The sequence below is a fragment of the Anopheles coustani genome, chromosome 3 (genome assembly GCF_943734705.1).
Source record: "Anopheles coustani chromosome 3, idAnoCousDA_361_x.2, whole genome shotgun sequence".
Classification (NCBI taxonomy): Eukaryota; Metazoa; Arthropoda; class Insecta; order Diptera; family Culicidae; genus Anopheles; species Anopheles coustani.
Window position 1 is genome coordinate 11,464,257 of NC_071288.1, and position 117,490 is coordinate 11,581,746.

A 117,490-nucleotide genomic window follows, 5' to 3' on the forward strand; every position below is an offset into this window, starting at 1 on the left:
TCGTTTTTGCTTTAGTTTTGTAGCTTTTTGTTTACTTGTTTGTTTGTACCTTTGGAGCTCACGAATAATTTTAACATACGACGGGGACGAACTCTCTCTTCCTTATCACATTCATACCAAGCACACGCGGTACGTTCGCGTTGATATGAAACGGGTTGGTGCGTGTGTCAGACATGGATGTGAGCAGGGAACGAGACGTTCATCGAGCGTCGTGCGTAATTTTACTTCATTTAATAAGAGTTTGTTTTGGTTCTTTAGCAAAAAAAGGGAATAATAATTACATCAACAAACCGTTCTTTCGCTCTTTTTTCGTTGCCTCCTTCTTGGTCGCGCCTTTTAAGTGATGAATTTTAGTCAATTTCAAGCGTTTGCGCATTGATAACATTGAAGAAAACATAAGGAAAAAAAAAACAAAACCAAGCTATCGAACAGCCAGACAATCGTGTTTAACGGACAGTTATGCTCAACAAAAACAATAACAAAGAAACGATAAAAAGTAAAACAGGTTTTTATTTAACAACTAACAAAAACCGCTATGGTTTTTTTTTTGTTTTTTTCCGACTCTTCGCTACTTTGCTTCAAAGTAGCGAAAGATTGTGTGTGTGTTTTTGTTGACTGGAGAAGAGTCGTTACCTGGAGGGTAACAAGAGAAATCCATCGGTAAATCGGCTGATCGTACGCGAACAGAGGATAACAAACATAATCCATACGCACTTTTCCTACATACACTCACACACACAGAAACGATCGGCGATCTCGAAACGGTTTCGATTGCATTTTGTAGTCCTTTGGAGAGACAGTTTGCTCGATGCCCGCGCATGCATTTTCCGCTCCTCTCGTTATCTCTGTTGCGGTGTTGAGCCTTACTCTTGCCGCTTTGGAAGGAAAGTGGGTGGAGTTTCCACCCCAAAACCCTCGCTTTTCGCCCACCATCCCGGTCGTCTCCTGCTCCTAGTCGGTTTATTTATTTATTTTTTTGTTTGTTAAACTATAAATTATATCAACTATCACAGTAATTGGGTTTTCACTTCGCTACTCCGCGCCTCCTAGCCTCCCTGTCTATTGTTTTCGTGCTCTCTTTGTTTTGCTGTTTTGTTTTCTTCTCTATTTTTCCTTCTAGCCAGCCTTTATTTCGTCCCTTTGCCTAGCCGAAAAGGTGGATTGATTCGGGCTTGGAGTGGGGCACGCGGAATGAAACGATCTTCCTTAGTTGAAAGCAGTAGTTCCACTTTTCCGGTGGGTTTCCTTGCGCCGAATCCGTTTCCACCTTCCCAGAGGCCTCAGAGGGGATATATTTCCTGCTACCGAGCCGGATTCACTATGCCTTGGCCGCCTTGCTGGGACGAGGGAGACAACTGTAGCCGGCACTTACGTCGCAACCGCTCACGAGCAGGTTCATCAGCACCGAATTGCCGGACTGCTCCTGCTGCATGCCGGCAGCTCCGCCCAGCTGTCCATTTGGCCAGCGTCCACCGATTCCGTCCTGGCCCGCGCGGCCCCTTCCCTTCAGCTTCTGCGGTACCGGTGACGGTGCCATCAGCTGTTGCAGCAACTGTGGTGCCGACGACGACGACGACGACGAAGACGACAGGGAACCGCCTGCTTTGTGGCGCTTGCAGGACAAACCGGTTTCTGTCGGTTCGACGCCGTCGATGCCCGTCAGGGACCGCTTGTGGCTGGTGCCATTGGTGGGACTGTTGGGCTTTTTCGAGCCTGTCTGCTGTTGCGCTTGCTGTTGGCTCAATTTAACGGTGGCAGCTCCGTTTAGTTGTAGCAGGTCTTCGAATTTCCACCCATCGCCTAAAAAGGAAGTACGAATAATATTAATATCGGATGTCTGTTTGTTCAAATACCAAAAACTCTCGTGTGTCTCCGTGGTGTTGAATTTTTTTTTTTAAAATCTGGAAAAATATGCTGTACTGTTCCAAAACGTTCGGACGAACTGATCCAAATTTTCCCTTGAAAAACAAAATTAAGAAATGATAATTTCCCAATGAATTACAAAAGATCTAATTAAAGCCCCTAATCATAACATAAAACATATGGTAAATTCCACATCAAAGTCAAATGAAGTTACTCGATCGATATAACACCAGAACGCATCCAACGAACCGACAAAGTAATAAAACGAGCAACATTTATCCCTCGCAGGCATAAACCAGAACGGATGTCTGTCTTCTCCAACTGCACCGGGATCCGATATCGCAAGCATCACGAAGTGCAGTCGTTTGTCTGGCAAAGTTTTAAAAATATCGGCAGTGTTGATGAACTTTTTTATCCCCGAGTCCCGTACGTCTGTGGTTGATTTCTCCGCTTGGATGTTGCTGAGCATTTTTTTGTTTTTCAAAGAATGGTAGTTGGTGCTTACAGGGAATCCCCTAGCCATCAACAAAATTGCAAAATCGTTGAAATTCTCACCAGAAGAAGAAAATAAAAGCACAAGGAAAAGGGGACATATACGCTTAATGTTTCCCGAGATCGATTTCTTCTTTAGCAACATTTTTGGCGGGAAGGGCCAACGTGGCAGTTCGTGGTAGACGTGGCGAAGGGAACGGATACACTTTCCACTTCCACTTATCCACCGTGCAAAAGGAAAAAAAAGGTAGGAAAAAAAACTAACAGCCCAAGGAGGCACCACCCCATGTGGAAAGCGTATTATGGCGATATAAAAAGAATCTCACGTTTATTTTCGTGTCTCGGGCGGCTTTGAACCGCTCCGCGATGTTCCTTGTTCCCTTTTCCATACACCTTTTTTTTCGCCCGCTTCTTTTCCCATCGTTTTCGAGTGGCTGAGTGCGGTGCCACCAACGTTCTCCCGTACCAATCTCGGCCCCTTGAGTTTCGATGTTTTCACTTTCGCTTGCAGCCGACTGGCGTTTGCTTGGTCCAACGGGACCATTCCTTTCGTTCCGTTCCGCGAGACATAAGGAAAAGCGCGGGTGCAGCAACCGCCACACCATATCGTGCATTTCGGGAATATCTTTGGGAAAGTCTTCAGTCAGATGATGGGTTTCACACCGCGTGCCCACCTATGTTGGGTTGTTTTGTCAGTCGAAAAAGAAAGCATCCCGCCATCCGGCACTTTTCTCGGCTGTCGCGCCGTGTGCCGGCTTGCTGTGCTTTCTTCTGCTTCTCAAACCGATTAAGATGGTACCATTTAACATTTATGCACTTTTGCGACGCTCCAAGGTGTTCTGTCTTCCGATCGCTTTACAGAAATACTGAAGTCTTAACGGACGGTTGCTTTGGGTGAAATAAAAAAGCAGCTCGTCAAAAACGTTCCAATTCTTTCAAGAAAACAAGAGCAACCTGATCCCGATCGTCCCGTCTTTTGAATAACCGGGCTGGGACGACTGGTAGGGAAAGTGATTTCGCTCTCGGTGTTTGTTGGGTGGTCGATTGTGACGGGCGGAACGGTTTAAAAATATCTTCTTCCTGTAGAACCGTGCCCTCAGCCGATGGTAACAAATGTGGGAACGCTAATGGAAATGAAATGCGATGGAGGAAATGCAGCATCCGTAAAACTCTCGATCGGATCTCTGGAAAGCTCACTCATCCGGATGTTGCGAATCTACCCTATTTTGTATTCCCTTCCCAAGAAACTCGATTGCTCGATTGCTGCACGCCCCTAGTGAAAGTGAGTTCCTTGCGAGCAAACAGTTTAAAAAATTGTTACTGTTCGATTGCTTTGTGCCTTACGAAGGAGATAAGGTTTCGGGGGGGATTAAGTGAACAGCGATCGCACCACCAAACGAAGCTAATTGCTTTTGCGCTCACTCGCCGTACCTCACTCCTTCATCGCCTTCGCGCAGTTTTTCATCATTATTTGGGCACTATTTTTAGCCATCTCACATTCGGTCTTTGAGTGCCGATCGTATTCGGGAGTAATAGTATCAACGTTCAACCTGCTTGGTGCGGTGGTGGGGAGTAAGGGGGAGAGGATATTGGATCACGATTGCCAGAGAAAAGAGGGCCCGCCGCACGTGGCACGGCAGTACATTCCACGGTCCGCAGAGATTTCGCGGAAGGTGAGGAAGGATACGGGGAAACGGCGGAGTCATATGCTTCGTCGCAAGCACGGTTCGAGGAAGAAAAAGGAAATTGTAACCGCACGCCGAGCCGCCGGATATGGCAGCGCGCACAAGCGGTTAATTATCTCTAATGAAGGAATTAAATTTCATCTTTCAAAATTCTCCTCCCAGGTCATCGATCGCTGAGCGGTTCGATCGGATACGGAACCAGTTCATCCAGGTGGGAAATTATCGTCGGATTCGTACCACTCACATCTGTGATATATCCGGATGGAGCACGCAATGGAATGAGACATCTTTGTGTGATCTGGATATTCCCAGAGGGCCTCCGATGGATATCAATTATCACCGACGTGTGGACGGAACGAGACCATGAACAAACGTCGAGAAACGTGCAAGCTGCATCGATCGAATGTTAATTGATGCCGAGGTGAGTCTGCACGTCATGTGGGAAATCGTGCGGAAACGTGATGTGCCATTTCTGACTCGCATTTTTAAACCCAAATATAATCCCTTCAGAGATCAGGAACTTGAAACTTCTTCTCAAGACGTTGTTTGGATCAGTACAGCATATTTGGTTGTTTTTACCAATTTCTAAAGCGCCTCTAACGTGTCGGTCCGGTTTGGATTCCCACACCGAGAACTTACACAACTTCAAGCTCGCCGGTAGCACAACCATCGGGTGTTGAAGCAGGCTCTCCTCCAGCAGCTTCATGCGCTTGCCGTTCTGCTGGCATTGGGTTTCTGGCTCGCTCTGTTGGTGGTGTTGCTGGCTGTGCTGTTGTTGCGCTATCAGGATCTGATTGCTGGCATTGTTTCCGCTGGCGTTCGGTTGCGTTTCTTGCGCCTGTATGCTGATGACATTTCCCCCGCAGAGGAGTGCCGCCAGGCTCGATTCAATTGACGGTTGCGGTGGTGGTGGTGATTGTTGCGTTGATTTACTGTCATTATTGCCTTCGTCCGTACGGGCGGAGGTGGAGGAGTTGGTGGCTCCGATCGTGATGTCGGTAATGAGACCGTGGGATTGTTTGCCAATCAGCAGTTGATGCTGTTGCTGCTGTTGGCGGGTCTGTTCTAGTGCACCGAATTCGTCTTTGATGAAAAACTTCCCGGAGAGGCCGAACGGGCCGCCGTGGGCGCTGCCGTCGATGGTGGCCGCCGGTGCGCCCCACAACAAATCGTCCGAGGTGAGCAGCGGCAGATCGTCCACCTCGCTCATCGAGATGTACGGGGCCCGCATCGTCAGATCGATCTCGTCCATGTTAAGGCTCATAAATGCAAGGTCATCCTCGGGCAGGGAACCGTTCGGGCTGCACAGCGACGGCAGGCTGCTGCTTTCGGGACTCTGGAAAAGTGAGACAAACAGAAAAAAAGAAGATTGAAGTTAGTTAAATCAGAGCACCCATCATTCGCATCGATGCCATCATCATCATCAGCGTCTTCGTTATAGATCGTTTGCTTTCCCTAAACCACCAACCTACAGCTTGTCAGTAGCAAGAAATAAATAAAAGCCCTAATCCGAACCGGAAAATTCTTCATCTTTCCCGACGCAACTTTGCTTGTCCCATTTTATTTTTTCAGGCGATTATGTTCGTGGCATAGAATGGCAGAGGATTACCCGAGAGTCGCGTACCGAAAAAGCCATAGACGAAGCACCTCACGTGCCATTTGTGCTTTCATTTTCGTCAACCTTTCGGAGAGGGTAGGTGGTGGTGGTTGACGGTTGGCAATTTATTTTTCCCCCTTCTTATATTCGCTTCTGAATTCCCCGGGCTTATGGCAGGCAAACGGTGGATGTGTGTGCGTGCGTGTGTGCTTGCAAGATCATGTGCTGAATTTTAACGACATGGCGGTAACGGCTTTCATTGCCACGACTTGAGTTCCCAAGACTGGCAAGTTCCAGCTCTAGTTCGGTGGTTCCCCAATAACCCTTTTTTTCTCAAGACAAACCGTACCTGGTTGGCTCACAGCTCGTAACCTGGTGGTGATGATGGCGGGTGCCTTTTTTGTTTGCCCCCGGACCTGTCCGGGACTTCATGCTTCTGTTCGAGACGGTGGGGTTTTCTTCTATCTTACTTTCCTTTCCTACATCCCACGCAACCCGTTATTTGTTGGCGATGTTCGCAACGTGTGCTGCGGGACAAGTAGAACTTTCCCCGAGCGCACTGGAGCAGTGGATCAGTGGACCATTCTTCTGCCCCGAGGTTCATCCCCCGTCCCCCTCCGAATCTCACCGTAAACAAGCTCGGCATGAGAGCACATAAGAATCTGACAAATTGCAAATATTCGTCACGTGTCGCCCAGGTGGGATTGGTGTAGGTGGCGTTTTCACCTCACCACCACCGAGCGACCCTCTCGCTCTTTCTTCGCCGCGGTGAAATCTCATCGATTTTGTTTGTGCGAAATGTGGCGTCGGCGTGGGACGCGTATGAAAAAAAAACCAAGACAAAATGAAAGCAAAAAGGTGTCAATACCGAAAAGATAGCAATAGGTTGGGAAATCCGATTTCCCGCATCGGTTCCCACACCGGAATGCTTTGTTTTCCAAGCACACATGCGGTGCCGCCCGCTATTAGCAATTTAAATGTGCCTCTTTCGGGACGGAACACGTGTAGGCGGGACTATTAAAATAGAATCGAATGGGAAAAGTTTCCCGTAACCCCTCGAAAAGGGGCAGGGATGTGTGGGGGTTGGGTGTGGCGGGCATCAAGGGTCTATCGAAGAAGAATAGTTTTCGGGGGAGGCATGATGGAACGATTGACGAAAGCACAGAACGACGATTTGTTCGTTCCGATGGTCGACAAATCGGATACAAAACACCAGCGGACGCCCATTTGGAGCGCATTTTCCCAGCATGTCTTCCCAAGAAAAGCTTCTCGATGGCCACCGGTCAACTCCTTACGCCTTCGCCGAAGCGGAGCGCCAACTTTCGCAGCACTTTGATAAATGATTCTTCCTTCCATCATGCAGCTGCACGCGCAAGGTACGATGAAAAGCAATTAGAAACATAAGTTCCACCGGAGGCAATTTTTAGCACGTGACACACACACACACCGCCCGGGAACCGGCCTCGGCCTCGGGGTGGTTGGCTTGGTTGGCGTGCCGCGGATCAACTTCGGAGCTCGGGAGCAGCCATGGCCGATCGATTGCTGAGCAAATACGACGGAGCAAACTTGAAACGCAAAAACAAAACTCACACACACACACACGCACACTAAACAAACACTCGAGAAGTGAAACCCCAGCCAGAAACGCTAATTGTTTTTACCCTCGAAACATGCGGTGTCGCCAGACCGGACACGTTGACGACCGCGAGATATATATTAATTATATCTAATTGAACGTAGCTGCGACGCTGCGTTGGCTGCCATGTTACCGATGAGGCCAAAGTTTTGTCCCACGTTCCGGCGTTAGGTAACGCGAGCGCCAAGAATTAAGTTTCAACCAGGCGCAACTTAATCGAACGTCTGATACCGCTTGATTAAACATTGTAAAATATACTGCTGGCAAAACGATATATCCTCTTATGGAAGCCAAGTGGCAGAGTACTCTTCGAAAGGACCGAGGATTACATTGCCGTTTTCTTACAACTTCCTCATGCGAAATGTTCTAGCTGACGAAGTACGAATGGCGTATGCCATTGACAAGCAAGGTAACGGGCGTGTGTAAGCGCGTGTACTAGAGGACTTGAGCTAATAGAGTAGTAAACGAGTGGCCATTGGCGAGAATACGATCCACTCTAGATAGCCTAAGGCAAAGGATTAGTGACAGAAGGGTAAATAAATACTTTCCACGCTTATTTATCAAACACGATTTACGTGTGTATTACTGTTACGTCCTTGGTACTCAGAGGTACTTCACAACTGTTCGTGATAGATGAAATCCTGGCGTGGACATGGGAGATGAGAGTGTTTATAAACTACTTTCGGAAGGGCATGTAGGAAGTATCTCAACTACCACAATTAACTGCGCAACCGTCATCTCTTTTACTTCCGATTTGATTAACTCCACAGAAGGATTGTAAAGATATCATGCCAAGCGGAGGAGGTAAACCATATTTGGACGTGAGTGGCATGTGTAATGGTTAATGGAAAAGGGTCACCATACAAGTCACACCGCTATCGAAGGGGGCATACACACGCTCCGGGCAGCTGATAACGAGCCACAGATCATCAGAGGAATGCGTGAACCGGTGTGCAATGGAGTATAGAAATTATAGCACATTATCTCTTACGTCGTATCGTACGATGACCGACAAACCGAACCGACCGACCGGTTGACCGGGCCTGGATCTGGTCTTGACAGTGAAAAATAATCAACCGAAGTGTAATCGCATTTTTTAACGTCCCCTGCTCCACCGGGCATGTTCCGAATTCGGGAGAATTTGCAAAAAATATGTGGCGGGGAAATGGTCATATCGGAACGATTCCGGATAAAACCATGACGGTTGTCATTTTTCACTGGCGAGGAAGGAATTAAGTCGCGCGACTGCATTTAAGTCTCGTTCCATCGGAAGGCGTTGGAAACCTCCGAAGGGACGCATGCCATCGATTATGGTCACATCGACAGGAGGTGAGACAAAAAAAAAAAAACGCACGCAAAAAGTTGTCGGCAGATAAGCTAATTGACATTGTGCGAGCGAGAGAAGAAAGCTAGAGAGGGTCGTCTGAAACCTTATCGCGAATTGCACCTCACGCCCTTCATGTGTGTGTGTGTACTGTTGATTACTAGCTGTTCAACACACATATACCTAACCTCTCCCGTAACCTTCGCCCAGTTACCGACAAACTTCTCGCTTGCTGACCGTGCAACATTCGTGATAACGATAGCAGCATTGCCCCGGGGATCATACGACCGATGCACAACGAAGGGGGAAGAGTAAGCGGTTGAGGGGCCCAACGGAGGTTTGCGGAAGAAAACTTCTTCCAAATGCCACGCTCCGTACACGCTGTGATCTGAACTTGACGGTTTTCTTAAAGCGCCTCCTAGGATGGACCGATGTGGCGTGATAGCAGGAAGTTTTAGTTCAACTTGACATATAGACCAAATAGAACACAGGCCTAAGACGTGAACGTCAGAGTTTGGCCTAAAGAGGATGGGGAAGGCTTGCGGTTGACGTTCTGTATCCCCTCCCAGACAAACTCCATTAATCCCCATCTGGTTAACAGATACCCATGTCTCGTGGCTCAGTTTCTGAAGGTAACTCCAAAGTTCGGGAGTTCCGGGAGTTCTAGGAACCTACCTTCGATATGCCGGGCGACAGTAAATGCGGCGAGGGGCTAACCTCGCTCGTTTCGTCCCGGTAGTTGATGAACGGATCGTTGCTGGTGGCATTGTGCTGGCTGCCTATGCTCCGGCCGGTGGCACTGTGGTCGAGGGATACCGAGACGGCGCTGGACGCGGAAGAACCCAGGCCGGACGTGCCGGAAGGTGAGCTCGGATGGGAGGAGAGCGAGCGGCTTGGGGACGATGGCACCGGTGACGAGGACGAGCTCGACGAGGCAGACGAGGATAACGAGCCCGGGGACGTCTGGTTGTTCGGGGACGGCGTCTGATGATGTTGCGTCTGGTGCAGGTGCTGATGCTGGAGCTGTTGTTGCAACTGCTCTTGCTGTTGTTGGCCTTGCTGGCCGGCGGAGGTCGGGATCGGGGACGCGGTGGAGATACTGCCGACCGACTGGACCACCATCGAGGTGCCGTCGAGCCGCGTATCCTGGGAGTCGAGCGAGCACAGCTCGTCTTGTAGCAGCGTGTAGCTGTCCGGGATGATAAAGTCATCGAACATTTCATCATTGAAGAAGGTGCCGGATTCCTCCAACGGAATGCATGCATCGCCCGCCGTCGGTGCCAGATGCGTCAGGTCATCCGGCTCATCTTTAAGCACTGCAGGAAGAGAATGGAAACGAGAAAAGGATTAGTTGATACATGAGGGATGTAGCTGCTTAACTATGTCGTTCCCCAAGTTGTGTCACATGAATCGGCGATATAGGAAGGTATTTGGATAGAGTGTTGGATTTGGGAATGTTCGAGAGGAAAGACTAGTGGAACGAGCAAGTTTTAAGGGATTACTAGAAATCTTAGGGATATAATATAACCTAACCATCTTTAACACGTGACATTGGTATATTCCTCAGGAAGTAGCGATCTCGAAGTGCCATTTTGCATAATCAAAAAAACCTATTCAAATCACAAATTAGTTTCGTATTCAACGCGCAATATCTCCAACGATGTAATAAGGGCTTTATGTGTTCCTTATAATGCTCCGAGCCAAACACCATATCATGATTATCAACCGTTTTATAGCGGCAGTCAAAAAAGTATATACAAAAGAAGTCTAAAAGTTGCGATTAAGCTGGGAAACGGATGCTTCTTACGCTGCCGAAGAAGAGATCGCCGTGTGACCCCGCAGGTCTGTGGACACCGCGCGGAAAGCGCTCCCAGGGATGAAAGAATGCGGAAGCAGGATTTGGAAAACGGTTTCCTCCCTAATGGCGCGGCAACCTTTCGATACTTTCGCCCCGAGGGATTGTGAGACGGTTTTACGACAAGGCAAGAAGAAGGAAGTCGTTAAGACAGATTTGCATTACAAGTGCACTAAATATTCAAGCTGCGTTGGTGATGGCGCGCGGGCCTAAGGTCGGGCTGGAGAGGGGGTGCCACTTGAGCTTAGTTTTATGTGTGTATGCGTAATAAACGATCTGGGAAGAACATCGCCCTTCTGACGGACCCGGAGCCCTTGTGGTACGTGCTTTCCATTTTCGATAGCCAACCGCACAAGGAAGGAAAAGAAACAAGTGCTTTTCCCTCAGAAAAGCTTCAGTTATTTTTTTTTCTTCCCCAAGATATTTCGAGAGGGCGGCTCCACCTAGAATGACATCCGGAGGGCGAGGATTGAAAAATACTACTTCCCGCGGCCATGGGAAAATGTTTGCCACGCGAAGCAAGGAAAATCAAACATTATCATGATGCTTTTCCCTGCTCAAATGTTCCAGAAGGGGCAGCGTTTCCATAGGTCACCGTCATCCCGGATTGATCTTTGCCGGTGCTGCCCCACGGAAGGGTCCTGGCCGACGTTACGCATGAAACATAAAAACTCCCGGCGTGATCGTTCTCGCGTGTTTCGCGTGGCGTTTTTGGTCGGCGATCGTTCGAGATACCGTACGGCAGGAGTGGCATATACTATATAACAGCAGCTTAAAAAAAACCAGTAAACTGAAGCAGAATATGGAGAACACGTGCCCAGGGCGTCCTAGGGCGGACATGTAACAAAGTGAAGCCTACGCTCGTCGGACGGGTCGTTGGGAAATGGTGCGTTCGTCCTTTTTCACTTTCCCGGCATCCACAGGACGGCCAGGGACGCGGACGGAGGCGGAGGTGAGTTTTGATTTGAATATTCAAATTACATGATTATTTCGGTGTTTAAGGGTGTTCTGGGTCGTCACCGGTCGTCCGACCGGCCCTTTCCACTACACCACCCGAGGACTTCCCGAGGGGCGAAGGTGAGCGCGGTGCGACGAAGGGCGCGACGACGGAACGTGCGTGATGTTTGCGTGGCCCGAACCCAAACGCACTTCACTCCATCCGGGCGGCAGCAGCGGAACAGGAACGGATGCGTGAGCGGTAAGTGAATATGTGTGTGGCCAATTCCATGTGTCGATGTGTGTATGCGCATTAGTTCTCACGCTCGGCACCGGCTACAGGGGAAGAAAAGGGACTGGCCCGGGGTCCTTACCGAACCCCCGGGGGGATTGGCTTCCTAACGAAGTAGCTAAATCACCAGCAACCTCTGCGTGAGACCGCGCTGTACGGAAAACAAACGTCCGACACCTAACCGAACGGTCTGGGAAAGGCAGGCAAACAGCAAATCGAATTTGTTATGTCACAACGAGGTCGGGAAGGTCTGTGAGGTGAAGGAACCAAGGGCAGGTGTGATGTTTGACACCTCTGGCTGGGTATTGGCTTCGACCGGTCTCTGCAGGAGTGAGATTCTGGTGGAAAAGATGAACATGCGACTATGAATTTGTGAAATTCACCATTATTTCTGGGCATTCTAAAACCTTCCTTTATGTTTTGTGATGGGCCCTTGCAAAGCCGTTAGAACACTCCCATTTGAGTCCCGTTAGAGTATGACTGATTATGCGGAGTAATTTTGCAACAATTTGCGTCAGAGACCTCTTGTATCATTAATACTGAAAGATGGCGAGATTCCCCAGTGGATCGGGAAGTGGCAAATGCAGCCCGGTCCCGTCACATCCTGACCACCAAAATCTCAGTCTAGACGGATCAACATCGGGGAAACCCGTCATCTTCCGTACAAAGAGGGACAGGGAGCAAGCACTCGAAAAGCCTCAAATTTTCCTTACCGTACCACAAAGGTAGCACATTGATGCGCGTGTAATGGAGGAGAATACAAAAAATAATGACGTGATATGAAAACGGACACAAAGTACGGCAAGGAAAGTAGAAGAAGCGACAAAAGGAAACCTTAGGCAACGCTGTGGGCTCTAAGGGAGATTGCGGTGACACTGTGGTATTTTGGTGCAGATTCTTCAAACAGCCAGCGTAAATCGTTTCAGTGGGGATCGTTTATGTAAGGTTATCTTGCGGAACCCCCCCGAAGATCCCCATACAGCAGCACGTTCCGTGTCGGAGAATGGCAAAGCGAATACCGAAATATATCACTTTGTTTTGCCTGACGAACCCCAACGTTGGCCGGGTTCGGTTTCCCAACGAAAAAGAATGGAAGTGCTTCATTTCCATGTAAATGTAAACGACAAATACATTCTAGATTTTGGGGGAGAAAAACGCTGGAATTTTGCGTCCCTCCTTTGGGCCGTTAATTTGGGCGAGCAAGCGCCGACGATGGGAATGAAGAAATTCCAGCAATGGAGGAAAAAAGTATGGCTGTCATATGATCAACGGGTTCATCTGATGGATAGCGGGGTTTGGAGATGCTGCCATGCGATGGAATGGTTCGCTCGAAAATACTCGTAAATGCGACCCAAAATTGTGCTTCAAGTTCCATCACTCCAGGGGCCGAGGGGGGTTTGATTCATTAGTCATTCCTCAAACTTTTCACGCACCATTCTGGACCGGAAGGTTGCAGGAAATGGGGGGGTGGGAATGGCACAACGAAGGGTCGGTTTGAACTTTAATCTGACTATTTTTCCAAAGGCAATGGCGCCGGTGGGTACACGTTTCGGAGATCTCAACTCCCCAACTCCAGACCCTCGGTACAACGCGGTGAAACACGTCACGGAGAACGGATTGTGGTGGAGGAATATCGTCATCAAATTCATCACGGGTTAAATTCGCTCGCTTCTTGAGACGTTTCGTGCGGCCCTGCCACCACACATATATACCAACGAACCTCGTGCCATCACGCCAAGCCTATCCTTATTGAGCCGCGCTTCACGAGCGACCATTGCAAAGAGGTAAACGGGACGATAAGGGTCTTCTTTTGCATCCTTAATATCCGAGCCAAATATTCACTCGAGCACGATAAGGCGGAAAATGGGATGAAGTATTAAGATCCCTCACGATAAGCAGATGGTAGGCGTGCAGTCGGGGGATCTAGAGAACAAGTGCGAAGGAAAGGAGTGAAGCACATGGACCACGTGAACACTCGTCCGCCCTTCTTGGGCGCTAACTCGTCAGAAAAATTGGCGCAAGGAGTTCGGTCGGTGTGACATCAGGCATCAGGCGGAGTGTCGCGCGTTCGTCAACGGTAATGACAAGTGGATTATAAAGATTAAGCTCTTTCTCAGAAAGGATGCCGGGAGGGGCCGGGTAAGTTTCCTAAGGCACACAGCCCTTACCCTCCGCCAGTAGACGGTCGACTCGCGTACGCCGCCGTTTGCAGCTGGATCGATATTTCCCAAGGGGTTTGGCGCTCGTTTGATGACGTTCTCATATCCTTCTGGTCGCAAGAATAGAGCAAAGTAGTGTGTAAGAGCCTTAGAAATAAAGTTCATTTATGTTATGAAACTGGAATTGATTTGCTCTGTATTAGGTACACTTTACGACGCCACAGTAAAATCAGTCCCAATAATTGGGGCACCCATTTGGTGACATATAGACGTATCAAATTTGACGGGCGTTTTTGTTAAATCGTGTTGTAGTTTACCATTACATCCTAGATTTTTCCAAGCGCCTCAAACCCTCCAGGTTATCATAAAAAAGTACCAACACCGAACTCAATTTGTCCGGCCGTATCTTGACTTTACCATGCGGAGATTACCGAAGCTTGTCTACCCTGAATGTAAGACAACTCCCTCGAGTCCTATTTTGAATGAATGAATGATGATGATGATGACGCGAACGATGACGACAAGGGGGTTGGCTACCGAGGACTCATTTTTCCTGCTTTTGAGTGGCCCAAAAGTTGCAGAAAGCACAATATATTGCACCCCAACGGAGACAGATCAGTGTCTTACAAAGAGTAGATGGCACACAATAGGAGGAACCCGATTGGACATGTTTGGAGGGCACACATGCGGAATGGGAAGCTGGAACTGGCTGCATGCTGCTGCTGGCATGAAACAACAATTGGAGCAATCCAAGAAACGGACGGCCTCTAATGTGCCGTCAGTGGAAGGGCGCAGCACAGACCGGAACTCGCCAGACCGTCAGCAAGCTGAATTATCCACCCGGTGGTGGTGCGTCGGTGTTGGCGTCCACTCCGAGGCGGTCTGGAAATTGGATAGCGGTCGTTCCCGGTTCCGTTTGCTATGCTCTTTTTTTTGCCCCTCCCTCCCGCACATCGGGTGGGATTTCCCAGGGAATCTAGGTCAGTAGAGGAGTGTGCTGTTACACTATCCTGCTCCACCGGGTCCTCGGGATGGGAACAAAAATTGGAGCAAACTGGATGGGGAAACACTGTAGGAACACATTCTGTCCACTTCTCTCTTCCACTCGCTCTCTCTCTCTCACTCTGTTTCTAACAACCTCGTTTGGCTATGCTCGCGTCCAACAAAAGCATCGAGGATCGAACCAAGTGATGAAAAATCAACCACATAGCGCGTCCGTACTTTGGGAAAATCCTCCGGGAAGGAAGAACCATGGTGAAAGCAAATCACCAACTCTCACACTGCTGACGGCGCTTCTTTCGCCACCGCCGCCGCCCCTGGGAACCCTCGCAAAGCCCAAGAGTTATATGCTGAACACCCGACACCACCCAGCGTCTCGCGTATAACCGACGCTATCGCCTCGGAAAAAGTCGTTCAGCTTTCATCACGTGATAGCAACTTTGACCAGAAGGAGTTCGGAAGCACGCTGTGCCCTTTTGCCTGGCTTGCGGCCCCTTCACTGCCACTTCGTCACGGGGAGGAACGGAAAATCGTACGCTGGAGGGTGAAAAGCGAAAGTGACACGGAAAAGGATACGGCGGCAATGGTCCACCATAACTGTGCCGGGAAGCGAAGAACGAGCGCCGTTTGAGCTCATTAAATAGAAACAGGAGTACCGCGTATACGTTGAAGGCGGTTGGATCGCGGGGGAAAAAGGCACAAATTGGGAAAGTGGGAACGGTCCGTAACGTTACGATTGGACGTAACGGTTCGAAACCCTCCCCCCGGGAGCGAATCTTCGAAGAGACGGGAAGCGAGGAAAATCCTTTTCAATCACCACCAACACCAGCACCACAGCACGGCCAGAGGATACCGCTGGGAAAGATGGGACATTCTTCATGGCAACGACGGGGAACGGAAAGTTATGAAGAAGAGGAGGACGTTAACGGCGGATGGGTCAAAATGAACGTACATACGCTTTTTACCAGCACCGTTTCCAGGAGGTTTTTTGGGACGAAAGTGGAATTTTTAGTGCCGCTAAAATGGGACAATCATGAGGAAATCCCCATTATACCGCAGGGGAGGTGAGGCTTTGGATGCTGTTTATCGACGGGACACTGGGAAGTTGGAAATCAATTCCCGCTGAATTTATGACCATAAAACTGGCCCTCGGCTCCACCGTATGGGCATCGGTGGGCGAAAAAGAAATGTTCTTGAAGCGGGAAAAAGTGGGAAAAATCGCTGAAGGAATTATGGACGATACTTTATTTGTCTTTCCCCTTCCCAAGTGGTCTACTTTCTATCCCTGTCGTTTCTACTTACTTGTCAATCCCGGCTCTTCCTCGGAGAACATCAGGAATCCCTTATTCATATCTTCCGTCCGTGGGGCGAAGATTTTCTCGGTGGCGTGCTGGGGTTTGCTTCCCGCTGCGCCACTGCCTCCACCGCTGACGCCGTTGCAGCCTCCTGCACTGGCTCCACCACTTGCCGGAAGCGTTACGAACAGCTTCGCCGTAACGGACTGCAGTAACGCCGGTGACGATTGCTGCGATTGCAGTGCAGTACCGAGCTGTTTGACGATTGCTTTCGGCTTTTCGGCACTTTGGGTACCGCTGGCACCACCACCACCACCACCACTACCACCGTTCGGGAGACTGGTAAAGATCGAGGCCGTAACCGATACCGGACGGCCGACGGACGGTAACGCTGCTGATGCTGGTACCGATCCGGGTTTCGGCGCAAAACCACCACCGACTGTAGAGCTGTTGTTGCTGTTCAGCTCGCGCAGAATTCGGTTCGACGTTGGTTCACTTTCCGCGGCAACCTTCACACACACTTTACCAGCACTAGCAACACCACCGGAGTACAGTTCAACCAGTTCTTCCGCACTGTTGTTGTTGTTGTTGTTGTTGTTGTTGGCGCCAAGTTTGACGTTTGGCGTTTGGCTGATGCCCGAACGCACCGGGATCGTTGCAATTGTTTGTTCAGCTGTCACAATATCAACACCGGACGATGGCACGGCGCAGTTTTCTGCTGCAGCTACTGGTGCTGTATTGTGCGGTTCGACACCACTGGTGACACCACTGACACACTGTTCTGCTTCTTCTGGCAACAGCTGCTGACGTGCTTCCAGTTGTGCATACGACAAAATTTCATCTTTGTTCTCCACACCACTGTGAATTTGACAGTTGACGAGACAAATAAATAAACGACGCTCTTCACCGTTGCTGCCATGGGGCAGGAACGTGCTCTCGTGCTCCTTCGTCCACTTCGGTGTCTATGTCCACCTCTGACTTTTGGAACCTCTTTTTATAACACTCTTTATTCAAGATTAATACTCTTTATTCAATAGGTAACGGCTAGGAAAACTGACTCGGTTGAATAAAACTACTCATAAAAAAAACCCAATTATAAGGATAGAAAGAAACTCCTCGAATCAAGCATTTATTAATAATCTGACAAATTTTAGAACATGTAATAAATGCCGGTCCCCTCGATTGACACTATCGGCTGAGCCGCCATCAGGTAAGCCGCCAACGGCTGCTGCAGATAAACATCTGCCTAGAAATCTCTAGAAACGTCTCTCAAGATCGTGGCATCGAAGGAAGGAAAAGTTAAACGCCCGGCTTGTGTGGCACTTCCACTTTCTTTTCTGTCCCCGCCCAAAACACACACACACACCCCGCATCATCATGTGTTTTTTTTACAGTGCTTTTCTTATTTTGTATCGTCTTTTTGTCTCTTCCAAACGACGCTCGTGTCCGAGCTGGGGCCATTGGCACCGGTGTCCTTCACCGTGAAAATATTTTGCGTACTCCCCCCCCATGGCTCTTTGCGCCAACCATCATTCCACCGGGAGAGTTTGGGGGCAGAGGGCGATCAACGGTGTGGTCAACGCTTTCGGGTGAGAATGCAAAATTTTCGAGACATCAAAATAGCTGAAAGAGAAAAACACACGCACCAGCATCGTGCCCGCCGTAATCGTGGTAAACCCGTACCCGTACGGCGTCGAACGGAAAACATCCGCTGATGAAGAGTGAAAAATATATCGTTCTGTCAGCCGGTACGCTGTTTTCGCGGCGAGAGCTTTCCCCGAGAAGAAGAATCGGGTGCAGGTTAGTGGGTTTTTGGGGGAGTCGTACGCGTGCTGGGTTCGGTATGCCTGGTGCGCTTGTATGTTTGCTCGTATATTCTTTTTTACTTTCATCTTCATTCAAATTCGAAACAAACCCCAAGCTGATCATTCGTAGTCGAATCACATGATCCAATGAAAAAGATCATGTTTACGGAAAAACCCCAAACGGTGCAAATAAGTTTCCCTCTATATCCTTATTTCGTAATTTTAGGTGTATGCAAACGTTTTCCCTGGCGAGATCTCGTAGTATCGATTCTGGTAGACGCGATGGAGACAACTAGCCTGCCGGGAAACTACGTTCTGTCACACACACATTTCGCAGCTTGTATGGAAGCGGGAACATATTTTCGTCTATTTTTGGATTATTTAAAATAAGTCAAACTTGGCTTATGGTGCATTCTTTCTGGTCATATTTTCTTCTTCAATTGATATTTTTTTATTTCGGTCCGCTCTGCATGCATGTTCGCTGCATGCTTTCTCCTACGCGATGATACTATTTTTAAAGTCGATGGGTGTCCGTGTGTTTATGTGTGTGTGCGTAGAGGATGTGTATTTTTTCAATCTACTTTTTACTGCTACTTTTTCAGACGTCCATCAGAGAGCAACGGGCAACACGGTTTGTCGGTCGTTGTCCATCGATTTGGGGTTTTTTTTCGCTTCAACCTGATCGTGGAGGAGTGCTGGTTTTACAAAAAAAAAAAAAAACAGACAGGAAAATATACCCATGCAAAACTAATGGCATAATAATTTGACCCGTAAACTTGAGACAAGCGAGACAAACATGGTTGCTGCACCCTCAGAAGAGACGGGAAAAAACTTGCCTTCTGTTTTATGCCCGCAAAATGAATATCCAGAATTAAATGATCGTATCCATTGGAGGTTTGTGCGCCTGTGAGTCTGTGTGTTGATAAACAATTGGCAAATACTTTTTCATATCATTCGTGCACTATGTTTATCGACATCGTTAGCTTCCCGACAGATAAACTTTAAATACGAAGTCGATTTTTTAGCTGCTACCCGTCATCACGAGAGACTAAAATGCGTCATTTTTCGTACGTACATGAGGCACAAAAAATTGTTAAATGAAACATTGCAATAAAAACGTTCTCATGGCACTTAGCGAACGTGTTGAAGCACGCTCGTAGCGTCAGTCAACGGACCTGGGACGGAAATGCGACGGATTAGGTTTGGCAATGGATTGTATGTTTCTACATTTTACTGCTTCTTGCTTCCACTCCGTCATCCATCAATCTCGCCACAAAGCAAAGCACAGTTCGGTAGTGCATTTCGTGTTTGGTCGAACGGTAAGGGGTAGCGTGTGGTGCCAGGGTGTGGAACGCAAAATTCATCGAAGCGTCATTGGCACCCTTTTCATGGACACATGCTGCTTTTCTCGCGTGCGCGATCGAGTGCGCAGTTTGAATCGATTGCACTTTGTGCCGGTTGCAGTTCGGTTTAGCTTTCCTTTTTTTTTTTTTGCTGTCCTCACCATTTGGCAAACCTACCGACACTCAGTTCAATGTCGCCATCGACGAAAGAGTGTTCAAAGTAGGGTTTGGTGTTTTTTGTGTTTTCCTTTTTCCACCATCCGAGTTTTGTGTTTTCGTGTCGCACCATTGTGCTGCACCGGGAAAGTGCATCCGATCTCAATCGATCACCTATGCAATAGTGCAGGGGTGCCATTAGCAGGTTGTAACTATACAAGAAAAGGTATTCTAATTTTAAATCACTGCTTCAAATGCATAACCGACAAGATTCAGCACTTGCAGGTAAATGCGTCGCCCGGGTTTATTTCTCGCTGATGGATCGTTTTCCGATGGGGGAACAAATGTAAACATTCTTACATCATCCCGTTACACCAGAGAGGCTAATACAGGCCCTCTTTTTCTTATTTTAAAAAACATTCAACGTAACCGTGAAAGAACGTTATAAGTTGTTACAGCAATTTACGATTCGAAATTAAGAATAGGTAGAATAAATCGTTACTCAAAAACCCTTCGAGGGTGTTATCACCACAACCTTTACGGCGAAGGCCATATAAGTATCGTGTGTTTCATACTTCAAAAACCCTTTCTCTCCCACAGCACGTGCCGACTGTAAACACACGGACGCATCTCTGTCGAGGGTTTTGTGCAGTTCTTATGCAAACAAAACTCACACCACGCCAACAACCACCGCCCGTTAGTGTGGATGGGCCAAGAGGAGCTAACAGCACATCAAAATAAATACATGTTAAACTGGACGCGCCCACGGACCCATGACCGGCCACGATGGCGCACGGAGAGCGAGCTGAGATTCATTTCAAATGGAAAACATTCAAACAGTGCCAACGGAAGGCAACGTGATGGGGGAAGCAGAAGCGCGGGATTGGTTAGAATAAATAGACTGCTCACTGTTTGCGCGATCATTTCCTCAAACGAATTTGCGCGCATTTGAAGTGTTTGAGTTTCGTGGGGAATCGGGTTTGCCGGGAAGGGAAGGAAAAACAATCCCCTATCAGCACGAAAGGGGTTGAGCGGGACCATACAGGTGGATGTTTGCGGGGCTCTGCTCACTTTATGGTAGATGATATAGAAAATTGATTTGTCATAGGTAGAGTTGGTGGGGAAAGATTGACTAGCGGAAGAAAAATCAACTCACAGGATAAATAAAACTGCATTGCAATGCGTTGGATTACGATAAGAACAAAACAAAATCGCGTTGCTTTGCCGGCGGTAAAGATAATCCAGGTGAAACGGGGAGCAACGCATGATGAAACGACACATTCTAATTTATTGCAATATTTAAAAGAAAATAGATTCACCATGGGTTTCGGTAGTAAATGTTCCCAAACGGATCGATCAAAAAAGAAATCTCCAGAAAACACGAAAATAAATGTTAGGACGTTGTTGCCTACGACAAGTACAAACAGAACTAAATCGTAGATAGTGATTATGAGAAAGCCAAATCAGCAGCTTATATTTTTGGAGTCGCGTCGACGCTAGATTATGCACGTGGTTTTTTTACGCTTATTTTAATCGGGTTCAACGGATTGTTGTTGTGAGTAGAATTCACCGTTGACGAGAACCAGGGGGCGGGTTGGGATGCGGGAACGTATCATTGATAAAAGTGAACAACGAGTGACAAAGAGAGCGAGCTAGGCAACATAAGGGACGCAGTGGGGGGTTCGACCCGATCATCACATTACCACAGTGTTTATTGCGAAACCTCTGATAACCGCGTTCCGGGGTTGGTTTGTTTGGCCGCAACCGACTACGAGAGTCGTATTTCGGTCTGACCTGACCAGACCTAGTGCCCCGCACCTTCTGCTTGCATGCCACCCCACCGGGATGATTTAGCTGCATCGCTTTACTTTGCGTGCCTGTTGCGTGTGCTGAAGCCTCACTTGGGTACCTTCACTATCATTGCCCGTTGCGTTGTTTTTGTCCCTCTCTCTCTCTCTCTCATTCTCAACCGAATTAACAAACGTAATCATAATCATCATCATTACCATCAGCACCATGGTTCGAAGAGACGCATGGCGACAGCGAGCATAAGGGGGAGGCTCGAAATAAACGCGCGATTGAATCGGAACGGCACGGAACGTCCATCGGACGGGTTTGACCAGGGCCCCGGGGGCTGGAGAGGCTGCGAACATGCACCGCTCCATCGGGTGTCATACAATCGCCCTGTCTGCGCCGGACCACGGAATGGATCGCCGAGCGCCACGAAGGGTCACGCCGAGTGTTATCAAGCGGACGGAGTGTTTTATTTCGTGTTCGCAGCCTCCTGTCTGCCCACCGCTCTCTGGCTAACAACATTGAATCTACTCAATTTGCTTGCCCCCTTCTGCCCTACCCCGGCATGCCCGGTCCCGAGCACCACGTTCTTTTGATTGGCATCGATGCGAAAATAGCGTAGGAATCCGACGGACGCGCCGAAGTCGGAGCATAAGCAATTGAGATCGGTTGCGGACCGAGGCGTATGCATCTGTTGTTTTAGAGCCAGCAGTACGAAGACGGACGATGTCTATTAAGGAAAAAATCGAGAACTGTCAGAGAAACGGACGGAAACGGAACGTAGGACGTTCAAAAACCGACGGGGAAGCTGCTTCTCCAATTGCTATCATTTGCAAACTTCATTGGTTTGAAAAGCACACATTTTATGCTTTCTCTTGGTTCTCGGACCGAATAAAAAGGCAACCAAATCATTGCTTCAAATCTGGGCCATTCGTTTGTCATATTCTATTACATTCCCATCAATCATGGCAAGAGAAAGTTATGCCATATGCAAAAAAGGAAAACATCGCAATAAAATATTTTAACCATTTGGGGTAAGGACGCATGTGGCGGTAACAGCCTTTGAAGACAGTTCTTTGACAGTTCTTTCAATGTCGTGGACATTATTTTGAAGCAGGCCGTACGCAGCGTTGTTGGAGGAAAACGATTCGTCCGTAGTTGATTTATGGAAAAGTCCATACTTATCTTCCAACGTTACTCTGTTTCGAATTTTAGGTATGAGGTCCTACCCTCTGGGGGAAAGGGAGTCTTTTTATGAACCATGGCCGTATCGGTGCGTGTACTGCTGGTCAAAAAACGATAATGGTAATCTTTTCCCAAGTAAATTTCCACGCGGTTGATAACGACGTCCAGCGCCGTGTAACCGGGCGCTCGTATCAATCCGGTTGCGGATGGTTGTACGAGCTGGTGGCAACTTTCGTCGGTGGAAAGAACCATTGCGTGGAGAAAGGCGGCTGGCGGACAGTGTGCTTCACCACTAACAAGCCCCCGATGGTGGAAATGAACCCATGAGCCCGTAATTGACTCACTTGTTTCACTCCGGACGGGTGTTTTCAGGAAAGGTCCCGCGAAGCGGATGGAGAGGTAACCCGCAATGATTGAATTAAAACCCATGCGTGGCACTGGAACATAACCACTGTGAAGACGTTCACTAGCTTCTTTCCCCAGTCGAACCTTACGCCAGTCGCACCAGGCCTGATAAATGCGACGATTTGAGATTGGTGATGCTGGCAAGCTCCCTTAATCTGCGCTTAATCAGTGCCGATCGGTCACTGGAACGCCTCCGTATCCACGCAGCCGAGAAAGGAAAAAGGGCACGCCACGGTTCGTAAATAGTCTCCGAAAAAGGGACACACGCACACACACAAGGATGTGGTGTGCTGGCAGGGAGGGAAGGTTCCACGTTTGTCTCCGGTCGGAAAATGGTAGCGTGCGACGGCCAACTTCCCAAAAATAGGCACATTCGCTTCATCATCGTTGTCAGCGAGGGGGAAGCAAGAAAAGAAACGCTCAATCTCGCGGTTGCACCTCCAGCACCACGAGAACCTTACGGCCTTTGTAGACCGAGAGGGAGGTTGGCTTCATTAGCAAGCGCAAGACTTTGGAACGATTGGCCAAATCCGCGCACAATTCAGTGCAATTACATCGCCCCGATCCGGGCAAAACGGCCGACCGATGGCCGATGGGAGCGGAATTCGAAAATAAAAAGTGCAAACAGCGCATACACACACTCAGCGCCCAAAAAAAAAAACCTCGCACCAATCGTTTCGATGGACGTTGTCTATTTTCGGTGTTGCATCTTGCCGATGCGCTTGCATCGCTGCACCCAAGGGTTCGGGTAGAGTGTGGAGTGCAGCGGTGTCCACGTCCTGTCACCGGTTGTTGTATGTATGCAGCGAGTGATTTCGACCGGTGTCTGTGTGTGTCCAAGAAAGAATACACATCTTTTCCTCTTCCATTTCCTTCGATTCGGTCCGCACCGGGGGGTTCTGCAAACGCAACCGAAACTTCTTCCTATCTCTTGTTCACTCACTCCAAACCACACGAAAAGAAGGTTCATCTCGCGGAATCGAACGCGATCGGGCGTAGTTGGTTGGTCCGGTCGGTGGGTGGGTGAAAGGTTATGTAAATTTCTTCCCAAAAACCAACCAACACCAACAACCGAGCCCAAAATGAAAAAAAAAATCATGTCGAGGAAAAGACATCCACACACATACGAGCCGCACACACGAATGCACACACCACTACCCATTATCGATGCAATCGATCACGACCGACACGGAGAAAACTATGTTACCGATGTTTACTAATTTGTTTGGCCATTACTTTTCTTCTCAATCTTGAAAGAAAATCCAACATCACTTCGTTAACCGTTTTCAGTGTTTGTGTTGTGTACTTTTTCTTTAAACCTACTTTTCCTCGTTTGCTCTTTCAACTATCAGGTGAGGTGCGTATCGTGCAGCGATTATCACTTCTCATTTATCAACCCCATCAACACCACAGCATCGTGGACGGCTATTTTTTGCTGTTCAATTCATTTGTTCACTTAATTCAGTTCTGCGTACTAACGATCAGCAGGGATGAGAATTGGTAAGTAAACGGCCGTGCGCTTGACATTTACCATTTGCAAGTGATTTATTTTTCACAGTTTTTTACTGCACAACCAACGTCCAACGCAATGAGAGAAGAAGAAAAAAAACACAAAACAACACACACACACATTGTCGCGTAAAGATGCACTTGATCGATTTGATGTGGCTTTGTTTTTTCCGCGAAAGAAAGGATTCCTTCAGTTGGTTTAATTTGTTGCCTTAACACAAAGAGGCGAAAATGTCTCGCTCCTCTTGCATAAGATGCTTCGCAGATTTCGTGATTTGTTTGCGTTCTTTGTGGGCCGCACCGTGTTCTTCTTCTAATTGGTTACGTAACGAAAAGCGCAAACCCGCGGGCGAATGCTCGCGACTCGCCAAGCATTCATCATTTGCTGTGCGGATCACGTTTTAACGTTCAGTTAAATTTTGCCTACGTTGCATTGATTCCCGGAACGGTTTGCTTCGAACTCGTCACCGGTTCCCTTGTTGAATAGTAGGGGAAGTTTAGGATCTTTATCGATCGTTGCTTGATGCACGCTCCGGGTGATCTATTCTCACCAACAAAATACACCGTCGAACAGAAATCGAATTGGAAAACTTTAAAAATCGTTGCTCAAAAGAAATTTACGATGCAAGCAGAAAGACACCTAAGGCAAAGGTGGGCACTTTTTGGCCGTTTTTACCGTGGGTGTTACACAAGCATGCACTTCTCGAAGTTGCAGCTGCACAAACTGCACATGCCACACAGCCGAATGCACCACATACGGCCACGCTCGAGCTGCTCGAGATGAAGAAGTTGACACGTCACTTCTGTTTGGCTTGCCGTTTACTTGTTGTTGGCAAACCATTGATCGCGAAAACGTATCAAACCTTTTACGGTTTGTTTGGCAGGCAACGAGACGACACGGGACGGAAGCTTAGCGAACGACGGTACGGTGGATAATGCGATAGATTGCATCGCTCATTTCCAGAACCGGCTTGCGTGCGGTTAACAATTCGAATCGTGGCGGACGGCACCCGCGCTGCCTGTGCATACGCCGGTAAAGGTTTCCTAGTTCAAAATGTCAGAAGCGTCACGCCACCATCCGACTGACAGACGACGACAGTGATGAAAACAATCGGTGGATCTGTCATCGTCGCATCTTCGCTTCGCTTGCCGCGGTCCGCGAACAAAATTCGATCGGGAAGGTGGTGCGGCAAGCGGCAAGGGACCAACCGGCGGGGGAAGCAAACAGACACGCCAATAATGAATATAATAACAACAGCAGCGGCTGTATTCATGGTGGAGGTCCAGAAAAGCCGGCCCAAATGCTGGAGAGCAGAAGCGATTCCGTTGCGAACGAGGGAGCACGAGAGCGAAGTTTTTGTTTTTGGCAAATATTCACTTCAACGTCGAAGTAAATTTGCACAGGAAATGATGGTGGAAAGGAGAAGAAATAAAAAAAAACTCGAATGCCGGATAAATAACACACCAGTGGAGTAAAAACTCGACTCGTACGCGATTCAAAGGGACGACGGGCGGAACGAATGCTCCGATGCCATGGTCGCCATCATCTTTCTGCTGCTGCTGCTGCTGCTATGATTTTCGACGGTTTTTAACCAGCTCCGTTTGCCATGCGAAATATTACTTTGCGAGCGCACTCGACGGACGTGCACGGGTTGGCTAAAGGGTGGTCACACAAAGTACGGAACGGAACGGCAAGACACGGGGGTTTCGCGACAGATTCCGTGCGGATTGTTTTGACTCGGCGGACCGCGTCCGTCCGTTGGATGGCCAAATGTAAGAAGTAAACAGGGAAAAGCTGTACACACACGCACACACTCGGTGAGATACGTAAGCACGCACGCACGCACGCACGCAAAAACGAACGGGCGAGCTCCGGAGACCGGGGAAAAAACGGATAGAAACGGACAGTGCCCGACTTGCTCTGGCAACGGCGCGATTTCAACTGACACACCGACCGTCGGCGGATCGGCCGGATCGCCCCAACAAACATCGCTGCACCGTCACCATCTCGCGCTCCACACGAGCGACGGCGTTGTGTTGTGTTGCGCGCGCGAAGCTGTAACGACGACGACGACGACGACGACAAAGATTACGGCAAGGCAGAACCAGCGGTACGCACACCAAAAGCGCGCTTCTCAAAAGCCGACCGCTCGCGCTTCGCCGTATCGTACGACCAGCGGCGCGGATGGAGCCTGCATAACCCTTGGTGGCCAACGGCGGCTCGGGAAATATATTGGGCGAACGGATGTGTTGTATGTCCAACGTTGTCCGCCCGAAACGGCACGGTGCATCGTCGCGCTACTGATTATCTCATCGAAACGCAAGCAAACGTCACAGGGAACCCGAAAAATGTTTGTCGCAAACGTTAGATTTGCGCAGATGCAGTAGGCGAAGTGGGTTTGGGGCATGTCACACCACGTTTGTCACGGGGCCCCACAGCAGCCGCACACTGCTCCCCATACCGCAGTGCAAGACCAACTTTCCTCGAAAACCAGCAAGCACACGAACACATGCGCCGTTATGCTGCTCGTACCGTCGTGTTTTATTGATGTCCTCCCGTCTAGGACCCGTCTGCTTGTATGCTTTTCTTGTGGACGCTCTTCGCTCCGCACTTCCTTCCCCGGGATCCGTAACACGAAATCCACGATTCGGGTTGCACGACGCGAACTGTGTCGTCATCAAATCGGTCGCACTTGGTCCGTGATAGTGTTGGTTAGCATTGAGGCTCGGAATGTGCGGTAAAAGAAAGGTTCCCTTCATTCCGTCAAACAACGATGATATTACCAACCGAACGGCATTTATGTCGTCATCATTGCTTCGTCACTTCGCCTCACGTAACCCCCTTCTTTGGGACAATGTAGTGTTCATTGGATATTTGCCATCCTGAGCGAACATTTCGTCATATTTAAACGTATTTTGCTTGCTGTAAATAATTCATGTGTCCGACTTTCAATACACCGAACTATCCAAAGACCAGGGATCTGATAATTCGCTCAAGAAAATTCCAACTTACATGCAACCACGATTCGAATGTTACCAAAAGCCGGTGTGCACAGGAAAAAGGGACCGAGAAAAGTTCGGATAATTGTACCATAAAAATGGAAAGTTTTTTTGCGTTTCGATCTTTTACCATTCGTTCCTGGACCAACCAGCCAGCATCCCGTTTGTTTCTCGCTTGCTCTCACTAGGACGCTTCTCTTGCTTGATCTTGCTCGGAAAATGCAACTCCAAGAGTGATTCTCTCGCCTAGAAAATGTCTCCTTGCTAGAGGGTTTTTTTAGCGTGGGAAAATAGTGGCTCCAGCCCGTCCTGCGGCGGGACTCTGGCCTTGCGACGTTGGACCACTTTTCCTTCTTTTGGGGCTTCTTCCAGCTCGCACGAAGGATGCCGTTCTAGTGGCAAAAGTAAGGCACTAAGGATTAAAAAGTAGGAAGCATGATAGTAACAGAGAGCGAGAGAGAGAGAGAGAGAGAGAGAGAGAGAGAGAGAGAGAGAGAGAGAGAGAGAGAGAGATCAAATAACTATACTGATGACGTTTTCCCGGAACGACCCGATTTCACTTTCGTGCGAAAAACTCCACTGAGAGGCAATCTGAGCTCCCGACGGCGATAAAAAAAAAAGACGTTCCAGCAGAGAATGGTTTCGATCTCGTTGGGCCCCAGATTCACTCTCGCCTGGGAAGATCGTTTGGCGGCCACAACGGTGGCGGAGGTTCGGAGCCGAATCGTGCTAAAGCAAAATCATTCAGCAACCGCCGTTTGGGACCCTCGTGAAACCCTGTGTCTTTCGGGATGGATAGAACGCGCCCGGGGGTTAGTTGGTTGTGCCTGGCATAACGAGTTTTCCAGCCAAGAGAGCGAATGGAAGAACGAGAGATCGAAGCAAGAGGAAATGTGACCAAGAGTTTTCTAGCACACTGCTGAGCGGTGTTCCCTTTTTGCGAGCTTGCATCATGTGATACTTGCTGAACTGGGCCGGGATTGTCTTGTGATTGCTACTATGAGGTATGAGGAATAAAATAAAACATGAACAAAGAAGAGGGATATTTTTCTGTTAGCAACTAGGGAAGTGGTGCATAAAATTTGCGTGACGCAATTTCATATCCATTGCACATTCGGAAAATGAAATTACATCATTAGCTCGAAATAGTCACACCCGCAATGCTAAACAAAGCGTTGGGAAGAAAGCGTTTGTTTCGATGGGATCAATTTGTTCTTTCACCTGTACGATAGATTTAGGATGATTGTCGATAAATAATTCACCCTTCACCGCTTGATTTGTGAGGATAATTAATCCTTCTTACCGAAGAGCTTTGGAGGTAGGGACCAACTTATATAAGCCAAAAGATGGATCTTAGGAACAACTGGAAGGATGCCAAAGATTAAAATCTCGACAGATTAGCCAAGGAAACAGTTTTTCTTCCGAGTCAATCGGTATATTACATTGCAGCATCATTTAAAACAATTTGTTTACCGCTCGCCCTGTCAAACTGTCATCGTTTGTTTTTGCAAGCTACAAAAAATAAAGGTGCGTTACAAAAAGGCAATCACCGTAGAAAAGCGTTTATCATTTCTTGACAAAGAAAGCGAACATAGAAAAGGAGCTTTTTGTGCTCCGCCTTCGGGCCTAGGTCAACCAAACGTTGGTTTTCGACGAAGAATTTGACGTACACACATCTTTAGGGGCCAATCCCCCGTTCTGGAGACCGCGGTCGTGATTAATACCAGATAGCAGTTGGAGCAGGAACCATTAGTGAGTAGCACCAGATGTAGAGGCGCACGTGAGCCCAGACAGGCCCTTATGAAAAATGATGAAATACAATCTACATCGTCGAGCGATGAGTCGATCGATTGAAAAAACCAGAGGCAGCGTGACATTGGATAAAGCAAAACGTCTGTTTCACAATGCTGACGCAAAACCAAAACCGGTCGCGTTAGTGCAGCATGTTTTCACAAAAAAAAAAGAAAGATCTTGTAAGCGTACACAGAAAACAAAGCTTAGAAAAACAATTTGCAACAGTTGTCCGAAAATTGCTCGAATGATGAAATGAACAGGCGGTTGGGAAGTTTTAATGTATTTCCATCCACTACCGGTAGTAGCCGGTGTTTGTGCATGTGATACTATTTGTATTAGTAAGAGCGGTACTAGTATTTCATTTTACGATCCGTGGGCCTGGTTCTGGATTTTGCTTCGTACCATCCCTTGAACACATTCGTCACTGAAGCCGTATTGGCAGCAACAAAAAAACCCCACTAACCGGTTTCGAGCGTCCGGTGTCGCTCGTTCCCTCCGTTTCCTTCCGTCGAAAAAGCATACGTGACGTCTCGCATGAACGCGCAAAAATTGAGATTGATGACTGGTTTATGTTTGTCTACACACAAAACGGTACCGCCGTCGGGTGCGTCTCGCGAGTTAAGGTTGGTGACGCCAAAATCGGCGAACATCCATGCAATACTGGCGGATTGTACATCATGGAAATGTGTGAGTCCGTTGATAGGCTGGCTCAAGTGTGACACTTATCAAACGGTATCGACACGCCGAAGCAAGTGCCAGCGCCGAAACCAAAAGTTTAACTAGACACTATTTGTGATTCGATCGATAATGGAATGGAGGAAATAGAATACCACTTTGCATGCTTTACGTGGAAAGGCAAGAACATTAATCATTATCGTAGTATTTGTCCATGTCTAACAAACAACACTCTGTCCATTCTCTTCCTTTGGTGTCGGATTGCAGGGCTCCTAAGCAACAGTTCGTAACGTAAGGTATGGGGCCTTTCTAAATGCCTTGCCCACCTGTTGAATATGTAATATCAAACTTCCAAATTTCCTTCTAACAAAAAAGTTGAATTTTTTATCAAGGGTTCCGAAATTCGATACTCGCAAATGTCGTACGCAAACAGCCCTTCACGCGCATTGAATGAAATTTATATATTATTTTCAAATGATAGTTTCTGTTCTCGAAATTTCCCTTTTGTCCACCCCGATGGCGTAATCTTGTCTCCCAAATCTTGATTAGCACATTAAATTACGCTCGCACAAAGAAAACAAATCAATCAGAACCCTTCATTGTGTAACCCGGGCTTTGCTGCTGGCCATGGGTCGGGAAAGTAATTTTAAACCACCTCAAGACACTAGAGAACCACCCGAAACCGGTTCGTTAGAGCATAAACTCCCATCCTTACCGGTTCGGCTCCTCCTCCCACTCGCTATCCTGTGTGCTTTCATTTGATAAGAGCAAACAGCGCGGGATGGATCAAATCAACGTTTAGGTGATGAAGCTATACGGAATTTTTATGATGAACACAAGCGCTACACTTTTCGAACTGAGGGACGATGGAAGAAGTAGACGGAGCGTCTGGCACGTGCTAATGGGAATGCGTTGCTCGATCCAAATCAACGAAAAATAAATTGACTCATTTCCGTTCGGAAGACAACAACGCACGATAAATACGGCAGAATGCCTTCAAGCAGACACACACCCCCGTGGCACATAGGGTAGGGGTTGTGAATAATAGTAAAATAAAAAAACAACCGTTTCAAACGTTCCCAGGACTTAACCCGCGCTTCATCGGCATTTGATTTACGGAGGATCATAAATTGTAGGATAAGTAGTTATCCATTACAGAACCGCTCTTATTTGCCGCGAAAAGGGGTATACCCAGGGCCAGGCACGAAGGATGCTACGCTTCAGCGTAAACCTTCGGCAGAGATTCTAAGAAACTTGTACTAAAATTAGAACGCCCGAACCAAAGTGAACGGCGGTGGTTCTCACGCAGAACCTTAAATCTACCGAAAGAATGTGATTAGTCTTCCACCAACCCGGGTTGCCGACTAGAATCGTAAAGTTATTAGGGAAAAGTCTCGCGGGAGGGGCCCGATTCATCGCGTCGACAAGATTGCCCCGAGTTGTGCAAGAACTGCCGTCTTTCGGCTTTCGATACTAAAACCCCTAGCCATTGTGAACACATCCCACAGACACAGTGGTTTCGTTGACAAAACTGATTAGTGTCTAATATTAGACAGATCGAAAGGTTGGCTCTAGGATTTTCTTGCCACCATCCTGCTTTATATCGATTTCCAAACATCTCCGAGCGTACGGGGTGCCGTTAAACATTGGAGACTGGGAAAGCGATCGATAGATGAGCAACAAAGGCGGGGCCATATTCAAATAGGAGCTCCCTTCTCGAATGGCTTGTTTCAACAAGCACCTTTCAGATTACAGCAAGCAAAGGAACATTATACGTACGTACACTAATCAAAGCAGGATAATAAAGCGAGAAAGTGTTTCGAAATTGTTTCTTCTGCGGTCCTTCAGGACGCTGTTAATCAATGATTATCGGTCGTTCATTTGTTGTGGCCTTTAACTCGCCGGGAGGAAATGTGTTTGCTAAGTATGCGTTTCAATCACGACGTAATGTTGTATTATTTTACACACCTCCGTGGGATAGGTCTCTGGGGTATAGACCGGTCCGTAACCTGCCGTACAGGCTCCCAAAAATATCGAAATTTATTCTACGAAAAAACACTTTCCTACATCCGGATGGCCGAAAGGCCATCATCTTGCATAATGCCGATGTCAAATTACCATCAGGAAAATATCGATACCGCTCGAGGGATCGGAAACGAAGTCGCTAGTACCAAGCGAGGCACAAGAAAAGAAAGCGTCGAAATTCTATAGCGAGCAATCGAGGGAAAATCGAAGAAATAAAGTACAAACGGTTAGATTCCTTCGTGTGTTATTTTCCTTACGCCTCACAAAGGCCACGTGCGGGAGAAGAAAGCAAATGATTGGCTCGCTGCGACAGCAGTAAAACCCAGCGCCGACGACCACCAGCATTTGGACGTATTGAATGTGAAATCAATTCTATGACCGCTACAAATTTTCTCTGCTTTCCTCGAAACCCGAGGGTACCGGAAACGCTCGGGACGAATTCGGGGGCATTTTTAGGAAGCTTGAGGCAGGTAGTGCCTCAAGTCTTGGACGCCACTCACGATAACAACGCAGGTAAACGTACCGGGTAAAATATAACTGCTTCAATGTTCCATTAATGCATTGTCGTAATTTTTTATTTCAGATGTGATGGAAAACTCGGGTCCATCCAGGAGGAAAAGGAAAGCTAACGATTGTACGAAAAGCAAAGGGAACCCAAGCTTTCAAGTAGGTGGTTAAAGCTATTTTTTCTCCAATGGTTGCATTAATTATGGCTATGTTTTGCTCTATGAATCAGGGATATAACGGTAGGAGCTTCCACAAATCTTCCCGAAAACAAAGAGTTGGAGAAGGAAAATGGCTAGAATCGCCCCCAAAACTAAGAAAGAATGAAATTTCCAATAATGAATTCGCTGCAGATCTCGAATAGGTGGAAGGATTGTCGTAAAAACAGCAAATCAAAAAACCCTATTGCCTGGACGAAAATAGTTGAAATCTGCACTATTATAACCATATAAATATTTTTCAATAAAAAAAAGAGAACCGATAGGTTTTGAATAATGACTTCAGCTCCGTTTGAAGTCAATATGTATCGGTGCCTGAATCAATCAGCTAATAGCGAAACTCAAAATAAAACGAATGAAGCACTACATACGACTTCGTGAGTGTTCGAGACCATTTTTCATTTGCTTTATAGGCGCAATCGACAACCGCCAATGCAAACGTAAACCGGTTGTCCAAAAATAAAATCAAAAGCAAACTGAGTAAGTAAGTTGACAAGAACTAACCACAACGAAAAAGTTAGCCCTCTTTAGGGAGAAGAGAGAAAGAGAATAAGTTTTACATGCGAACAGAAATAAAAAAGCAAACTATCGAACAGAAAGAGTTGGCAAATGAACTCCGAACATAAGTCGGGCAGGGATTCCGGTCTGAGGCATCCGCGGTAGGGATCAAGAAGAAGAGAAACTTTCATATGAACAGCAGTGAATGAAATAAAAACCCCTCGTTCGAACGAGCTCCAGCTCCAGCGCCGGGGCAAAGATGTGAGGCAGAAACAGCGTGACCCAAAATCAGAAAACGTACACCAAATTTGAAAGTTTGTACACCGTTTCTGTTGGCGATGCTGGTTCGCCGAAGTCCAAAGACAACTGGCATCAAACACAGCTTCTGTAAAACGTAACCTCTCCAAAGCCATCTCTTCAAGGGGCCAATCGACTCGGGTTGATCGTTCGATAGAGATCCGTATCGAAGGTAGTGGTTTTGCTGCTGTTGATGCCTCTGTGTACGTGTCAAATGGACCAAGCATCGCCCGGTGGATAATGGGTTCAACTACAGAGAGCGAGCGCCTCACAAGGACGGCAGCTAACGTGGGATCGCTGGTGGCCTAAATCTTGACCTATGCCAAACCAGACTCGATTCAGCGCTAAGCTTAGTGAGCGCTAAGGTTTGGTTGGGTAAAGGTGCAGGAGGATTTTTGAAACAATATATAATCAGTGTTGACGTGTTGAGCAATGTGTGTTTGCCATGATGGAGCGTGTGAATCGAACGGCAGGGTGTGGGAGCTTACTGTCGCTTGACTCGCTTTAACTTCGCCAAAAACTTAAAGCCCACAAGCGCGAATAGTTATTTCTGCAGGTGCGCCTCCGGGTGTAACTTTTTGAGCACTGAACTGCATGGGACGGTAGTTCCAACTTCGTTCCACTTGACGATAGCTGTCGATAGTTGAGTGATCCTGGGATGCTTTAGGGATTGGGCACAAAGTTGGACTTTACGCCAAAACGTGTATCAATAACTTTCCTATAGCTGCTGTCAGATGCAACGGCACCGTCTTTTGCTTTTGTTTCCTATCCTGTGCACCAGCCATTGCGGTTCTAGCCCTTTGGCGCCAGATAATGATGATGACGGTTCCGACACCCGATGGCTTGGTGGTGTAACAACTGAAAATCCTTAAACGTGCGCTCATCGCCACAAAACCTCGCTTTTTTTCTTGTTTCTACACCGTTCGGGATTTAATCAAATATTCCTCCAGTCGCCGGATGGAGACGCTGGCAAATGTCAGTAGCCAGCGCTTCGGCGGGACCTTCTAAAACCTCGTTCGATTTCACCCTCCGAAACGACGTGTCGGATGGTTTGCGGTTAGAGAGCCGACGGGTGGCAACGAGCTGTCCGATGACTTGTGGGCAACAGTGAAGGAAGGACTTTGGAGCCGGCAAGCTTACCGGTTTTGAAGTCGATGCTTGATTTTACCGCACCACCCAACATGGAGTTCCTTCTTTCCACCGAGTGGGTGGGAAAACTAATTTGCTAAAATATTATTTATGAAAGCCCCCCTTTTCCTCCCGCCAACGGCCAACACGAGCGTCCACCGCTGGAAAAGGGTTAATATAAATAAAACCCATTAATTAGATTGCCATTAGTGGGGATTTGCCAGAACGGGTGGCGGATCGTAGATCAACGTCGGTACAACCGGACGCTGGTAACCTCCTTAACCTCAACTGGGCAAGAGGGCGCCCAGGAGCAGACGAAGAACGAAACAAGGTGAAGATATCAAACAACATTCGTGTATCAAGCAACGCAATGGGATTATTTCCCACCGGGAACCGGTCCTGTGCACCGTGTTCAAGGTGCAGGATACGGTGCAGAAGAACGGGACCTGTTTGGTTTCGTGAGGATATGCTACGAAAGTTGGTGGGATTAAGTGCCCTTGGATGGCGCCCGGTTTTGGCTCATTTCGATAATTTGACGACCATCGTGGGAGGAAGGGGTAAACACATCCAGCAGACAGTACCGGTATCCGGTAGGTTCCTAAACCGATCCGCAGGTTTCTTTTCACCTACCACATTCGGCAACGAATCATTTGTGCAGATTTCAATTAGGGTGAATAAATAATTCAGCATAAACCTCGGCAATTATGGAGTTTGACGCTCGAGATAACATCAAACGAGTGATTGGCGTTATTGTGTAATTGCTAAGAAGTTGAACGTCCGCAAAAACTACGCAATACGATTCACCGAAACGTGTGAGAAACAACTCGCACACAAATAAAATTACGAACGGTTGCAACGATTCAAAAAGCGGAATTGACACTGAAAAGGGAAATGACTCTCTCGAGTCCAGCGATCGCACAGCACCCTTCTCCAACCCGGGAGGTGTGGTAATGAGGAAAATGAGCGCAAATTGAAAGAAATATAACCTCCCCAGCTTCACCGTTAATTCCTCCCCGAAAATACGAGGGTTTCCATCCGGCGACAAAAGGATAGGATGAAATTCACAAAAGGGACACCGCACCGACTCGCTCCTAATTTACAATTCTCGACATCTTCACCGCCATTACGATGACAATTTGCGTACACGGCATCGGATGTGCCCGGGGTTTGTGCTGCGTGGAGGAGTTGAATACCGACAACCTGCCGAAAGGAGTCGGAGAACGGTCAGGACCGATGCACGATGACTAATTATTTGTAACTGTCTTGTAGTTTCGTTTTTCTTTTTTTTTCCTTTCGGTTTCCGTTGCGATGTTGCGACAATTCTGCGCACCTTGCGAGCCAACGCTCGGTTGGTCGGTAATTAATCTTCTATTTGAAATTAATTATCAAATTAATGAAGCCGTTTAACATCCGCAGCCAGGCAGGTAGGTAGTGCTTTATTGGCCAGGAACTTGCCTCATTCCGTTTAAACTCCGCCAGCTTCTCCGCTTGATAATGGTCCGGGAAGGTAAAGTTCCCCGAAGCATTTTTAACGGGAGCAATTGAATATGCATGAGAGGGCGGGCGGAGTGGGGGAACTGCACTAGAATGGCACGAAAGCTGATTGTCCAGATGGTGTTCGGAACGGGAATTCCTTGGGAAAAGAGAGAAAAAAAAGAAAAATGGCGCACACATATCCAGGAGCGAATGGTCAAATTAACATATTTTTAATTTCTCTAGTACAGCATTGCTTTCTTCTCTTTTTCGCTGAAGTAAGAATAGGGACGGATGGATTATGTCCTAGAGCTGTAGCTTCACTTTGGCCAACTTCTACCGAAAGTATCGCCTCAGCATAGGGTGAGGTTAACTGTGTAGCGTAATTTGCAGAGCTCGAGCTTACAAAATGGTGTCCACCAGTTTTTCGGATAGCACTACGAGGCATTACTTTTCGTTAAACACAAAGCACAATACAATGGATTGGTTTAAATAAAGAAACGCGGGACTGGGCAAATAAAGACAGCTCTCTGATATCGAACGCTGTTTAAAAAAGTCTCTTAAAAATACACAAGCACACCCTCTTTCACTATCCATGCGAGGCCACTGCCAGATGGTGGCGGATAATTACCGCAAGATGAAAGCACACCGCACGTTGAATAAAACATGTTATTTTAAGAGCAAACATAAAACCACGAACAAATAAAATCTTTCCATTTTCGACCGTTGCGTCGGGCGTTTCGGAAGAGGGAAATGGGGATCGGGGAAGTGGGGGCCCTTAGGGACAGCAGGGCGAAGACAACATCGAAGCTCCGCACCGTGCAAAGTGGAGTGCAGCTAACCAATTTTAAATCAATCTCAATGCTAATCAAGTCCCCTTCGCACAGTCGGCAAGTGAGACAGTTCAGGTTTACGCGCACCGAAGCGGACTAAATGCTTCTCAGTACTTCTCAGTACAGTACGCGGCGCTTATCGCGGCGAAAACTGCAGCACAATGATGGTCGTACTAAGCTGGCGCTCGTTCGAACCCCCTCGGCCCAAGGGTGGGCGCCATAATAACATTTACATTTATTAACGTCAGCATAATGCGCTGTTCGATACACGCTATCCATTTCCACGGTTTTATCCTCCGATCGGCGGAAGGGAGAGGCTGAACGTCGAGCGGTGGAACCGTCAAGGGGGAGAAAACCATCAAAAACGCCCCGAGCGGTTCGACAGATTTTGATCGAGCGCAAGATTTTATTATTCAATTGAATCGCACAGCGCAACCGGACCGGGTTTCGCCTCCGTTATCCTTGACGGGATGAACTCGATCCTCACCGTCCTTCGCCACGAGGAGGAATTGAAGGCAAAGTAAAATAAAAAGAAATAACAAAAAAAAGCTGAAACAAAAATAACACACAAAACAGAATAACAGCACGGTGCAATGGCTTTCCAAACAGAACGGAAAGGATTCGCAAGGAAGTAGCAAACAAAAAAAAAAAAGGGCAAGGAAAGGAAAACAGCACACCTTATCTGAAACTCTTGCCCGGAGGCGGCAGTCCGTTGGAAAAGATGTGCAACAACCGAAACCCGTTGCATCCACTAGCCGCCGCCGGGTGGGTGTTTTCGGACGGGTAATTGAACTAAATCACCCAAAATCGTCCCCACATCGCAAAGGTGACACAAAGGAGTTATCCTTCGCCAATCCGATCGGTCGGTGTTATTGTTTTTTATCCGATGTCTTTCTTTTTGCTGTTTTACTTTCTTTTCGTAAGCTTTTTGTTTCGGTACCGAAAAACAATACTACCATCGTTTAGCAGCAACGTTGGAGGATGTTAAGGATAACGATGATGATGATGATCGTTTCCTTTGCCCGGTGCGGCGTACCGAAATATGCTGCGATGCCGTAGGGTGTGTTTAGTCCACGGGAAAACCGAACCTTTCCGTCCGGAGTTGACAACTGTCCTTCGGGGAGGGCAAAAGGTTTAGCAAAACTGCATTCCCCCCCACCCTAATTGTGACATCGCATCCGGTGACGCACGCAGGAAGGTAAAACGAAAGGATAGCAAGCATCGGAGCGTACGGCGACTGAAGGTGGATTATTAGCCGAATGATCTGGATGTGATTAGTGCTCGGAACACGGAGAAATTAACCACATCGTCGTTTGGACCGGAGGCAATCGCCATTCAACGGAACGCTCACGGCACGGGTATGGGTATTTTGACATCCTGCAATGGCGCTCTGGCAGTCCCGTAAGGGCTTCCGAGCTGCATTGATTGAAATAATGTCCTCCGCAAAATTCAACGGACACGACGGGACGTTAGCACAACTTCACGGTAAGCAGCAATTATCGTACACACTTATGCTTCTGAACATGACAACATTTTACCAGTTAAGAAGGTATACTTATCCTCCGGAATATTGAACGTAGAAGAGGTTTAAAAGTGCAATGAAATATAACCACCAACGAAAACATCAGAGAGATAATAGCGAGACTTACAAATAATAATAAGAGACTACTAAAAGTTTCAATTTAGATAATTTTGTTGAAGCTAAGAGAAGAAAACATTAATGTAAAAGCATAAGAAAAATGATATTTACATCACACGCACAATTTCGAAAAACAATCATTTTTGTTCTTGTAGAATAGATATCTAGTTTTCAAAAATGGAGTTTAACGAGTTCTAACGAAAATATATCGTATTTTGAAAACTTAAATCATCACAGCAAGCATCAGAAGTAACGCTGCATTTTTCTCTCTCCGTTTGATATGTTTCATTTTGTCATGCGACCTTTTCATACAAAGGGGTTATCACGATTCCGTTCCATCACGGAATATGACGCCCTTGCCTTACGAACGCCAATCAACCAGCATCCCTCAGCTCGTACCATTTAACGGTAATGTACATTTTAACAATGTACTGCTAAACGTTGTTCGCATGAATGCAACGAACACGAAGCCATCGTGCTGCTTTGCAGCGTTCGTTACGGAGTTCCACATCCTTGCAAAAGCTCCTTGTTCGCGGAAAACGTCGTCCGGCAAACGGTTAATCTTGATACAGTTGAACAATGCTCGGACCGGTTCGACGGAGCGGTAAAAGTGTGATTTGGGATTAACACGCCCGTACACACACATACACACACACACACCCATTGCCATCACGATGATTCACTTCGTTTCGGAAATGACGGTGATGGTGGGAAAAAGCTGGCGTTGCTTTGTTTGAGAGGAATCGCTTTGGCTTCCCGCTGCAAGCTCAGCGGAACAACGGAACAATACTAGATCTTATCGATGACGAATGGAGGAGTAGAACTGTTGAAAGTGCACCCCAAAAGCAGTACTGGCGATCGATCAAACCGATCGTGCAGAGGAGTGCATCCTTGCGAGGCGTTGGTGTTGGTGTGTGCGGGATAAGCGAGGAAAGGTTATCGGGCACCGTTTCGTGGAAGAGCTGCCACCCTCGAGGATACGAAGGTGTTTTCAAAGACTTGCAGGTGCAGCGCGATCCCTCGGGACTTACTGACGTCTACGGCAAAACGTTTGAGTGATGGTTCTTGTGGCGCGACCCTGTCCTTCAGCAACGTAGAGAACCTTTCGAGAGGATGGAAGGATGCACACGAAAAAGCTTTGCCAAGTCACGACGATAAGCTTCCAATGGGAGCAAGCCGCAATGCAGTAGCACCCGGGGAGGGGTTGCATTCCCCAGCCACCGAATGACTTACGTACTCTCTCCCCGGGTCCACTTTCGCCAAGGACAAGGTTCCGCGAAAGCCAGTAAACGCGTGTCCTGCTCCTTCGGGGACGTTTCACGGAAGGTCACCTTGCCTTCACCTTGTGGCGCGCTCCGGTTGCACATTAACTATGCACAAAGGTATCCATTCCGGGCCACTGATGGACGTGCATTTTCAAGGATCCTTAGCCACTGCTGCCCGTCCTTTCCGGCTAGGATTGTCGGCCGGGACGGGGGTTTGTCGGTAGTGGAGCGGAGTGGAACCCCGGGAGTAAAATGCACACTCATTTCCCTCGCCGAGGGCACTTTGGGGAGGAATATGCTCGAATCCACACAGATGGTTTGGGCAACGACATTTTGTAATCTATAATTCATATTGCATAATTAACCTCAATGGTCACCCACCAATTGTTGCTAAACCATCCATCATCTCGCCCATTTCACTCGAATTTTGCTGTTCAAGCAGTCAGGAATCTCTGATTGTAACGTTGGTTGCAGGCCTGCCATTCAAATAAATGCAGAATAATCATAACCACAAGGTTCCATTGGTCAAATGCACCTTCAACTAGCTGGCATGGTCAAGTATGAGTGTAAAGTTGATTCTGGTCGAGATGCACCGAAGTGCATTAGACTGCTAGTGTTTTTCTTATTTTAGCTGGGTTATAATGCTTCAGAAACCGACGTCAGCAAGTGCCAGCACAATGCCCCGAAGAGGTATATTGCCAACAAAGAAATGCATCAACATTCTTATCACCACATCGAAATCGCATCGAAACATCGCCATCCATCGTTGATGGTGGGTTGTTTTGAAGACAGATAGGAAGCGATACTTAAAAGCTTATTTCGCATAATATTTAATCTGGTTTGCTAGCGTTCATTTCATTTGATGTCAGCAAAGATCATTTGATGAACGAGGAAGCGCACTTAGAATCGAACATGACATTTCAGCGCAAAATTATCAGCAGATCATGGAGGAACTCTTTCATTTTTGTTTATGCCAAACCAACTGCAAAACTAGCAATGTGTCATAGCTTCACCAAACCTCCAAAACACCGGGAAGTAAATCCACCGTGGGCCAGCAATTGGATGGCGGACAAAAAGCACGAAACGTTGAATATTATGGAACCAGCCGGCAATTTGATACGTTACCCTTTTCTACCGCCACAGCTGGCTGAAGATAAAGAATGATCGTTCGTGAAAGTGTATGTGTTGCAATATTCAAGGGCCCTAAGAAAAATGTAAAACGTCCACCCCTCGCTTTACCCTCGCCGTGGGTTGGCTGCGGTCTGTCAGTGATGAAAGTGACACTTGACGCCTCGTCCGTAACGTGATCCCTTTGACGATCTCGCGATCTGGTAAACGTTACGGCGTGTACATATGAAAGCACTCACTCCACACGCATTCCACCCATCGCAAGTTGTAGAGGAGAATGTTTCACTGGGTTCAGTGTGAGGTCAGTTGGAGGGATGGGGAACAATGAAGGAGAAAACATGCGACTCTTGTGAACAACACGAAAGAGAGAAAGAATTAACAGAAATCTACAAGCGATACCAAGAAAATAGTAAATTCAAAGCAACGTAATTTAAATTCATACTATTGAATTTCAAAGATGTGTAAATCCATCATTTCGCTCACGGAGAATCACGTGTGAAATGATCGACCAGGAGATTGAAGAGTGAAAAATGGTTGTATGAATCACGATCGGAACTACATCTCGCCGGGAGCTAATGAAGTAGCACGCGCAATAAAACCGCATACCGTAGGGCAATTACAGGGGAGCTCTGGAAGCTGAAAATAACCGGTACGTTACCAGAGCTCGGTCCAGAGAAGCACGCGGCCGGTCGGTTCGCGTACGGCGGCGTTACGTAACGCTGGAGTCCGATGAGTTAGAATAAAAAAGATTCCACCCAGCGGTGAGTCTCGGGCGCGTTTCGAACGCCACAGAAAAACAACTAAAAAAGTTCCACTGGCACTACAGCATCTGCCCAGCGCATTTCTGTACCCTTCCTTCCTCCCGGCGCAGAACCTTCCGTCTCGAACGTCCAGCAATCCCGGTATGCCTTCTCGGTCACGAGGTTGTGGTTTTCCTCTATTTTTTTTTGCTTTCGCCTACCACAATTATTCAACAGCCGATGAAGTCACGTGTTGCACTGGCAGTATTGCCCGCGAATGCATACACACATACAGTTGCGCAGAGAATCAGCGAGATCGGATGAAACGAAACGAGTGTGAACGGGTGGCCGAGCTCGAAGGCGACGAACGGCGCAAAAAGGTGCAGCCGGTCGAGATCCGAGTGCGATTCGAGCGAATGCATCATCCCGCGGAAACGACCACCAACACCACGATGCTCGACAAGCCGGCAATGCCCACCACCATTGCACCAAGATCGCGAGTGCATTTCAAGTGCGAGTTCAAGTTTTTAACAGCTCCCGGATGCCTACCGATGTTTGGAAGCGGAGGAAAAAAAGCGTTCGAATGCAGCACACCAATACCAAAAAGAGGATAACACAGCGACAGCTTTATCTGTACAATTACAGATTTATCGCGAGGAAGAACAACCGGCAAAAGAGCAAGCACAGTCACTGCGTTTGATGCATGTGTGCATCGTAACGATGGAGAAGTGCTATACCGACGCAGTAAGAAAAGCATGACATATTTGTGCCAAAAAAGAAAAAGGGAAATCGTAAACGAGTTTTTCTCCACCCTTTATTTTGCGTTCCTTCCTTACAATCGCCTCAAGCTACACGTTCGTGAACAGTGGAAATAACTGTTCTCGACATTTAAGTCTCCTTTCTGAATTGATGTCGTATTTTACATTCGCTTCAGACTGTATTATTTTTTTGATTTTCCATGGGTAAAAAAAAGAGGAAATTTAACTTCAGGAACAGAATTTTCATCTTCTCTTTATCGAAAAATTGCTTAATATTTAGCATCATTGTAAACACGTGGTGATAGCTAGTACAATCAACCAAATCATATCGTATCGAACCGTAAATTGTGTTTTTCCTGATCCCGAGCAGATGTACAAACGAACACAAAATATTGAAGGTGTTCGCTTGCAGAACAAATGAATTACAGAAAACCAATCGTACATTTTCCTCAAACAATCTTTATGAGCAAATTATCAACATAACAATGCTTATTATTGCAGGATTATCCAATTGACAGTATATTTTGGAGCAAAACTAGACCACAGTAGTGTTGATTGCAATATAATTGGGCGTGATGAGAAACTATCCCATCACCTTTGCCAGTTTGATTGAGTTTATTGTACATAAGGGTGTCTCTTTACTACATCCTGGGATAATGTATCGAAAAGAAACGAAAACAACGGCACAAATAACCGAGTACGGGTGTTCGCACAAACGCCATCAGCATCAAGGTAAATATCGATTGACCTCAGCCGAGCCGGCAGCCCAGTATGCCGGGAAATATTCTCGGAAAATGTCTTTCACTTTCACCCCTTGGAGCAGATTGTGTCACACGTGCTGCTGCTGCTGCTACTTCTTGGCAATGGTGGTTGCTTTCCTATTGGGATTGATGGGCACGATTTTTCTTCGTTAGCAATTTTCACCCGCGACAAACAAGCGGCAAATCATGCTGGCGGCGGAAACAGGGAGCGCAGCAGAAGCGCGAAATAAGCTCACCGTAAACGGACGGAAAAATCGTTGGAGTTGCGTCAAGCGCGCCTCCGCCACACCAACGCAAAATGGATAATTCGTTTCCGGAGCTGGAAATGGCGAATTTTTGGGCCCGCCAGCGAAATTTTCCTCGTTGCCGAAAGAAATATACGGTTTGGCGAAAAACATGGCGATAAAACGCGTGACGCCACTGTTTAAACGGGAGCAAAAATAAAACTGATACCGGGTTTCGGCAGCGCATGGTAGCAGCTGGAAAGTGGTGGCTAGGAAGCTTTTACGGCGACCCACTCCCTTCCGCTGCATGACGATTTGCTCCTCCTTCATGCGTCGGTTGGCAAAACATTTCCCTTTTTTATCTTTTCTTGCTGCATGCTTTGCGCAAAGCGTTGCAAATTAACGGCATCTGGATTTACAAAAAAAGTAACTCTATTTTCTCCAATGCTTAAGTTAGTGGCAGTTAAAAAAACGGCGATAAAACATGCCGTTAGCGGAACTTGTGGGTTCTTTATGGGTTGAATTATTTATTTAGGTTTAGGGTTGTTTCTACTCAATATTTTTCACTTCTTTAGGCTTACAATTTTTTTTAAAAGTATTTTCGACGAAACAAACTTTAGCAAACCTGAGAGTTAATTTGAAACGGATTAAAATTAAGCAACAGGATAAGAAAAATAACCAAACAACCCAAAACTCCCTTCAGTTTGATCCCATAAGCTTTCGATCATCAATTATAGAAAGAAATGGCTTATGATAATCGGGCTTAGCAAAAGATAACACAATTAGGCAAACAATCGATACCAACAGATTGGGTCGAACTGACGAAATAGAAAGAGAGGAGTGGTTTTATTTGTTCGACTAGCACCAGGGGGGAGGCGGCGAACCAATCGGAAAAGAATTGCTACAGCACTCGGCTCCGTAGGCACTGACGGTAAAGAAGGGTAGGGAAAAAAAACGTTTCCATCGGAGTGGCGCCTCGTGCCGGTTCAACCTTGCCGGATAGCGCCAAGTCCGAGTGAAGTGGCTTAGTTTGCTACACGTAAACATTATCATCCCATGACGGATGTTGATAGTGGCACATTATCACCTCCGGGGAAGGAAAGCAAACTGAGGGGAGGAAAAGAAGGCAAGCAGCACAAAACGGCGGAGAGGACTGTGTGCGAAAATGTTGCCCAAGGGCTCCGGAACTAAGCTCCAGTTTGCCCAGGCACCACCTTAAGCCGCTTGCTAATCGATTGGTGCGAGTTTTCGGCCACCCACTCCCGAGTTCGTTCAGTTAATTATTTCCGTTTCGGGGCTTCTGCAGAAAATTGCTACCGAAAACCAAACCATCAGTTCCACTTGATCCGTGGCAAAGTGAGGCACTGGGCTGTGTTTGGATTGGAAGGCAAAAGCTTCCATACAGTCCACGCTGCTATAAATCCGATGCAACGTTAGCGGAAAAATACAAATCATTCCAACGGTCAATTATGTTTATTAAACGAACAGCAGAGACGGAATGGGAAAGAAAAACTAGAAGAAAAGCTGGGTAATAATAAAACTACCGCGCTACGGGGAAAAAAGGCAACCCATCGCTCGTTGATAAGCACTACGATCGGCTGCCGTAAACACATCTTGACGTTCGATCTGATGTCCAGGACGGGGCACTATCGCCAATACACACCACACGCCGGGTGTGCGGTCAAACTCACGCGAATGACGCGAGTCGGTGAGTGGCTTGTTCGGGAGTCGTATGTTGACATTTCTTCTGCCTCTCGAATAGGACCGAGCACGCTTCTGAACAGCGGGACGTGCAGTGATTGTATTCGGGCGTAGTTTCTTTCCTTCCCGCACTATCTCTTCGAGGGCTCCCCGGGGTGGAAAAGAAAGGCAAAACTCTAACAAAAGTAAACAAACAAGCAAACAAATAAAAAAAAACAAAACCACGGTTTCATCTAAACAAACTTAAGACCCGAAGGTCGGCATGAAGATAAGAAGTACGTCAACGTGTATTCCACCTCCATCGAAGATGTGGAGAACGGGGTAGAGAGAGCAAGATGAAACCGTCAGCCGGTTGTTGTTAATTTTAGAAATAAATAAAATCAAGAAGAATTATCAAAAGTTCCTCATCAAATAATAAAAAATTCCCCCCGATTATTTATTCTGCAAATCATGCCGAAAGAAAGCTGTAAATGCATGGTAGGGATAACAGTTGTTAGATGTTGGATTAGAGAGTGAATACTCTCGAACACAAAAATATTGCTGCCAATTTTCATTAAGCCGTGCACAGTAACATTGCCTCAGCATGGCTAAATTTGATAATTTGTTCTTTCCATAGAACAAAAACTACCTTTCTGTGGTGGTGTATAACCCTCCGACTAAATCCTCCCGCTCTGGTACTGGCCCGATAGGATCGAAGGATTCATTCATTCGCACCGAATCGATTTTTGCCTATCCAAAGAATCCAACGTCATTTGCTTGGAGTTGGACGCGTCCTGACTAAACGATTGTTTCGTTGGCTAAGTTGACGCTGTGAGTAGTAAATATGGCCAGATTCGGTTCCGATTAAATGGAACTAGCAAGAGTAAGGGCCGAACAAAGGGAGCCCCAGATGGTGCGGCGTGGATGGACACATATATAAAGGGTCGGTCACCAAATTTGGCGTCGGCTAAGAAAAAAAACAACCATACGCATACACGTCCGCTTGGCTAATGCAATCGACTATGCGGTTCATTTCTGGATGTCTGCGGGGCGAGCTTTTTCTTCGGTCCTACAGGCTTTGTTTTGCGGCTGCTACGGCGAGGGTGTTAAAAAGATTCCATTAGCTTTTTTGCACTTTATCGCAACCATCGGGAAGACTTCTAGACTGTCGCTCGGGCGCGTTTATGGTGCTTCCAAAAAGTCTAACGACGGTCTCCGAAAATTCGTCGGCGGCGACCATGTTTACTACCGTGCGTAACCTAGCGTCTCAGGCCGAAGATCGACGAAGGATATGTTTTCGTCGCGTTGTGTCACACGAGAAGAGCGCCTTTTTTATGCGTGGTTCAGCCATTTTCTTGCCTTTGTGGATGCGATCCGTTCGGAGGCGTTTGGTGGTTTATTATCAATTTATTTGGTTTTTGTCGTTGTTTTGTTTCGCTGGCATTTTGGTGCATATTTTTCTCATTTCTATAAACAATACATTTTTTTTATCCTTGTATGAGAGTTGTTTTTTGGTTTTCCTGAGAGATATATCGCTCGCATTCAATGGTTTGCGTGCCGTTGTTCGGTCATTTGGTGCGACCCTTTTTCCGTTCTTTTTGAATGCTGGTAAATGTGCGGCTTGGAGTGGCTAAATACACATTTCATTGGTAGCACCTTTTCCTGTTTCGTGACCTTCTTCACCATTTTCTGCTCGCATCATAAATTTAATCAGCGCGATGGCGCGCTCCATGGAATTCGTAAATGCCGCAGCGTAAAGTTCTCACACTCGCGGCCACTGCGAAACGGTAGCCGTTCGTTAATAGATCCCCGGAGGATCCACCTCGAAACCAACGAGTTGCCTTACGGCTGCCTGATAAATAGTGGAAAAATTAAGCGACGCGAATAGGCCTACACAACGGGGGGAGGGAATTGGTTTGGATATGGACATTCGGAACATAACTCAAAACGCAACCCGAAACTAGTGTTGCGTATCTGCTATGGCGTAGGGAACCTTCTTCATGCGTGCCAGCCGCTTCTGTATTTGGAAGTGGACTTGGAGACCCCTTTAGGAGAATCACATTCATGGTTTTTTGATAAAGATCGTTCGAAGCGGTTTCGGGTACCTCCGGGCCCGTCTCTCCTACCGACGTGCCGAGGTTCTTATCGAGGAAGGTACCTTGGTATATGTTTTTTTCAGCTACAAATCGTACAAAATATTCATGCGTAAATATACACCGAGAACCCCGGAGCGAACACGCACTGCCAGCCCATGCCAAGAGCGCCATCTGTCGTTATTCATGCGCAACGGCAGCGCTCTTAACCGTCTATAGATCTTGCGAGCACCGACCGTATCGCCGACACCGATTCAACGATGAAGATCCTGCCCCACCCGCCATTCCGTTAGCCCATTGGTACTCCCTTTTGGGTGTTTTATGTGCGCACACGATAGTATGCTCATCGCCTTCTTGCCAAACAAGTAGGAATATCATTTTTGGCTGAGGAGGGGAACTTATATCGCGCATCATGCGTTCGATAACATCTTTATGTTGCCGAACGGGTTGAGGGAGGGAGAGCATTGAGCAGGTCCTATCCATAGCCACTTGAAGGTAATATTTTCTTTACGTACAAAACCCCAGCTCCATCGTGCGTTCTCGTCACGGTTCCGACCGATAGTACGCGATGCGTTCGATAAATCGGTTTATTTATTGCTCTGGAAATTTTCCAATTTATAGTTGCATAATCAAGAGGAGAGCCGCGCGATAGGATGGGATCTGGGTCCGGGAAGGGGGGTTCCAAATCGCCAGATTCGATGCCGTAAAGTGGTATCAGAAACAATTAAAGTAATGCCCGTCTTTTATTGCCATTTTCATGATTGAAAGCTTGGGAAATGGGAAAGAAAACGGTATGACTGAGGTTTTGTTATGTTTTTCCGTCCGACGCTTTTAACCGTTGACCACGCAGCGAAAAGAATGGGTGGCACAAGGCGGTCTCTTAAACTGTCCTTCCACAAACTGTACCGTCTGGAGTCACTCTAACCCGCCTATTCGCACAGATTCTTGCAGCCATAAAGCTCTTCAAAATAGAGTTTGATGGTGCTGACATTGAGGAAAAAAAGCAGAGAAAAAAGATCTAGACCAAGGACGAACGAGGATAAGAAAATTCTCTTTGCCGGCAGTCCGTTTCGTCAGTCGCTCATCGATGGAACCGCCTTTGAGGCGCAGAAAAACTCCGGCAGCCCATTACGCGCCCATTTACCGACTCCCGAGGCCGAAATTAATTAATTCTGGACGGGACTTTTTCCACTCGAATTCAGGCCCCATTGTTGTTCGTTCCTCTCGGTCGGATCGTCTTTTTTTTTGTGCTCGCAAACGTATCGAGCAAATTTCAATAAGAAAGCGCTGAAGAGCCCGAAGATCGGATTTATTTCGCAGCCCGTGCTCCGAAGCACGCAAAGAAAAAAGGAAAAATACGGAAGGAAAATTATGGGCGGACGGAGCGAGAGTTATTAATACTATTTCATCCGATTGTAAATTTATCCCTGCTCTTCGCTCGACCACGACCGGCAGCCTCAAATAACAACCGGATCGATACAGAGCAGCGCCTAAGCCGCCCAGATTGTAGCATAACAATTGCGAGAAAAACCAACAAAGCTACACTTGAAAGTTTGCTCGAGAAAAAAGCATGTCCCGACAGCTTTTTCTTTGAGCGTAAAAGTCTCGAAGGAACCTTTCTCCAAAACAAAACAACGAAACGAAACACGTCAGGTTAGTTATTCGCTTTCGCTGCTACTTTATACTTGTCGCTTAAACTTTTGCTTTAAGTATTTTACCTTATTGTCGATGCGGTATGAACGTAAAAAAAAGAGAAGTTCAAGCGATTCGACCATCCATCCAAGCTGTGGCTTTTATTCGTTTTTCGTTTCCCTTTCCGCCCGGAGAGCTTCCGGACACTTAACTCCTTCCTCACGCACCGGCCAAAACTCGTGGGGACGAATTCAATTGTATCAAATTGAAATGGATATCTGATTGAGGCAGATGGAAATGGGAAAACTGACAAACGCACGCCCCATTCCCATACGGCGTCCTACGACGGGCCACCGGACGGGACAAACATGACAATATAAGTGTCCAACTAGAGTACCATAAAGAAGAAAAAACGAAAATCGGACGCACACCGACTCGATAACCGAAGGGACAAGAACCACTGTTTGTGTATATCGTCCGTATATCGAAGTGGCCGAAGCTTTCATGCGCACCACTGGGAAAACCCTACGCACGGGGGTAAATCAATCCAGTAAAAGTGGGAAAAGTATAACAAAGAGGTGTGCGCGAGGGCAAAAAGAAAATATCCCCATTCGCCCAACGAAGGGACGTCGAATAACTTCCCCTTTGTGAGGGTAGTAAAAGTATCCATTTCTACGTTCCGTTGCACAGCGTTTGATGGAAATCGGGCTCCCCGACCAGCAATCAGGACTTTCCCATTGTGTGCTTTCTGCTTCGACTTCTTTTCTACTCCTAAACGCCACGTCCGTTGTCGAATGGGAAGTTTGCGACGCGTCGCAACACGGTCTCTCGAAAACGGAAAGGTGTAGTCAACCCCGTGTTCGAAGGATTTAATTTTAATTGTATTGTCACACATCGCCAGGAGCGACATGGTTTCTGGATGATTTAACCATTTTCCCGCCAGTCACATTCCGATGTTTCCAAAGCCAAACAGCCAAGCAATGGAACGGTAAAGAAAGTTGTAACACATTTCCTTTTTTTCCTTTTTCTTAAGAGGTGTCACTTGCAATCGATAGTAAACTCCTCCGTAGTAACCATCTTGCCTTTTCTCGGTTGGAAGGAGGTGCAGGTTCGGATCAGATTCAGAGAGCAGGAGAAAGGTCCCTTCTGGTATTGAGGAAACGGATGGAAATGGAACAAAAACCAGTCTGATTGCGATGAGATTGCTGATAATTGACAGCTGTCATATAGAGAGCATTCCGCATCCCGGTAGGCTGGCAGATGGAAAGCCCGGAAAAGTTGATATAAAATACAGTCACGTACGGCTCACGTGGGGCTGTGTGTCAGTGTGACATGCGTGAATAATTTGAGCGAACGTTTCGATTTATTCAGGAGATAAGAAAACGTCTCAATCGATTTTTTTTGAGATAAGAAAATCTCATACTTTGCAACAGAACTAAGTTGTTCTTTCTCGAACAGCTCTTAAAGCTGTTTGATTCTTGCTACTTTGTATTAAATATTATTATTTAGTCACATTATATTCACCCCGCCCAAAGAGGCCTTTGCAGGTTGCGAGTTCATTTTGATTTTACTGCTTTAATCTGATTTTGTGGCTCATAAAAATGCAGCAATCGAACGAGACCATCATTTACATAAAAATCGCTGTTACTCCGCTCTTTAGCTTATTCTCCTCCTCTTCTCTCTTTTCCCCGTTTCTGCTTCTTTATTGTAGATTTTTCTGTCAGCTATAGCCATCTAGGTTCCCGCAAGCAACTTGCGCTAAGACGATTATTTGATAATCATTTTGCTTCGCATTCATAATCGATTAGGTGAAGCCACGCGTATCGCTACATCTTGTTCCGCCTTGGGACCTCCCAGAGAATTTCCCAGCAAGTTGATGGACGGTGAGATAGCGGGCGGGAAGAATTAGAGGGATTGGAAAACATAAACGGCGCTCGGAGCAATTCAAAATCAATTTATAACAAGAACCCCCCGCCCTCCCGACGGACGAATGACGAAGATGAACACGATAAAACATCGATATGTCATTCGATGCGGGTGGAGATTCCGATCGACCGCATGTTTTATCGTCCTACTAGAAGCTGGGAATTCCAGATCTAATGTTTCGAAGACATACATTTGCAACGCACGCGTTGGGCATTGGAAAAAAAACGCTCAACCGAACGTAGAAATCGTTGGATAAATAAAACTCGAAAGGAAACCGACGTGGAGACCCGTGTAGGAACCTTCATGCTTGACTTACAATTTGTGTGTTTTACCGTGGCCTTTTATTCCCTTGATCGCGAAATTGCGGCGAAATGTGGGGAGGATTTGGGGACCGCCGGAAAAAGTTCACCAGGAAGTTATTGGAGCAAACAAAAAAACTAACTAGAACAAGCGAACCGATGGGGGACGGAGGGTGATGTAGTGAACACTGGGGCAGGAAATTTGGGGAAGTTAGGAATTTCACGTATTTTTTCGCGTGCCCTCATTCTCTGGGCAAACAACCGGTCCTGAGCATGTCCTCCCCGGGTCGTCCTTCTCCCAATTTTATTTATCATTACCTTTTCCACCCTTGCAACGCGTGGCGCAGCGTTTCGTTCCGTCCCCCTCCCCGAGGCCAGGCCATTCCGTTATCTCACCGAAACCGTCGTCGTGTAGGTGCAAATTGACGCCATCTACTTCTCATGCGGTTATTTCCATCCTTCCGCTTCCATTCAGGAAGGCGCCCAGTTTTCTTTGCGGAGGGGAAAAGAATAAAATCCTCCTTCTCCGGGCGACATTTTGTCACGGCGCGATGGAAAGCGAATGCAGAGGCGGGGGTGAGTGGCGGCGTGGGTTTCATCATTTCGTTTGAACGAGCTTTTCACCCATTTCCAGTTCCGTATCGGTACCTTCCGGGGCTTCCCTTGTGAAGATGGCCCATTATTCCCGTGCGCTTGGGGATAGCACCGAAAGAAAGGAGCAAAAGGAAACGAGATGGCACAAATTGGCATCTTGGTGAATGAAAATAAATTCCTTTCGGGTTTTGCCCCTTCACCATCCCTTCTCCGAAACGTGCAGTTTCCATACTCTAGGGACACCACTCACACGTGGAAGTTATATCCACAGTACAGTACCGTTTATTTTATTCTACCTTTCACTTTCAAACCGGAATCGATCGAGACCCGGGGAAAACCTGCATGGGAAATATTTTCAAGCCCTATCACGCACTCGGCATCAGTTGACGGGAGGAGCATTTCCACTTCCGCTTAATTTGGCACCATGTCGGCAGGTAGGATGAGTTTTCCTCCGATCGGATCTGACGCCGGACAAAGAATGGCCGTTGCACGCTTTGTTGTCGGAGTTTTCCCTTCCGATCCAGGCGAAAACAATCACTGATCAACAAATTATTTGACATTTAAGGCCAAACTCGAGAAAACGAAATCATATTTTTTACCATCCGTTCTTGTCTAAGATCTTTCATTTCGTTGCAGAATGTTCGGCTCTCGCGAAAGTTCCATCTTCATACGTCACTTTCGTTACATTGAGCTGTTTTGAACGAAACTCATTTTACACCCCACTACATTAATCAACCTGACAGCCGCAACTTCTGGTGGAAATCACACAAACAAACAACAAACGGCGGTAAAGTGAAGTTGAAAAGATGTTTCACATCGATTGGCGTACGATAAAAGTGGAATTGTTCCGGGAAACAACGATCGAATCCCTTCCGAATTTTCCCAACGCTCCCTAGCTTCCCAACCGAAGTCATGGTGTGTTTTTTCTCGCTTGCAATCGAAATATCGCTCCTTTCATCCAATTACGCCCGGTAGCGGGAGCTTTGTAGTTGCCCGTTGCGTCCAATTCGGTAAAAAGTTTTCGAACAACAAACAGTGATCGGTGAAATCGAAGGGGCGGACCAATGCTAGCAGGGAATGTGGGCAACGCCAAGCCCATTAACGAAACGAGTTGTGCCACGTACAGAAAGTGATGTCGGAACGGGCGGACAGGCTTCCAAAGTCTTAAATTGAACGGCACTTTGGAGGCTGTTTAGTCGGCGCTATGAGGCGGCTTTCGAAAGGTACGTACGTGTGGAAAACATGGCATATATATTTTACCCGACAGCTGGCAAACAATCGACCGGCAGATCCACGAAGTAGGCTTGAATCGAATTAACAATTCGCTCTGGAGAAAATGGAGAGCAACTGAAGCGGGGAGGGAAAAAGCCGAACAATTAACTGCACTAATCTGCGCTCCAACGTAATGTGAGTTTAATTTCGGTCGGTTCTTTAACGATTCTCCTCTACGGCACAAAGCAGGTACCTTCCGGTCCTTTCCGATGATCACATTGGAGTGTTTGTGTTTTCCGTGCCGTCAATTTCCCAACATTTTCGAGCGCCGAACAAATTTAAAAGCCGTGTCAAGAGCCGTCCGCGTGTTATGTTCAACAAAGGAGCGACCTTTTGGGCTCAAGCGTTCCATGGGGGGATGGGGCGTCGGATCCTGATCCGGAAGCGAGCCGTAGGGACGTACGAGGAAGCCTTACCTTCGCACACACGCAAACAGACAAACTCCCAGGCATACCTACACGTGCCCGCGTTGGGGTCAGCAAGTTATGTAGGTTTCATTGTTTGGGTTCCGCCCGAAAAAGGGCTGATCGATATCGCCCGTCTGGGCTTTTCGGCTGGCGTTGTTTGTTGGTCGGGGAAGGATTTAACACGCAAAAATAAAACGCCACCTTAGCTACCGTTCCCTCCTCCCCCTCCTGTTGGATAACTGTTGTTTCCTTTCCCCGTTTTCTGCTCATGTTGAACAAAGCTTGTTCTATCACTCTCTTATGTACAGCTTACGGCTGGCTTTGAGTCTCCGGAAGGTGGTTCGTTCTACAACCAAAAATGCGCACACATAATTAGATTTGAAGGCGGGTTTGTGTTACTTAAGAAGAAAACAAAAAATAATACGAAATACAAATCCTACCTCCAATACCGGTCAAAAAAGGAGAGCCGACGAGTGGTTGGCGAAGCGCGAAAGCTTTCCCTTCCCGATAGGATCTCATCTTCGATAAAACTTGTGCAACAACTCCAATAAATGGACGACGAGTCATCGCACCCGAAAACAACACAATGAAAACCCTGCGACTTCATTTCGGCAGCTGAAGAGTTTGGGAAAAGTGCGACGCTTCGGTCAAAGTTTGAATTGCTACACAAACTCCAAGATTCCGCAAGTTTGCGTCGACGAAAATCTTCTTATCATACGAGGGGCGATCGTTATGGAAGGCACAAATGAAACAAAAACATATTCGGCATAAAATTTGACGCATCGCGTGCCTCTGGGAAACTTTGCTCGCCGCCTTCGGTTTCGCCAAGGTTCTGGGCAGCAGCCCGCATTTCGACGATGGTTTTCAAGACATTCCAGATGACCGATTGCTGGACAATATTAGTCCTCTAGAGGCACTGCGGGTGTACCTTCTCGACTGGAGTGTGCTCCCGGGCAGCGATAAATTACGATTATCCCAGCGGAAAAGTCTTGTGCTTGGTTTCGACTTCTTTTTCGACGCGGTTTGAACCCAAAATCTCGAGGCTCACGAGCATCGTGGGCTGATGTCTTCGTTCGGGGAGCTCGGACACCGTGGTCGGTCTTTTATTGCACGGTTGATGGTGGCCAGTTGCGAGCGCCAGCAGTCGGCAACTTTTACGATCAGGCCCGGCCCCGGAACAATGGCCGGCGTCAAGTTTTATTTTGCGTTTTTTTCGGCTTCTTTTCATTTGAGCTTTTCTTTTCTTTTAAAGGCAAGAGCCTCTCGGCTCGGAAAAAAATAGAGGAACCGAGAGCAGATTACGAAGCGGAGGGAATATAATGATCAACACGAGCCCCCGACCAGCGATCTTCTTCGTGCGTCACCGGAACCAAGAAACCACGGAAGGCTTCTACCAGAAGGAAACTTTCCAACGTAGCACTTGGACCGTCATTGTTTTGTTCGCATTGTCACAATCCCAGAACAAAAAGAGGTCTTCTCAGACGTCGCAATTTTCATCCACCGAGACTTCCGACCAGCAGAGCACTAACAAGATGGGAAAAATTGTCTTAAGCACCACTTTGCGACTCCGTGCGAATGTGTGCTCGAATGCTGACGGCGAATGGTTTTTCCTTTTACGTTTTTTCAATTTCTTCAACTGCCACAAACTTCTTTGTCTCTAAGCAACTCGGACAAACACGGTTCCCACGACGCGTGCGAGTGTAGGTGCAGAAGCATTCAATTGTATTTGTGTGCCCGGTTCCAGGAAAAACAGCAACAACAAAAAAACATCACTCCCAGGAAAATCCTGCGGGTGCACGGAAAACTGTTGAGGTAGTCGGCAGCCAGAGTCGCAAGTTTTTCCGTCCCTCCACTGTGGTAGTGTGCCAGTGTGTCTCACCGCTCGCGAGCACTCTCACAGCCGAACCGCGGATGTACTCTCACTTTCCAGCCGTCTCGCAAGGAAATGGAAAGTTGCTCTCGCTCATTGAAAGTCGCTCCAGAATGTTTGATGTCCATGTTTCTTCTTTCAATCTCATTTCGCATCCGGAACCAACCCTTCGGAAAAAGCCTCACCGGAAAAGCCTGCCGGATTCAGGATGGGCTGGAGTGCTTCGGCACCGGCAGGCCGCACGGTGCGCTTGTGTTGGTGGCCATCCGATGAACGCAAGTTGCCTTGGAACCGTAGTTCAAGGTCTTCGCAAGGCCGCATGCTCAGACGCTTCGCGTGTAGACAGTTATTTTCTGCCTTTGTCTATCACTTCGTACATCTCTCTTTCTTGCTCTCTATCTCTCTCCCTCTCTCTTTCTTGATATCCTGTCTCATATACGGATCGTTACAGGCTGTGAAAAACTTCTTCCTAAAGCCCAATGCACTCGGACTGCCACCCGCCGACTTTGGAACATGGAAAATGGAGCCGCATGGTACTTTGTGTGCTCGGCACATGAATGCCATTTTTCCATTGCTCTTCGCTTTCGATCTATTCTTTTCTACGCAGTAGAGTGGGTTTTCGTGTTGGCACAGACTGTACTTTCATTTTCATTTTCGATTTCGCTTTCGACCGGGAGAGTTGTGTATTTCCTTTTTATTTTTCTATTTTTATAGGATTCAGTATGCCGCCGGATCGAGTTTAATACCGGCTTTTGCACACTGTGTCAGTGTCCGACTATACATGCACATATTCGATGGATTGGTTCAATTTGATTTCTTTTCCGCTGCATTTTCAGTAATGGTACTTTTGTGAACGTGATGTTGCACAAATTTGTTCCAGTTGATTTTATATATCTACATTGTCGAAAAATAAGTTGGCAAAATAAATCAATAGGAATGTTGCGTGACAAACAAATCCTACACAAAGAAACTATGTGAAATGTGACGAAAAATGTTTCATTGGCACATTATTTTTGGAATCAAAAGATTTATTCACTAACCGAATAAACAACCAAACAAGCACCAAGCACAGTTGGATGAAATTAAAACGTTCATTTTAATCATAAAATATACCAAATGAGGTCTGTCTCTTCAGTGCCCCAACAGCGCCAGCAGCAGCGTTGTCGTAATTGAAAATTTAATTAAAGCCACTTGAAGCTTCTGTACCGTAGCTTCATTGCGCTAATTGCAGGAAAACCACTCTCGTGAAAAGCGAACCCCAACATTGTGGAGAAAACAAACGCATTTCCACGAAATCGACCCGTACTTTCGGGCAGCCCGAAAACGCTCGTGTCAGCACGCGAAAAATCTCACCCCTGGCCGAAGCATTCCAACGGACCTATTAATAATGTCCAATTAAAAGTTAAATTTTGTGTGTAAAATGGTGCTCGCGGGAGGAACGTTTCTCCGGGGCGGGGGGGGGGGGGGGGGGGGGGGAGACATTCAGCTGACCGGTTTTGATCGAAAGCTGGGAACTGTTTCTTCAGAAACCCTCCCTTGAGGATTTTAGTGGACGAGCCGTAATCGGAAAATGTAGAAAGTCGATTTTCGTTCATGAAAAGGAAAACAACACAAAACCGGATGCTGGCGTTTTCCTAAGCTTTCATCTTTATCGTCTTATCTGACCGCACAAGACATGATCGAAGTTTCGGCATTCAGGGGAGGGGGGTGGGAGGAGGAAGCTCGCCCATTTTCGCCCACAGTCTCAGCGATTGCGCTATCCTTCTTCATTATGGCTATTATTGACCTTTATTGGCACTTTTTGCGAAGTGGCAAAGTTTTGTAATTAATTTATTTTCCCCAGAAAGCCAGCCAGCCATCCTTGACAAAACTCCGAGCCGGCTTTACCTGAGTCATCGACAATAAAAAAAACACACACAACAACAAAGCCCTCCAGGAAAATCTGAAAGTAAACGGCGGAGCTTAACGGAAAATAGACGCACGTTAATTGCACACGCACGGAAGAAAGTGAAAAACAGCGATGAAAATTGTTGGGCCAGCCCTCGCCGTCACTGTTACTCCGAAGTGCCCCGAAGTAATGGAAAATGTGCCGTTAGGGTGGCTTTTAGCACCTATTTTGTGCCGGGGTTCGGCCAAAAATAAACCTCTTTGATGAAGGCACTCGATCTTTTCGTCCGTGATGGTCGTTTACTAATTACTATTTGACGGCTACTAGTGATCATAATGGGAAGCTCTCCGGCCTGAGGCGGCTGTCAACGCGTTGCGATAACAATTGTTGTTAAAAAGTTGTTGTTAAAGTATCAAATTTCATCACCGGGTATCGAATTAATCATAGACTAAGGCTCTGTCATAATAAAAAAGTAGTTAAAAGTCTTATTGAATATGTGTGAAAGTACACAATACAAATTTGCTTTAACCGCCATTATATAACGGTGGGTTCCTTTTTCATTCGTTGAGTTTCAGCCCTCTTAGCTTTAATTTAAACAGTCCATGCAAAGAATGCAATAAAAAGAATGTGGGGAGTACGGTGGAGAATAGAAAACCCATTTATCTTCCTCATGCTGGATGTGTGTGTATCTAAACGCGAAGAACGTGAGCGTGCTGTCTAATGAAGTAATTTAATTCACTTCCAGTCACATTTTACCTCACACCAACAGACATTTACCTGAAAAAGCAATGGAGTGGAAAAGCGGCTTCTCAGCGCCTTCAATGGAATTCTTTAACTTCTTCTCTAGCTCGGTTTGTAGAAGAATCCTCGTAAATTCGGAAGTTTTCTACTGAAAATGACTAACAATTAGTTTCAACATTGTTCGCAGTGAGAGGCAAACTTGTGAACACGGGAACCCAAAAGACGGAAAAGCGCGTCTGTGCTGTGAAGATGATGGTGGTTATTTAAATATCACCTGAAATCTTTTCTCTACTAACCACGGGAGAGGGAAGAGAGGTGCACGTGTGTTAACCGGCAACGCACGTAGATACGCATTTTACCGCTCAAAATGAGGCATCCACCATGCAAGCAGTCCTCCGTGCCAGGATTTTTCCAAGCATAATTAATACAAGATAACGAGCTTGTTGGGTCGATCATGCTGGGAACACGCTGCAGAGCTCGGGAAGGCTGGCGATTATAATTGCATGTTACAACCAACTCCCGGGACGACAACAACAAAAGTATCACCGAAAACCACTCCAGCAACAACCACACAACGAGGAAGCTGAAACAACGGAGCCCGGCCTGGTTGATGCTGGCTCGGATGTTGGTAGGCTTGCGTTGAAGGTGCCACCATGACCCGGCCATCCTGCCGCCGGTTTTCTCGACCTGTGGGGGCTTTTATCGTTGTTGTTCATTCTACCCCGGCACCTCTCAAGTCAGGTTCCACCCCTTATGCGACTGCTTAAATTTATTGCCTTCCAACCGGTATTAATTATACTTTCGCATCACCTTTTCCCCCAGTGTCTTGCTCGTCTGCGATGCTTCCTCGGGGAGTGAGACAAAACGTTTGGGGTTTTTGTTGAAAGCAGAAAACTCACCGATCTTTAAATTTTTCCACCACTGCCTTGGGTTAAGTCACGGATAAGTTTTTCCAATGCTTTACTTTAAGCTGGGTATGAAACATTGCAAAACAAAACGAACCACAACGCACTGTACTAGTCACACCCATTCGCTGTGGATTAGGATTTTCCGCAACAATTGTTGTTCGATTTTTCCTAAGGAAAACAAAAGCAAATCATTGTTGACGTTACGTAACACCGAGACGTCCGGATTAGGTCGACTTTCTTTTGTAATCACGGTAGGAATCGTTCCAGATAAAAGTACCACATTCAACGTTCTGAAACACTGTACTACACTAGGTACTAATACACTGATTTTAATCCAAACTCGTCTTAATCGATGTGTTTACAGGACTACGTATAGGAAAACTTTTTCGAATTTATGTTTGTCGATACCTTTAACGTCCGTTCACTCACGCGGCATAGTTTTGCAAACAACAAACCGATGTACGGCCAAAGCCAAGGACTGGCAGCACAACTGACGTCTATCGACGGCAAACTGTACGCTTTTCGGCGAGCAGCCACACGGAGAACCCTAAACCCAACCCAAAAAACCCCCTCCGATCCCCCGTCTGCCAGTGTTCATGTTCCCTTCTGCACAAACGTTATATCCTGCATCGCTTCGTTGGTATCCCAAGAAGCAGCGGTGGACTGTGAGCCGGAGTGGTATGTTTCCGACTCCAGACGGTTGCCTCGCACCTCCCTGCACTCCCAATATCACCCTCCCACCGTGTGTATATTTTCTTTTACCAGATTTGAGCATAATTTACTGTAGTCCGCCCTAACCAAACCAAACCAAACAACGGCGTGCGCCTGTCAAACGTACCGTCCTGGCCATCATAACAAATGCTCGCACACGCCAGCAGTTTTTTTTTCGGTGTGGGTGCGAAAAGGACACCACTACACACACGCTGCTCCGTTAGTGAAATCAGCTGAGTGGGAATCAATAATTTACGAAGCGTGAGTTGGTGCTTTTTTCCTATCGTTTGACTTCTTCCTTCCAACCGTGTTGGACACCGCGCACCAGGCGTCTCCATATTTGACTCGGGAAAACGAACCGTAAACCACTGGGCGTCTCCACTGCCGTTTGGTAAGTAGGTAAAAAATTCTCACAAGCGGCTTTGGGAAAAGTATGGAAATTCGCATTAAAACATTATTCCGGAAACCAAACCATGGGTTGTTCTTCGTTACCGTAAGAACGAGCAGTGCTGGAGCGACCATCTTGCATTCTTGTTGCCGCGTAGCCGGTATTCACTGGGAAAAGAAATAACAACATTACGTTGCGCCTGTGTTGGTAGCGGTCTTACACTTCAACCGAAGCCTACCAAAGGATGAACCCCGAGGAAAAATGCCGAAGGAAACTTTGGCACAGACACACTCGAGGCGCACGTGTATAAAAGCTATTGCGACATCACCAAAACAAACTCGCTGCCCACAATGGCAAGCGAACGGAACACGGCGCTTGCGTCGGGTTTTACTTTCGTTGGTAGGATGTGTTGTTTTCGCTTTGCCTCAGCCTTATGGCCGTATTTTGTCTGCGGCTTTCAACGCTGGTGTTGGTGCAATGACCGACTTTCGCTTTTCTTTTTCCTGCACCGCCTGGAAACTCACCCTCCCGTCTGGTTGCCGGTAAGGGGTGTAGCGTGTGGTATACTTTTATTTGACTACTAACAAACACACACACAGACAGAGCGACGTCCAGCACCGCTGGAATCCATCATGGAAGGGAAAATAGTTTAACCGTTCAGTAGCGCAATTACGGTGCGCCTTTCGCTTTTCCAGCCAGACGCGTTGGACGGCCAACCCAGGCTGTGTTTGTGAACAAAACGGCGAGAACACGTGTGTGTTGCTCGACAATACGAGCTTCGTATAGCGATTCATGACAGCAGCAGACAGACGGTATCGCGTGTACGATCTTTTCATCAACAAACGGAAAGTAAAGTAGCAATAAGATAAAGATAAAAAAAGGAAAAATAGAATTCAACCCGATGCCCCGTTTCAACTGCTTTCCCCCCCCCCCCCCTTCACCTGCTCCCGGCCGGAAGCTTTGGAGCGCACCGGAAGTGCTGGTGCGCGCTTTTCCACACAAAGAAACGGGGAAAAATGGTCCATCGCAGGGAGCGAAAAGGAAGCAACAAAGCACCAAAACATAAAACTGCTTTTTTGTTTCCCAAAGCAGTTTTTTTCTTCTTCGGTTTTCGGCAGCGGAATAAAAGTGAGCGTCTGGTATTTTAGAATCTATTCGTTTGCCGGACCCGGTTTGGTGAGCTTTTTTTTATCCTTTTATCTGGCAATTTTATATTCTTACAAATTTTCGAAGCTCATTCGCTCAAAGATTGCGCATTTATTTTATATCCACATCCCCCTCTCCCCCTCGCAGGCCGGGGGTGGGGTGTTGCAGTTTCCTGGTCGCCAGACGACCTCCGACGCACGTGTGCGACACAACGGCGGGAGAATTGGTACCGTAATCTGATTTTTTATTGAAGCAATAAACTCCATCGCATGAAATGCTGAGCGCATTTGGTTGGTATTTCACCGCCTTCCCTACACCGACGTGTGGATGGTTTTTTTCCCTTCTTCTTACTGCTGTTTAACACCGGAAACGAACACCAGTATCCTTGATATCCACCTCTTCCACCATTCATCCGCCTTCCGACACTAGGAATGAACTCGGCTCTCGGAACGATTGTGGTAAAAAATGGAATCAAAGAGTCTGATGCCCGAAATGGGACAACATTTAAGCGGATATCAAAAGAAGAAAAGTCCTTGCGGCCCACGGAGGTTTTCTGCACCACCAATCCGGAACCCGAAGGATGGTGAGGCAAACGTGAACCGATATAAAAACGCCTAAATAGGCGAAGCCGAGGGTAGATGGAGGACAATTTTAATGTGATTAAAGATCGACGCGTTTGCGAAGGTGCCGAAAGCGATCCTTTATCCGGCGCCGTACGTGAGCGCCGGAAGCGATGGGGAAGTCACCAGCAGCCTGTGTTCGCTTATGCTCATTTTCACCGTTAAGCTGGGAACCGGGAAAGGTAAAATGAATTGCTGGGCTTCTTTTCTCCCATGGCGTCCTCTCTACAGCGAAGTAACCCGTTTAGGCTTTCTTGGAAATTCCTTTCGCTTGTACTTTCGGGTAAGAACGGACACAGCAGCACACCGTGGGTGGCAGGGGGTGCGGCGCGTCGAGCACAAATTAGAAATTCTTTCTCAATTTTGTGGGTAAGTAATGAGATTGCTCTGGCAGTCGACCCGAGGACCGGGAAACATGGGGAGTGTAGCATTAGAAGGAAAAACTGGGCCGATTGCGAGCGGCTGATAGCTGCCCCGGGAAGCCTATCGCCTTCTTGTGCTTCCACGCCCCATTTTCAACGCGCGAAGTAGTTCAAGGATGCGAAAGGGCATTAGGGGAGGCTTCCGGGAGGTCTGACAATGCGTTGTCGTCAGCGGAAAGGGAAAGCGGAGGTTGTAAAACTAAAAAAAAACCAACATGCTGTAATGCCCCTTTTTCTAAGGGCCAAGAGGGATAAAATGTGTCCTTTATCCTCCTCCCCAATAAATACTGACCCGCTCGAAGCCGGAAAAGGGAAAAAGGGACCGTTTTAATTCCACTTCGATAAGACTTCGGCGCTTTGTTGGGTCGGTTGTGTTGTCGCGTGCAGAGGGCTTATTTTCAGGGGGGGAAATTTATGCGCCAGCTTCCCCAACGTTGGGGCGGTGCACAAGTCGATGTTGAACAGGAAAGATCACACAACACAACGAAGGAATCTGTGACCTCCAGTGAGCGCATCGTAAAGAATTCTAAGTAAGATTACTAATTAATTACTTTTAGGTGTGCATTAACAACTACACAGTTTTGAAACAACAACTCTTTAATAACACAATTAAACGAATTTAATAAAAAGTATCAAACTGTTTTTATTGTTTTTCACCCAAATTGCCATAGAAATGACCTGTATAAAAAGTGAGTAGATCATTAAACAGTTTGGCCTTCGACGAAGGATGTTGCACAGTGATTACAGAGATAAATAAAAAATAAAATTATCAAAGAAAAATAATAAAATTACCACAAAAAACCCAATTACAATCAACGAAAACACTGCTCGTCGAAGTGGCTCGAAATGATCGGTCGTAAAAACAAGATGTCACCGGAGTATCTGTAGAACAGTGTCCATGAAACCCGGAAGTAGCTCGGGTAGTTCAACTAAACCTGTGTATCATTAAATAGGATTGCTTCTAAAGTTTAGGGGCCATAGTTGTTTTTTTTTTGTTGCCTCCTTTCCAAGTGCCTCGTTTTAGCATGTAAGGAACCTTAATGTACCGTTCTATTGGGTATGGAAAATAAACCGAAAATCCTTATAAACAGCACCCTCGTTCGAGGGGATTCTCTCCAGTCCAGTAACGTTTTCCCACAGAGCTCAATCTTCCTGTGGGAACCAACGGGACACAGTTCAAGCGATCCGGGCTAAGTAACTTTCTAGCCTCCTAGCTGTTGAAGGTGATTCCGCAGCCATGAAAATAAGATAACGGAAAAAAGGCGAGAAGGAAGCACGTTGGTCGGGAGAAGCAACGTTCGGGACCACATATATATCCATCCACCAGAAACCATTGGAAAACTTTTTCCATCACAATAAAGCTAGTGTGTGGGTATCTCGCTGGTGGAGAGCAACCAACGAAAAACACATCCACTAACGCCCGTTTTATTAGGCTCACGCAAAAAAAACGGACCAGGGCTCGAACGCGCGCGGACGAAAAAGTTTGCTGGTGCAAATGAGAAGGGAAAACTTTCAGCCCACAAAAAGAGACAACATGGCGATGGGTGAAGTGGAAAGCCGAGTGGAAGAAGTCCACCGACGAGGCCGGAAACTTTATGTACCGAAAGTCGGAAGGTTTACCACCAGTAGTGTAAGGTTTTCGATAATCTTCCCGGGAAAGCCTTAAAGTGTAGGGCCCGTTTTTAGAAAACCTTTCTCTGGTTCCACTGCTTCTTGATACGCAGTAGTCTTTTCGTCGATTTTGGGGATTTTTACAACCCTGCACACATTTCATGTGTGCTGGTATTTCTCTCTGCACAACGTTACGAGCGAAAGCTAAAGCACAAGAAAAAGCCAGAGAAGTTAGTTTTCCTGCCTTACCAAGTAAGCATACGGAACGACGTTTGAGTTTCACTTGAACCTCGATGAAGGAAACAAGTAAAAAGAAACAAACCTTACTTCGGTTCTTATCATCCTCAGAGCTAGCGAACATCTAAGAATATAAGCGAGCTTTGGTTCACAATTTACAGAGAAGGAAAACCCAATAGAAGCATGGGCTAAGTTTTGGGTGCGCGAAAGTACCTCGGATTGAGCCCCCGAACTAAGAAAGATTAGCACGAAAGTGGGTGAGTTTATTAGAGCATGCTTGAGCAAAAACGGGGAAATTTGGTGAAAGAGAGAAACAGCCTTAAAAAACCTTGAGGTGAAGGAAATTGTTCCTGCATTTTTTGCCTCTTACGTAAAAAAGAGTATCGGAAAAACTACAACACGTACGCACGTTCTACAAACTCCGGAAGGAAACTGTGTTTACGATTAGGCTCCCCGTTGTTGTCGAACAACATCCTCGGGTTTGGCCCCAACGAACCGCCGGAGCAAGTATTTTCTTCCGAAGGGTCCTGCACGAAAACACACGCACACGCATGTAGTACACTAAAACTTACACTTCGCAAAGACCGGAAGGAACAGTTGCGAACAATGCTTCGGCTTCTTTCCGTTGCAGCTGTTGTAAAAGTTATGTTAATTTGATTTGTAATTTGCTCCCATTCAGCAGGGTGTGTTCGGCTGCCCTTCCAGTGTGCTTTGGGCCGTTATTCGCTTGAGCCGAACGAACTCCTGGAGAGTTCTGGACCACCCCTCCTACAAGAATGTTCTAATGGATCGGTTTTCATTCTAGAAAGCTTCAAATACCCACCAGGGAACCCTCACTCGAGTAGAAAAAAAGAAGTGAGAAAATAACAAAAACTTTGGATGAAAGTGAACGTTTCTCGGAGGCTACAACACCTTCTGGTAGTAGTGTGTGCGAATACGCCCTTTTCCCACGCCCCAGCTTGCGTACCAGCGAAGAAAAGCAATGCGAATGAATTGGTTTTCTATTTGAAATTCAAACGATCACGCACAAATCACAGAAAAAACGGCACGAAAGATAGCGGAAAAAGAGGAATCAAGATCTTCATCTCTTCGCTACAATGCGATGGTTTACAAAAGCGAATTCTTCGGGGTAAGAACTAAGTCGATTTGCTGCGAGCGGCAACTTCGGTTACCAATTTATTGGATTTGCAACTTTTTAATAAATCTCTGCGTCCCTTCGGGTGAAGGACGAGCGAACAAGATCGCTGGTTATTCAACGCCGTCGATCCTATCGCCGACGGTTATGGTCTGATTCTAATTTTATTGTTGCCACTAGGCCATTGGGTTGCCACGCGGGTTGATTATCCTGCCCCGGGATAGAAAATTACACGGCTTGCCTTACAAAGGTTATCTTCCTCTCGTCGGCCATCTTATCTTTTCACCAAGTCTTCCGTCGACCAAAATATTGTATTAATAGAGCCAAAATAAAAGGAATACATATTAATCTGTTTTGGACAGTTCGTCTACAACAAAAAATCTATGAATGTCTATCAAAAGAACATGAAGCAAAAGTAGAAGTGATAACTAAATCTGTGAAAACCTTTCTGCCCTAGTATCGAATCAATACCACGTCTCTACCGAATGAATAAAACGGGAAGAAAACTAGAGAAAAATGTACGTAACCTTTTTTCTCGTAAGGACAAGATTTTATCCCTTTGGATCCTAAATTTAGGAACATACTTGTTTGCTCTTATAAATTGAACGATGAATATTTTCTTTTCCGTGCACGAAAATATATCAAAGGGAAGCATAAAAAGATGAAGTAAAAAATATACCACAACCAAGTTGCATCCAAAGTGGACTTCCAAAGAAAACCAATTGCTTCCGGTCGCATGATGATGAATATGGTCGTTTTTTTTTTTTGGTTTTCCTACTGAGAATGGCAAGAAAATAACCGCCAACCGCTGCCGGTAAGGACGCGGGATGACGGGTTTTATGAAATAATAAAATCACTTTCTTTCTTCGCCCACATGTTCTGACCAGCGAGCGAAAGGAAAGCAAAGGAAGCCCGGTCTGATTTGACTCCGGATACGATCGAAGAGATTATGTAACGTCCCCCTTTCCTTCCGGGCTTGACCGAGGGTCAGCTTCTCGTTACCCCGTGCCGTGTCAGCAAGTAAATTTAATTAAGTTGTCCTTTGACCGGTGATCTGATGCCTTAATTTTCCTCACGTTTTCGGTCTCCTTTCGACCGTGGGGAGGCACACCTTTTTCGGTAATAGGTTCGGCTGTGCACCAATTTGTGAGCCCATTTGATGCGAAACGGGTGATAAAAATGGCATGTGTTTTCAGCTTCTCTTGTGCTCCGCCCTAGTTTATATTTTCTCCCACCAGCTGCCCAATTAAAATGGATGCAACCGAAGGTAATGAAAGTCGAAAGGGGAAACCCTAGCGCATACCGTTAGATAAAACGAATACGTACGTAATAAAACAAATTGATCTACGTTACGTGAATCCCGTGAACAATTAAAAGCTGATTGGCGTCGGAGATCAACCTGGACGATTTTCCGCCGCTTCTGATAGGGAACTTTCAGTTTATGACCAACGATAAAAAGCGGCTTAACGGAAGCAAATCTTACCACCGGGCGCTGCAAACCAAACAAACTCTAACAGGTTTCAAAAAGCATTGCATCTTAAGTATGCCTCATTAGAAATAACAACAAAATGAGACCGAGTTTTAGGCGATTTAAAATAATCCTGCTTAAATTTGGCTGAGTTCAGTAGATTCTACACTATTTTTAATCGCTTGCTTTAAGACCGAAACCGGCTCTACATTAAAGAGGTAAACGATTTCCCCAAGTCCCGAACCCAAACAAACCGTTGAGATATAGCGGTAGGCACGAGTTGTGGTAGAAGATTTCCGCAAGGAATAGATACGACGCAGCGCAATCTGTCTTCGACACTAATCATTTTTCAACAAAAAATTGAAAAAGGATATTTCCGCTCGGTCGATGAGATTCTGGTGGTCAGTGGGAGGCATTTCCGTTCAATGAATTGATACCCAAAAGCAGCCGGTAACGGGGCGTGTAGCGTTGAGAAATTCCTCCTACACAATCCAATGGCGCCTTTAGAACGAAGAAATCGGAGGCGATACGCGTGCCCCGCTTTTGAACTATTTTTTTTTCTGGGCAGTGAAGAATCCATCCGGTTTCCGTTTCCTTACCCGAGAAACCCAGCCGGTCAGTGGATTTGAAATAGAAAACCATCGGCCGGACGGAGTACTGAGTCTAACAGCCTTCACGATCCGCCATCGCTTTTTTTCAATCCGTCAGGAGTTAATTTGATACGGGTGAGTTGCGGCAAATACCGACCGAGCGAGCCTACCCCGGGAGGAACATCGAATGACGAAGGAGGGTCCAGGGGATTTCGCAGTGCTTGCAGGATGGACGCACCGTTGGGTTGGCCCAATTCCCTTGCGGTATAAATCTTCGGATTTTCACTTTAAAATCTGCTGAGTGGATAGAATATTTCTGTAAAAACCCAACCCATCGAGAGTGCGGAAAAGCGCGCGTTCGTTAAGGAACGCGTCCCGCATCAACTTCCGGGAAGTTGGCAAAAGTAAGGGAGGAGGTTTCGTTGGCGGAAAATTGCACCTCTTCGGCTCAGCTGCGTTCAGCCGTCATCGCGAACGGTTCATGAATTATTCACAGCATCGCTGAGGAAACGGTTGGTGGGAGGAAATATTCACATCTTTGTTACTTACTTACACTTTTAGGAACTGGAACACTGGCTCGGTTCGATCCACGTGAGATGGATCCACCTGCTTGTCGCCAACGCGTCAGTCAAGCTGTCACTCATGAGCGGTACGTTGTCCTGGTTTAAAGCACGGCCTACGGCATGTTTGCTTTAAGGTTCAGTGCAAGATAGAGAACTTAAGCTTAAGTTTTAAAGCACTTTAAATTCGGCTAAGAATAATTTACTTTCTTGCGATCGAATGCGCCTTCTTACGAGGTCTTGAATAATCGTCGAGTGGACAAACTTTGCAGATGAGTGCATGCTTTATTTTCTAGTTCCAGATGTAGATGCACGTCTTCGAGATTGCATGAGATTACGTGTCTCTGAGCCTGTTCGGGCTGATAAAGGCAAACTTCCTGTCTCGCGAAGGTTAAGCTAAAATAAGCGAAGCTAGAAACGAAACAAACAAAATTAAACTAAACCGCTCCAAACATCAACTAACGCTAAGTGCATAAAATACTATCAATCAGTGCACCAATCAATAGTCCACCGAGTTGAAAACGCACTGACGAGGGCATCACACGGCGACCGCAAAGGTCTCCGGGGAGGTCGACCGAAAATCATACAAACAACAAATGGATGAATGCACGTTTTTCAAACCAGTTCGAAGCGGACCACTATCGTGTGTGCATGTCTGCCGCGAATGACGTCCGAACGGAGTGATATGAGAGAAGCACATTTAAAACAAACTGCAATAGCGCATAAAACGGGAGGGAAGATTAATCTTTATCAAGATCAATGCGGTTATGCAGATCGAAACGAAAGCATGTTTTGCTTCGTTCACTTTTTTCCAACTAGGTACCGTAAGTAGTTTAATTGATGTCCTTACCGAGTATGTTCCTTATTTCCTTTGCGTCTCCCAGGGAGGTTATTGGCTTTGTAATAAATACTTTGGGGTGTTTCGTGTTTTTTATTCGCTTTTAATGATAGGTTCCATAAGCATGCTCTATTAAAGGAATGAAACGCTACCTGCTACAACACTCGTCTACATCTCAACTACTCTGGTATGGTCTTGTTTATCACCTTCATTATTGAAGTACAACCAAAAACCCCCATCAGTGTGCAACTTCGTAACCGTGTTGGTGGAAGTAGCCTTTGTGAAAGGTATTGAAATACGCGGTTAAAGAACTCGAACTCAATTTAACTCCTGATAATTAATTCTGGCACCAGAAAGGCAAGTTTAGTCGGTGCATGTCGCAATGAACTAGTATACTATTATACGTTGCCCCTCTAATTTAAGCTTCCACCTTCACCTCTAGGCTCAAGAGCACAAACGTCCAGCAGTGGAGCGTCAATAGTACAATAAGGCGTGTTGTTGTATGTCACAATAAAGACCCTAGGAAATTGTAATCAAATTAGAAACCCGAGTCAGCGATAGTCTTAGTCAAACACAAGAAACACGCTTGGTTCAGGTTTCAAAGACAAAACGGTGGCAACGATACTCAGCATTCGGAGTATCTCCATATGATGTGTTCTGCCGAATTCATGCAAACCAACCATCGCCACACGCTAACATCTTCTAACGCAGCACCCAAACGTATCGGACAACTTGGTAACCTTGGAATTTTGCCTTGCCTCACGGTTTCCCTCACCACGGCATTCTTCCTCCTGCCCGTGTTACTCCCTCCGAGAACGGTCGATTGATTGCGGTAAGTAGTTTTATAGGCCACAATTGAGACCGGGTCAGGTTCAAGTGGCTCAGCTGGTGTTGATTAAATTTTTGGATTCGTTTTGGACGGACGCTAGAAGGCGTTCGAGCGTTGACAACAACGTATAGTCCCAGCTCGTGCGTTGAAATTTACTAGTGGAAATTTCGAAAAAAAACATCCAATACATTTATGCTTATGTTGGTTTCTACTATTTTGTTTGTTTTATTGAGACTATAATTTCCCCGCGCCCAGTAATTGATTGACTTTGGTGTTTGTCCACCGACGTAGTACAACGTAAATGTCATTACTCGATCACGAACAAATAACATTCGGAACTATCTTTAAGGCATTTTGGAATGGGGAAAAAGCGCCACTCGTCAATCCTGACCTGTTCAACTCAACAAAAATAGACAACCTGCCGAACGCTTGTTTTCTGTCACGGAAATAGAGCCTTTTTTCCAAAAAAGACACTCAGGCCAATGGCTCCTGGTGGCGCAATAAAGTCGACCGGTGAGAAGCGTGGGGCACGCGAGGCGCAAATAATAAGACATTCGTTTCTGATCACCTTAACACGCACGATTGCGTGCAGCAGGCGGTTGGTGGCTTGAAGACGTGAAAACCATTCAGTTTCCCCAACCCGGTACCCAACCGTGGGTCGCGGCATTATTTATTGACGATAATTTCAGACCCCGCGTTTCGGGTCCCCGCCCCGAGCCCGACGAGTGGGCAGACGAATTGTCAATTATGTCTTCCCTCTTCAGAACCTTTCACCGGGATCTCCTGAAATGAAATTCTTCGCTCCTCCTTCGGTCCCACATACCTCGACGAGGTCGTCAAGCGACGACTTACTGTGGCGCACATCGAGGATGGCACGCGGGAGTTAATTGCTTCCGAGTGGTAGCACGTTGAAAAGAGTAAGGCCTTGAGGTGGCCCAAACACGACGGACTTTACTTAATTATGGTGCTTGGAAATGAAACAGATCCCACCAAACTTCGGGTGTCCCGAGCGGGAGCACTATTTGCATACGGCGCTTTGTTGTGGACGGGAAGTTATTTACACTCCATACTTGACATTAATGGACGACGGCATGTAAACGAGGGTCGCTTTTTGACCCCGGGGTGGAAAATTCCGTCGCTGCAGCAGACACGACACGACACGTTTTACACCGCAATCGCAAGGCGGACGCTAATCAACCCGACCCGGTTCTTAGGGTCGATGGGATAAGGAACGAATCAGGGAAAGCTCTCACCAAGTCGGACATCATGGTGCCCCTTTGTTCAGCTAAATCCTTCCAAAACTCTAGCTAGCTTGTTGGGGCCTCGAAAGATGTTATTATAATAACAATGGGCGAAGATGATCACTGCACCAATCAAAGCTTAACCTTTCTTTCCAAACCTACGCCAACGTTTGCTGCGCTAACGTTTCGGCACAGCTTGAGAAAAAAATGAAGATAAACAGAACCACAATCGGCATAGCACACTGGTGGTGGTGGTGGTGTTAAAAGCAATGCTTACTAAACACCATCTTGTTAGCAACCGATTTCCTACCCATTTTCCTGACTACAAACCTCTACAGCACTTTTCGTTGTCCAGCTAGTGACGGCGAAACAAAAGGTCCAATTCTGTTTTTCCTTCTTAAGATAAGAGAAAGAACAACACCAAATGAAGCAGCACTTCGTTAGGGAATGTCATTCATTTTCATCAGCGTTGAAAGCTTATCAAACAGACCAAAAGAAGCGTGAACCGAAGCCACATGATAATAAAGGAAAAAGGAACTCCATCCAGTATCGACCATTTGGTACGGCCATTCCGAAGGTTGCCATTTGGATGCTCTCGGTTCCAGACACACACACACACACATTATACCGGAAATAAGAAATCCACTTGCGATGGAACGCCGCTACCGAATGGATGGGAAAACCGTTGGGACAAGGATCCGCTACAAGCGATTTAAGGGAAGGTTGGCGTTTTCTTTTTGTGAACTTCCGGTATGATTCTGACATTTTTGTCATTACCGCACGCTCTGACACACAGACACACATGCTGTTGCAAGTAATACGTCGTTCCACAGATGATGTGACACATGGCGTATTGATTTTATAACTCCCGATTCCGGCGTCCCGAACGCAGGAGAAACGAGAACGACCCTTGTCCGGCACTTCCTTCCGGGTTCGTTTCCGGGCCAGGGTTCCTGTCACCGCCATACGGACGTCAAATCGGGCTTTTCGTGGCTTTTGTGTATTAAATATGACGGCTACCTCGACATAGGCATGCCCGGAACGGTACGGGTGCGACTTTTCCGCCCGTCGTGCGATCGATATCGGTGTCCACTGGTCGCCGTTTCCCGGTGATATTTGATCATGTTTATAGCCCCCTGTGTGACGGCACGTCGCGGCAATCGAGCGAATCGTTAACGAAATAACTTGCTGTCAGTTACAATCGCCGGACCCGCCCTGTCAGAAACGGACTCCCATCATCCGGACTCCCAGCATTAGTTATTTTCTTTTTTATTTTTAGTGTACAGAACTTGTGTTTGATGTACCCGGGGATCGCCGTTCAAGCTGTCACAGAAACCTTAGAATACCGACGTTTAAAATCATACTTAGCGGCTCGATGGCGGTCGTAAAACTCACTTCGCAAAACATAACCGAGAAGCATAACACGCGTGACGCTAATGGTTTGCTTCGTGGAAGCATAAAACACAATCCACGTCGTGTCCGTCTTTGTAACACTATCGAGACTAATTAGCTTCGTTCGTTCGAAACAAACAAGCGCTACGAAAAAGCCAACCGTCCGACATATTCTCATGTTTCATAAACTGGGCGTTAGAGCTAATTTGTACAAGTCAATAGTTATCGTTCCATTTTTCCTTCCTCCAATTAAACTGAGGTAGAATGTGTGAAAAATTTATCATCAGTATTTTTTTGTTTTTAATTTAAACTGTACAAAAACTATTTCCGAATCGTCCGATTTGGTTAAGATGTTTCACAAACGGAAGACAACAGGAATTCAACCAATTTACCAACTCCAACGTCGTACACTGGCAGGCCCGACACGAATGCACGGTATGGTAAATATATCATTCCGTATGCCAAACTCCGCGGGGGGGGTCCGCGACAGCCGAGCGGTAGCGCCGGTTAGAAAATCGGCCCATGAGCGCCGGGGCTCACCACCTCGACGGCGTGGGTTCGAATCCCAACCGAGACCGGACCCTCCCCTGTACGAGAGGACTGACTATCCACGTACAACAGGGAAACAAGTCTCGTAAGCCCTTAACGGGCAGGCATGACCAAGAGGTCGTTACGCCAAGAAGAAGAAGATGCCAAACTAATCTAACATCGGTGCGCGGTGACGAAAGGAGGTGATGAAAGGTCTTATACTGCTTTGAGGCCCGCCTCGGGCGTGGCTTTTCACAGCACCTACTCTTGGGCCGGCCAAAAAAACGGGGTGAAGGGTTCGAAAATATTAATGAAATCTATTAATAGACACGGTAGGGACACATGAGTGAATTGTTCCCGCCGATCCGATCCCCGACAAGGCGCCTCCATCCTCCTGCTGGCCACAAGGCGCGTTTTCTGGTGTGAACCATTTTCGTTTGGCACTTTCCGCTAGCTGGGCGCGCATAGAAACAAACATACGGAAAACAAAGGGTGACAAAACTGGTTAAAACACCGGTCGTCGCTTTGATTGTATTTTTATGTAACTATTTTTCCTCCGACCGAGCAGCAAAACCAACGAAAACCGGATCCGTCCCCAAACGGCGACTGGGCACTCGGACATTTCGTTTCGGTTAGTTCGAATGAAGACGAACGACGAGCGGGTTGTTGGTGGTTGGTTTCCCCGCGTCCATATGTGCAGAACTCGTGGCGCGAATTGTCGCCACTCTGCGAGGCGCGTACCATGACGACTCTCTAAATATATCGCTCCACAACAACTGGCCAATCGTATGATCGTAACAACGGACGCTCAGGAACGAAAAACAGAGTGCCCAAACATGCCAAAATACGAAGAAGGATGGTGTGGACCGGGCTGGTGGGGGAACAGCGGGGTACAATGGGAGGCCGGGTAAGACAAACCGACGCTAACAAAACACAATAGCATTCGCCCCGTATTTAAGATCACCCTCTTCACCCGGGGAGCAATAAATTATTCAACTATTCCTGACAGCTTCAGTTCAGTTGGTTTTGGCCTCAGAGATGGGCGGCGAATAGTGGAAGCAGTGTCAGCGGTATTCATCATTCAGAACCACTACACTCGAGCTGTGATTTAAAACGGATAGCGGGGAGGGTAGGAAAGGGGGCGCAAGGGACCGGGTTTACTAATTTTAGTTGTTTTCACTTTCGTTTCAAAATGACAACAAACAGCGGTTGAGAGCGGAATCGGATGCGAGGTTCCGTTCGCCTTCCGTTGCCCATTGTCGTCGCAAGATCTCGCAGGATCGGATCATAAACCCTGCCGTGAGGGGGACGAGGGATTGTGGGCGAAGACACGGTAGAGACGATCATCAAACCTCGTGTCGCTTTCGTCCCATGAGCGCCAACCGACAACCCGACCAGCGGAATGAACGGCCGAGGTGACAATCATAAACGAAAACGTGGTGTTTTCATGCTGCTGCGAGACACAACTGTCAAGTCGACTCCCCCAGTAACCAACACCCCCGCGCCGGGCGGGGTTCGGAGGAAAACGGACGGACGGGTGCAGATTTGATGCTGAATGGCTTGATTCGAGTTAATTGATTGTAATGGCGCTTGCGAAGCGTTCGAGCGTTGTCTGGTGTGAAGCAAGGAGGGCCCAAAACCGGCGAAGGCCGGACGCAGAAAACCCTAAACCAACCATGTGCGATGACAGTGTAATGAAATAGTAATGCTGGCACAAAAACAAGACGTTAAAAACACTCACAACCGGGCCATTCGATCGTATGATGTAAGGAGCGCCTTGATCGTCAAATAGTTAAGGTAAGGTAACAGGAGTGAAGAAGGAAAACAGATGCGTACGAAAGGAAGATGAGACGAATTTTCCCTACGAAGACGCTGCCTCGTACCATGTGATCGTAAGCAAGAAAACAAATAAAATGGAAAGAAAACAAGGCACGTGTTAGCTTGGGGAAAAATATAAAATCCCGGTTCGTGTTGAGTGAGCGAGCCGTAGCATGCGTAAAGTGTGTACAGCCTGGCAAATAAGAATGCGATTGTCTGTATGGCCGCGTGATCCCTTCCGACCCCTTCTTGCAGCACCTACGAGGTTCAACATCAGGTGATGTTATTGCTATCCTTTTTTATAGGCCCCTCTATGCGATCTTCAAACGCTGTAGCGCTTCGTCACCAGCGTTATGTTTTCACAATGCGTAAAGTTAGCGCAAAGCGATTGAGCACTGTGGGACAAGTGACCACGATAGGAATAGTAAAACAAACGTCAAAACACCCATACCGTCGCTTATCGTGTGGCGGATCTGGTGCCATGCGGAACTGATTAAGAGGCGCCACGAAGAAACGTGGGTTTCGAGCATCGGCCACAAACCAATCAGCAAACATAACGATCACTCCGTCCCGACGGAGCCCTACGGAGAATTCCATAAGTTAATTGCTGATAGCCACTATCACCAGCGGATTATAGTGAAGTGTGTCCAACAAATCAATCAATCGACAACAATTGAACATACTCTTTCGAGTGCTTTCGCGTAGTTCGTCCGACACAACTTTACTGTTTGCATTTGAAAACTCCTGATACGTCCTTCCTGAGTACCGTTGGCGTTTATGATGAAATGAGCATTGCTTTAATTAATTGCTTGAAGAGCAATCAGCGAATGATTGATAACTGTGGTTTCACAGTTAGGTTTAAAAACTAAATTATACATAAATGAGTAGCTAAACCTCTTTTAAAAACAAATGAAAAAGCATACGAAACATAAAATTTATGAAACCTCCTTTGGCAAAGATGAAGAAAAAAGGAAGAACTACATTATCAAATATCGAACAGTTGTCGCCTTGTAATAACTAAAGGGACAAAGATTTCATCGCTTAGTTTGACACTCTGTAAATAAACAAAAAGGAAAGAAAAGCTAGGGCAATGATTTAAAACTGTAAACAACGGGAGGATCTCAAAGCATGTGAAACGTTCTACCTTCAAGATCGTTAAGGTAATTTAGCACCAACTTTTAAGAAAAACCTCGCATACGACAACAAAGTGAAACATTCGAGGGTTCCCAACGAAACACACTCGACGTGCTCGAAAGACACCACTTCATGATATTCGACTCCAACCCCAAATTTAAAGAGTGTTTCCCAAGTTTTTGTTTTCGTTTTCCTAAGCCGTACCTTGGTGAATAAAGAGTGAGTGTGATTTTTTTTTTCGGTTCCATTATGGACAGCAGCATCTTTTACGTTTCGCGGGTTTACTTTTTCAACGCGGGGGGATCACAACTTTCACCCTCTTCGCATGATTTATAACGGCAACTGCATCGGCTGAAGCTGTAGCGTTTCCACTCAGGAAAAACCGCAACAACCAGCTTATAATAATGGGAGGAAGAAAAGCGTGTATTTGCATACAAGCACATACACACATTCTTCGAGCGCTTATGCATACACACACACACACACAAGAATGGCAGCGAACATATGTAGCAGCGCAAATCTCGGACTCAATCAAGATACAATTTACGACATTTAAATTACAGCCAGAACACAGCGAACGTCTGCCGCATTGGGCGGACGAGTGCGAAAGGTTCTAGCAAAAGAAAAAGGTAGAAGATGGAAATGGAAAGATGCTCGTACCTACCTTCGCAACACAGCTGAAAGATAAATCGTTAGCGTAATATGATAATTTGGTGACATTTATGAGTCCTTCGACATGTAAACGTATACGACGATAACTGTGAGTTCACAAATTTCGCTCCTAATGGTGGTGGTGCAAGCGGTAAAGTAACTAAGGATGAAGCAACATTCTGCTAATCAGGTTTACCATTGTTGCCAAACAGGTCAGCGTCCTGACCCGTGGCAAGCGTGGACTAGATAAAACGGGGAGCATTAAGAAAGATCTATTTTCGATGAGCGTCCGGGGATTGCTAAATCACGTGCATTAAAATGACCCTAGAGCCGGACGAAAAGAGTACGGGAGGGGTGGTTTTGCAATAAATATTAACAGTCCAGCTCGTGGCTCATGGACGGCCCGGTTTCCTAGCAGGGTACCGAGTTTAAGACCCGGACTTAGCAGCCACTAGTACTCGACCCGCCACTGATAAGAACGTAACGAGATGGGATCGCAGACCGGGCTCCGCTTCCTGCCGAACGGAACCGTGAAACCCGACCGGGTTGCGAGTGCAAACAAAGAGCCATTTTTCCGAAGGACACATCCGTTACATATCTTTGTTCACCAACCACCGTTTGGAGCTGTTCGAGCGTATCGAGCGACGCCAAACGGAAAGGACCTGTTGTTGGTTTTTGGCGCTCGGGCAACCAATCTCTTGCACCGCGCCCTATGTCAATTTTGGTAGCGAAAAGAAAAGATGGGAAAGAAAAGAAAGTGTAAACGAAGTGACACCGTCGAAGGCAAGCAGTCGTACCGCACAAAGGAAGGTGTCAACTGTTGAGCTCTGGCCGTGGCGGAAATTATGCTCGCTCGATGTGGTTTTTTGACTCTATATCTTGCGGGGAAAGTGGGGGTAGGGGGGGAACACTCGCAACAATCTCGCGCCAAACTAGCTTTCTTTTCCCGCCACCGAAGCAGAGATAACGAAAATGGACGGAACGCCAATTTTGGTCGGTCCGAAGGGGGATCCCCCGATTTGGCGCCGGAGAAAATGAATCCCCAATGCAGCACGACTGCTGTATGTGGGGGCAAGGGAGCGAGGTAGGAAAAGTGTCGTTGCATCGCGGCGGGAAGGCCGTGGCAACGCCAGCTTACCGATGATTGTCGGTGAATGCACAAACATAATTGAAATTTAGTTCGTTCGCCTACACTGCGCGGATGCTTAATGCAGCCGAAGAACGAATGCAACGTCGTCTCGTATGGGGAGATTATGTGACAATGCGGATTTTGTCTTCTCGGCTACTCGGCGAGAAGGGAAACGGACTGGATCGCGATGGCAAAGGGCATTACAATGGTTCACCGAGCTCAGATCTAAAGCTTGCCAACACACAAGAAGATAGATGGATTTATTTACTTTTTCATTTAACTGTATCAACCGCGCAAACAATAGGGGATCATTTTTCGATTTGGTTAAGGAAGATATATTTGGTTTCTGATTTTTTTTAAATTTCTTTGTTCATGTGCCTAACTATCTACGAAGGACTCATAAAATACTTTACCTAAAAACATATTTTTTAAATGATGAGGGTGAGATAATTTTTAAATATTTTTATCACGGTCGGTAAGGTGACAGATTTGACAGATACAGAATAAAGTTTCGTTGAGTCGTTTGTTCTTGATTGTCCTTACATACAATTTTATTGAAGAGTTCTTTCCATGGAATGGAAGATTTCAACAAAGAAGTGTCAAATAATGAACACCCACTTATAATACTTGGAACTAAAGTCGTCCATTGGAAAGTAATAAGAAAGCAGCAATTATTTTAGTTCTCTGCGACTCAGCCTAAGCTTGCCACAGGACCAAGTTGCACGATGCAGTTGCCGGAGAAAGGAAAACAGAAAATCATATACCACCTACCTGATGACGTAGTTCACGCACACGACACTGTGCGGCTTCTGCTTGTCATTGATGACGGTCGCCTGCGTCACAACCCAAGCGTAGCCACCTGTTTTGGCGAGGAACCGATACCTGCACGTTTCGCTCTGACCTTTGCTGATCACTGGAAAGAAAAAATAAGCAAAGTGCACGAACAATGTTAGTCGATGAGGTGAAACTGAATTTAAATACAGCTGGTTAAATCTATCTGTGTGGAAAGTAATTAAACCTTGATTTGGAAACCGCAGGTCAAGCGTGTCATTCACTTGTTCGACAATTCCAAAAAAAAAAAACATTAGTTCTTAAGTTTTACTCCCAACCACCGAACATTGTTTTCTTCAATTGCTATCAAGTCCCATCAACTCCTCCGGCTACAAAAGGAGGATGAAATGTTTTGCACAAAACTCAAAATAACGTTCGCACCAAAACCCAACCAATCAGAGATCGAACGACCGACGCGAACGCGGCGTCCGAAAAAACCAATCAACTGCAATCGCAAGCCCGATTTCCTTTGTGCAGTTCCGAATCCGGTTCGGGAGCACACTCCAAACACTGGAAAGATGCGCCACGAACAATGGCATTGTGCAAGGTGCAAAATGCAATGGGTTAAACTTTTAAGATCATTTTTCCGTGCGAATAAAACGGGAAACCCTAGCACCGGGACCGGGGGCATAGGGAATTGAATAAAACCGAATGGAAGAGTAGGAAAAACAGAACGCAGTTCTAATTTCCCAAAGTACCACCAACCAGGGGTCGCTGCCGAAAGCCAAAGTGCGCGCCAAGGAGCAGAAAATCAAAGAAAAACTTTTCCATTTAGTTAATTTGCTGCCCGGCGCGCGTTTGTTAGCTGAACATGTTTGTTCCCGTCGGGTGGCAGAGCAAACGGACAGTTTTCCAACCCAGGGTTTGTACTTTGGCTTAGAACACGGTTCCGGACGCAGCATCGGGCTGGTAAGGGGCGGGCGGAGGGATGGGGATTTTAATTTGACGCCAGAAGCGCCAGAAATTAAGTGAATTTTTCCGACCGGCTCCAGCGTTTGTGCGGTTGGCGCGCGTTCCTGAAGTTGTAATTAGCCAGCGCGCGGGAAAACTAGCATTTGAATCGCGTGTGGGAAGAAACAAAAACCGAATAACATTGGACCCGCTGGCAAAGTCGTGGGATTTCACGGCAAACGACTGTTCACCGACAGAACTTCGATGAACCCCCGGTCGCAACCCATCAAATCCAGCGCGCACTTTCGTTAGGGAAACTTTGCTCGTTTTCGATTGACTTCGACGAGAACGGAAGTGTGTGGTTCGGGAAAGGTAGAATCGCACATCTCCGGCTGCTTTGTTGTAGATTCCCATCGAGCATAGAAAGAAATCGCATTTCCGAATCAAAAATTTAACAGCAGGTTATCACGACCGGCGGGACTGGTGAAGGAGAAAATCCCAGAGCTAAAACGGGCTGCACAATCCGGTCATCAGCGTCATCATAACCCTTAACTTGCAATACGATACAATATCAACACAACAACGACTTCGGGGGAGGGAAATAAATAGAATGAAGAACACCCAGCCGAAGCCCTTCTCACCTCCGGGCAAACCCTGAAGAGTTCGGGGGCAGGAACATCTAATGGATATCAAACGGGTAATTTCTCGAAATCGATTGAGCTTTTAAGACCGGCGCGTAAATTCTCATCTCCCCAAGAGGAAAAAGCAGTGACGAAGTGAATGCGGCGCACTTTGGGGTGGGTGGTGGCAAAAGGTGAATCGTAAAATCAAAGCTTCCGGAGCACTGGCCGAAGCATCAGCGCAGGTAAGAAACGCCCTTCTTCGAGCGTCCGATTTTCTTGCCGGCCCCGGAGAGATTTCCTTCCGATCTCATGGGAGATTCCACCAAAAGGGAAACAAAGGCTAAAACGGGAGCCCATTAGGGCTTAACCTCGATGGCCGCACGTAAGCGGACATTTACCGCCACGCTAACGCAATCCGGCAAACCCGTTGTTACGATTCCGTTGCAACTGGGAGGGGAAAGGGGAAGGCAAAAAGACAAAACCGAGGCGCTAAACACAATTTACGCCGTGGAGGCGGACCCCGTTTGGCCTGAGTGAAGCAATAATGGCTGTCGTTTGTTGTGAATTTTATCGTGCACCTATAAAAATCGATGCACAATCGTAAGGTGGCACGGTTTATGCTGCTACGGCGTCGGGTTTTGGGGGGCAAGGAGGGAAGGCGTGAGTGACTGGGCGGCTCCATCGGAAAAGCTTTTGCCTTTGCGGAGCTCGAGTCTCGGTGCATTAGTGCTACCGCAAACGCCGGTGCACCAGCCTTTGTCAAGCTGCTCACTCGTACCTTCACCTTTTACTTCTATTTAGCCAAGTAATTGCGGCATCTGGGAAGCAAAGTATCGCAGAAGAATGGTGGTTAAAACATTGAGAATACGGTTAAATTGTACCCAAAAATATGGTAAACATTAAACACAACGAACTGGCGAGGGTGCAATAAACAAACCGGATGAAAATTGAAACAAAACAAGCTAGCAACATCCCTAGACCGGAGATCCCTTACCTACTAAATAAGCTTATTAAGTCCATGAAAGATTTATTAGGGGTTGAGCATAATTGAATTTTCAAAAAACCCATCCCCGAAACCAGTTATTGTCTTGCATTCTTAATGCACCGAAGATGAAGCTACCGAGCCCGATAGAATGGTCCGATCCGCTGGTTTCTCATTTTTTTTTTTTTTTTGCACTTTCCCGCATTACAGATCCCTTGTCCTTTGTTCCTTTCCATGCCGGATTCGGAAGGACAAACTAACAGCATCAAGGACATTGCAGCACCGGGTTTCCCAGGGTGCGGGAGGGGTTAGGAAAAACGCTTCTTCGAATGTCACCATGTTCCACAACCGATGGTGTTTTGTTTTTCCTTTCCACAGGGGACGGTTTTGTTTGCGTTCGGTTCGCCATAATTCTGCGCTACCGCAACATAAAGAATATGCCACCGGGCTGCTTCGTGCGCGCGGGGATTGGGGAGAGACGATGGCGGCGACGATGGATTAGAGCCTGGGAAAATGCGGTCCCCTGTTTCACCGCGAGCTGGGGGGGGAGGAAAAAACAGCAAACAAAACTAGCCATAACATAAAGCATAAACACACAACGCCGAGCGCATTATAATCATGTAAACATTGTTTCATTTCGTCTTCAGTTTCCTTGCTTCGTTTCTTGGTCCTGCAATATCTTGATGTTTTTCTTTTTTTTTTTCAAGTGTACACTCACCCGCGGTTTTTCCCGGGGAATGAGGAGGTGAAGGGTCACCACCAGCGTGGAGGATTTATGGAATGTCGTAAATTGTGAAGATTACTTTTTATGGCATCAGGAGACAAACGAAACTGCACACTTCCCTCTCCCCTGTTTGACATTCCGAACACCAGTAAAATGCGCCTTTAGTGGCTTCTTTGTGTGGCCGCATGAATGGTGGAAATGTACAATCCTGCGGTGGAAAATGGTATTCCATCAGGCGGTTCAGCTGGGACACCGAATTCGCCGAACATTCACCGGTCAAAACCTATAAACTGACACTGGGAGGACGGTCGCTTCCTCGACCAAACCAAAGTGCGATCGTGACCAATTGCCAAATTTCCATCGCGTTAGTTAGAAAATTGCATCCGTCTTGGAATTTCTCCAGAGGCAAGGAGCGGGGCAAAAAGTTAGCCCGAAGTCGGCCGCCGGGCCACGCAATCGAGTGCAGTAAACCTTTCAATCCGATAAGTTTTTAGTTTTTTGGAAGGAAAGTTTAGAGCACAGCACACCATCGGAAAAACGGGAACATCATGCCTTTTCATTCCATTCCTCTCGGAGACAAGAACGCTGCAAAGGCGTGTGTTCTTTGTGATTTAAACAAATTGTGGCGGTCCTCAAGAATGCACTCACAAATTGCGGCAATTTGCTGTTGAAGTCGAATGATAATTTCCCTCGGGAATGTCTTGAACTGGAGCTTTACTTTTCGCAAAAAGTTTTCCAACTGGAAACGAGCAACACATTTGCTGAAAATCTACACATTGCAACAATGGCAATAAAAGTAGGAATGTAAATTAGTCTCTCGCAACTTGTATGTTTATAAAGTTGTTGTCAAATGTTTTAGAAACTTGCGTCACGTATAAAATCCAACATTTTAAAAGGAAAAAAATAAAGCAATATGCTGCGGCAATATAAGCAATTTTCCAGAGAAGAAAATAAACATCACGATGCCAATGACAGGAAGCACGCAACAACGGATTCGCTCGTCAAAAGAGTACGCCCCACACAATTAATCATGCAATAAAAAATAATCCTCCCAAGGAGCAGCGCTAGTGCTTATGCACTTGAACGATTAATCCCTTCCATCCCTACTAATGATGCGCTTGATTGCACGTTTAGCTTGCCGCATTCATTCATCACCTTTCTGTCAGTGTACGGCTTACGGGCGCGAGCTGCTTAAACTTGGACCGCGAAACCACTTTCCCCCGCCCACGGGTTCCCAAAATCCAAACATTCACCAGATTGTTCGCCCCCTTCGGAAGGAAGTGAGTGACTGGAGAGTGCTGCAATCTGCCGCTGCATGATTGAAGTGTTTGTTGCCGGCACGAACCAATACTGGAAAACCAGTCGTGAGTGCAATTTGGTAAAAGGATGGGCAAAAGGATTTGCTCTGCCGCATTTGTCCGCCCCCCTCTCGCCCCGACGGGTGGTTTGCGTGGAGTATAATAATAAGCCTTATGCTGTTCAAAGGAAAATCCTTCCCACCCCCTGACCCGGCCATAATCGTCCCGTCCGTCGTTGATGGCGATGTGTCACCGCGGGAAGTAATCATCTCAAAGGCAGCTCCACTGAAGACCACTGAACTGCTTAGGAGTTTCGCTCGCCGAACAACGAGCGATTTCCTCGTCAAGCTCCCGCTGTAACTTTGTTGCCTTCGATGTCACCACCTTTGTGCCGGTGACCGGCACAACATCCACCCGGCACGTTCCCAACACAACTCCCACCAGACGACCCTCGAAGTTCCAGCACCGGATCGAAAATTCAATTAAATTTATGAGACGATGATAAATTATTTCGCTTCACCGAGCAATTCATCAACTCATATGCGCCGCAGCTAGCGGCGAGTCTTGCAGCTCCCGAAGGGCGTCGCCGTACAAGTCCTCGCCCCGATAGTGTCATCGCACAGATGAAAGCTAAAAAGTTGCCACCGTACACTCGGAAAACACACCGTTGGTCTTTTATTTCTGGCAGTTTCCCCGCATCGAGGGAAAACATTCAGGCACAAAGACAAAGCCGTACATCCTGCGTCGGATGGCGGGAGAAGAGGTGGGAACTCAAGAGGAGAGGGCGCAGGCAACCTGTGTGCATACATCAAAACTGATGAAAGGGAACGAAGGATGATGCACTGGCGTTTCGGCCTCTTCCCCGTCTCGTCTGATCTTGGCGCACGGATGCATTCGTAATAAATGCTCCGTGATTAAAATAATAAAATATTGAAACACGACCCTCCCATCGCTCCTCTCCCTTCCCCTCTCTCTCCCTAACCAGGGTGTGTTTTTGGTGCATGTGTAAGTAAATTATCATTATCAATTTATTTATCCCTGTACTGCAGCTACCTTTTCACTCCCCGTCCCGGGCGGGGAGGATATCATAACTTTTACGACGTTCGTTCGCTTGTTCCGTTTCCGCTGATGGAGCTTTTTATTTTCACTTCCCCCGGCCATCCCCAACCCAAGGATCAACGCTTTGACTCCATGAAGCGGACGTGTAACGATATTATGTTAAGCAGAGCCGGCGGAGCAAATGCATCCTTCCGAAAAAGCGGGTATGTTGATGTAATAACGTTAAAAACATAAAAGCTAACCGCCGGCGTCACCTCCGCCACACCGCGAGCCAATCCCAACCATCCCGGCCAGAACTCAAACACGATTTTCCACCGGTACGTAAAACGGGGGATATTTCGGGCAAGGACGTTAAAATTTAACAGAAATCTTGACACCGACTCCGGGGAGGATAAAGCAACCGCATGAAGGAGACTACCTGTCCGTGTCCTTGCCACGTACAGCTGTGGATGCAGTGTTGGTGTTATCTTACTCTCTGTTATTTTCTCGGTGCAATGAATTTGTTACTGTCGGTGCAGCTGTTGATTTTTCCCGGGAGTTCTTTCGTTGCCTTCTAGTATTTTCCTTTTGCGTCTTTTTTGGGTTTTTGAAGCTACCAACAGGGCCACCAAAGTTCGCGAAGCAAATTCGTGGGAAAATGTTCCAAACGTTAGCCACAAAGTATTTCTTTTGGCGGCGCAATCTTGACTCGCATCCCGCAGAAGAAGTTTGCCTTTCACGCGAATGCATTTCACTGAAGCAAGTTGAGTGAAAAATTTTAAAACACACGCTCTCATCTCAACCCAAAACCCATCGTATCTTTCGTCGTGGAAAAATGGTTGTTCCCGGCGAAAGACACCCAACTTGATTAACTCATGTGCGACGACGACGGGTACGCGGGAAGCTGGAACTGGAACTGTGAAAGGGGATACGTTTTATTTTCACCGTCGACTAAAATTCACCCACCACGAATCGACTCCTTTTCAGTCACACACACACAAGGAAGACGATCGCTGGGTGGGCACTAATCCGGGGGAAATTAAACGTTCACTTGACGGTCGGTTGGTGCATTTATGATTGCATTCTTTACGACCGAAAGCTCGGTGGGAAAACATGAAGAGCTGGGTAAAAGCCCCGGCGAGCGAAGTTCTTGTCCCGGAGAGTGGGAAATGTCGCTTCGCTTCTTGCTCCAAAATGAAACCGAACGTTGGTGTTCCCTTTTTTCGGCAAGAGTCACAGTTTTATGACTGTGAAACGACGAAAAAAGAAACGCAATTTGCATGAACAAAGAAGCAAAGGATATTCGTGCACCCGAGGGTAATGCAGGAAACTGACGTTTGCCTCTGGCACTCGGGCGGGCGCCAGAAGCCTCCCCGTTCGTCTTCATGCCCCGTGGAGGAAAGTGCAACTTTTTATTAGTTTTAAAACGTCACCGATGCAAATGATTGACATCGTACAGAGAGTTATACGAAGGAGAACCGACGAAAACTGGCTCGAAGAAAGACAAAGGATGGTGTATGAAATGAATCAAAACGAGGGATCGAGTGACGAACGAAGAGGAAAGATGTTTTTCAACTGCATGGATGGGTCAAGATTTGAATAATATTTTTCGAAAACAGTCCGTTATGTTTGGCAAGCAAAAACGGAACACTTTGTTTCGGGTGTGTTGTAAATGTCACCAGCCAAGCATAATTCAATGCATAAAACAAACACGTTAACATTTCCAATTTAATTTCCAACCCAAGCAACAGGACATCCGGTGGTAACAAACCGGAGCTAGGAGGGAAAGAAAAATAGACCAACACACGGGGAAGAAGCATGTTGTTCCTCACACACTAAGTGCACGGCAATAAAACCAACCGGTCAACGATCGCATTAAAAGACACCAGCAGGTTGCACTTTCAATAGCGGAGCGACATAAATATTGCAATCTACAATCTCGAGACACCACGGTGGAGGCACTTCCTGTCGCCACCAACGTATTATGACAGGTTCGGAGCACGCAACAAACGGTGCCGCGGGAAGGAATGCAGGAGAGGCATCCGACACAAATAAATGTGATTAAATTTTTATCGCCTTCTTTCGGGCGGAAAATCATGCAAACTGCATAAAGAAGCAGCCACTCACTTTACGACATTTATTACGACGATTCGGGCGACAAAGGCCAGATTTCCCATCCCCACGAAAGGAGAACGAAGGGTAGGAAAAGCAGAGGGAGGAGTGTGTAACGGATGCACTTTGCGTTCGTCGTCTTATCACGCTCGGTCAACAGTCGACACCTGGCGTAAGACACCTTATGGGCAACAGATTTTCGTCGAATATACCGAGCAGCGTCGTGGGATGGTGTGTCTTCCATTTTCCCGCCGCACGTATTTTTTTCTTATTCACCATGTTTCTTTATCCAGTTCTGCAGCCTGCTGCAGCACTCTACCAAACGTTGCAGACAACGGTGGCCACTTGTTCTCACTAGCTGGGATGTAATTTTACCATAATTCAATATTATCACTAAATTATATTAGCCTCGTTTGGTGACGCTCGGCTGCGAATGCCTTTCGGGATATCGTGGGAGGGGAGAAACCCCACTGAATGGTTGTGGAAAAATCGGGTCAGCCACGGAAAGTTCGAGCGAAATCGTTTCCACGAGTAGTTCCTTTTGAAAAATTGACTCCACTGCACGAAGAAGAAGGAAAACGAGGATGACGTACGAAGAAAGCTCAAAAAAAGACGGCACGAAGGTGTGTGTGTGTGTGTACGAAGGGAACAATCCTGGATTAGCCGGAACAAGCAGGTTTCGTCGTTCCCCTCCCCTCCAAAAGCGTTATCCTTCAATAAGCTTCATCCGATTGACCGAACCCAGCGAAGCTGTTGCTTGTCGTCCTGTGAGTAGTCATTTTTCATGTCCTAGTTGCGGAACGTACGTCCGTTTGGGGATGGGGATCAGCCAACCTGCTCGCCATCAGTAGCAAAGTACCGAAGTGGACAGCAACGACAAGAACGGTGGCCACGGGACAGAGGAGACATGAAGTGCTAGGTGATGAAGAAAAATTTGACAACACAAATGAAGATGAATTGTGCGAGCTAATCGGAGTGCTCCATGGACGCATTACTCAAACCCACACTTCCTTCGGGTGGAGGGCTCTTTTTTTCTCCACTTTTTTTATGGGTCATCTCGTTGCTCATTAGATCAAGAAACTTTTCTCCGGATCAGTGGCAAATCGTGGATAACGAACCGTGGATACGAGCACGATTCGAGGAGAAAAAGAAAACACCGGATGGACAACTCGACAGTTCGACTCTTGAGAATGTCGGTGATTTGATTGAATTGAGGTAATTGACGCAAGAAGCAAAATGAAGTAGCCTGTAACGGGCCATTTGAATCGAGCGGAGGGAATTGTATGCGAAAGACGTATCCCGATGTTTCTCTCTCCCTTCGTGGTTGTGATGGATGGATTTGATTTTTATCCACCCTGTCAGCTGGGGAATGAACACTTCACCATGGATGGTTCATTCTTATCTGCTACAACACGCCCCCCAATCGAATGAAGTCATATGGTGCCAATAATATTCGCACGTTAGCGTAATACAATTCCAGCAGAAAATGCCAACCCCAACGTACCGAACGAATCATGCAAACGCAAATGTCATCCAGCTAATGCGGGAAGGATGCAACGGCACGACTTTCGCGTAACGATCCTTGACGAATGCAATCGGCGAACGTCACACATTTATGATGGTTGGCTTCGTTTTCTTTTACTGCCGCAATTTCGAAGGTCGTACCCTGGCCCTATCGGGCATTTAACCCTTAATGTCATCAGCCAGCGAAATACATTTTATTCCCGATCGATGGATCGGCCCGAGGAGATCGGGACTCCTTGAGACGACGACTTTTATTTTAAATTGCAAACAACCCGTATTGCACTGTTGGGGAAGGTCAATGGGGATCTTTTTTCTTTTCAAAAAGAACATTCAAACGGTTTAAGCCGAAAAAGTATCCAACCGAAAATAAAAACCCCTTCCGCGAGATGGAACAAAAATACAGCGTTCGAAATGCGAAAAACAGAAAAAAAGGAAGGATGAGTCCCGTTTATGAGTGCCAATTTAGCTGCCATTCCGTGCCGGATCGTTCGGTTCGGCCGTCAGCCCTCGTCGAAACTAATGTTCGACCGTTAAGAAGAAGGAAACCGAGAACGCGAACGGTCCGCGAGACAAATGGTGCATGCTCTTCCAGTGCATTTCGAAATTCGCCGAATGCACTCCCAGCTGCACGGCGTAAGAAGAGGAAAATGGACAACCGTCGAGTCGAGAAGAGAAAGCACCCCGTTCTGGCTGGCTTTTGGAGAAAAAAAGAAAATGGATACAGTGAGGAGGACGTGCGACCTCCGAACCGGAGAAGACGACGAGCGTGTAATGGACCGAAACGCGAAGCTTCATTGAAGTAAATTAACATTTCGATTCAATTGATTTAATTTTGCTCTCAGCACGCGCGCGCACACTCACTCCCGATCAGCATCGCCGATGCTTTCTTATGCTTGCGTTTTCATGGCGGCGAGTGCTGGTGGCACGTAGAGAGTTTGCTGCACATGAAACGGTGCCAGCATAAACGATTCGATCTGCAACCTTCAGTCCTGCAATACCGAGTCGTTCTGTGGACCTTTTGCTTTCTTCCGTTTCAAATCGGGGGAACACTGTAAGAAAACGCATCACTCTCTTCTCCGGGAAAGATTGTTGCGAAAGTTTGAAATAGTTTCCCTAAATTGAATTTCCACAAAATGGTTCCTACTGCTTGCGGTTCAATTGTAGAACCCGTTTGATTTGGTTGTAAAATAGGTTAAATATGGTTGGACCTATTTTTCCTTTGTGTGGAAAAACAAAAATGTGACGTGGCTACCGAACAGAAATTGCAAACTAAACCGATTGAAAGCCAAACCATTACAAAGCGACAAATTTAACGTAATAATCTCATCACAATACAAATACAGCTGTCACCTTTCTTTGTTTTCCGTTGCAGCGCAGGAAAAACAGGACGCCCAAAACACATGTTGCGTTGCTGCGACCCGCTTACGTAAGTAATTTATTCATCGAGGGATCTCTCACGGACGTCAAACATCACATGGGCCATTTCTCGCATCCACTTGCACCGTCTCACCGTCTTCATCTTTCCCTCTACAGTGTAGCGTCACCAGATGGACGCCTGCACCGATCTAATTTACGAGACAGTTTTATGCATGCCCAACCCGAAACCCAAATGCTCCCAAACTTGACGACTGCACCAGCTTCCACCCCAGGGCGGGGCTAAGAGTTCATCCGAAAATACTTTTCTTCACTTGTTGTTGTTAAGCGAGGTTTTGCAAGTGTATCAAAAGAGAAGAAATACATTTATTAAAGACCCATGCAAAAAGCAAACGTAAATCATGTGTTGCGACGGTGGGCACGGTGCTATTATCGAATTCCTGACACATTGTTTAATTTCTGTTATGAAGAGCGAAGGCAGTGAGTATTTTTGGGAGAGCGCTGTTAAATGGTAAAGCAATCAAAACTTAATTGACAACCACAAAGAGCTGGTTTGAAACTAAAAAAATAACGAGCTATTTCATGCAAATTAGAAGTTTGCTTGTTAAAAGAATCAATAGAAGACATGAGATATTTCCTATAAAAACAAAATTCAAAATAGCAAAAGATGACCTTAAAAGAACGATCCTTTGCATGCTTTACATCAACTGACAGATGCTGATAACGTCTCAGGATATAGTTTCCACATTTGAGAACGAGATATGAAAAATGAATAAACAAAATATTTTACTGCAGTAAAATTCATTCGCTAGCCCCGCTTGTTTTGGCTTATGAAATTATGAAAGCAACCTCATTTCCTTTCTTCCTCGCAGCACAAACCGCCCTTTTTCCACCGAGTGTTGCCTAATTTTCTCATTATGTACCAATGAGTGTTGTAAGTGGATATGTAAACAAAGCGGCACAAAGGACCAAAAAACAAATGGTACAAGCAACCGAATGCCCAAGGTCACTCACCAAAACACCACACACCACCAAACAATGCTACCCTCCCAATGACGTGCATCGGTATCAAAGCTCCTTTGAAGCCCTTCGCTGGCTTTTGCTGCGCTTTCAAATGAATGAGCTCGACCCGCTTTCGGCGGAACCGAGATAGATGGCAAGATTTGCCCTTTTGGGGCAGATGTTCGAAAAATGGCCGGTTCAAAATCCAGTTCACTGCCACCATTGTCCCCAAAGCGGAGCGTTAGGGTAGTCCTGAGCTTTGGCAAGTCGAAGCAGCTCGCCAACTGCACAGCGAGTCGGAAAAGCTGCCCAAGGGAAGCGGAGAGCTGGGAAAGGAATGATGGGTCGATTGCTTTATAAACAAACGACGGACCGAGCAACGAGCAGCGCTAAATGAAATGCAGAAAGTGATATTTTTTGGGTCGTACGCCAGAGCCTCGCATGGCACACAACAGCCAAGGGAGGGATTTTTGATGACAACCGAGTCGAGTTTGGTAGCAGCCGGTCGGTTTGCGGCAGCTTGTCGCAAACAAAATGCACCCGGTGAAGCGGAGTTCCATGTTGGAGTTGGAGGAGTTTGCGTTGCGGAGGTGGGTTAGAACCAAGCGACGACTTCACCCGAGAAACTACTCCAGCAGCGCCGTTTATCGCAGGTGACTGCCACTATTAATGCTGCGGGTAGTTTCAGACCGGCACGGGTGTGTGCATGCGTCTGTGAGTGAATGTGGTTTGACACCTTGGTGAAAATATACATGAAAAACAGATTACCTTCCACACGAAACGAAACGTAATAGGGAGTGAAAAAACAAACAACGAGAAAACGGTGAGTGTTTGGGAAAAACATTTGAACTTTGTTGCTTTCGCAACAGTGAAACTAGAGCATGGTAAACAATCCACTCCACAGCGGCTGACCTAACACAAGGTCGATGAAAAATATATTTCTAATTTTGTCCCTACCTCCCACAGCGTGCGCCCGCCCCATTATACCAAGATGAAGATAACCTACAACAACACCAATGCATCTAAACGCTCACGTACTCAGTCACGATGATGCTGGATGAAACTTTTGTGCCACACCACCACCGACAATATGATTTAGATTACGGTAGGTCAGTAGCGTGGTAGAAAACATGATTAGATTGCTACCGAATGACGTCCGTCTGTATGGGGCGGGTTTCTATTTTGTTTTAGATTTGTTATGTAATAGTATTTTTTATTTTTAGGAACGATACGACTTATTAAATGATTTTTTTCCTTTTTTACAACAGCATCTGTGTCGGTTTTTAAACTAAAAGATTTACCTTACACGTTAGCAGGTATCAAGGACAACGTTAAAAAAACTAATTTATGAGAATCTTTATGAGAAACAAAATTAAAAAAATAAAACTCTTCAAAACTGATTCTATTTAGAAAAAGCAATGTTGATTATGAAAGTGATAGCAAAGAAATTGTTCCTGTACGCTCTACGAAGCACTTTTAGAAAAAAAAAGTAGAAACCCTATATCTCCACAATTTGCAAATCTGCTTTAGATTATAATAAATGTATTTTTCTTCTGATTAGTGCACTCTGTTCTTTTTATCATCTTCAGTATAAATTCAATTTTGCTAATCCATTTCACATGAGAAATTTCGAAAACAAAAGAGGCACCACCAGGCCATGTAAGAAAAGTGATGAGAAAAGGCGAGCTTTGGGGGAGTTGTTTTGCTAGCGCAAAGTTTTAATTAAATCAATCTTAAGCCCCATTAGACCAACCAACGGTTGGTTTGTACGAAAGTATAACATCCGTAAATGGGATTTCGCAAGCAGGTGGTCATATAAAGGCTATTGGATTAGGAATTTTACGAAAGCAGCTACTGGTGGGATGAAATATACTTTCCACTACAGTGAATAATGCTGCCCATTTCTTTGCGGAACATATTTGACAATTTCCATGAAACATGCTCGGCGAAGGAAAGGATATGCAAATAGAAGAACGTTTCCCGAAGCCGTTTGACATGGTTTGCGGTTCTCCACGGCAAAGGTGTTTGCATTGCTGCCATCTCATTGTCGCGCACGCCATACAACTCAACCACAACTATGTTTGCCGTTGTAAGAGCGCATCGAAGAAAAACCGGACCTTAGTGAAACGAACCTTTCCCTACCGGACAAAAGGGGCAAAACATAATGCACTAACTTCGACCGCCGAAGTAACGTAGCCGCACAATGCAAACTTAACGCAACGGCACACGGAGCAGGAGCCCGTGCGGTAAATGGAAATTGAAATGGAAAATGCAAAGAGAAAATAGCCGCCGGGAAAGCAGCAACCATTTCCATGCAGCGAATGCAGCGAGTCAACGGACAAACCCAAGCTCAAAACCTTCGCGTTTGCATCGGCCAACGTCGGCCCCCGTTGCCAGAAGGGGTTGGAAAATAAAATATGGAAAAAGGCTGCGAGCAAAAGCGTTGCGGAGGGGTTCAAAAAAAAAAGGCCACGAGTGTAAACAAATAAAGCGTCCGAAAACCTCCAACCGATGCGCCTCGAAAGTGATGGCAACGACGATATGCAACGGCGCGCACTGGTTTGACACGAACCTTCGGAGGCAAAAGCAAAAGTTTAAGTAATCAGTAAAAAAAAACCATCGCATCGTGGAATAAATAAAATCAGAAACGGGGGGCCTGAGGATTTTTGCAAACGACCATCACGCCTCACGGGGGCGTCCCCGTTTCGTCCTTGAGAATCGCGCCATGGCGTGGGGGAAAACACGACGTTACGAACGGGAAAGGCAGCCCGATTTCCACGGGAGTCTCGTGTGCCGACTATCGATGCTGGCTGATGATGGGTATGATTATGTTTGGAAATGCGGTACTGATGGAGAGCAAACGAAATAATATTTGTTCTGCATGCAACGAGTTACTCCGTGCCTTCTGCAGTCAAATCAGGGAAACCGCATGGAGGCGTTGACCGGATGTGGTTGTTTGAAAAGCAGAAAAATGTGAGGTTAAAAACCGGTACATCTGCACACAACAGTTTCTCAACTCTTTTCCTATGGCATGTTTGTTTATCTTTTTGCTACATGTTGTTTTTACTCTTTCGAAACATTACTCACCTGCAAAGTATGCAAAAGGATATCAATTTCTCTAATGAAACCATGCGAACATACGGTAGGTCTTTTTTCCACCATAATGTGCATCTGTTTTAGTATGTTTACGTTTTTTTTTAGTACATTCACCTATGAAGCATACTCGCTTTGTGGAGACGTTCCGAACAAACTACCGGATAAAAAAAGGAGCAAACCATCTCCCGACAATTGACTAAGTAAAACGAGTTAATCAACCCGCAAACATGTTGACGCCGGCACGCGTCAGTTCATCAGTTGATTGGCCCGTAAAAGAGAGAACTACTTCCAGCCCGATAAAGAAACGTCACACAACAAAAAAAAACCAACCCATCAAAAAGGCATTATTACGTGTGCCACATCAACCCCCAACCCGATCACTTCACGGGCTGACCCCGGTGGGGAGTTCTCGGCGTCCATAAAGTTCTCCATGCCATCGGACACGGCGCCATTATGGTCAATCTTTTTTGCACTCCCTCAGGTGCACCACTATGGTCTCGGTTGCATGGAAAGGATGGTTGCTATGGAAAATTTATGCAGTTCTAAAGTCGAGCTCGTGACAAAGTGGCTCGTGTCGTAAAAGTGTCTTTGGCGGAACTTTGGCTGCTTTTTTCTTCGTGTCCACTGAACACCGAGCACCCTGGTGGTCAGCTAGTGCTGCTGATAAAAGTTTGAAACATGGTCCGAAGTTTTGACGGCGGTCAAATGTTTCTTTCATTACATTCATAAACTCCCGGCCAATCGTCGCGTATATGCTCGAACGAGAGACGACATAAAACCAATCTTGTATTTCCCCCCAAAATCACATGTTTCGATATATTTGTTTTGCTTTCCGAAAACCTCCACAACAGTCTTGGCCCACGCATAAAACGTAGCAAAATACATTCTCCAACAACCGTCCTTAGGAGGCCAACCGATAAAGCCGGGCGTCAAACAAGCGGGCTGGCGAAGAGAAAAATCACATCCACCGCACGTCGCCGTGGGGTCAACATAAAAGTGTCAAAGAATGGAAGCCGTTTATTTTTACTGCCACTCCGTGCCGCAAACCGTGCCGCAACGTCCACACGCTCCGGACGAAGTCGTTCCCGGGCAGCCTGATTACGAAACGAACATCCTTTCTCGCCGGACCGTCGGTATCCAGGGAGCTTTAGAAGTCTTACGTCGCAGACCTGACCTTCGCAACGCGCAGCCCCTTCGGTGAGGTGGGGGTACAGTTGGGTGTCATGTGTGGAAGAAGGTCCCAGGATTGTCTTGCGATTGAAGTACAAGTCCTCCTGATCTTACGGTGGAAATTGAGTGCCGAGGTGTTCTATCTCCAAAAAACGAAAAACAAAACCTTCCACTTGCTGCCAAATTTCGGTGCCAATTTTTACCTGCAAATGATGGCGGAGCATGTGCGCTCCCGAGATGGTGTCGATAGGTGCTAGCGAGAAAACGAATCTGGTGTACCAGAATCGCTCGACGCCCATTACCGAGCTCGAACTCGCAGCGAAGTGAAGGTACAGGGCATCAAGACAACGTGACAAAGAGGTGGAATCACATTCGCCCCGTGGTCGGTTGTTGCGCAATGGGCGTTTTTGATAAAAGAAACATGAAATCAAAGGGAGAACAGGGCCCTGAGGGTGCGCCAACTAACACCCAACAAGAATGTCCCTTTTATGCAACGCCACCACCTCGAACGGGGGAGCCCCACTAATCCAATGGAGTGAAGTGGTACGTCGATGTGGAAGGGCACGAAGGGGGGGAGGGGATACGTTGCACGCGACCAACTGCACCGAGTGCACCGACAGTGCAGCATAAATGTCATTGACCGAGTGTGGAGGAGAGCTCGCCCGGTTGCTGCGGCCGCAAGTCACGCGATTTCTTCGACTCCAAAAAGGCAACCGCTCGACAACTCGAACGGACGACCGCGTCAAGTGGATTGTGTTTCTGCAAATTTGACTTCTCGCAGGGAGGGGGCGAAAGGGTGCCGGTGCAATGCCGTTTGCGCCCACAAGTGCATCAACGCTTCCCCTTCGCGAACGGCAAGTCGTCGGTGTCTTTGGCGACTCGCGAGTGTGCGTGCTAATGTGCCCGCCGGCAAACGTCGGCCGTTTACGAGCGCAGAAAGCACGTTACGTTTTATGAAAATGGGGCCAATCGTGCGAAGCTCTGGTTGACATTAAGCTCGTTATTGTTATTATTATCATTAAAAAAGTGTGATAATTTATTAAATTGCTGCATTAGGAGCGTGGAGAGCGCAATAAATCAAAACCGCGGACACTGGCACGTCGACAACTGGCGCGGTGTGAAACAGATCGTGTCGGCGAGAAAGGTGGGCTTTTAAGGATTTTTGAATATATAAATTAACTCGTGATGAGTTAAGTCATCCGTTAATTTAACTCTTACTGAACAACCAAAATTTTAATAAGAATCTTTTAGTGAAACTTTTGGAATTTGACACACGTCAATGAGTAATTAAGCGCACACAGTAAATAAGTAAGTAAAAGAGTTGCTAATCGCAACAGACGTTTTAATCCCAAGCAGTGGTTCCAATCCATATTTTAATGGTGGGCTTTTAAGGATTTTTAAATATATGAATTAACACGTGATGCGTCAAGACATCCGTTCGTTTAAGCCTTACTGATCAATCTTAATTTTAATTAAAATCTTTTAGCGAATATTTTGGGATTTGAAACACTTAAATGAGTAATTAAACTCACACAGTAAATAGGTAAGTGAAAGAGTTAGAAATCGAAAAACTATATTTCAATCCAAGTGGTTCGAATTCATATTGGAGGTTCAAATCAATTTTGGGATGCAAATCAGAAATGAGTTACAAAAACTATGCAAGATGTTTCAAAACATGACAGATGATGACTCACTCATTCTTACTCCGAACGCACATCAGTACGGATACAAAAAGGAAAACATTCTTTGATATGGCCCTTATAATGTTTTTAACATCGAAATAAACCTTCAAGTCCGATGTCACGGATGCACCTACGCACACCGACCCAGGTTATACATTTTCCCAATCGGTGTTGCGAACATAAAAATAAAATAACTCAACGAAAACGAAAAAAAACAACCAAGCATGATCACGTGCATGATGCATGCTGCGAACTCTACGAAGCGCACGGTCAAGAGCCTAAAATAGAACCCAAAAATAGCTTCAAGTATTTTAAGCATGGATGAATCCAAAAAACAAAACGATTCCGAGCGGAGGAACGAGTGCTGGTTTGTTGTTTGATAATCTTCACTCCGACGCATCACTCGAGCTCGTTCGATTTGCTCCATCGAATGAAGTAGAGTGAACACGCGAAACAACCGTCGCACACTTGAGCCAGCGCAATTCCTGGTGCCCAGTGGTTCCCTTCATAGGTCCAATTTATTCGCTTTTTCCCTTTGCTCGATGCGGATATTTATCGTGTTATTCGTTTTTCTCTATTTTTTTTGTTTTCGGTGCAACTCGTTCGCTCATCAGCATAAAGGGAAGCAAATAAACTACGGGAGGAAAAACCTTTTTACCAATGAAACGGAAACATTCAAACAAACGACCATCAAATGGAACGCGGTTCGGTTCGACTCCGGGCAAAAAGGTAGCTTTGAATAATTTCCATGGAGAAAGAATGGCGCTCAAAAATAAACCCATTCCAAAACCGGCCCTTCACCGAACGTCATCAAGTGGTCAAATTGGGTGGAAAATCACGTTTGAAATTTCGCTCGACCATTACGTACATTATTGACCTCCGAAGGCGATAGCGGGAGACTTATTTGCGTCCCGAACGAACCACCCTTTCCCTCCCTTTTCCGCTCCACTCCACGATAATGATAAACGACGAAACGGAAAACCATTGGATTTTCTTTGATTCTGCGTACGACGGAACGGAGTTAACCGTGGTCTTTTTCCGGGTCAATGGCCGCCGGGTGGGAGGAAAACGTCAGCATTATGTGTGGCAATGGAGAGAATAAAACGCCCTGTTCTTGCGAAGAAATTCAGCCGAATCGACCACAAACCACCGGCCCGAGAAAAACTGCTGAGTCGCTTCGCTCGGACAACCCTCGGTCAGGAGTGAAAAGTGAGAAAAGTAACGCCTGGCGTTAATTTTGGGATAAACACGGCGGGAAAATTATGGCACACTCATCGACTGACACAATTTTTTGGAAGGCATTGCAGAAGATCTGCATTCTCCATAAATTAAACGTTTGGTCGACGTTTGAAAGGGGGGAACGAACGAAGATTTAATTATCGTTTGGCAACAAAGAAAGAAAAAAAATGAAACACACACACCCACCCACGAGCCTGTAGAACCCGCTGTTTTTATTCATGTTTTCATCGTAACGGAACGAAAAACACGCTCGACAAACGAGAGGCGACTAAAAGTATACAGACCAACCGAAAAATCCACACAAAAAAAACAGACGCTCAGGAAAATCCCATTCTTTTTCGCGAAAATCAACGCAATTTTTGACACCACCACCTGACCCGAGTCGGCGCGTGTTTGTTTTGCGTATCGTATTGTGTGCCGCTTTATGTTGATCTCCACCGAGGTGACAGTTTACTTTCGCTGCCTTCGAACTCGACCGGCGATTGTGGCAAAAGATTTTACTTTCGTTCACACCCGTCGTTTCGTACTTCTTCCTTAGGGCCGGTGGTTGCCTCGGCGGAAAAATGATATTTTTAACAAGCATACCCCTTGTGGTGCTGCTGCTGCACAGCAACCGATTGCAGACACATCCGATTCATTCATCCCCAAGGGACCGCGCAAGACGAAGCGCGGAAAATGATTAAATCTCGTACCGGCTTAAGAAGCTAATGCCGCCCGGTAACAAATTGCGTTCATAAACTTGTTTGTTTGTTTGTTGCCTGTTATGATTGATGAAGAACAAAGCAGGCAAATGAATGCATGCGTAGTGTTTAGAGTTGATAAATGTACAAAGTCAATCGAAACCTGTGATACCACGCTTTTTGCAACATGACGGATCGGAACCAATCTCCACGCGATCGATGACAGTCGAGTCGAGACACGGAGACACGATCCGACGCACAGCATTAATGATTCCCAATTGAAAACCGCACATTTGGACATAAACAATATTGATGGCCGCCCCCCTGCCAGTGGGTGAGCCGTTGCCATTTTCTTTTCTGTCCACCCGAAGGATGCCAATAAATATTCGTCGCTCCAGAAGGATGAAGGACAGGCGGTGGAAAGGGAAGGACAAAAAAAAACGAGAGGACATAAAGCGATACACTTCATTTGGTACGGTTATCAAAGAGGTAAAAAATGAATAAAAACAGAACGTCCAACTTGGACAGTGGGGATTAATTTATCGAGGCCCAACCGGGGGTCGGGCGAGTCAATTATCTTCTGGCCGTTGGGGCTTTATAAAAATAGGATAAAACAACATCAGCAGCAGCAGCCGATGCGAAACCAAAACACGCCGAAAGCGGATTCGTTTAACCCGTAGAATTTATGAATGCAGCCTGCACGCGGGACGGATTTGCACTCACATTTATCGTGCCACCATTCTACAGCACGCCGGAGTTGCAGTCCCGTTGAAAGTGACACCATTTTAGCTTGCGTGTTGCAAAAAAAACGATACTACATATCCCTTAACAACCCTCCACCCTCTGGAGCGTGCGGGTTCACGTGATGCACTTGTCCCCAGATCGATGCTGCTGCTCTACTTCTAACGCAGGGAGGAGGGAAGGGTTTTGGTTAATGTTTGCCGGGACGATGGGGAGTGGAAAATCAACGTTCATCGATCAACACACAGCAAACGGTTGATCCCATAAACTACAAGTCCTGGGGGAGTGTGGGGGGCCACCGAAGGGGTGACCCCAGCCTTCGCACGAAGGCGCAAGATTTTTATCTGAAATTGTTTATTGAAATTGTAGCCTGCAGTCTCCGGGTGCGGACCTTTTGGGAGCTCGCCTGGGATCCATGGATGCAAGGGGCAACATGAAAACGGGCGTCCCCATCGGGTCTCGACGCTCAGGGTGGCACTCGATAGATCCCAATCGCGACCAGCGTCTAGCCACGCGCAAATCGCAAAACCCAGCGTCGTGCGGTAACCTCCTCCTCCTCCAGAAACCAGTTCTCATATGCGTCCACCGCATATGCGAGAGCCGGTCTGCGCGTAAATGCGTAAGCAAGCGAACGAGCAGGAGAAGAAGTAAAAGAACACACACACACACACGCACCACACAGGGGCAAGAAATAATGGTCACAAACCACCGAACATGGGACACTCGACGAAACCGAAGGTAAATGAATTCATTTCGCTCGATGATTTATGGCCGATAATGTTGGGCACCCTGTCCCCCACCCCGGTGACCGTCGTTACCCTTCTCCACCCTAGCTGGGGTAGTGTTTTTTGAAAAATTTACTATAATCAAAATAGCCCCCACCCCCACCCCCCAGCGAGGGTGACCCAGTTCCTTGAGGGAGCGCACCAAAAGGCACCGCAAGCAAACCGGATGGTGGTGGGCTGTCGGAACAGTATGTTCTCCGCGCCGGTCGGTTCGGTCGCTGTTTTTTAATTTGTAAATCGAAGTAAATGGTGAATAAATTAAAGCTCTAACTCAGCATCCGACCCCGGCCAGGAGTCTGCGATGACAGTCGAGCGCATGAGATAAAGAGGGAGAAAAGGGCCGAAGCCCGGAGCTGCTACTTGCTGTGTGAACGTTGGCAGGAGGTACGCACTCTGCATACTCCGCGAGAGTGGAACCACGGCAGGATGGTAATTAAAACGAGCTCGTCAGGGGGGGGTTCTTCGGTCACCCAAGTCCGTTGAGGTTAAGCGAATGCACTCCCATTATGCCGAGCACCATTAGGTTGCGGAGGAGGGGTGGTTGTGGTGGACATGGGGCGTTGCGTAGGTTCAGTTGCGTTCTCAATGCTCTTCTCGCCGGCCCGGGAGTCAATGTATGCCGACACACCGACCATTATAAGATCGTCGGATCGATCAGAACGGATCGATTGATCGAACGCTCCGAGAACCGGCGGCCATCGGAGTAGACCGAGCCGTGCGTGCCTTGCGCCCCTAAAACCCCGCGTCCCCGGGAAGCGAATGATCAACGAGCTCGCCGTGGTGCGAAGCGTTAATGGATCATACGCACGAGATAGAGCGGTTAATCTGATTTTCTCCCTCGGTGTGTTTAATAAATTTAGACAACAACGTCGATTACGATTACGACCCAACCGAGGCTGAGAGGGGTGGGCTTGCGGGTGGTGGGGCGGGCGAGCGGTTGACATTATTCGTGGGTTGTTGCACCGGTGCACCTCGGGCACAGCGTACCCACCTGTAATAGTTGAGCACAATTTTAATTTAAAAACACAAAAATTACATCTCCATCCATGCGTTGCGAGGGCGCAACGGCGACGGGCGGCGCCGATGGTGGCGTTCGGCGGGAGGGTGACAAGATCTAACACGAAACGGACACATTGATTAATTAAGCGTTGTTTAATTTGCAATTATGTGATATCGAAACGATGGCCGCAGTTGACGTGCGGGGTCAGCGCCGCACTCGACTAGCAAAAGGAACGAACGAACATTGCACGGTTGCGTCGGCATACCAAGGATGATGGATAGGATAAGGACGATGCAAGCGGAGGAAAAAAAAACACGAGTACAATGTTCAACTACATTCACCAGCGCTCGAGCAAGCTCATGCACAGCTTGTACCAATCAAATATTGTTTTTTAACATTATAAATATCAATATTTAAATTGTAAATAAGTAAGAGTGGATGCCTTTACACAAAATCACCAAACCGATTTAGCTTGTTTTATATTCATGAAGACTTCTCTTCACCTCTCGATAACAACCTCTTCAGAATGCATTTGCATTTACTACTTACTCTATATTTTGATAGATGCTATTTCTAGCAACTGTATGCCTAATACCGCTAACATTGTAGTGAAACAGCGCAGTAAAACGGAGTTCCCAAATGTAATGCTCTTCATCTAGAATTTTCAACCCAAAGGCGATGGCTCTCTGCGTCGCCTTATTTAACGACTTTGGCCGCTCCTTCTGTTGGACTTGACGCACAAATCTAACTTCAAACTACTGCACTAAATCATTTGTCATCTGTCCAATGATTCACATTTGTAAACCAACTTTGTTTACACAAAGATTTTCTTATGTTTTGTGAGCTAAATTTGACAGGAATGATTATCGGGAACATATCAATGATGCACATATTTTCTACTTCGCATTTGCTTCGCAACCATAAGGCCTTATTTCCAAAACCGATGGGAAATGATGGACTGATATCCTTGACTCAGACTAATAAGAAGAACTAAGCGATTGGTAGATCGAAACGGAAGTGTCGTCCTTCAGCGGGCCCTTCAGTTGTCTATCGGGAGCCGCTAGAAAAGAAACCAGTGGCAGGAAAGCAGATCGGGAAAGTGCGGAATAAACAGTGTCCTAAAACACCTCTTTCACGTACCCGATCGCTCAAACAGGATGATTTCACCAAAACGACTCCATCTGGTAGCAATCAGCACAGGGAAGGATCCGGTTGGCTAACGAGAAAAAATGCTTTTGATGCCTCTCCATCCGATAACCATCCACCGGCAAATGACGAGCACGTGAGCGCTGCCATCGATGACTTTGCTGATCCGTGTCCCGGGACACTATTTGCTGCCTCCCTCAGGTGGTTCACGGGATTTGACACGTTTCAGCTGCATGCCCTTCGTTCTTTTCATTTCGAACGGCAAAACAACGAGATGGGGATTTACCATTTTTGTTCACCGTAACATTTTGCAGCAGCAGTCACGGCGACGACGACGACCGCACACTTTGCCGACATGTGTTGGACACAGCGTTCAAACCCGCTCGTGCTTTGTCGGCGTGACTCCCGCGGGGGGAAAGGCTAAATTATAAGACAACACCTCGTCACATCGACGCAACTCTTCTTGCGTGAGTAATTCCACCGAACGGAAAACTAGGTTACACATTCCATCGCGAGAATGTGAAACATATATCTGCGCTGAAAACATGATCACCTTTCGAACGTCGCCACCCGTTTGCCGCACCGAAAAAAAAACACAAATGTCGATCATAACGACGTGGTGGTGACGGAACGTGTGCATGGCGTCAATGTTTGAAAGCCATTTTTGTAGATCGAACACATATGGTGCGGGTGAAAGGTTGCCTGAGAGCCCGTAAAAACAATCGACTAATGCACCCAACCAATCCGTCCGGGCCGTCGTTACACCCGAAGACATACGGGCGCCGATGAGCAAAGACCGTTTAGTCAGCATCCTGTGCCCGTTGCACGTTTACACACCCGTCAATTTTCTCTATCAGATGGACCTTTCGGTTCTAGGATGGGGATCCGTGAAATCGTGAGGAATATTGGGCAAAGATATGCTTAAGGGGCACTGCGAGTGTTTCACACAAATGGAGTTGGTGCTACAAATACGCATAGGCACAAAACAAAACGAAAACAAAAACAAACCATGGTAGAAGAAACCCGAACTGAAACACTGCCGTTCGATGTGTCGACAGCTTCTGACCATGTGTTCGACCTTAATTATGTTAATCTTGTTAATGAAATCCTAACAATTGCCAGCTGGCGGGAGCAAAATCACACTTGAAGGTGGAAAAAAATCATACCAGAGGGAAGAAAAGTGGCGTTGGAGATATTTATTTTATTCCTACAAATTTAGCATGTAGTCATCAAAATTGTTTTAACCATATTTTTAAGAAAATCAATCCCCCATCAGGGTGCAAATGATAAATCAAGCCAAATGTAATATGTTCCCACAAAAATACCCGCTAATTTTTACCAACGATTCGCACTTGCTAGCGCGTGTAACTTTATTAGCCGTCAATTTCACAATAAACCATCCCGCTGGCGAATGAGCTTCCGAACATAAGAGTGTTCCGAGCGTAAAATAAAAATAAAAAAAGAAACGCACATCACAAGAAAAGCGTAAAACAAACACGTACGTTAAAATTTAATGATGGTCCCGCACCTACACCATTGAGCGAGATGCGGGATCTGGATGCATGTGGATGACTTTCTAGTCGCGCTAAATGGGCCCCGGGGGTCGTTGCCAAAAGACAGTAGCTTAAGACGCTCGTAGTGTGCAAACTTTTACGAACACCCCACGAAGTCAGTCGCGGGCTGGATTTTGCCAACATCAGCTCTTTAGTATCGCGCACAAATCACATTATGGCGTAGGAGACGTTATTCTTTTCAGTCATAAAGACCGCTTCAAGGAGCGTCGCTCATACGCGGCGTTGCGCGAACTGAATTAATTTCATAAAATTATATACGATTTGTGATGTTAAATTGTGAACAAATGGTTTGGGGAACATGACAAAGAATTTGAGGCCTGGATGAGTCAACCGACAAGAAATCCATTGATCTAAACCACGTCTTCTCGTACGTTTCCGTTATCTGCACGCTGTTTTTAGACATTCGCCTCAATCAGGACGGTTTCGCAAAAGTTCTTGCGACACATAACGCCAAACCGGGGAGGGCTAATTTGGCAGTCGGCGGGCATAACGACAAAATTATACACCCTAGAAACCGCCCAATCGTCGTCAGGACAAAAAAGCAGAAATTATGATGCGATGACTGAATCTTTTTCGAATGGAGGCCTCAAAAACTTTGCGAGACATCGGAATCGCCACGCCAGTAAGATCTAAACCACCTCAGTTGCCTCGGAAGCGAAACGACGACGAGGGGGAAATGTGGAATGCGCAGCGTTTTGCAACGGGACGCTGAAACGAAATTGATAGAATTAAACTGGAGCAAACCAGATTCTAGCAACTGAGCCAAAGTGATTCGTTAGGCCAGGTTTCTATCGTCCAGCGGGTCTGATGGTGTATTTCTTTACACTTTGTAGTCTGGCCAGGAGTTGCTTATACCCGTCCGCTTGTCGTGGCTGCGTACATACCACGCTGGTTTTTTTTCTCTTGATGAAAACCAGGAAGAGTGTAAAGCCGGAATAATTTGGAGACTCCGAAAACGCATTTGCTGACAGCAAAATGCTACTAAAAAGTTGACTGAAAGTCTTTAAATTTTACGAGTTACTTCCGAGCTTCTTACGAGCCGTAGCTTCGCTAATAACCCACGAAATCTATTAAGTCATTAAGGGTGCTTGTGGTTACTTGTGGGTGAGTGAACCGTCAATTCGTTCCTTTTTTATATAACTGGAAACGGAAGAAAGAATACCACCCCCAACGAAACGATCGCATAAATGAAACGCCTCTATCCCCCTGTCGCGGGAAGGACTTCCGTCAAAATTACGCCCGGAAAAATACCGAAACGTGGCCATTCCTAGCCGAACCTGGGGAAAACGACAACGACGATGAAACGGGAAACGACGGTGGCCTGCAACAATTACTTCCACGGTGATGGCAGCTGTGGTATTCAATTACAGTTTGTTCTAGTTTTGTCCGATACGCAAATTGCGTATACTACACATCCCACCCGTGTCCTTTCCGAGGCCGAATGGCACCGGGCCGGGAAAATGACATAATTACGAAAATGGACGACTTTCGCTGACAGGCTCGAGCCTCGTTTGATGATACGGGCTAGGTCGGATGGGATCGGTGAGGAAAGTGGTTCCCTGTTGGTATTGAAAGCGTGCGGCAGAACTTCGAAAATGATTCCGTGCCGTTTTCGCAGCAGTTGACCCATTCCGATCGAGTTTAGATAATCTTTATTTGAGCTTAGGGGAAACACGTCCCGTGTGATGATAAACTTGGTCTAAACCAAGGCACGAGAGGGCTACGAACAAAGTTTTATGATCCCTCAAAAAATACCCACGATGCAAATTAACCACACGCAAGTTTTGTAGCATTTGTAATCTAGAAAAAAAAATTAGTAATACAAGAAGCGGGCAAAAACTGGAGAAAGACGTGTAAAAATAAAAAAAATGTTTGCAAATGACTTACCGTGCTTGAAGGTTCCCATCAAATGCTCTGCGTCGCCGCCATGATGGCAGTCGTACAGCGATTTTCCCAGCAGATCAGACGGCCCATAGCCGAGCAGCGAAAGCATTCTGCGACAAAGGATAATTGTGGAATAATGATCAAATTATCACTCAATGAAACTGTCATCAGGCACACTCACTTGTCATCCACGTAGCTGAACTTCATCCCCAGCGTGTGCTTGGTCAGGAAGGTGCTCGAATCGAGCGGCACCTCGATGTTGGCCGGATGCGGCAGTGGACGTGCGATGGACACCAGCTGACGCTGGCCCTCCTTGTCCTTGCACGCGATGTGTCCGGTCACGTGCAGCACCTTGTACGAGGCGCTCTTAATGTTCACGCTACGGCCACGGCTCGTCAGGGTGCACTTCAGCCGCAGGAAGAAATCGCGGTTCTCCATCGGCCTACAGTCGCTGTTTGCCACCCCGTTGAGCAGCTCCGACGGCGAATGGTGCCGACCGTTCAGGGCCTCACGCAACTCGTCGTGATCGCACTGGTGGCTGTACTCCCATATCGGTTGTCCCATGATGTCGATCTGTGGACGACATTGGAGGCATGTTGTTGAATGTACCCATTGGCGTCGTGCCCTACGAGCGCGTTTGCTCGACCTACCTGAGAAATGCCAAGATACTCGCTGACATTTTCCGAAATGTACGTCACATCTCCCTCGGCCGAAAGAATCATCAGAAAACCGTCCAGCGCCTGCAGGGCTACCATTTCCGGCTCCAGTTCGAGCAGATTCAGACTCTGCTTCGCTTCAGCCGATACAAAGTTATCCTCGTGATCCATCGAAGCATCGTCGGTATCCTTTTTGATTGCCAGCTGCTCCTCCGTTGATTTTTGCGACAACTCGGGAACTGCAATAAAAGCCAAGACACACACCCTATCAAATAACAGCTAAATCTCCGTGGCGCCACCTAGCGGTAGTGGTACAGTTTACATCGCATGAAACATTTCCAAAAGATTGGATTGGAAACATTTCAAACGGAAATTACAATTTGAAATTTATGAATTATGAATTTTTAAAATATGACAATCTGACGAGTACATTTTTGATACAAATTATGTCAAGTACAGCGTTGAATTTGAAGAATATTTGTAATCAATCAATCGTTCATTGCTATACTCTTATCTTAGAAATGTTCATTCAACAAATTACTTGTTTTACATCAATGAGCTGCGGTACTTACACAGTTCCAACATGTTGCGAGCCTTGAGAAACGCGATTGACAAACGCATTACCGACGCCTTGTCCAGATGCTCGACCTCCTCGGCAGGCATCGGTAAAAGACCTGCCAGATCCTGGAAGATTTCGGTTTCACGCGATCGACGGCAACGTGCCGCATCGCGCGACTTTTCCTTGCGCTTCTCATTGTTCCTGTAAATAAAATGAGCGAGAGAACAAAATTATCATAATTAACTGTTAGAAATATAATTAAATAATATAAACAAATTCATTATAATTGCAGAGAACTTCTAAGCAGTTCCACGAATCTTTTGACAACGGGACAAAAATGTTGCCTATAGGAACTCTTATCACCAATCGTCCTACGGCCAATCACCAACTTCGCATTCTATTCATCATCCTCTCTGGCAGTCGGTTGCCAAAACATCACTGATTAAATGACAACTACTTGTCGCATCGGGCCATTGTAAGCAGCGGCACTCGATGATGAATTTATGAATATCTACAATCACCAACAGGCTGCCATCTACTGCAACAGGCAAACTTAGGGAGCTCCTAAGCCGCTAAGCCGGTTTGACTTTTATTGCATTTTGATTTGACATCCTACCTAAGCGAGCGAACCGGAATTATCTAATCCTGTGTCGCGAAGTGCGCTCGGAAAACTGTGAGGAAATAAACCGAAACAATCTTCCCAGATTATCGTAATCTGGTACAAGCGGGAGCTAGGAGCGGCACCTTAGGAAGAGATTTCTACATTCACTCAATGCGATATGCTCCCCGATATCGGTATGGCATTGAGCTATGTCGGCAATCATTGATATCAATCCCCACGCGAAACGTGTGAACGAATGTGTATGGAGCTCACCAGCGCATGCAGACACGAATCACGAAGTTCTTATCACAGGGGTTTTGCTTCATGCACCGCGCCAGGTAGAGCGCGTTCGCAAGGAAACAATGAGGGGTTAACAGACTCAATTAAAACATCTTGATCGATCTGACGACACTGAGCTTGACAGACAACTCGATATGAAGTAAAACATCTTTCTTCACTTTTCGGATACAAAAACTTCAGTAGAAGTTGTACCAACAATGTATTGGACTGAGCAAAATTGCCTTTTTAGAAAGCATCCTACATTGCGTTGGCGCTTAATCGGTAATTATCAGACACCGGTGATAGCACGTAGAGATTAACCCGCACCAGAGTTAGATTACCGCCGTTTATGAGGGATGAGGATGATGGCGATGATGATGATGGTCTATAATCTATCGTAAATACATAAAAATCACACATTTATGGACAATACGGGCAGTTCATGGAGCCCCGTCGACAAAAACAAATCTACACCGTTGCGCGTTGGGGGCAGTTCAATTTTCGATTGCTTCGGAAAGTGCAATGGCCTGACACTTATATATATATTTTACGGGGTAAAACCATCCCCCAACCTTCGAAAACCCGTGCGTCACTGGCCGTAAAGTCTAGTCTATCACGAAGGGTGGGTTAGATGCATCTGCTAGATTTTTCAACATGTATTTTCTTTGTCATTTTTTTGCAATGTTATGGCATTATAAATCATTGTTTTGATGAGCTTAGCAACAGGTCCAGTTTGTGGGGTGTTTTTGTGGCATGGAAAGCCCATTTTTATCATATATCATAAATCATTTTTTACAGATAATTTACTCCCTAGTCATACAAAAAGATGACACATCGCTCTTTGTGTGGTCGATGTTTTTGAACATATGAAACACAACAACATAACTTAAAAAAGCCCGAATAAATATTTTTATAAAATGTAAATTAACAAAATATCAGCAATAGTTTTATTGGTAAGAAATCAAATTATGATTTACGTATTGATAACAAATAATTAGTAACAGCAAAAATTAAAAGAACACTGTCCATTTTCGCTGAAAATATGTACAGATGGCTAGTCGGCATATTTCATCTCACGTTTGCAGCGGAAACCTGACATCTGTACGGTTCAAACCTAGTTGGTTTGGATCTATTTTTGTGTCACGAATGGTATTTAAAAACAATTCTCGTAAAAATTGTGCACAACGTGACCAAACAGTCGCAGTGCGAGAATGTGACCGTTCCTGATGTAACCGACATGTGACAGATCGGTAGTAAGAACGCCCGCAGATGCACCCCTCGGAAGCACGTCGCTCGCATGTGATCGACATTTTTTCAATTAGCTCCCCACGCTCCTTCCGGTCATTCACATCCTTCGCGGTTCGTGCGATCTCGTGAAGTAACACAGATCATAACAACGAGAGACAGGTGGGCCCAGAGAAAGCTGCTAGAAATGGTGGAAGGATCACGAGGAGCCGTCGCAAGATACAAATTTAATCCTCCTTGCCTAACAACTGCCCGGCACGAAGAAGGACCCTTTTAGAGGCCGTATTTGCCGAGCGCCTCTAAAGGCACGAAACGGGGGCACTGTTTGCACAAGAGCGCGCTAGACTAATTCAAGTAACCAGCCCTGCCTGCCCAGGGCCAGTGATCACTTTAATGGAACCAGAAGCAACAGAGACGGCAGCAGTTATTGCTCGAGACACACAAACAGTACGGTGCGCGCCAGAGCAAACAGCGCCATAAGGAAGATAGTGTGCGATGGGCGAGAAAAACAGATCCAACGTCTCCGTGGTACATCATCTCGTCGCTCGCGGCAGCCATAAAGTGATCATGGCGTAGGAATGATGATTAATGCTCCACCGTTTCAAGAAGCAGGTACGGTGACGGCGATGGGGTATACCGGGGAGAAGGTGAGCCTACACACCAGCAATCAACGTTCGACAGTGTGCGGTGACGCTCTGGCACGTCGGACACGGATTCGAAAGGACCTTGCACCTAGCGGACGCTGTAAACGCCGTCTCAGACGATAAACGGTTTATATGGTACACACTATGGCAGAGTGTAAGCCAATATTATGCTAGATCAGGGGTGGCCAAAGTGTTTCTAATGTAGACCAAATTCAGTAAACCTTCTAGAAGGCTTTAATAATAATCTAAAATAATCATTTCGAGCAGGTCTATTTGAACTTTAAATCAAGTTTTCAATTTAATTTTAATTGCATTTCATGTCAAATTAACCAAAAAATTAAGTTTACGTTGCGAAGACTTGACAGTGCGGCTCACAACTTAGACTTACAGTAACTAAACTGTCTAAATGTATGAATTGGGATCTTTAGGGTCGAATGTAAATTTTGCATTTCCTTCATACTATACTCTACCTTATCTCTACAACGAACAACAAAATATTTACTCTTGGATCAAAACGACTCAACTCAACACCTAAACTACAAAGCGACCTTAAGTTGCCAACCCCTGAAGTAAACCCACCCAATGCGCGATGTGTTCGGTAAGTCGTTTGCTTGCTCTTCAAAACAACCAGGTCTTATCAAGATTTGAATGACTACTTAAGTATAATCACCTGAGAGTAGTGAGATTTTCAAACTAAAACGATTTGTATTGTGAAACGAGAGACAAGTCACTCTAAGTGAAACGGGGAACCTTCCGCCCAAAGTCGAGCAGATACAAACCATCGAAGTCTCCGGTGGTGGCAGAGTGTTATATACTTTTTGTTTCAGCTCAACCAATCAGGAGCGTTGAATGCCAACCTCTGCTTCCGATTTGAGGCTATCAAAAACCATTCGCTAGAAGTGGTTATCAGGATAAGGCTCTGAAACCATCAGTAGAGTTATCGGCTTGTATTTCTTCGCTGTATAAAGCTTCGGGTATATAAGGGCCATGCCAACCATGTGGTTGTGGGAGATACAAATCGCGTCCAGATAACCCACCAACGCACGAACCCGATTGGACGGTGCTCCAATTGGTCCAGCCGTCCATCGGGAGCTGGCTCTACTTACATGAAGTCTTCCATGTCGACCATGTTGACGTAAGGACACGGCTCCTGGCCGTAGTAGCCGTAGCAGTGCGCGTAGTTCCATGGTGGTGGGCCCTGGCAGGGCGCATAGGACGCGGCCACGTACGGTTGCTCGAGAAAGGGCGCATTAGTCGATGCCTGGGAAACATTCTGCGACATGAATTCCACCGGTTCGCCCATTTCAACGTACGCCGATGGACCGGACGGAGGGGGCGGCGGAGGCCCTGGATAGAAGGGCTGATGATAAGCGCCACCGCCACCGGGAGGGACCAGTTGCTGATGGTGGTAATCGTTGTTGTTGCTACCCGTCCCCATGGCTGTTGGAGCCGCCATTTCGGGCTGATGGTGATGTAACACACCCTGCGGTGGTGGCGCAGCTAGCCCCTGGTGGTTCGGGTAATCGTAGGGCATCATTTGACCGTTGCTGGTACCACCGAACCCACCATAGTCAGGACCACACGAAGGAACAGGTGCAACAGGGCCCGGATAGCAGGGCGCACCGTTAAACCCGGACTTTGGCTTCTCCACATAAGCCATCGACATTGCTGGAGGTCCGTAGAACGATACGTTCTCACTACCATAATAGCCACCATTACCACCACCGTCGTACACTACACTTCCGGATCTTCCACCAACGCCATCATTGGCGTACCAACTCGACTGCATCTTCCACTCAACTAGCACTCACTAATTCACAATCCTTCACGTGAGATATTCTGCCGCATTCGGCCCCCAAAACACCCTGGATCACCAGACCAGACCAGACCAAGATGGCCACCCAAGAACCGATTGCCTTCGAACAAAGGGCTTGATTCACACAGAGTCTAACCCCGAAAAAACGCACCGAAACACCGGATCGAACCGATCGCGACCGACGACACCGAAGACTGAAGGGTGTCTAATCGTAATCCAATTGCCAATACCAGTAATTTATAATGTTACACTATCTGCGGCACGTTAACGACGGCGTTCCGATAAAAAATAAATTCAACAAAAAAAAATAATGAAGGGTTCGTAAAACGGGCCACGATTGCCAAACGGGGCCCAACCACTCTCCTCAGAGACTGTCTCTCTTTCCGTCGAGGCCTGTTGTTATCGGCAAAACGGTTCCCGATCCAGTCAACGAACTCGCCCGTACACCGGAGCAAACGGTGAAGACAACACTGGCTACCGAACCGAATCCGGCGCAAGAGTGCCAACCGGGAGAGAGCGCAAAATTCAACCCAGTCCAGCGGTCCGAGGGACGGGACCCGGGCTGGGTGTGGTTTGAGATGCGGAAGCTGTCGAATGTCGGGTCTGATAACAAGATACACACGACCACGACAGACGTCGGTGTTGGGAGCGTCATGCGCTAGGAAAGGTAGATCGCTATGAAGGCACAGGAACTAGCGATGTAAGAAAGGCGTTAATGAATGAAGTAGGAACGAATGGTATCTAATCCCTACTCAGATTTTTTGCACACTACAAGTCTTTAAGAATTAATCAATTTCACTTCAGGTAAAGATCAAAGTCGGGAGCAGGGCTTAATATGACTCCACTTTTAGAATCTCTGCAAGCAACTCAGGGCACTCAAGCCGACTTTGACCCTCATCTGGTTAGCTGAAATCTCTGAACTCAAAGTCTGCTGAGCGATACATTGCAATATTCCTTAATTCACCAAGTTCCACTATGATAAAGTCATATTCATAGAGCTGGTTCAGTTCAATACTTGCGGAAGTTGTTGAGTTTACTACGAAAGAGTCATATTCTGAGTTAGTCGTTCTCTGTTGTGACTCTTTGGTGCGAATTGATAATAGTATATCGCGCCACAAACACTCACTCCAGGAGCTCAGCGCGGCTAAAGTAGCTGTCTGTAAATGGTTTACAGCTCCCGAGACGAAGCGTAGGATAGAACCTACTGATAACGGTCAGGTGGTAAAGATAAAATGATTCTCTCTCTCGCACAGTAGTTAACACACTTATTTCGCACAGGAAAGAAAAATGAACGATGCGGTAATTGAAGAAGATTTGCCATTGAAGTTAGCTAAAACAGGTAATAATGAAGGTGGTACTATAAGTTTCACATACATATTAATGTAAACAATCTGCTCGGGCCCTTCATTTTGCAAGAGTGTAATATTTCGACGAAAGATTAACAAACATCATTCCGGAAATATATTATCTTTATTGTTGAACCAATTTGTTACAAAATTTTTTCAGTTTATAAATAAACAAAATTTCATGGCAGATAACTTGAAACAATGAAATGTATGCAATTTTTCCTTGTCCATATGAACTTCGGTAAATCCTTCTTAAAGGAAAGGCTTCGGGCAAAGAATATGGGTTCAAAAAAACGCAACGAAAATTCATAAATTAAAAAAATACAAAAAAATTATCTCGTCCGGAATTTAAATTTCCGGAAACCATTTCTGGAATTTTCAAAACAAACAAAATTATGCCATTCGCAAATCAATATTTTCCAACTGATTCAACCAAAAAGGAATGATGTTTATTAGCTACAATTTGGGGACATGACTAACCATTTAAAAAAAAACATCTTTCTGTTCCCAAATGCAAATTCTCGTTAAATCACAAATAAAAGCTTACAATAACAATATAAAAATAGAATTTGCGGAACAATGCGGAACCCAAAATATCCTTCTCAGTGATATCAATATTTTACCGTCCCCTAAAGGCGATTTTATACAACCTTCTATAGTTTTTGCAGCTGCAAATAGTAATTGACTCAATTAAAATTAATAGCTCACGCCGGGCGCAAACGTTGGTTTCAACACAATCTCAAGCCGTCGGTGAAAGACGGACGTGTATCGCTAGCCCGGAGGTCGTCTTCTCTCGTCCGCATTCATACTTTATCTCCCATGCGGTTCACAAACACGCACACACACACACGGTGGTTCCATGCTTGAAATGTTCTTCGCTGGTGTTCCGAAGCGCCCCCAAAACCGCCAAACTACGCAAGCACTCAATCAATGGGACGACAAGGCGCAATGGCGCGATACATCAAACAAGCTGCACAGCGCATTTGAATATATGCAAACCGAGCCAAGCAAATCGATCCGAATAACATCGGTGTCGAAGGTCAGCGTAAACGAATCGAGCCCAATCTGTTCTTTCATCTGGGTTTCTCTCTATCGTAAGACATTCCTTCGAATCAGCGTATGATTTGTGCTCGTGTACTTCTGTTCAACGAAGCTGTACAGAATCGAACCAGAAGGAGCATACCGAAAGACAAGCGCTTCGAGTCGAACTTCACACACGGCTTGTGAATTTCAAGAGCAACAAAAAAAACCCACCTCAACATGTTAACATGATTTAGAACGCTGTCCAATGGCCCTCCGCCAAAGGTGGACCCGATCGTTAACTGGGAATTTCCCGACCTCGGAAAGCGAGCGGAAATTATGACGTTGCACTTAGCAGGGAATTAACGCGCCAGCTGTGACAGAAAAAAAAAGGAATTACAATAAGGAGAGTTGGCGCCCGAAAGGGCATGGACAATGGGCAATCGGAGCACGTAGCACGCGTTTAAAGACATGTGAGCTGCTCCTCCTTTCGATAAACGATACCAACATGTGCAGAATTTACAAGCAGTTGACCGAAAGTGCGCCGTTTCCGGCGATGATTAATATACGCAAAGAAGAATTGTAAGCTCGTGATGTTGAAATTCAAAAAAGCTTGACTTACCGATTTGTCACAAACGATAACCACAACGAGGATATCGTTGATATACCCAAAAATAATCAGTCAAAATTATAAAATAAATATTGGCACAAATTTTTAAAAGAACCATGGCAAATGAAACCGCATTGGGTAGCGAATTAGAAATCGAGAAGAAAAGATAAACTAGTTTTAGTAATAACCCGAAAATGAAAATAACAAAAATAAAGAAGCCTGTCAAACGATGCTAGAAAAGAAGAAACCAAATCAAATAGCATAACCACACCAGAAAGCCAAGTGGACGAACGATAAACAGAAGGAACCATAAGTCGCAAAACAAACTCGTTCCTACAATGTTGCGGCAGCTCTAAATTTTGCACACTTAATCAGGGAAAGCTTTTAAGTTTCAATCCAAACCGGTATCAGTTCTAGCCGGAGGAAAAGACCCAGCCAAAACTGTAAAGTTTTGATTATTTCGCCACCCCCCAGAGAAGCGACGAACGGTGGGTAGGTAGAAGGGAGCGATGCGATGCTGCCGGTCCTGCGAGTCAACATGCCCAAGTAGAGATTCTTTTGAGGTCACGGCAGACGGAGAGTTGAGATTTTCAGTCGAAGCTTATCGACTACGTTACACACACCAGCGGTTTCAACCGAGCAGCAGCTTAATCGCGTGTAAACAACATTGCCGGACGGCCTGATTGGTTCGAAGGAAGGATCGAGAGCGAGTCACGTTCGCCATGGTCCACGAACCAGCGGAACGGAACGCAAACCCCGATGAACAGGAGAGAGATATCGTACTTTGATCGTACGGTTTGGTCAAAGGATCTCGATCACACTTCTGCCACCCTCGAGATCCGGGAGAGTTGTGGAAGAAAGTGGCAAGGAGGGGAGGCACGAAATTCCAATCAGATGCTCAGTCCTTCCCGGGCGAGACCGAGGGCAGGCGAAGCATTTACCGGGAATTAACATATCGAATGGGACGATTTCCCGTATAAGGTCAGACGAGCCATTACTTATCAATGCAGTTTCTTCATTACCACCCCTGGAGGGTAATTTTGGAGCATACAAAACCCGCTCGATGGGGTGGCAATGCAATCATAAGACAGGCGAAAATGTGTACCTATTAATGCGTCCCTTTAATTCAATGAGTGATAAATCATTCATCTGATAATTTTTAATAAAATTTCATTCGCATAGAAAACAGAAAACGGCGGTTGCCTACAAGACAATCGACAATCTTAAATATAAGAAAAAGCTCTTTTTTGGATGTGGTCAAAGATCCTTTTTATCTCCTAGTTTAGTTCAGAAACTTTTCTAAATTAAAAAATATGCTTAGCATAAAATTCTAAATTTCACTTGACCCTAGCACAATACGAAAGTATGTCACCAAAACAAAATAATTTTGTAAATGAATTTTAAAATGTGTTATTTTATTCCAATTACATTCGATGATAATTGAGATCATAATAACGAAAAAGGAGAAATTTTGTCAACGAAAAAGAGAAATAAAATTCTGGTAAAACTTGTTTTCAGTCAGAAAAGAGGAAAAATCGACACAGGAGTAGTACAAAATAAAGGAACTCCTACACTCGCTACAAATGGGTGCATTTAACCTAATGGAAAATTTGAATAATGAACCGTAACTATCAATTTCAGAAAAAAACATACATACACAGTAGCAACAATTGTATCCATTAGTTCCAACGACTTTGAGAAAATCTTCCAATATACACAAAGAAACAAGTCATTGTCCGGATCCCTCCCTTCCCGGGTCATGCGCTTCCAAACTGCTTCTGCCTCTGGCGTTCGTGCTTGTGGATGCAAGCAACAGGTTCAACCACTTCCAAAAGTCGTTTGTCGGGCGTTCGTGGCTCCACCTTTCCTCACGAATTATGCTTCACACCCGCCGGCCCCAACTATCCCCATCAAGAACATCTCGTCGAAACCGGTAGAGGAAACTCGCAGGAAGTTCCCGGCTGCGATTAGAGGACACGAAGCGTTTGCAAATGCGTACGTTCGTTTCGTCGGCAACATCGAAAATCCTTTCTATTCGCAAATCGACTCGGGTGTTTTGTCGTTCCCGTTGGCGGTAGTAACAGTACGGCTGCGCACGCATCCCGCCACCCCGATTGATACCGAGTATGCCCCTCGTGACGTCACCGTTGTTATCGAAAGCGAACGTCAAAACAAACGCCCTCCCAACGTGCCTCCCAATTCTAACCTTTTTCACCCTTCCGGTACCTGCCGGGCTAAAAAAGTGGGCCAATCTACGACGCAATCTGCTGACCGGACCCGAGTAGAGGAATGTTTCCTTTTCGCATCGGGAGAACATAAACCGGTGAAGCAAAGGGAGTTTGCTACATTATGTAATCAATGTAGCAACCGCAGCGTTACGGAAATCAATAATAACTTGCGATGTCCTTTGGAGGGTTTTAGACATGATAACATTAATGAAATACAAGACAACAGCTCATTCGTTTAGACAATAAACGGACATTCCCGGGAACTGGTACTCGCCTAAACAACTAATTCAATCTCGTAACCAAACAAAACAAGGTACCACTGAAACAGGGTACTAGACTAGCATGCAATTAGTTCTCCTTCTGTCGACCCCAGCCCTCGAGCAGGGACGTTGTGGGACAGCCGTGTTGGACTGACGCGATTCCAGTCAAGCTTGAAATCTAGTAATTATCAATAAGTGCTGGTCGGTTAGTAGGATTTTGTTTTGCGCGCAATTTACACCGGCTCATTAGACTGCCACGGAAATGTGGCGTGAATAGTACAACAATCCTCCCAATCCCACACACACTCTACATGACCGTTTAACGACATACAAACTACAAACCAACTACAGCTGAATGATCTGTCGTAAATCTTGAATTTCTAAGAAAATGATTAATTTTACATCGGAAGGTAGGATTTATGTTAATCGGCTGCAGATGTTTCTAGATTGCAAACGTATTTCATCCAAGCAATCGTCGGCGCATTTTCAATGCGCAACATTTTTAAAACGTCATCGCCACTTTTCAATATATTTTTTCATATTTATGTGGTTGTGTTTTTTTCCAACGTCCCACACAAAACACGACCACACATTCAACATTGGGTATGCTTGAAAGCATAATTAATGCTGACCACCGTTTGGTGGGGGGGGGTCCACAAACCTAGCCAAGCGGCCAAGGGCTAACAAAATGTTTGTTTCTACCGTCCCTTCTGCACAAGTTAGTGTAACGGACTCGGACCGAATAGGTCGGGGTAGATGCAAAGGTTGCCACTTTGTAGCGCTGTTTGGTATGTTGGACGTCTCTACTACCCACTGCGAGGTGTCGGTGGTACCTATGTTGTGTTTTTCCTACTTCAACATTGCTCGCGCGCGCGAACTTGAACTGAAGAAAAATCAATCTAACAACTTCTTTCCCGTGGAGAACAGCCGTTTTATGGTGTCCTCATTCATAAGATACATCGTCTAGAGGGCAATATTTTTGTCAGAACTGCGATGATGAAACAAACGATGGCGATTTTGGAGACCTTTGTCGAACGCTTCTGTGGCTTTCGTTTCCAACCTGTCCCGTGGTCGGAAAGCAACGGAAAAGGGCAGAAGGGCGACCAAGGGGCCCGGATGGCCAGTTTTTCAAGTTTTTCGGCTAAGGTTTTATCTTACCTTCGTTTCTCTTTGACGGGCTTCGTCGTTCCCTTGCCCGTCCCGTTGGCCTCAGCGGGCTTCGATGCCGTTTTCGTCATCTCGACGGTCGCGTTATCGCGTTGGGTGAGGGTTGCTTTCTTCCCTTTTCGGCAACGCAGTACTTTCTTCTGGACGTCGTTCCACGAAACTGTACCGTAAGTGACCTTCCGATTCTTCCCGTGGGTTAGATTGATTGTTAAAATGGGACGTAGGGCACTGCTGGAACGTGTTGAAACGTGGAACGTTTCGCTAATGGTTTACTAACGATTGAAACGATTGAATTTCAACGATTAGACACACAAACACACTCAACATACATGCACACCGAAGGGACACAGATGCACTAGAGATGCAGTAGATAATTTACGAATTGGACACAACTTCCTTCGTTTTTTTTTCTTTCAATATTTATGATCACTTCACTTTTTGTTTGCGGCGCTTTCTCTCACTCTCGGCCCGCGTAGCTCACTATGTCACGAGCGGGATGCTTTGTTGTTACGAAATCACGCACTTTACGTTCGCGCGCCACGCACAGTGGAAAAACCAAAATAAACACTGCAACTCACACAAATTCACGCTCTCGCACACAAGCACACGCACCGT

General features: G+C 46.5%; 1 protein-coding gene across 1 annotated transcript; it reads right to left on the minus strand.

The window, feature by feature from the left end:
- Window positions 1–498: 498 nt before the first annotated feature.
- On the minus strand, window positions 499–116,946 carry LOC131259809 (protein similar-like). Its single transcript, XM_058261401.1, has 10 exons — window positions 116,867–116,946; window positions 105,673–105,860; window positions 105,095–105,339; window positions 104,626–105,017; window positions 104,448–104,554; window positions 77,820–77,961; window positions 16,141–16,991; window positions 9,273–9,913; window positions 4,680–5,376; window positions 499–1,800 (listed from the first exon to the last, which is right to left on the minus strand). Exons 1-10 carry the CDS (start codon window positions 116,944–116,946, stop codon window positions 1,319–1,321), a joined length of 3,825 nt encoding a protein of 1,274 aa, XP_058117384.1. The 3' UTR covers window positions 499–1,318.
- Window positions 116,947–117,490: the final 544 nt, after the last annotated feature.

Excerpts from the sequence above, each read along its gene's own strand:
- LOC131259809 (XM_058261401.1), bottom strand. The coding sequence starts at position 116,946 with ATGACGAAAACGGCATCGAAGCCCGCTGAGGCCAACGGGACGGGCAAG. Across the intron at positions 105,861-116,866 it reads CCCGTCAAAGAGAAACGAAG|GAACAATGAGAAGCGCAAGG; the intron begins GTAAGATAAAAC and ends TTTTATTTACAG. Across the intron at positions 77,962-104,447 it reads GATGGGAACCTTCAAGCACG|TGATCAGCAAAGGTCAGAGC; the intron begins GTAAGTCATTTG and ends TTTTCTTTCCAG.